Genomic DNA, 121,896 nt, shown 5'->3' on the forward strand with positions numbered 1-121,896 from the left:
TGTACTGAAGTCGATTGATGGATTCAACCAGCCTACCCATACATGGATCAAATCTCAGTTGGTCCCTGATGAACTGGCCGAGATTTGATCCATCTATGACAGGCTTCAGATGGCCTATACAGGGGGAAATGGCCCTGAGAGGTCATAGAGGGATTTCTTCCAATGATTCATGGATCTTATTGTTCTCTCTTTCTTTTTTTTTCAGAGCCTCAGATTGAAAACAAACGACACAGTAGAGCTGGAAGAGGTCATAAGGCAAAAAGAAGAGATTTCCTCTGAGGAACAGATGCTCTTCAATGGCTTTTCCTTTGTCAGTGACAAATGGAGAGCCATGCAGAGGTACCATTGAAAGGTAAAATACAAAACACAACAGATCGTAACTTATGGAAAATACACATAAAACACTGGTGTTTGTTGTCAGGCAATCACTAGGGTTTGGTGTGGGGGGCAACGGCACAGGTGGAGTGCAGCGGGACAGGAGGGGGGCAGTGGGACAGGAGGGGGGGCAGCAGAGCAGGTTGGGGGCAGTGAGAAAGGAGGGGGGCAGCGGGACAGGAGGGTGGCAGCGTGACTGGGGGGGAGTGGGACAGGAGGGGGGCAGTGGGACGGGGGGGCAGCAGGAAAGGAGGGGGGTAGCGGGACAGGGGAGCGGCAGTGTGATGGGGGGGGAGTGGGACAGGGGGGCTGTGGGATAGGAGGGGGGCAGTGGGACAGGTGGCGGGCAGCAGGATGGGGGGCAGTGGGACAGGTGGGGGGCAGCAGCATGGGGGGCATTGCGACATATGGGGGTTAGCTGGATGGGGGGCAGCGGGATGGGTGGGGACAAGCGGGACAGAATTGGGGAGTATCACTGTGTTCTTTCACACACCTTGGGAAGCACCAGTCCTCCATGCTCTCACCTGTTCAGCAACAGCTCTTCCAGATGGTGCCAGGAGTGGTAGCTGAGCCAATGTCTCATCTCCACCAGGATCTCTGGCGGCAGCTTCAACAAAGAGCTGGGAGGCTCCTCCACCCTTACCTCATCCTCTTCTTCTTGGTGCCAGTGGCAGCTGTGAGGAAGAGCTGCTCACTGCCTGGCTGAGACTGGTAGAGTAGATTGCTTTTGTTAGTGTTTGCCAGTGTTGCTGCTGGATGGATATAGGGGCTGCCTGACTGCTACTGCTGCTGCTGCCTGGATATCAGGATGTCTTTTGTTGGATATTGGGACTGTCTCTGGCTGGATATTGGGCTGTCTCTTGCTGGATATTGGGGCTGTCTCTTGCTGGAGATGGGGGATGTCTCTTGCTGGAGATGGGGCATGTCTCTTACTGGATATTGGGGCTGTCTCTTGATGGATATGTGGGCTGTCTCTTGCCGGATATTGGGGATCTGTCTTGCTGGATATGGGGGAAGTCTCTTGCTGGATATGGGGGATGTCTCTTGCTGGACATTTGGCTGTCTCTTGCTGGATATGGGGGATGTCTCTTGCTGGATATTGGGGCTCTCTCTTGCTGGATATTGGGGATGTTTATTGCTGGATATTGGGGATGTCTCTTGTTGAATTTTGGAGATATGTCTTGCCAGATATTGGGCTGTCTCTTGCTGGATATTGGGATGTCTCTGGCTGGATATGGGGGATGTCTTTTGTTGGATATTGGGACTGTCTCTGGCTGGACATTGGGCTGTCTCTTGCTGGATATTGGGGCTGTCTCTTGTTGGATATTGAGGCTGTCTCTTGTTGGATATTGAGGCTGTCTCTTGTTGGAGATGGGGGATGTCTCTTGCTGGATATCGGGGCTGTCTCTTGCTGGATATGGGGGCTGTATCTTGCTGGATATTGGGGCTCTCTCTTGCTGGATGTTGGGGCTCTCTCTTGCTGGATATTGGGGATGTCTCTTGCTGGACATTTGGCTGCCTCTTGCTGGATATGCGGGATGTCTCTTGCTGGATATTGGTGCTCTCTCTTGTTGCATATTGGGTCTCTCTCTTGCTGGATATTGGGGATGTCTATTGCTGGATATTGGGGATGTCTCTTGTTGGATATTGGGGATGTCTCTTGTTGAATATTAGGGATGTCTCTTGCTGGATATTGGGGCTATCTCTTGCTGGATATTGGGGATGTCTCTTGCTGGATATTGGGGCTATCTCTTGCTGGATATTGGGGATGTCTCTTTCTGGATATTGAGGCTATCTCTTGCTGGATATTGGGGCTCTCTCTTGCTGGATATGGGGGATGTCTCTTGCTGGACTTTTGGCTGTCTCTTGCTGGATATGGGGGCTGTCTCTTGCTGGATATTGGGGCTCTCTCTTGCTGGATATGGGGAATGTCTTTTGTTGGATATTGGGACTGTCTCTGGCTTGACATTGGGCTGTCTCTTGCTGGATATTGGGCTGTCTCTTGCTGGATATTGGGCTGTCTCTTGTTGGATATTGGGGCTGTCTCTTGCTGGAGATGGGGGAAGTTTCTTGCTGGATATTGGGGCTCTCTTGCTGGATATAAGGGATGTCTGTTGCTGGACATATGGTATAGATACTGCAATTTATGCCATTTTGTTTGCTATACAGCGCTGCACTAGTTTAACTGACAATTGCGTGGTCATGCAATACAGTACATAAATTAAATTTACATCCTTTTTTCACACAAATAGAGCTTTCTTTCAGTGGTATTTGATCACTTTTTATTTTTGGCGCTATAAACAAAAATGTTTTGGCTAAAAAAAAAAATATTTTTTGAAAAATTTTTTGAAAATTTTAAAACAAAATCGATATTTTCTCATTTCTGTCATAAACAATACCCCCAAAACTCAAATTTCATCATAAATTTAGGCCAAAATGTATTCTGCTGCATTTTTTTGGTTAAAAAAACCTCAATAAGTGTATATTGATTGCTTTGTGTGAAAGTTATAGCATCTACAAACTATGGTATAGATAATGTAATTTACACAGCTTTTGCTTTCTGACTGCCCATCACATTTCTTGAGGTGCTAAAACACCAGGGCAGTACAAACACCCCCAAATGACCCTTTTTGGGAAAGTATATACAGTACCCTAAACTATCTGCTGAGAGGCATATTGAGTCCATGGAAGATTTATTTTTTTCCACAAGTTTCTGTAAAATGACAAAAATTTTTTTTTTTTTTACAAGTTGCCTTATAAGTTATATATTTCTCACACAAGCCATGGGCATATGTGGAATTACACCCCAAAATACATTCTGTAAGTGTGAGCAATAAATCATTTAAGTGACAATTTTGTGTAAAAAAAAAATTTTTAATATTTTTTTTTGCCGTGGAATGGCATGAAACTTAGTAGTGTAAAGTTACAGAGGAGGTCTAGTGCGAGAAATATTGCTCATGCTCTGACATTTGTGGCGATACCTTACATGTGTGGTTTGAACACCATTTACCCTTGTGATATAAATAATTAGTGACAGGTCCTCTTAATGGAGAGATGTAGAGTCAATAAGACCCCACATCTCTCCTCTACAATGTAAAGCATTGGATCAAAAAAAGCATTGACCTAGTGCTTTAAAGGAAAAAAACAATGGCCGGAACCAGAAGTGACATCGCTCTGGTCCTCCAAGGGCATAGAGATGTGTGGCGACAATCTTTCCTTCACTCATCTCTATGCCCAGCGCCGGGATCGATGGTCTCTCAGGTAAGACTGAACTACCAAGCGGACGCTAGGGGGGGAGACGGTGGACAGGTGGCGGGGGATGGGCAGCAGCGAGGGGTGGGCGGCTTTGAGGGGTGGGATTTTTTTGGGCACCTGTATTGGTGCTTTTTTCATTTCGGCCGATAACCGAAAGGGGTATTTTTGGCCGAAACGTTTTGGCCACCGGAATTTCGGTGCATCCCTACAACAGCTACAAATGCTGGATTCTTTCCTAAATGCACAAAATATAACTGGATACTAATATGTATCTGTAAAGTAGATCCAGGGAATATCCGATTGCCTCTTGTGGGATCAGGAAATAATTTTTTCCCCCACTGGAGCAAATTGGATCATGCTTTATTGGGGGGGTTTTTTTTTGCCTTCCTCTGGATCAACTGTGGGTATAGGACTGTGTACAGTATATGCAGGTTTTTTATTTGTGTGTTTTTGTTCTTTTCTCTGTGAGTTGAACTGGATGGACTTTTGTCTTTTTTCAAGCAGACTAAGTATGCAACTATTAAAAACTCAGCCTGCTCTCCTCCAATGATCAGAGTTGTCCTTAAACCCCCCCCCCCCCCCCATACACACACACACTGTTGTTTTTCTTCCCCCAGCTATCTGAGCTCCTTTTGCAGCTGAGAACAGAGGGTATGTGATCACTTATAAAAGAAAAGGGGAAAAAAAGGAATTTATAATGTTTTTTAAATCCATACACAAATGTTTTTCCATTCATTTCTATTTTGAAACTGAATGGGTTGTTTTACAAGGTGAAAGTTTACATATATTTTAACCACTTGCCGACCCGCCGCAGTGTTTTTACTGCGGCAGGGCGGCACCTGTGCGCACAGCGCCGTCTTTAAATGGCACTCTGCAAAACAGGTAGGGGGCGCACACGAGGCGCATGCCTGCCCTACCTGTCCCGCAGATCGCGACAGCGGGAGTCCATCTCCGGAATAGCTCGTGGCTATTACCCGTAAACACTGACAGATAGCACGGCTGCAGTGTTTACACTGCAGCTCTGCTATCTGTCAGTTCAGAGCACGATGAACCTGAGAGAAGACTTTATCTCTCAGGATCAGCGTGTTCCTCTCAAGTACACACCCCCCACCCACTAGTAAAACACTCCCCTCACACAGTTAACCCTTTCATTGAATAAAAATGTTAATCCCTTCCTCCCCAGTGCCATTAGTACAGTGTCAGTGGTTTTTTTTTGCACTGATCACTGTATTGGTGTCACTGGGGATGTCAGTGACCCCAAGTTAGTCCCCCCCCTAGTGTCAAAATGTCCGCCGCAGTTCCGCCATAAGTCGCTGATCACTGTCATAAATCGCTGATCACCGCCATAAGTCGCTGATCGCCACCATTATTAGTATAATAAAAAAAAAATCTCAGTATCTTTCCCGCCATTTGTAGACGCTATAACTTTCACATAAACCAATTAATTTACATGTATTGGGATTTTTTTTTAGCAAAGACATGTCGCAGAATACATTTTGGCAGAAATTTATCACTAAATTTGATTTTTACATTTTTTTTACTGGACATGTTTTATAGCAAAAAGTCCAAAATATTGTTTTTTTTCTCAAAATTGTCAGCCTTTTTTTTTATAATGCAAAAAATAAAAAACGCACAGGCAATCAAATACCACCAAAAGAAAGCTCAATTTGTGGGAAAAAAAGGATGTAAATTTAATTTGGGTGCAGTGTTGCATGACCGCGCAATTGTCAGTTAAAGTAACGTAGCAACGTAACACAAACCGCTTCTGTAACCGCTTCCTGACCGCCCGATAGCAGAAATACTACTACTGTACAGGGCGGCATGGGTGCGCAAAATCACATATATATATATACGTGATTTGCACTCCCGTGATTTTCACGCCCCTCCCAGATAGCGTCAGATTGCCGGTCAGTACACCAGTCATCACATTTAACCCCTTGATTGCCAGGAGCACGCTCATGTACAATAAACCTCCATTGCTAGTATAGTGTCTGAACAGGTCAATATCTTTGTTCAGATCAGCACTATACCAGCGTTCACATTAGTGAACGCAGCGTTAGCGGGATCAGCCCCGGCACCTGTCAACACCTGCGTTTAGCCCCTACGCTTACCCACCCCCCCTTCTCCCCCAGCAAGTGCAGTGTCAGTAGGTAAAAAATAGAACTATCCAGCTCAACTTGCCAGCCTACCCCAGTCTAATAATGGCTATTGTCGGCAAGGAACATGGATAAGTATAACTTGTCAAAGGAGGGGGATAAGAAAGGCAGTTCAAACTGCCAGCCAGTTAGCCAACTATCAAAAACCAAATTAACCTGTCTAAGAACATGCGTTTAAAAACAGGGGTTTAGTTAGCACACATTAGCAAAGTTGAGCTGGATAGTTTTTTCTTTGCAGTGTCAGTAGGTCTCTGTCACTTGATACATTGCACACAAAACCGCAGTGTACGCTGAATCAGGCCTGATCTCTGTTAGCACTTGCCGGTAAATTTTGACGCCTCTCATATGCAGCAGAGTGCCAGTACTAGTGCCGTGCTACCTTTTCGTGAACTGGCGAGTACCAGCGGTCTAGTACATCTTGGTCTTTCACGTACCTCCTTGATTTTTGGAGCTGTTTTTCAGGGAATATCTGTATGCGTTGATTGTGGATCAATGCAGTTTATATGCACAACAATTTATCGCCACCAACCCAAACTCAAACCTTGCCAGACCATTCGCATGGAAACTCATTACGGTTTTCGAATTTACATTTTTTTTGGGCCGAACCCTCAACATGGGCATTACTAAAAGAAATGAATTGCGGTTGTATTGGTCCGCAGACCCGATTCATCATATGCCGTGTTCTCTGCTGCCATGGCCAGGCATAGATATGAGAGTATAATGTGTTTTATGCAATTCAACAACAATACACTTTGTCATCCTCGGGGGTTACCCTGAATTTGACCGGCTCCACAAAATTCAGCCCCTCACAAATCACCTTAACCAAAAATCTGCAGATGTCTATACTCCCCAGCAAAACATCTGCGCCGATGAGTCCCTGATTCATTTTTCTGGCCGCCTTACATTCAAACAATTTCTCCCCTGCAAGCGTGCCAGATATGGGGTCAAGATGTAGAAGACCTGTAAGAGGACAACAGGCTATACTTATAAGTTTTGGATTTACAAGGGAAAAGATAGTCACGTGGAGCCTCCTGAATGCCCAGACTACATGGGGAGCAGTGGCAAGATAGTTTGGGACTTGGTGTCATCCTTTTTCCATATGTGCTACCACTTATACATGGACAATTTTTATTCAAGCGTGCCACTATTTAGACATTTGTTTAATCTTGGAACTGGCGCATGTGGTAAAGTGTGACCTAATGTGTGCCCACCATTAGAAGTGGGTGGATGCAGGGCGGTATATTCTAATGGTGGGCATACCACACGCCTTTTCTGGCAGAGATTTCTTCTCATTTTTTCATTCAGTCCACAGGCTGCATACAAAAAAAAAGAACATAGTATATACACCCAACAAGGACCAGCAACATACTGGTACATCACTGGACTTTGAATGGTTATACCAGGATCTACAGCTGCAGGCATCATCCTGGTATCGTTTTTTCAGCCTGCGATCGGCTTTCATGTAAAAGCTATCCTAGTGGCTAATTAGCTGCAGGATTGCTTTTACAAGCAGCGGGAGATAATGCCCCCCCCCCCTCCCCCGCTGCCTTCCACGGCCTTCTCGGGCAGTCCCGTGCCATCAGGGGAACCTGAGAATGCAGCCGGTGTTTCTGCCAGCTGACCATAGAGCTGATTGGAGACCAGAGTGGTGCCAATCATCTCTATAGTCTAAGAATTCGGAAGCTACAAGCATTTCATCACTTCAGTTTCGCAGGATATAAACAGTGCCATTTGTAAATTGGGAAAGCATCTGATCACACCGATTTTGGTTTGATTACATAATGTAAGGGCAGAGGAGATATCTAGAGTCTGAAAGACCCCAGATTTCTCAAAAAAGAATATACGACAATGCCTATTATAGTTATAGGGGATATTTGCGTTCCCTGTTATAGCATTAAAAGTGATAAAAAAAAATGAAAGGTACAATGCAAAAATAATAAAAAAAAAATCAAAATAACTAAAAAAAAAAAAAAATCGCCCCTCCCATGCGCGCACACCTGTGTGCACAAGCCTTGACCCTGTGCCAGTATGTAATCAGCGATTGCATTATGCATGTGAGGTATTGCCGTGAGCGTCAGATCAAGGGCAGTAATTCTAACACTAGACCTCCTCTGTAAATCTAAAATGGTAGCTTTTAAAGGCTTTTAAAATGTTGCCTAAGGAGATTAAAAATGTTTGCAGTTTGTCGCCATTGCATGGGGCATGCGCAGTTTTAAAGCATGTCATGTTTGGTATCTATTTACTCGGCATACCATTATCTTTTATATTTTACCAAATAATTGGCCAATATATTGTGTTTTTGTGCATTAAAAGTAAAAAAAGTGTATTTTTTTTAATTTGCTTTTGAAAAATCGCTGCGCGAGTACTATGTGCCATACAAAATTGTAGTACCCACCATTTTATTCACTAGGGTATCTGCTTTAAAAAAATACATAATGTTTGGGGGTTTAAATTAATTTCCTAGCAAAAAATACTGATTTTTTTCATGTGAACAAAAAGTGTCAGAAAAGGCTTGGTCTTCAGGTGGTTAGAAGAGTGAGTGATGTGTGGCATAAACTTCTAATGCTAGGCATAAAATGCCCCCACCCCCAAAACGACCCCTTTTTGGAAAGTAGTCACCCCAAACTACTTGCTCAGAGGCATGTTGAATCAATAGAAGAATTTATTTTTTTACCACAAGTTTTTGGAAAATGACAAAAAAATATATATATTTTTTTTACACAAAATTGTCACTTAAATGATTTACTGCTCACACAAGCCATGGGTATATGTGGAATTACTCCCCAAAATACATTCTGCTACTTCTCCCGAGTATGGGGGTACCACATGTGAGAGACGTTTTGGCAGTCTAGCCAAGTACAGGGCCCCAAAATCCAATAAGCACCTTCGGGCTTTTAAAGGGCTTTATTTCCTCATTACACTTCCAGACTACCTATCACAGTTTCGGAGGCCCTGAAATGCCAGGATAGCACCTAACCCCCCAAATGACCCCTTTTTGGAAAGTAGACACCCCAAGGAAAAAGCACGGTAAGTATTTTGCAGATCTCAAATATTAAAAGTATCTTGCGAGCCAGAAAGCAGAAAAAAACTCCTTATTACACACTTTGTAGTTGGATCGCAAACCTCTAGCACATAACTACCAATGTGAAAAAATGTGAATAAAATCATATAGTGTTGCGCTCCCAAAACTCCAATTGATATATTTAAATCTCTTAATCTCTGTCCTTAAAATCATATACAGAAAATATGTAAATAGAAAAAATAGAAAATGTCATCAAAAAATATATTAAATTAAATTAATAAAAAACATCTATAATTAATACTAAAAATGATATCTGTAATTGAACATTAATAATAATATACTTATATCAATTCAAATAATCCATGTGCATAAATAAATAAAAAAAATAAAAAACAATAGTGTAAATAATGTCCCATATAATGAAAGTGACTTTGTGCTGAAAAATCAATCTTCAATCTGTATTGCATATAAATCCGTGACTGATTGTGAATCCTCCCATTAGTGCAGATGTACGCTCACCTCCTTATAAGCCTGCAATTAGGCTATATATGCTTTCGGTTCTCCTCCTTTGGAACCTACTTGATTGGAACTCTTTCTTTGAGATAATAGATATCCGTAATTACCGATATGTGCTATGGGATAAACCCCCTCTCCAGAGGATACAACTCCTCTATATTCTCATCTCCATGCGACTCTTGGAGTCAGGTGGGCTTCACCAAGGAGAAGTGAAAGCCAGACTAGCTGTGTGCTAGAGGTTTGCTCTGTGCACAAAACAACCTTTTGGAAGGAGTCTGCAGGAAACAGACATAAAGCGGTATAAAGCGGTTACCGCTTTATGTCTGTTTCCTGCAGACTCCTTCCAAAAGGTTGTTTTGTGCACACAGCAAACCTCTAGCACACAGCTAGTCTGGCTTTCACTTCTCCTTGGTGAAGCCCACCTGACTCCAAGAGTCGCATGGAGATGAGAATATAGAGGAGTTGTATCCTCTGGAGAGGGGGTTTATCCCATAGCACATATCGGTAATTACGGATATCTATTATCTCAAAGAAAGAGTTCCAATCAAGTAGGTTCCAAAGGAGGAGAACCGAAAGCATATATAGCCTAATTGCAGGCTTATAAGGAGGTGAGCGTACATCTGCACTAATGGGAGGATTCACAATCAGTCACGGATTTATATGCAATACAGATTGAAGATTGATTTTTCAGCACAAAGTCACTTTCATTATATGGGACATTATTTACACTATTGTTTTTTATTTTTTTTTATTTATTTATGCACATGGATTATTTGAATTGATATAAGTATATTATTATTAATGTTCAATTACAGATATCATTTTTAGTATTAATTATAGATGTTTTTTATTAATTTAATTTAATATATTTTTTGATGACATTTTCTATTTTTTCTATTTACATATTTTCTGTATATGATTTTAAGGACAGAGATTAAGAGATTTAAATATATCAATTGGAGTTTTGGGAGCGCAACACTATTTTGCAGATCTCATTTGTTGCCGCAAGTTTTTGGAAAATGAAGAAAAAAAACAAAAACATATTTTTTCTATTCTTTTTTTATATTTCAAAACCTTTTGAGAAAAAATGAGATCTGCAAAATACTCACCATGCCTCTTTTTAAATTCCTTGGGGTGTCTACATTCCAGAAAGGGGTCATTTTGGGGGGGGGGTTTGGTGCTATCCTGGCATGTCAGGGCCTTCGAAACCGTGATAGGTAGTGAGGAAGTTACGCACCTTCAGGTTTTCAAAGTGGTCATTGGATTTCAGGCTCCTGTATGTGGCTAGGCTCCCAAAAAGTCTCACATATGTGGTATCCCCACACTCGGTAGAAGTAGCAGAATGTATTTTGGGGTGTAATTCCACATATACCCATGGCTTGTGCGAGAAATAAATCATTTAAATGACAACTTCGTGTTAAAAAAAAAAAAATGTTTTTGTCATTTTCCTGAAACTTGTGGACTCAATGTGCCTATCAGCAGATAGCTTAGGGTGTCTACTTTCCAAAAAGGGGTCATTTGGGGGTGTTTGTACTGTCCTGGTATTTTAGCACCTCAAGAAATGTGATGGGCAGTCAGAAAGTAAAAGCTGTGTAAATTCCATTATCTATACCATATTTTGTAGATGCTATAACTTTCACACAAAGCAATCAATATACACTTATTGGGATTTTTTTTAACCAAAAACATGTATCAGATACATTTTGACTTAAATTTATGACGAAATTTTTGGTTTTTTGGATATTTTTTATGACCGAAATGAGAAAATATTGTTTTTTCAAAAACATTTTTTCTTCAAACGTTTTTCTGGTTATAGCGCCAAAAATAAAAATGCACAGGTGATCAAATACCACCAAAAGAAAGCTCTATTTGTGTGAAAAAAAGGATATAAATTTCATTTATGTACTGTATTGCATGACCGTGCAATTGTCCATTAAACTAGCGCAGCGCTGTATAGCAAAAAAATGACGTAAATTGCAGTATCTATACCATAGTTTGTAGACACTATAACTTTCACACAAAGCAATCAATATACACTTATTGGGATTTTTTTTACCAAAAACATGTAGCAGAATACATTTTGGCCTAAATTTATAACTATCTTTGAGTTTACTATATATTTTTTATAGCTGAAAGTAAAAAATATAGTTTTTCTTCCAAATTTTTGGTCTTTTTTTGTTTATAGTGTGAAAAATAAAAAGTGCACAGATGATCAAATACCACCGAAAGAAAGCTCTATTTGTGTGAAAAAAAGGCGTAAATTTTGTTTGAGTGCAGCATTGCATGACCGGGCAATTATCAGTTGAATTAGTGCAGTGCCGAGTAGCAAAAAGAGGCCTGGTCAGGAAGGGGGGTAAATCCTCAGGAGGGCAAGTGGTTAAACACCCATCCAATAACTTACCCATCACATGCTCCCACACTGCCCTCAGACCGTGACTTTACTTGTTATGTGGACCATTTATCTTTCTGTGCCGGCGCTGGAATGCTTAGGGTGGTTAAGTTTCACTGCAAATGGGTTTTTATCTGTAGAGATGTGGCTCTCCTCCCACCAATATAAAAAGGTTGACATATGTTGGTGCTAACAAGCTTGGAGTAAAGCATTGGTGGTTCAGTGGTAGAATGCTTGCTTTCACGCGGGAGGCCTGGGTTCGATTCCTGGCTAATGCAGTTATGATCTCCTTGTGTTTATAGCCACATATTCCCCCCAATTCAAGCACAGTGAAATGTGTCAAGGCACATGTTTATATGTCTTCCCATGAGGCTATACATAAATTCACTCCCTCTAGCAGCGTAAGGGGGAGTGAATTTATTTATAGCCTCATGGGAAGACATATAGTTCTTTATTCAAATATGTTGGTGCAAACTTGGCACCCATTGAGGCTCCACATCTTTGGAGATAGAAAACTCCATCAAACTGGAAATAGTTGTGTGTAAAGAGAAAGTAGATACCCTTTACATCACTCTCTTCAAGTCCTATGAACATCCACTATATCAATCTAGATTATATATGTATATATTGAAGTGTCTTCAAGCCTTGTTCATGAGGGATCGAGGAATATAGGTTGGAAACATCACAAGTCACCCACTTCTCTCCCCTGCAAAATCACTCCCTTCAACCTCTGTATCAAATGTTTTTTGTTCCTTAGATAATAAGGGAGCCTCTGCACCAGGGTGGATTTGATTTAAATCAAACTGATTTAAATCATGATTTAAATCACGATTTAAATCACTAGTCAGTAGGCTTGATTTAAATCCTAGTTTTCTACATAAAGACTAATTCTTGCTGGTATAACTTTAATATGTAGGTAGATGAAGATTTTTAGAATAACAACTTTTCATATTAGTTTTTTTATCCCCAGTTTAATAGGTTAATAATTCATATTTGGACAACTTTTCTGTTGTACTTAGGAAGGAGAAAAATAATCATTCCCTTAATAATAACAATTTAAATAGATTTATTCATCTGAAACAATAACATTCCAGCATATGTTATTTGCTTAAACAAACATCCATGTTTGTTAACTAATTTGGCTAAACAAAATATATATATTTTAAGAAACTTAGGCTGTCAGCCCCTTCCTCCTCGCACTGTCAGCCCCTCCCTCCTCGCACTGTCAGCCCCTTCCTCCTCGCACTGTCAGCCCCTCCCTCCTCGCACTGTCAGCCCCTTCCTCCTCACACTTAGTTTCATTTTCTTCTTGTGCAGGTCTATTCCACTCCAAACAATCAGAAAAATATTGTTTCTGTTCTATTCACTGAACTTCTTGAAACTTAGCACTGAAGGGGTTGATTCTGTATTCATAGGTTTGTAGAAGTTAGGATTAAGGTCTTTTTCTTAACTCTGTTCATGTTATAACATTTTTGCTGTGAAGAAGAGGCCTGTGATCTCCGCTGAGTCAAATTCAGTTTTGAGAACTGCAAAAGTAAACCAATCATCTGTGATAATATCTTGTAGGCAGAGAAACTGCCCAATAATCTTACAAAAACCTCTGGAAGAGCATGACATTGTGAATGGATTCATGGAATTTATTTACCAAAAACATTAAACATATACAGCCTTATTCTACATAATTAAAAAACTAATCTTTATTTCATGATGGAATAACCTTTGGATGGTAATATATTTTCCTCAAAAAGCATTTTATTTAAAAAAAATCGATTTTAAATCAAAAAAATCTGATTTAAATAAAAAAAATCCGATTTAAATTAAAAAAATCAGATTTTTTTATTTTTTATTTTTTTTAAAAAAATCATTGATTTTTATCCACCCTGCTCTGCACCAAAGGCTGTAACAGTTGGTCAATTCAATCCTCTGACCCCTCATTTAGGGATCCAATAGTAACAATTGTAGGTCACTCCCTGGTTTCTGGGGGGGGGGTCCTTGTGCACGTTTGGCAGGTGATGGAAGACAGGTGTAGCGCCTTCCTCTAGTTAGGCTGCTAGGCTAAAATTAGCTTTTGGCTTCACTGTAGTCAGTGGGGCAGTAATCTATTGTTTTTGATTGGTTAGAGTTTCCTGAGCTGAGTTTGATTTCTTCCAGCTGCTTCTGGAAGAAGCTTCCAGAATATAGGTCAAATGCCCAGCATAAATATTGATCATGCTCCAGCCAATCCCTGGATGGATGTGTCCAGAAGGTGGATGGCAGGGGGGGGTGATAAACGTTAGAGAGGCCTTTCTAAAGTGTTTTTTCTCTGCTAGGAGGATTCCAGTGTTCCTGGGGCAGCTGCCCCTGGAGGCAGCTACACAGAAACAAGAACTGCAATCTAGGCCTTAGCAGGAGCTGGGCTTGAGGGCCTGGAGATGACTGTTAATGGATCTTTACTGGGGAGGACTGTCCTGAAATCCTGGATCTGTTATCTACCCGTGAATGCTGGGTGGCAGAAAGCTCCTGGGTAATTGTGAGTAAGACCTCAGTAAGATTTGGGACTGCAATGTGTGACAGTGTGTGACTGCTCCTATAAGGATTTTCTATTGAGAAGTTTGTCTTCCTATTGATTATTATCCTTTTGGAGTATCCTGTGACCCTAAATCCCTCTCTCGTTAAAGTTCTTCAGCAATAAAGAAAAACCCTAGATGAAGCCAATTATTGTTTGTGTGTGGGAGATTGTGCATTTGCCTGGTGTCCTTTGTACTAGCAAGGGAGACCTGGGCATTCTCTCAGCGTCCCCTCTAGGGGTAAGCGCTACATAGGTAATGTGATTCCAGAATGGTCATACCTATCATCATATCATAGAGTATTCCCAACAATCTAGCATATGATACAACATTTTACAATTCTCTTTTGTATTGGTGTGAGGGGTCTGTCCTCAGATATTTTTATGTGGTCCTATCATTTAGTTGTCTCATAATCTTTGCATAATATTTATCTGTATCCAAAACTACTACCACCCCACCGTTATCCACCATCTATATAGTGATTTCTTTTAGGATCATTCAAAGCCTTTTTTTTCTGTTCTTGTCATATTGTAATTTTTAAATTAAATTATCAGAGCCTGTAATACCACTGGTCACTACCAAGAAGAACTGCTCAAAAACATTATACAGGCAGATACAAATATTGCATACAGCCTGGTGCACTCTAAGGACTGTGGAACAGCTAGGTGATTACCACACACTTCTGAGATTCCTCAAGTTGTCTTGCCTGCCAGAATCTTGTCATGATCACTTTTCCCATTGCCCACACTTGCCAAACACATGACCATGGCTCCACTGGCTTAAAAATCGCTGCTTCTGCAGTTTTGTGTTTGGCCCGTAGAATCAGCTCAGTGTCCATTCACATTAAGACCATTAGAGGCATATTTTAGGCTCAACGTTTAGAGACAGAAAAAAAACCCTTCTGGTTTGCCTTTTTGATTGGAGCTTTCTGGCAGAAAAAAATGTAAACTCTCCTAAACTTGCCTAAACTGTGTACATAAACACTCTATATCAGTGTTTTTTTCTGTCGAGGGAACTGGCATTTTCTTTAAGCCACATGTGCATGGAGCCTTAGGGTAGCTTGCCACTACCTGAAGTTTTTTGTACCTAATAATGGATCTCATTGATCTCTCTTTTCTTATAACAGACAAAAGCCAGACAATAATGGTGAAGATTTTCACAGAGATATATCAGATGAGCTGTTCTGCAGCTCTCATTTGTCATTGTCAGGCTAATACGCGTGTGCATACGTGTGCACATTTTTGCGGACGTAAAAGTTTGAGCATACATATTGGTGGGCACAGCATGATAACATGGGCACATAGACAAGCCTAACTGGCCTCCAGCCTATGTGAACCACACTCACAGAGGGAGCTAACTCACTATACAGTAGCTGTGGTTGCCATCAGTTTCCAAAGTAGGAGCATGGGCCGCTTGATTCAAACACCAGACAGTTGGTGATTTGCAGGCATGATAGATGTAGGTTAACTTTCAAATATCAACAGAGTTTTAGTGCTTTCTCTGTACTCATTAAGTCACCCCCTTCACCTCCCGATCACTGGGGCACTACCCCTCACTCCTACATCGTAGGAGTTTAGGTCCCAAGCCAATTCTCATGAGGGCCACGCAGCCAGAGATTTTGACTACTTCTACTAGAATCAATCTGCCCCCTGCCCACTCTCCTCTCTGTATATATATTTTCCAGATGCCACTCAATGGCCAGACACAGGACAGTGTCCTGTACGTGCTTGCAGTGATGCATGTGTATTGGCAAGTCCCAGGACTGTCCTATGTCTGCCAATACACATGCATCACTGCAAGTACATACGTGCACGTCCACTGTCGCCAAGCGAGCCATTTAAACCTAAAGTCTGCATGACCTCTTTACTGAATGGTCTTCAGGCTTGCTCCTGTGTTCTTGACCCTGGTAGCCGTTCTGATTCTGTGACTGACCCAGCTTACATCTGACCTTGCTTTTTATATTACCCTTCTCTGTTTGCTGTCTATCGCCGCCACCAACTTCAGTCTGGGTTACTGGCTACCAGGGTGGACTGACCATTTGGGAACTCGGGCACTGCCCGAGGGCCCGGGGTCAGTAGGGGGCCCCATGAGATGCCCCTGGTACCTTTCATAGGCTTTTTTGGGTGTGGTTTGAGTGTGGGTGAGGACACATGGGCCCCATGATCCCCTATTGCCCGGGGGCCCCATGAGTTGTCAGTCCGCCCCTGCTGGCTACGCTCCTTCCTAGCAATTTCATATCTCACTGCCCACTCATTGCCAACCTTTGCCTGTCTCTGACTCTGATCCTGCCTACAACTTGGTGTCTTCCCACTTGGGACCTGACTTTGCCTTTAACTGAACTTCACACATCCTCAGTATACTATCAGCTGTATTCCTAGTCACTAGGTACCAACTTTCTCAAGTTCCAGTTTTCAGTGTTGGCACCCTGGCACTTGTGCCTTTCCATCACCCATGCAGACCCTGTCTCAACTTCTAGGGGTGCTTGAACGGGAACTGTGCAAGAGGCCACCCTCCGCATACAGGTACATAACAGTCATTGATGAATGGAAATCCATACAGGAGCCAAAATGAGGCTGACAGTTCTACCATCACCAACTATATCTATCTCAATAAATATGCAATCTTACTTTACTTTTTTCTGCTCATTTTGTAGACTGACTATGATTCCTTACATCAATAAGCAATTTCCTCATACATTTTCTTAAAGTTTGAATCTAGGCACAAAATAAATGGTACAGAGCAGGTGTATGTGCAGCTTTACCGGGGTTGGGATTTGGGGGTAGGAGAAGGAATATAGGACTGACTGCACAGAATTTGAAGCAGGTAGAACAGTTCCAATACATTTTTTGCACTGCCTACTTGGAGAAAACACAGGGCCAAACCTCTCCTACATATACTGCCCATCGCCATACTTTCCACACAAAGTTGTGAATGTAGCGTCTCCTTGAGCGTTCACACCTCTGCAACTCTATCTCCAATCTAAAGTTTGTGTATCTCATTACAGCCAGCCCGGACTGGTCATGACCCAGCAGAACACATTTAAAGTAGACAATAAACAGAACTGTCCACTAATCTAAATCAAGGACCAAAAATCCTCACCCTCTCAGTGGCCTTTGAAACGGTATTAAAATCTGCAAAAAAATGTTTTTTTAAATGGGCCCCCTGCAGATTTATGCCATAATGTGCTAGTAAGCACAACATATTAGCACACCCTGATGGGCTTACCTGTCAAACAGAGTGCTGCACTGTCACTGCTGCCATTGTTCCTAGGCAGGTTCCATCTTGGTCCAGTCTAGCTTCTGGGTTGGCTCTTCGGCCACTTGAGTGGTCGGGCCATGATGACGTCACTCCCACACATGGGCACGGGAGTAATGTCATGACAACACACAGTGGGTACCATAAATATGGTCTGAGCTACGCATGCACGGCTCAGATTACATTACTGCTGCCATGCAGGGGAGGCATTTATGGCAGAAGAGAATGCTAGGGTCTCTTCGGTTACAAAAACCCTGCCTGTCAGCTGTTTTTGCAAATTTGCACCACTCAAAATAGCTAATTGAATGTCCTTGACAGAATATCTGGCAACAAAACACTGAAACATTTTAATGGTTAACTCATTGTTGTAAGTCGAAGCCTGGAGGAACAGATCCCCTTATAATAGCGGTTGTAAAACATTTCAGTTTCCAATCCATTAAGCAGGCATAGCCCAAGCAACAGCCCATTAGCCAGGTTTAATGACCTATCATAAATATATTAGCAACCAGTGGAATACTAAATCAACATTTCTGGCTAAATCTTCCTGCAGAGGCAACATTTATTATTAACGTATTTCATAAATCCTGGACTCAACCAATCAGCATGCATAAAACTGATTCAATGAATAGTCAAAGGTATCACAACCCTACAAATTGCCTAACAAAGAACATAGAGACATTTGCGGTACCTTCTTGGTGCCACGTGTAACTAACAACATAGTACAAAATATATTTTTTTTATATAAAAGTTTGCAAATTTTTTACATAAACAATTATTAAAATCATCATAAATTATGTCACCTAATTCCATAAATGCACATATACTGTAAGTAACAATATATGTTATTAGAACCTTATAACCTCTACTAAGCCGATCCTACTCATATTCTGCTTAGACACATCCACATACAATATATATGTGTCTGTTGCAGATCCATTCTTATACAAAGAAGGTTTGTTGGGATTTTTTTAGCCATACATAAATGAGTCCCTATGCAACAACTGGGTGGAGGTGGATTAGTTCAAAGCAAGAGTCTTCATCAAGAAATGGCATATGCCATAACATCAGGCCAAACAATTTTTCCAATAGGGTTCCTCAGGGGAAGAAAAAAAAGCAGAAAATAAAATCTGCAGAGATTTAATTTAAATGTCTTAAAGACCTTGGCCTCCCACTCTCAAGAGAAAGGGTAATTACACTTGTTTCCTATGATCTTTTTAAGTTGGTCACCAAAAAGTAGCCCTAGTCTAGGATTCATATGTAGTCACCAAGCAGATCATATGCAATCCTAACCGCTGTCCCCTTAGTAGTCAACGGCATACCTCCCAACTTTTAAGCTTTAGAATGAGGGACACTTGAGGGAGGAAGTGACCTGTGGCAGGCATAGCACGCCATGGTAAAAATGGGTGTGGACAAATGCTTAACCTCCCTGGCCGTATGATTATTTCAGATTTTTGGTGCTGAAAGCGGTACCATGATTTTGCATGGAAATACGTAGTTTTTTTTTATTGTAGGCCTTTAATTTTTAGGAATAACTCACTGAAATCTGTCCGAACAAGAGTCTAGTAAACATCCCAGGAAGGATAAAACTTGAAACATGAAATCATAAATTATAATTTAATATATAATCATAAAAAATAATAATAATATAATAAAAATAAATTTAATTCAAAAATATAATCAAACCAAAAACACTGAAATTTGAAATATAGCGCCAAGTTTGCACATCGCTGAGCAAAGTCGCAAAATCGTTTTCAGTGTCTGATGACGAATTTCCCCACGAATCATTATCCCTCAATTCTGCAAGTGGTTCTGATTTACTATCGCTGTTCTCCAGCTGGTCTAAAACCGCTTTTGACCTAAAGGGACGCTTATTGGACGCCATGGACTTTTCTAAGTTTCCAGGCAGAAAGAACAGTCAAAATGCAGGCAGGGCACAGGACAAAGCACTCGGGACAAAATGTATGTGAAATGGTTTGATACAGCAATGTTTTGCTATGTAATATTTGTTTACAAAAAAAGTACAGTTTTTAAAATTTTTAAATTTGCTGCCGGTTCCGGCCCCCGTACGTCCCGACGTCACAGGGACCGGAACATGGATGCCGGCATTGGCCGGAGGAAATGGCCGGGGACGCTGCAGAAGGGACATCGCGGGAGCGAAGGACAAGGTAAGCGCTGCAGGGAATCCCTGAGCAACGCCACGTGGTAAGCCCGAGTGTAGCTCGGGGTTACCGCTTTTGGTACTGAAATTTCACCCCGAGCTACACTCGGGAATACCGCCAGGGAGGTTAACAAAGCCCAGACTACCTTGTACCTATAAAATATGCTTTCATTGCTGTGCCACAAGCAAGAGTCTCACAGACACAAACCCCAGCACAATCATAAAAAAAAAAAGAATAAAAACTTCCATTACAGATGGTTTTGCACAAACTGTGGAACAGTGCGTTACACAAAGCATGGAAGGATTCAGGAGTGCATTTCATACAGAGCGCAGGAATGAGGAGTGCGTTATGTACAGAGTGCAGGATCCAGGAGTGCGTTATGTACAGAGTGCAGGATCCAGGAGTGCGTTTCATACCGAGTGCAGGATTCAGAAGTGCGTTATGTACAGAGTGCAGGATCCAGGAGTGCATTTTATACCAAGTGCAGGATTCAGGAGTGAGTTTCATACAGAGTGCAGGATTCAGAAGTGTGTTATGTACAGAGTGCAGGATCCAGGAGTGCGTTTCATACCGAGTGCAGGATTCAGAAGTGCGTTATGTACAGAGTGCAGGATTCAGGAGTGCGTTTCATACAGAGCGCAGGAATCAGGAGTGCGTTATGTACAGAGTGCAGGATCCAGGAGTGCGTTTCATACCGAGTGCAGGATTCAGAAGTGCGTTATGTACAGAGTGCAGGATTCAGGAGTGCATTTTATACCAAGTGCAGGATTCAGGAGTGCATTTCATACAGAGTGCAGGATTCAGGAGTGAGTTTCATACAGAGTGCAGGATTCAGAAGTGTGTTATGTACAGAGTGCAGGATCCAGGAGTGCGTTTCATACTGAGTGCAGGATTCAGAAGTATGTTATGTACAGAGTGCAGGATCCAGGAGTGCGTTTCATACAGAGTGCAGGATTCAGAAGTGCGTTATGTACAGAGTGCAAGGTTTAGGAATGTGTTATGTACAGAGTGAAGGATTCAGGAGTGCATTTCATACAGAGTGCAGGATTCAGAAGTGCATTATGTACAGAGTGCAGGATTCAGAAGTGCATTATGTACAGAGTGCAGGATTCAGAAGTGCGTTATGTACAGAGTTCAGGATCCAGGAGTGCATTGCATACCAAGTTCAGGATCCAGGAGTGCATTTCATACAGAGTGCAGGATTCAGGAGTGAGTTTCATACAGAGTGCAGGATTCAGGAGTGCATTTCATACAGAGTGCAGGATTCAGGAGTGAGTTTCATACAGAGTGCAGGATTCAGGAGTGAGTTTCATACAGAGTGCAGGATTCAGAAGTGTGTTATGTACAGAGTGCAGGATCCAGGAGTGCGTTTCATACCGAGTGCAGGATTCAGAAGTATGTTATGTACAGAGTGCAGGATCCAGGAGTGCGTTTCATACAGAGTGCAGGATTCAGAAGTGCGTTATGTACAGAGTGCAAGGTTTAGGAATGTGTTATGTACAGAGTGAAGGATTCAGGAGTGCATTTCATACAGAGTGCAGGATTCAGAAGTGCATTATGTACAGAGTGCAGGATTCAGAAGTGCATTATGTACAGAGTGCAGGATTCAGAAGTGCGTTATGTACAGAGTTCAGGATCCAGGAGTGCATTGCATACCAAGTTCAGGATCCAGGAGTGCATTGCATACCAAGTTCAGGATTCAGGAGTGCATTTCATACAGAGTGCAGGATCCAGGAGTGAGTTTCATACAGAGTGCAGGATTCAGAAATGCGTTATGTACAGAGTGCAAGATTCAGGAGTGCGTTTCATGCAGAGTGCAGGATTCAGCAATGCGTTACATACAGAGTGCAAGGTTCAAGAGTTAGTTAAACCGCAGACGCCAATTAAACATACATTTATGTTCTAAAATCTTGATTAACAGCATACAGGAGCTGAGGCAAGAACGCAGGCACCAAAAAGTGCCTGCGTTCTTGCCTCAGCAAAAGGATAACAAATGAGTGCAGCCAAGCAGGACCTGCAGCAGTGTAAACATCTATTGCAGTCAGGGATTTGCGAACAAGCTGGCGGGGTATGGCTGCAATGAAAGAGAGTGCAGCTGTCAAAACCAATCTGTGATGTTGGGGATGGGCGGGGACGATATGCATTTCATGGGCCCCACCTCATTTTAAAAACAACCCATTCATAGGGAAACAGCCGGCATTTAAACAGCGCTAACTGGGAAAAAGGTGGCAAGGGGCAGGATCAATTGGAACTACTGCATGTGCACCTGCAGTGGTGTATAATTCAGGTTTGTTATACACTGCTGTGGGTGCACATGCAGTAGTTCCAATTGGTCCTGCCCCTTGTCACCGTCTTCCCTGGCAAGCAATGTATAAATGATGGCTGCTGGTCTATGTAGTGCTTGCTTGGCATAGGGGGCGGCTCCACCTATCCCCGACATCACAGGTTGGAGATGACAGTTGTACACTCTCTCTCATTGCGGCTGCAAGCCCAGCTGGTTTGCCCGCCAATCCTTGGCTGTGCTAGATGTTCACACTACTGCAGGACCTGCTCGGCTGGAAGTTAGCATATAAAAAATAGATGGAGTAATGAGGGACAAAGCCCCTGTACACCGGGACCGTGGGATAAAGTTGAAAATGTGGGAAAGTCCCACCCAATCCGGGACTGTTGGGAGGTATGCAACGGTAGAATCAGGAAGAAAGTACTTTTGTGTGATTGCATCTAGAGCGCCATGCCACCATTGGACTCATACAAACGTTACAAGATCAAGAATATATTTGCATGTAGAAGATCAGGCCAAACAATTCAGGATCAAACTCAACTATGGTATATGATACAGAAGGCTAATTATTCACATTACATGTCCTAAGGTTCCATACATCTTACTATATTGTATATATTTAAAGTCTGGTCTCTGTCACCTTGAGACAGAATTGAGTGTAATGTTATGTTGTTTGCCTTTAGTATATGGTTGTCTGGAGATGTTGATTTAACTAGAAAAGTGACTTTATAAGAGTGGCCAATAAATTTAAATGCTCCTATGTTTCACCCTTCAGGTCTTCTAATTGGCTGAGGAGGGTGCTCAGTGACCCCCTCTAGAAGTTGCACAAAATGCTGTTGCAACTCCAGCTTGGAAGATTTCCTTTAGGCTCAGTTCACACTAGCCCGACTCCAAAGTAACGCGACTTTCAGTGCAACTTTGGAGTCCGACTTTGATACAGCTTTGATGTGACTTTTTACACTCTGTGGCATTGAAGTTGTATCAGAGTCGGACTAAAGTAGTGCAGGAACCTTTTCTTTTCTTTTTTTTCTTTGTTTTTCCAAAATGACTTGTGTAGTATCAGTTAAGATGGCTCTCGTGGATTTTACATGTCATCTGACTTGCGGTCAATGCATGGGGATGCCATTCAGAATTAATAGCACCCCTGCACGTCTGCCAAAGAGCATTGCTTTTCTCTGCGTGTCGGGACTGGGTGTAACCCAACAAGCAGTAATGTGAACCAAGGCTAAAAACAGGAAAGAGTTAAGTCTGTTGAAATTTTCAGGCCTCAAAGCCTTTACTTACCCCTAGGCATGTGATGACAGTGAGGGTCCCATTGGAGAGAAGTGTCACTCAGGCTGCTGGGCCAGGGTAGCAGCTTCAGGCCCACTGCCTATCTCACTGACAGTGGTAGGAACAGTGGTGCTGTGGACATCTGATGGAGAGTAGGGTCTCTACAGTCTGCGTTTTCCTACATAGTGGCTCCCCCCATTTTGTCCTGCGCATCCTGCTCTTCTGGTCCCCAACAAGTCCTGGTGGCCACCTGGTCCCAGCATTGATGCGAAGCTCAGGCACTTCTAGGATAGCATCACAATTTTACACATCTGCTTGGCAGTCTATTTGAAAGTGATGTGCTGATGCACTGTAGACATCTTGACCACACAGTACTTCAATGCCTCATTCCTCCCTGGACACAGATAATTCCCTGATCCTGCTCCCGAAGGTCCTAACACAGCTCCTGGTCTGCCAGCAGGAAGATGAAAGATTCTGTGGCTGACCTCAGGTAGGCTCCTACTCAGTATACAAGGTAATGCTGGCCCCTACAGGTGAATTGTTACACTTATTAGCCAGCTGATTCCTCCAAAAGATTTGTCACCAGTTCTGTGCTCAACTGACTGAAGATCTGCCCTGCAACCAAGATAAATCTCCCTAGCAAAAGCAGGCAGCTTGTAACCTGTAACAGAAAAACAGAAAGAATCAGCAAAGCTGCCCCAAAGAGACATGTACTTAACCGTAACCTTAACTTCACCATAGCTGTTGATTAAAAATTATATGCTGATATGTCACAAGAGATGGTTAAAGACTGTGGACATAATACTGGAGATATAAATAAACAGCGCAAAATTAGATTCTTAATCATTCATAAGAACTTATAAAATACGTGCATAAGTTAATAGTGCTTACCCTCACTCATAAATAAAATAAACCACCAAAAGTCCATGTGTTAAAAAATTATATAAATGTGTAAACTTCTTTTCTTCAAAATTTCTTTAGATGTAAAAAAGGAACTTCCACCTTCCACCCGTGCACAAACCAACATCAAATACACTCACCAGAACTTGGTGAGTGAAAAACGCCCGATGGGAGGGGCGAAACGCGTTGACGCATTTCCGGTCCACACCCCGTACGTCTGACGTAATTTCCGGTGAGTGGAACGCACGCTGAGCGGTGCGTTCCAGCGGCCATCTTGGTTAGTTGTGTTGGTCTATGAGGAGTCCTGGCTTTATTCCACTGTGGATGTGAGATTCCTGGAAGAAAAAGGGTGTAGACTTGCTGAATTGAAGCCTACTATATCTAATAAATATGCCTTTATCAAGTGATTGACATGTGAGTGGCCTTAATCTCTGTTTTAAAAGGTTACTATTGTGTGACAATATTATACTATGTGAGTTTTTTCTTCTGGTTGAACGGTGGAGCCTATTCGGATGGTGAAGATTTCCTCTAGTGTGGCACCAAGGAGGGTTTAGGATCCTTTAAATTCCTTAAAGGTTTTTTACTCACCAAGTTCTGGTGAGTGTATTTGATGTTGGTTTGTGCACGGGTGGAAGGTGGAAGTTCCTTTTTTACATCTAAAGAAATTTTGAAGAAAAGAAGTTTACACATTTATATAATTTTTTAACACATGGACTTTTGGTGGTTTATTTTATTTATGAGTGAGGATAAACACTATTAATTTATGCACGTATTTTATAAGTTCTTATGAGTGATTAAGAATCTAATTTTGCGCTGTTTATTTATATTTATATTGTTTGTGTTTTTTCACAATTTGCACAGCAGCAGCTTAGATTGATATTTTGAAGGTTTGGCGCAGGAATAAGTCTTTTATACAATACTGGAGATGGCTGGAGACATGGACATGTGGACATGATAATAGAGGATATTAGTATGTATATATTAGTGCAGCGCAATCCAAAATGATAACCAACAGCAGCGTGCAAAATACCACAATTCCAATATTATAAATGAATAGATAATTATTAGAAATGAGTATGGTCCCTTTAAGAGATATACACCAATTACTAAAGTATTGTTACCACAACCTCAGTGCTGTAAATATTCTCCAAATAAATAAATAATATCTCTTTAAATGGCAAGTAAATCATATAGATCACAAACTAATATGCCACAAAAACACAAACCATGCTAGAACATAAATAAATATTAAATATTTATAGTAAAAATGTCTATATCCAAAAAATATTATGTGAAGAATAATCCGTGAAGTAACAATCCTTCTCACTAAAGCCTCCACCACTTTTCTGAATGGTGGAGGCTTTAGTGAGAAGGATTGTTACTTCACGGATTATTCTTCACATAATATTTTCTAAATGGATTATTCTTCACATAATATTTACTAAACGGATTATTCTTCACATAATATTTTTTGGATGTGGACATTTTTGATATAAATGTTTATTTATTATGCTTAACTATGTTCTAGCATGGTTTGTGTTTCTGTGGCATATTAGTTTGTGATCTATATGATTTAATTGCCATTTAAAAAGATATTATTTATTTATTTATTTAGAGAATATTTAAAGCACTGAGGTTGTGGTAACAATACTTTAGTAATTGGTGTATATCGCTTAAAGGGACCATACTCATTTCTTATAATTATCTATTCATTTACGACATTGGAATTGTAGTATTTATACACGCTGCTGTTGGTTATCTTTTTGGATTGCGCTTCAGTAATATTTACATATTTATTCATTGTGGGGTGTTACACAGTTAGGTGCTGGTGGCATTCTCTTTTTTATTTTCTTATTTTTTTCTTTACTATTTTGGTTTGCTTATTAGACTAATAATATTCATTGACATTCATCATCACATTAATAGGTAGCGCATGAGTATTTTTTCTCAAAAAATTGAGGATATTACATAATACATGATAGTACAGGAGACGGTCAGAGACCGTGGACGTGATAATAGAATATATTACATAATACATGATAATACAGGAGATGGTCAGAGACTGTGGACGTGATAATAGAATATATTACATAATACATGATAGTACAGGAGACGGTCAGAGACCGTGGACGTGATAATAGAATATATTACATAATACATGATAATACAGGAGATGGTCAGAGACCGTGGACGTGATAATAGAGGATATTACATAATACATGATAATACAGGAGATGGTCAGAGACTGTGGACGTGATAATAGAGGATATTACATAATACATGATAGTACAGGAGATGGTCAGAGACTGTGGACGTGATAATAGAGGATATTACATAATACATGATAATACAGGAGATGGTCAGAGACTGTGGACGTGATAATAGAGGATATTACATAATACATGATCGTACAGGAGACGGTCAGAGACTGTGGACGTGATAATAGAGGATATTACATAATACATGATAATACAGGAGATGGTCAGAGACTGTGGACGTGATAATAGAGGATATTACATAATACATGATAGTACAGAAGACGGTCAGAGACCGTGGACGTGATAATAGAATATATTACATAATACATGATAATACAGGAGATGGTCAGAGACTGTAGACGTGATAATAGAATATATTACATAATACATGATAGTCAGAGACTGTGGATGTGATAACAGAGGATATTACATAATATATGATAATACAGGAGATGGTCAGAGACTGTGGATATGATAATAGAGGATATTACATAATAATATTTATTTATTCCAGGTACTTATATAGCGCCATCAATTTACGCAGCTCTTTACATATATATTGTACATTCCAATCAGTCCCTAACCCTCAAGGGGCGTACAATCTAAGGTCGCTAACTCACATTCATACATACACATACTAGGGCCAATTTAGACAGGATCCAATTAACCTACCAGCATGTCTTTGGAGTGTGGAAGGAAACCGGAGTACCTGGAGGAAACACACGCAGGCACAGGGAGAACATGCAAACTCCAGGCACGAGGTGCCATGGCTGGGATTTTAACCAACAGCCCTAGTACTAGCCAGGCGGTAGTGCTAACCATTTAGCCACTGTGCAGGAGATGGTCAGAGACTGTGGACGTGATAATAGAAGATATTACATAATACATGATAGTATAGCAGGTGGTCAGAGACTGTGGACATGATACAAGAGACGGTCAGAGAATGAGAACAGGTTACAAGAGAAAGTCATAGACTAAGGCCATAATACAAGAAATGGTCAGACTGTGAACATGCTATAGGAAACTGTCAGAGATTGTGAACATGCTATAGGAGTTTTTGGAGACATGCTCCAGGAGACAGTCATAGACTGGAGATCACTGCTTTAACAGGGCAAGAGGAAAACACGGATTAGTGGCTGAAGGGGCTCTGAGCTTATTGTCACCATAGCCGTCCATTAAAACATTTTCAAGGTACTGCTTAAGTATAATTAGAGCTGAATTTGAGGATCCATGACACTTATGATCCTTATATCCCTTTCCCCATCCGTAATAAAAGTGCCTTATTTTTGTATAATTAGTGTTTTTATTTCCTATGTCGTAATTGGCTCCCTCATTCAGGTTTAGTTTCCCCAGGCACTGGGGGAGGATCTAGGGAGGTGGTTTATGTCACAGCTGACACGTTTCTTAGTGTGTTTTTGGAACTACAATTCCCATGTTACTGTGAAATGAAGGGTAGGCATGTGGGAGGCACTCAGGGCTGTGCCCAAGGCATAACTGCCAATCAATGACTGTGGTTGGGTCACACCAAGTGTTGTGGGGGTTATACCCACCCACAGAAGGAAGCGTAACACCAGAATGTCACTTCTTCTGTCTTTTAACTACACAAATTAGGTTATGTGACTGGCAGCCATTTCTCCATAGGGTGAGTGGTGATGTCACTCCTGTATAACTTATATCTGGTGAGTGGTGATATCACTCCTGTATAATATAACTTACATTTGGTGAGTGGTGATGTCACTCCTGTATAATATAACTTACATCTGGTGAGTGGTGATGTCACTCCTGTATAATATAACTTACATCTGGTGAGTGGTGATGTCACTCCTGTATAATATAACTTACATCTGGTGAGCGGTGATGTCACTCCTGTATAATATAACTTACATCTGGTGAGCGGTGATGTCACTCCTGTATAACATATCTGGTGAGTGGTGATGTCACTCCTGTATAATATAACTTATTTCTGCTCAGTGGTGATGTCACTCCTGTATAATATAACTTACATCTGGTGAGTGGTGATGTCACTCCTGTATAATATAAATTATATCTGGAGAGTGGTGATGTCACTCCTGTACAGGGGCGGACTGACCATTCAAGCACTTGGGCACTGTCCGAGGGCCCGGGGTCAGTAGGGGGCCCCATGAAATGCCCCTGGTACCTTTTTTATAGGCTTTTTTGAGTGTGGGCAAGGACACAGGGGCCCCATGATCCCCTATTGCCCGGGGGCCCCATGAGTTGTCAGTCCGCCCCTGCTCCTGTATAATATAACTTATATCTGGTGAGTGGTGATGGAGAGCGGTGATGTCACTCCTGTATAATATACCATATATCTGGAAAGTGGCGATGTCACTCCTGTATAATTTAACTTATATCTGGTGAGTGGTGATGGAGAGCGGTGATGTCACTCCTGTATAATATAACTTGTATCTGGAAAGTGGTGATGTCACTCCTGTATAATATAACTTACATATGGAAAGTGGCGATGTCACTCCTGTATAATATAACTTATATCTGGTGAGTGGTGATGGAGAGCGGTGATGTCACTCCTGTATAATATACCATATATCTGGAAAGTGGCGATGTCACTCCTGTATAATTTAACTTACTGTATATCTGGTGAGTGGTGATGGAGAGCGGTGATGTCACTCCTGTATAATATAACTTATATCTGGAGAGCGGTGATGTCACTCCTGTATAATATAACTTATATCTGGAGAGCGGTGATGTCACTCCTGTATAATATAACTTATATCTGGAGAGCGGTGATGTCACTCCTGTATAATATAACTTACTGTATATCTCAGGGGTGGACTGACCATAAGGAAACTCGGGCACTGCCCGAGGGCCCGGGGTCAGTAGGGGGCCCCATGAGATGCCCCTGGTACCTTTTTCATAGGCTTTTTTGAGTTTGGGCAAGGACACAGGGGCCCCATGATCCCCTATTGCCCGGGGGCCCCATGAGTTGTCAGTCCGCCCCTGGTATATCTGGTGAGTGGTGATGGAGAGCGGTGATGTCACTCCTGTATAATATAACTTATATCTGGAGAGTGGTGATATCATACTCCCAGCCATTACTTCTCACCCCCACCATCACAGGTGAGCTCTCAATCCCCCACACGTGTGGTCCACTATCTCCTCCATCCCAGCATTGCTGATCTTAGTGCTACTGTGACAGGGGAGAGAGAGCGCATGTGAGGGGGTTTCAGCCCGGGTTCACACTGATGAGGTGCGGAATTTGCATCGGTTTTTGTGCGAATTCCACACTGTATCACAATCACACCCCGTTCATGCGAATCGCTGCAGGTGTGTATGTTAACACCTCGAAATTGGTTTGCAAAATGCGGTGCGATGTACAGAATCGGATCACATGGATGTAAATAATTCCTGTAGTTGGGTAAACCACGGCTAATTGAAGAGTTTAGTAGCAGTGCAAAATATTTGGCTAACAAAATGCCCCAGCATCAGTGTGACAAGAAAATGTCCCCGTGTCAGTGGTGTCACTGGAAGGAAAAGTTGCTGCACAAAATAAACAGATTTTAAAGAGTTAGTCCATCTTTACCAATAAACTGCCCATGCAGGTAAAGGGTCTGCATATAAAAAAATACTGTGCAGCTTTGACCAAAATGTAAAAAATGCCCTTCCTATAGGTGTAGGCCATTTATTTACCTCCTGAAGCCTGACTGAAATACTCCCATAGGTTGCATCATCCCATCTTACCTTGTTGCTGGGACGTTACTAAGACACTCCCAGTTGAAATCCTGGCATGGTCTCTCTCTTCCCAGTGGCAATTGCTCTGAGCTCAGTGACAATGAGCCTGAGTACATAGTGGACCACACATGTGCGGGGGTTTGACAGCTCACTCCTGTGATGGTGGGTGTGGGAAGTAACTGCAGGGAGTGTCTTGGCAACATCCTAGCAACAAATCAGGAAGGGATGATGCCAGTTCTGGGATTATTTTGCGGAAGTATGTACAGTAAATGGCCTACACCTATAGCAAGGGCATTATCCAATTTTAGTCAAAGCCACCCAGTTTGTGTTTATCTACAGGTGCCCCTTACCTGTACAGGACTTTGTTTTGGTAAAGGTGAACTAACCCTTTAAAATAAACAAGCTTCTCAACAAGTTACAGACCTAAGGCTGAAGACTGATCCTGCCAGTCTGGCTAGTGAAATACTGGTGAGGTGGTAACCCTAAGGCTACATTCACACTAGCTTTGTCAGAAGGCGTCAGACAGGCATTTGGGAAGCGTTTTTAACGCTTTTCAAATGCCTGTGAAATTTCTGCACATGGCAGCCCACAGTGCTGTTCACACTGAAGCGTTAGCATTGCGTCACGGCACAATTGGTAGGGATGCCTATGACATTATTGATCTAATAAGGACAAATGACTTTGACCCTAATATGGCCACATGACTGACTGAACATGGTCATGTGGTTATATAGGTCAGTGAAGTCACAAGCTCCCCTTTCTCTCTGTGTATGTTCAAATAGGTTCTGGAAATACCCCTGCCACAGCTGATTGGGTGGGCACTAACAGCTTCTTCTGGATTTGGGCAAGTGTAGGTTGGAATCAAAGCCCAGCTCATCCCCAGGGTCATGTGATTGTTTCAGTAAAAACTGACACTAGAATGTTCTATTTAAAGCAGCAAGTTGTCTACCCTATATGCAAAATCTCTTTTCAACTGTACAGGTCGCTAAAGAAGTGGAAGGAGAGTGAAGTATGTTTTCTGCACTATAAGGGGCCTCCTGATTCCCCTAAACAGTCCCTGTAGCACAGTTTTCTTGGTGAATTTAGCCACAGAGGATAAGAAATGGAGAGAAGACAAAAAAAAAAACAAGTTATCTTAATGTGTACATTTGTGGCTTGGTGCTGCCCCCTGCCCTCCCACATGGAAGAAAACTATATTTGAAATATATTTTAAAAATATTCTTCCCAAATGTATTGCCATATATTTTAAATGCTATAATTGTGGCCATATTCAATATATTTCAAAATATATTTCAATAAATATGTATATACATATATATATATATATATATATATATATATCTATATACTGCATGTTGAAATGCTTTTTTATTGCAAAATATATGAAAAATATTTTTAAAAATACATTTCAAATATACTGTATATCTTTAGAAATACAAGCCTACATTTTTGGAATGCATTTACAAATATATGTAAAAATATATGTTAAAATTACTTTTTTATATGTTAAAAAAATCTAAAGAATATATTTAATAAATATATATTTTTAAAAATATATTCTTCAGATTTTTTTTTTAACATATAAAAAAATAATTTTAACATATATTTTTACATATATTTGTAAATGCATTCCAAAAATGTAGGCTTGTATTTCTAAAGACATACAGTATATTTGAAATGTATTTTTAAAAATATTTTTCATATATTTTGTAATAAAAATGCATTTCAGCATGCAGTATATATATATATTTATTGAAATATATTGAATATGGCCAAAATTGTAGCATTTCAAATATATGGCAATATATTTGGAAATAATATTTTTAAAATATATTTCAAATATATTTTTTTCTTCCATGTGGGCTGCGCACTGGACCTTTGGTGCCAATATGGTAAATGCAGCACTGATTGATGATGGACCACAGTGGGAGGAGATTTGTAGATTACTTGGTGCTGTCACCTTGTACTGTATGCAAATGCAATCATTCTTTTGGTGATCCTCCTGTCACTTCATAGCTGCTGGCTGTATTGTTATCCTGGCTAAATTAAGAGTTAATAGGCTTATCTACCAGGGTGACACTATTTATGTATACTCTTAGCAGCTTTAGGTGCAGGAAAGTGGTTCTTGATAGAACATGATGTTCTGCTGTTAACTGATGTGTGCATTGTGAAAAAATGTTAATTCTAATTGCAATCTCATGTGACACAATTTGCCTCTCATCAAATGAACATAAGACTCTCTATCAGCTACCCATAAGACTGGTTTTAGTGATTGCTCTTATCATAATGCATTCGATAATGAACGTTAACTTGCCTTTTCATTGCATTCTAAAAGAATCCAATTAACTTGAATGCTAAATTGTAGGCCAACATAGCACAATCCGACATGTAGGACTTTTTACAATGCATTGTAATGCAGAACATTAACCTCTAAAAACAACTTATCTTTAAAAGTTCATGCATTTTGCTTGTGTTAGAGAATATGAAAATGTGTCCGGAGTGAATAAACCCATCCTTATATATTTTTTATGTTCTGGCGGCATAGGATTTTGCAATGCTGAAGACTTTATAGGTACGGTTGGCTTGAAATGTAAGTAACTGGCTTTGGATAAATCCTATTTAATGCACTGAGCCTTCCTCAACCTTCCCCCTCCTGTACAGATGGTAAGACTCACTCTGAGTGCCAAGTGTAAGCAGGAGGCTTATCTCTTACAGCATCGCATGCTACCTACAGTCTATGAGATGGCTGCTTGAGGTGAAATGAATCAATTCTCCATCTACATAGAAACAAGAAAATGCCAGTAGAAAGATGTTGGAATTGTTCGTAGCAGATATTGTGCAACGGGTCCTGTTTGGAATCTGACGTAGTAGGGGGTAAGTACTACTTGCTGAGTCCTCCAGTACTAGGAAGACTGTCAGGATTAGATAACTCAACTATGTTGAGCCATATTTATTTGTAGTCTGAAGAACATAAAATGTGACTACTGTTAATTGCTGTTAATGATTACGGGTATATGAATTGACAATATGAATAGTTTTGGACCCCTTTTGTTTCTTACCACAGCACATATGTAAGTAACATTTATGTTTTTACATTTAAGGGACGTTTTATGGCTACAAGCAGTCATCCAACCAGGAGCCAGAAGATGTTTTCATCTGAGCAGCATAACACTGCACTGTAAAGAGCCAGCCACCTTTCATTTAGAGCTATGAGGCTAATGGATGAAATGGCTGTCCGCAAAGCCTTGAGAAGAAACAAGCTATGCACAGACTTTATAAATTCAGCCTCGTATCAGGTATATATGAGCTAATATCATCACGTGGATCATGTATGTGCTGCTTGACCCCTTTACGACAACAATACACATATACGTGGCAGCAGGTTGGTTGGGCCTTATTGCCCAGTTGCCACCAACAGTTTATACTCAACTACTGACAATCTGGAGCCAATAGGATGAGCTCCCAATGACGTCAGCACTGGGCAGCCAAACCAAAATACATAATGATTGGGGGCCCCTCATATCGGCCTTTGGTGTTATGACCCATTTAAAGTGCCATTGTAAAAGGGTTGAATAGCTTTAATGGTAGTTATAACATTTATATCATTATCATACAATGGGATCATATTTCAATATTCCTATGCTAACAGAATAGGTTAGTTGCTGGCATTACATTTATTCAATACATTATTTAATTAATATCATCAATAAATGTATTTTGTGTGACAAAAATATTAGAATTGATTTTTTATTAAAAAAAAAATCTGTTTGCATTTGTACCCTAAATAAATTGATTATTATTATATTATTATTGTATCTCATTGTACAGCAATAAAATATATAAAAATGCAGTGCTAATCAGAGAAAAAAATAGTCCAATAAACACAAATGTATGAAGATACTTATATCTGCTGATAACACTCCATTTCTTATAAACTCATCCTGCCTATGTTTGGGTTGCTCTCAGGATGAGTTTATAAGAAATGTATGTGGAGTGTTATCAGCAGATATTAGTATCTTCATACATTTGTAGACACTTATGTGAAGGACCGACTTCAGATCTTTAAAGGGGAAGATTAATATCAACCTGGATGAGGACTGCTGATTCCATTATTCACATGTTCATCTCCCATTGGAGTTGCCTATATTGACCGGTGTGTTTCGGTCAGAATTTCTGGTAAGAGGCTGAACCATTTGGGTGTCCTGGTGATGGTGGATCGTGGGAATATTTTTGGGACTTTTACAAAGTGGAATTTTTTGTGTTTATTGGACTATCTGTTTCTCTGATTAGCGCTGCATTTTTATATATTTTATACTATTTTGTTATTGCCTAATGTGCAAGCTGCTTTTCTATGTTATTTTTTAAGATCAGTTTATTTTCCTAAGTGCAGGTTTTCGGTTTTTCATTGTATAGTAATGTGATCTGTTTACACTGTTGGACTAAGTTGTTCTGCTTTTATATGTAATCTTGTTAGTAGTTTTCAGACAATACAACTAACATGTTCATGTACATTACTTAACCAGATAAATGTAAAGAAACTTACACATCACAGAAACATGAAATTCAAAGTACAGAATAAAACATGTCAAAATTTTGAACAGTGAAAGAATACCATACATGACTGTTACAATATTGCAGATAGTGCTTCATCAATAGCCATTAATCTGTGTAATAAGTATGGTTTGTTCTGATTTTTAGATATTTTGCTGCTGTGGACCTTCCCCGTGTTCATTCTGCTGCGCCTGCTGTCCCAGCATTAAAGTGTCCACTGGTACCAGGCTCATGTACACATTCTTCCACATTCTGGCCTCCACTGTCTGCTGCCTCATGCTTTCCAAAAAAGTATCAGAAACTGTCAAGGAACATGTAAGTAGCAGGAATTATTCCCAATGGTCAGGATACCAATTAATATTTAATTTGGGGTTTAGTGGGCTGGTCTTTGGATATGGCAGATGATTACAGGAGTACTTTCCAAAGTGCCTGAAAAGTACTGTTGTCGGTGCACATCACCACTTAGGTGCTACTCATGGGATCTCAATGTATGAGGTAGACTACATTGCAGGAACATTACTGGTGTTGATTTACTAAAGACAAATAGGCTGTTCACTTTGAAAGGGAAGATGCTCTTTGCAAGAGAATTTTCCCCTGAGCTTAGTGAATGTGGTGAAATTTCAGTTTGCTACGAATAGTTTTTGCTTGCATGCGACTGGATGATGGAAGTCAGCAAAATGTAATTCAATAAACTCTAAGCCCTGGTTCACATATATGCAGCCGTGCGGGCCTTGTTTTGCATGGGCACGAGAGCCCATTCATTTGAATGGACTCCCATGCCCCGTGACACGCAGAGAAGAAGTCCCTGCACTTCTGAAAATGCAGCCCACACAGGAACCTCGGATCCAGTACGGTTGCATTTTCCAGTGCGGGTGGCGTGCCATTAAAACTAATGGCACCCGCCCGCGGATCCTCATTTCTCTGTGCGGGTGGTGCGGCTGTACAGATTTTTGTACGGATCCGATGCGGAACCACCCGCACAGGTGTGAACCTAGCCTAAAAATGCCATTGCACAGTGAACATTCTATTTGCCTATTTGCCTTTAGTAAATCAACTCCGTTGGCTGAAGTGACTAAAGTGACAGCAATAAGTGGCAATTATTGGCTAAGATGTTGATTTCAACTCCAGTTCAGAAATTCCTGCTTGTTTGGGGCCCGGTGCCCATTTTGGAGATGACAGTATACTGATTGGTTGCTTACAGTACTGGTGGGTAGTACATGTTATAACAAGTCCTAGCATAGATCATGGGACACTTGAAAGACTAGAATTGATTACTAAAGGCAAATAGTAACTTTTCAAAGGAACTTTCACTTTTACAAGGGAGTTCTCCCTTAGCTTAGCAAAGGAGGTGAAAATTCACTTGGCAAAGAATATCAAATCATGTGCAAGGAAAATAAAAAGGCCGTATTTTTGCTTGCACTTAATTAAATGATGGAAGTCAGCAGAGCAACACATCATGCACTAAGCTAAAAATAAATCCCTTGCAATGTGAAAATTCCCTTGCAAAGTGATTCGTAAATCAACCCCTTTGCTGTGTTGGCACATGACTGACCAAAGTTTGGGAAAACCTACCTAGAACATTCAGTATCTTGTCTATAATTTGGTGTAGGATAGTTGGGTATGTCTAATAAATGCCCATGACTTATCATATGTCTGTTTTATTGCATACAGGTGCCTTGGATTACTCTGCTGTGCAAACATTTGCCTGGAGGATCAGACTGCGATAATCTTGTGGGGTACACAGCTGTGTACAGAGTCTGCTTTGGAACCGCATCTTTTTACTTCATCCTGTCCGTTTTCCTTTTCAATGTGAAATCCACACAGGAGTTCAGGGCCATTGTTCACAATGGGTAAATGGCACCATTTTTATTATTTATTTCATCATTGTAGTATCAAGATTTTTACCCTGTTTATGAGTTAAGACAGCCACATGCTGAACATTTGTTTGCCAAAGATGTTACAAATTGCTAGCCATAACAGTGTTGGACTTACATTTAAAATATAGAAATAGCTTATTTTTTATTGTAATCATAGTGCATAGCAACATGTGCACTCAGTGGTCTGCCCACAACCCCCCACTTTCACTATTTGCCCTTTGTAAGCTTCTAGGAGAAGGGATCAGAGCTTAAATAGGGCTAAGAAGACCCCCCCCCCCTTTCCCCAACAGTGTTTGGACTTTACAATTGGATGTTCAGGGGCTTGCACTGCATTGCCACAACAAAAGGAAGTCCTAGTCTCCTTTACAACCCAGAAGTACCAGGTACTTCAGTTTGTTTAGGTGGACAAACAGAGCGCAGAGTTGCAAATGAAAGATGAGTGCAAACAGAGGTGGGAAGAGGGGTGCATATGAGCATGGGCAATGCACAGATTAATGTTAAAGTAAAACTGCAGTCAAACCTTTTTATATTTATGGAGAGAGTAGAGAAGATTTTAAATTTCCATCAAGTTTCTGTTGCTGTCTGTAACTTTGTTTGGCAGATCTACCCTCACTATTCATTTATGTCAACAGAACAGAAGTTAAGTGGAACAGTTTTTTAAAAGGAGAGAAGATATCTTCCCATTAGAACACCACTTCTTAAGGCAAATGTATATTGATGAGCTATCCCCTAAATAAGGGAGATTTATACTCACTTCCTGTGATATGTCTGATACACAGTGAAGGGAGATTTCCCCATAAGGGAACATAGACAGCAATAAAAAAAGCTGAAAAAAAGCTCTGGCTAGAATTTTGCTTTAATGGCCATATCTATTAGATCTACTATATAGGTAGAGATGATGGCCATACCTATTAGACCTTCAATATAGATAATGGCCATACCCATTAGATCTTCAATATGGATAATAATAATGGCCACACCCATTAGTTCTATAATATAGAAATAAATAATTGCCATACCGTTTAGATCTACAATATTGATATAGATAACTGTCATATCCTTTAGATCTACAAAATAGATATAGATAATGAACATACCCATTAGATTCACAAAATAGATATAGATAATGACCATACTCATTAGATTCACAATATAGATATAGATAATGGCCATACCCATTAGATTTACAATATAGATATAGACAGTGACCATAACCATTAGACCTACAATATGGATGTACAGTAGATAATGTCCATTAGATCTACGAAATAGATAGAGATAATGGCCATACCCATTCAATGTACAATATAGATACAGATAATGGCCATACCCATTAGATCTACAATATAGATAGAGATAATGACCATGCCCATTAGGCATACAATTTAGATATAGATGATGGCTATACCCATTAGATCTACAATAGAGATAGAGATATCGTCCATACCCATTAGATCTGTAGCACTATCCCCTTAGGAGTTGCTGAGTTTTGGGTCCCCCTAAAGCTCTGCACGCATTTTTTTCCACACTTTGCACTTGGAGTCAGTAAACAGTCCTTGAGCTTGGTTTTGTGATTTTATTAAGGGGTTTAAAACTTGGACGGGGTTGAACGGTGTATGGAATACCCAAGTAAACTGCAAACTTAAGGACAAGCTCCTTAGCAACTATATACATATGTGGACAAAATAGTCTCTCCTTTAAGAGCATTCCAGCTCTCTGGTGTACCTCCTCAGACCCCAGATGAATCCTCCTCTTCACCCAGCTGTACTGAAGGTATTCCCTGGGCAAGGGGGCACAGAAACTGGCAATTTAGCACAGCAGCCCCGAATGAGGAGCTAGTTGGGTTCTCCACCTGACTTACCTCTCTCCTTATCCAGCCCAGGGGGTGTAAGAGTACTCACACTGTCCTCTCCTGTTAGCTTACTGGGTTGCCCTTTGACTAATCTGGAGGGTGTTACAGATCTATAACATAGATTGTAGATATAGATGCTGGCTATACCCATTAGAGTTACAATATGGATATAGATGATTATTATCCTATAACAGGAAGTGCCTAAACAAGGAATTTTATGGCAGTCCCTTCCACTGCAGTCTCCAGCACAGATGGGGACCCTGCTGTAAGAGGGGACTGAGATGGGGACCTTGATGTAACTGGGAATTCTGATGTGGACCGTGATGTAAGGGGGAATCTGACATGGACCCGGATGTAAGGGGGGACCAGGATGTAAGGGGGAACTGTGATGTGGATACATGTTTCACTAAAATTCTGTCATTTTTGTCCTGAAACCTTTTATTAATTTAAATTTTATTCATTCATTTATAAAAGGTTTTTTTTTTAATTTGTGAAATATATGATGTGGACTTCGTACCAAACTTAGGAGGGCCCTGGTCAAGTATTTAGGAGAAGTGACTGTCAGTCCAATGAGACATATCAAGATCATTTTGGATCATTCTGGACTACCTCTGTCCCAGGATCCTATCTTGCTGGATTATTTATTAGGAGGCTCAGTTTTAAGCTATGTATAAAACGTTCTCCTAAACATATTCTATTTTCTTTAAAATCACCAAACATAAGATACCGCAGAGAGAAGTCTTACCTCTGCCAGTGGTGCAGTAATTCTTTGGGGACTGACAGCTGAGACAAAGTGATGTTAAATCAGCTTAGTTCTGTCAAATCAAAGCTTGCGCTGATGAAAAATTGTTGTGTTTGATTTTTTTTCTGCAGTGAAAAGACACTACAAACTTTCTTCCACAATATCTCGCTTCTCGTAATGTTCTGCTATTTGCAAGTAGAATGATGATGAGTATGGAAGATACAGTAGATCATGGTTCTAAATGCCTATCATTTGGATGATTGTTTCTGTAAACTTTTCTTAATTGCTGCAATAAAAACACTTTAAAGTAAAAGTAAATTAAATCAGAGCTCTAGTCACAGTATAAAAAAATAAAAGTCAACAGCTGCAAAAACTGTAGCTGCTGACTTTTAAAAAACAGCCACTTACCTGTCCCTCGATCCCACAGTTTCCTGACCACAGCCGTTTTCACCATCCATCCTGTCTCCCCAGCACCAGAATCTTCAGTGTAGACACCCGGCAGTGACTGCAGCTTCACAGCCAGGTGCCCACTGCACATGCGCTTTCTGAATGGTCCCATAGTCTTCTGGGACCAGTCATGTGTCCCAGAAAACTATGGGCAGGGAGGGGGGAGGACAACATCTGCTTCTGATTGTAGCCAAAGTGGGAGCAGGTATTTGTTAAAATCAGGTACCCGCTCCCCAAAGGTACCAATCCTTAACAGGGAGCGGGGGACAAAGCCGTAGAGTGGAACTTCCCCTTTTGGGTGGAGCTCTGCTTTAAAGTAGAATTATTCCTGTTTTGGTGACAGCCCATGGTAGGTTCACTCTCCAAGATAACAGGAAACAGAACAAATAGAGAGTGTGACTCTCCCCAATGGGAGCACTGACACCAATAAAACTTGATGGGGTTCTGAACCCTCTCCACTCTTCCCAAAACTAAAATAATAACATTTTACCTCTATATTTACTTTAACGATTAAGGCTGGCTATACATTAAGCAATTTTCTTTTCTACAACTATGGGTGGAAGAAAAGAAAATTTCTTGATTCCTCCATCAACACAGTCAGTCCCTCTCACAGTGCTACTGTGTTCTGCTGGTGGGGAGCCTTCGACATTTGATTGATCGAACCTTGGCCAGTCCCTGCTGAACCAGCCGGGATTCAATCAATCTATGGCCGGCTTAAAGAACACTGATGTAAAAGGATCGGGAGGTAGGACTAAGAACTATGGATTTGAAGGGATGGAGGGGACTGAGGACTCTTATGTGAAAGAATGGGAAGTAAGACTGAGAGCTATGATGTGAAATTAGGAACTGAGGACACTGATGTTAATGGTGGGGGCCTATGTTAGGTACCTTAGGTAATTGGTCATACACTTTGTGTAATGCACACATCCTATATATTAGTCCTGATTTTAATGCAGTACAAACAAGCAAACTGTCCTTGTCATAATTATATGACTATATTTAGTGTATGCACAGCGGTTCAGAGTGGTACAGTACTGTATTGACCAGTTGGGTTACCAGAGGACGGCTTCAGCTGGCAGGGATAGCATACCTTAAATCAGAACTACACTGTATCTGAGCACCACAAATCAAAAGCGCTATTTCATTTATTTTTAATATTCACAGTAAACGTCCCTATCCATGTTTCCATGCTTTATTTTGCTGAATAATCATTTAGAAAAACAACCCCTAGCATTACTGGTTGTGGCCATCATGGGTAAGGGCAGGAATCCAATTGCCCTTAGATCAGGCATGCAGGCAGGAATGTCTGCTTAGCTGAAAAAATCTCTCCTCCCCTCCTGAAGACTCCTGGGATGTATAGCCTAGGAAGGGAAACTAGGAAGTAACTAAAGAAACGTAAAAAGAATTTAGAAACAAGTAAATATGATATACTTCCCTATCTATTTACTAATGCTAGCAGCATAAGGATTCAAAATAGTCAATGTTGACTGAGAGAGTGAAGATCCACTTTGAGAAGTATTTGGAGACGAGATAGCTCCTCACATCATTCCGCGTCTCCATTCCAGACACTGGAGTCTCAGCATTGACCATGGAGCTTGCCCTAAGCTGTCCCTTTTTCCTATACTTTGCACTCTCCCTCACAAGCATGTTCCTGCCCCTGACGATTGACTCACTGGAAATGTGCCAAAGTGATGTGGGTTCCCTTATTTAAATGTTCCCTCACCCAAAATGGCCAGCAAAGTCTCTCGAGAATTCAGTGTCCAATCAAACCACTTCTCTTCTTGAGGCACTGTATGAAATCTCTAAGGGTTCAATTCCCTTAAGAGACTCCCCTTTCCATATAATAATGGAACAGAGTCACAGGGTAGAAGGCTAACTGTACCTTTCTACACAATTGCCAAAGTTCTTTTTGTTTGTATAGTTACCCCCTGTGGCCAGATCTCCCTTTTCCCTGAGCCACAGTCCTTTATGCCAAACTCCTATATTTCCCAGCACTAGAATCCTCTGCTTTGTGAAAACTGGACAGTTAATATGCTTTTTGAAGGGTGTGTAATTTTGCAGTGCACATTTGTACACTATTTTTGATCTTATTACTGGATTATATGTAATTCAATTTTTATTATAAATACATTATAATATCAATAATAATTTATAATAATCTGTATTATTTATAATATAATTTTTACAATATTCCAATGGTTTTTATAGAACACAATGGATTATATATGGGCTTATTATTGCTGCAGCTTGATTGCAATCTCTTTTCTATTCCATAGTTTTTGGTTCCTGAAATTGCTGATGTTGATTGGAATGTGTGTTGCAGCATTCTTCATCCCTGCTGAATATTTTATACGAGGTGAGGAAAAGACAGAACTTAATTCAGATTTCCTGTTGAGTGTTTGACAATATAAATAATAATATACTTTAATAAAATAGACTACCTCTTTCCCATATTTCTGCATTTTTATATTGGTAACTTTTTAACTCTTTCTTTGTGCCGCCGTCCTGCCCCTTAAGAGGATCTAAATGCTGGGAGGAGGCAGGTATTTCTATCATGTGACTGCTGTGATTCGCAGTCACAGCGGTCACATTGGAAAGGTCCCGAACGCAAATATGCATTGGGAGCTTTCTGGTACCCATTCGTTACTGTGCAAGTTGGACGCCAAGTGGTGAGAGGGATTCCCTTGCAGCTAAGCTACAGCCACCCCTGAGTGAGAGCAGGAGGTGCAAGTCTCAAAAAAGCATGGGTCGCCTGCTGGGAACTGCTTGTGAATATGTCCTGGCTGGAGAGTTGCTGGGCTGGGCTCCCAGGTAGTCAGCAGGGATACTGGAACCTTCAGCAGATGAGGCAGGTCCGGTACAGTGGCTGGAGACAGGTGAAACCTGTGGTAAGTAGTAGGTAAACTGGTAGGGCGGAGGATAGAAGCGTAGTGAGGATAGAGCCGAGATTGGGTACCATGTATAGATGTCAAAATGGAAGTGTGGTCAGGAGGGCAAGCCAGAGTCATACACAGGTGAGCAGAAGAAGTAGAGCCATTAGGCAAGCTGGGGTCAAAACCACAGGGTAGGCACAGGGCATGTCCAGGAGCAATGAATAACAGGGAATTTACAAACACAGGGTTCACAGGAACAAGCGCAATGGAGAGCCAAAGATCAACCGGCAATCTCTGGAGGTATCTAACTCCCTTATAAAGGTGCCAGTCCTGGATGAGGTTATGCATGTGCCAGTGTGCATCTGTGCGTCGCCGTGTGCTGGTGCATTCCCAGTGCATCCTGGTGCATTCCAGCACAAACCAATGTGGCCATATAAAATACTGTCAGGAATGCAAGATCTTCATCTCAGTGCATATGTACCTTTATTGCGGATGGCATCCTGACTCCTGCCTCCAGTAACTCAGTTCCTGCTAGCAGTGTGAACAATGGGCAGTGTCCTGTCACAGTCCCTGTGGTGTGGCTGTGAACTCTCAATGTAGAAAGGGGGGCTCCCTCAGTCTCTCCACTGAATGCCTCTGGACATTCAGAGGTATGAGGTAGTGGGCGAGAGGATTTCTGGTCACCCTGCGGAAACGGTGCAGATGCAGTCTTTGTGGTCTGTGCTGCCTTGAGTGTCTCCAATGGTTTGGCCTTTCAGCAGTCTGGCCAGTATGCAGCAGATGTGCTCTCATTGGTTCCTTCCATGCCAAGAGAAAGAGCCTAGCTAAGCAGCCTCAGAAAAGCAGCTCCACTGCTCCTCCTTGCCACAGTGTCTCTTGGGAATTACAGTGCAAAGGGTCTATCAGTTCCACAATGTGGCTTACTTCTTGGACTTCAAATCCCATGATCCTCAGTGTTCTGCATAGGAATTCATAGGCTTCTCTGGCCTGTCTATAGTTCTGCTTCTGCTGACTGGAGGGGATAGTGCAACATAACATTCAGCATAGCAGCAGAAATTGTAAGTAAACTGTTTGTAAAGAGTGTCTCCTCCATGTTTCTGTAGTCCAGCACTTGGCTACAAACATATGTACTAACATTGAATACAGATGCAAATTAGAAAGTTGATTTTTTTTTTTGCCTTCCTCTGGAGCAACTGTGCGTATAAGGTTCTGTATATGGAGGTTTTCTATTTATTTATTTAATTATTTATTTACTCTTATTGGTTGAACTAGAGGGACTTGTGTTTTCTTGCAACCCGACTAACTATGCAAATCTGATCTTCCAAGCAAATAGTTCGCCCAAATCCATATACAAGTTTCAGGTGGAAATGTAATGCATAGGAGATTGTAACTTTTAATAGCTGGTGCTGGACAAATTAGACAGAGGATATGCACTCAGCTACTTCACCTAAGTTTTATAAGTCCATAAATGTCCCACCAAAACAGCTGGTAATAGGAACCATTTACAGACTTGACATCCAGTCATCTACAAGACACCCAATATGCAATTAACTTGCAAAAGCTGTGCATTGGCTAAACTATACCATACTTAGAAGGAAGACAGAACAATCTAGAAAGGGAAAAAGTTCCCAAATCCACTTGGTTGTACTGTACTTCTCAAAGCTGGATCTATATACTATATGTAGTCGGTAATTCTCAGATCATTACTTCTTGTCAGTCACATTTTTGGAAATCGTCTCCATAGGGAAGCTAACTTTGCCTGCCCCTTGCTGATGCCTTCCAGCCTCCAGTGTCAGCAATGCTTAGATAGCATTAGTCTTTATTATTTTCTTGGGTAAGCCCACCCTGTCTTTTTGCTTCCAGGGGCTAGTCTTTTCTCCCATAGAGGTAATGGGGTTAATTTACTAAAGGCACAATCGGCTGTTCACTTTTCAAGGGAATCTTCCCTTAGCTTTGTAATTGGGGTGAAAATTCACCCCAGCAGAACTTCACCTCACTCACTAAGCAAAGTCAACATTTGCTTACAAAGTGAGCGGCCTATTTGCCTGTAGTAAATCAACCTCACATCCCAGTGTAGAATAAGATCATCTCATGTTCCTCCCAGACATTTGTTTTGATACTATAAAACTCTTGTGAAAAACTTGCAACAGGCTTCACTCCCAGGAGCCCTCACATCAATCATCAACCAATCCTGTAAAGAAGACCTGTCCCACCTTTGGAAATATCATTGGATTAGATTGTCCACCAGCCTCTTATGCACCTCATAAACTCCTTATGGTCAAATATATATATTAGAGTGATTCTAACCTCCAATTTATAATTTGCTGTAGCGCAAAGGCAGCTTATATGAAGCTTTGAGCAACATGGACCTCTTCTTTTTGTGGACTTTTGTTATGTTTCCAGGAACATGGTGGAAACGTATGTTGGCGGGTGGTGGGCTGCCTCGCACATGGCCACAGTGGGCAGCTGAGCAGACCCCAAATGTAAACTGACCTTCCAGGCAATGTGACTCTTTGCCCGACAACTCTCCCCAGTGTATGGGTGGCGGGGGAGACTGACCCCTCATCCACCATCCTGGCTGCGCCTCTCTGCCCCCCTCACAACCCAGGGGTCCTAGACGCTTGCCTCACCTTTCTCAGGCCTGACAGCCAGGGGACACCAGTAGCACTTTCTCACTCTCTTCAGAGCAGCATGACCACCAAATAAAGGCACCACAAGGCTGGATGTGGTTAACGCTGCTTTAATGAAGAGCCTCAACAAACATTTGATCTTAGGACCTGCTAGAGGCTGCTTGTGCACTCACTCCCTGTGGGCATGCCACTCTTCCTTGGCTAAGGAGGGGAGGGAAAAAGAGGAAGACCAATTTCCAAAATCCTCTTCTGGGTTTGCATTAACCTGCTATAACTCTTTTTATCTCTCTTGGGGCTTGGATGGGGAACCCCGGGGCACCCTGCTCTTGCCCCAAAGGGGGAAGAGTAGGAGCACAGCAGCTGGATGTTGCTTTTTCTCCTTCCTTCCCAGTCTGACCTACCTCCCTCCCTGGTCATGCCTAAACTTCCAGCCTTCTGCCAGGGAAAGGAGGCACCTTAAAGGGGACCTGTCCTACACATATGTGCATATCTATTTAGTGATAAAATATACCCAGATGTAAAAACACTAAAACTGTTATCGTTCTGTAGATTTTTAGTTTTTCGTGGTCACTGATCAAATTTGGTTTTTGGTTTTAACTTTGTGAAGAAGAGCAGACAAGCCTTGAACTATAAGGAAAAGTTCTCACCAAATCCCCAAGAAATATAGGATGCCAGTGATTTATCCCACCAACATTCATCAGTTTTGAACGTGCTGACCCTATTATAAATGTTCAGTTAACAGTAATTTGCCAGCTAATGTACTGAATACAATAAAATTCGTCTTTAAATCTTCCATGGTATTGGAACTTTTATATTGATTTTTGGGATGCTTCAAGATGCTTCATCACATCGATTGGTCTTTACTTTAAGATTAGTGGCTGTTTAAAGGAATTGGCTGTCAAGCTCCAGAAGTTGTGGGTGAGACAAGAATGAACTTGGACTGATGAACTGGAAAAAAAATGAGCGCTTTAGCAATGGGACCATGATATATTCCAAACACTAGATCTTGTACTTTATTCTAAAGCTGTCAACTGGTTATAAATTATACCAAATGAATTCTGAATTGCAGTTTAATGTATAACATTTTTATATTGTGAGCCGTGACCAGAATGTAAACCGTATTTTAATTTGGTTCAGAGCTTTCTGGAGACAAAAAGTTCAGAGCAGTTTAATGCGTTTATGCTCAATTACTATTATGTTCTAATTTTCAGTTGCGGTGACTGAGCTAAGCTCTTTCTAGGTACTGTAATCAGCTACATAATTGTGTCACTGGGGGGCACTGGACTCCCGATGCTTAATCTCTAGAAAAGTATTTAGGAGTTAAGTCTTCAGGACATGAATAAGTTATGAGAACTACGGTGCTGCTTCAATGCATTAAAGGCATTGCAGAGGATTAACAGCTCCTCTAGAATACAATAATCTTCAACGACAATGGAAATTTTATACAGGAAAATAAAGTATTCACATAGTTTACTCAGTTCTTCCGAAAGTTACTATGGATGGGTTCCTGCTTGCGGTGGCACTTTATAGTTGCTTCCCTTCTTCAAGTGATTTTAAAGGAAAATATAATGTCTTGTACTCAGTTTTAATACATTTATAAGGTTATAAGCAGTTGTTTTATATCATTTTTAAATCACCTATATAAATTCTGCATTTTATTCATAAACATTTAATATAGTGTGCATCTACATCCCCCACTTTCCAGAAAGTGCAACACTAGTTACCGTCCACGACAATTCTGACATTTTTTTTCATACACGAAAATATTAGCATTTTGCTAGAAAATGACTTAGAACCCCAAACGTTATTTTTTTGGGCAGAAACCCTGGAGAAAAAAATGGTTGTTGCAATCTTTTTATGCTGCACGATATTTGTGCACTTTGTTGATTTTTAGTGAACACAAACACAATATAATACCCAAATGTTTGGAAAAACATACAAAATTATGGTATGCTGAATAAATAGATACCTAACATGTCACGTTTTAAAATTGCTTACATCCACAAAATGGCACCAAACTACGGTATCTAAAAAATTCCATAGGTGAGACTTCAAAGCCTTTGCAAGTTACAGGTTTAGCGTTACATAGGAGGTCTGGCACTAGAACTATTGCTCTCCCTCTGACATTTGTGGCAATACCTCACATATGTGGTGTAACCGCCATTTATATATGCAAGCAAGACCAATGCACTCTTGAGCTTGGGGGATGGGGGCACTTTAAAATTATTTTTATCATTATTTAAATTTTTTTAACCCCTTCGGGTTGGCGCGCCCTGGCCCTTTAAGGGATTTCTAACGCCAGGAGGCCGGGTGGGGTTTAGGGTCATGTGATTGCCGTGATTGGTCACGGTAGTCACATGATTGGAAAGGTTCCGATCGTAAGGAGATCGGGACCTTTCCGTGGGACGCCGACACATGTGCTGGGAGCATGCAGGGTGTGTATTCTCAGCACGTTTGTTTACAAATAGTACGCAAATATGTGGCTGCTCGGCGTCAAGGCCCAGCCGCTGAGAGGCCGCATATTTGTGTACGTTCGGCGTGAAGAGGTTAATACTGAATCTTAATTTTTTTTTTATAAACTTTATTGCTATCACAAGGGATTAACAACATAGGCCATGACAGGTCCTCTTTATGGAGAGATTTGGGGGTCAGACCTTTCCTCTATCCTCCAAAGCATCTGATCAAACCAAGATCAAGTCAGTGATGGCACAAGAATGATTAGACCAAAACCGGAAGTGACAAAATCCTCACTGCTTCTGATTTCTGACCTCACACAGTGGAAGGAACTACATCCATACCTCTCATTGTGTTCCAGGAACCGGATGCTGCTGGTCGCATCATTACTGGGCTCCCTGATAGGATGGGAGAGTCCAGTAAATGCAGTGTTGGCAGAAGGTTCCAGCTGTATAATTAACCACTTGCCCTCCTGAGGATTTACCCCCCTTCCTGGCCAGGCCATTTTTTGCATTACGGCGCTGCATTATTTTACCTGACAATTGCATGGTCATGCAACGCTGCACCCAAATGAAATTTACGTCCTTTTTTCCCATGAATTGAGCTTTCTTTTGGTGGTATTTGATCACCTGTGCGGTTTTTATTTTTTGCGCTATAAAAAAAAAAGACCGTCAATTTTGTGAAAAAAAAACTGTATTTTTGACTTTTTGCTATTAAAAAAGTAAAAAATTTAAAAAAAAATCTAATTTTATCATACATTTATGCCAAAATGCATTCTGTTACATGTCTTTGCTAAAAAAAAAAATCCCAATCCATGTAAATTAATTGGTTTACATGAAAGTTATAGCGTTTACAAATGGAGGTATAGATATTGGAATTTTGTTTTTTTTTACTAGTAATGGCGGCAATCAATGACTTATAACAGGACTGCGTTGGGCATTCTGACACTGGGGGGGAACTGACTTGGTGTCATTGACATCCCCAGGGACACCAATACAGTGATCAGTGCCAAAAAAAAATGCGCTGACACTGTACTAATGGCACTGGGCAGGAAGGGGTTAACATGAGGGGTGATCAAAGGGTTAACTGTGTGCTGGGAGTGTTTCACTGGAGGGGCGGTGTGTTGGTGCTTCACTGTAAGGACACTGCCCTGGATGGCTGTGCTGTGCACAGCCATCCAGAGCAGTGTGCCTGAGCTGACAGGGAGGAGGACTGTCATTAAACAAAGCAGTCTTCCTCTCCATCAGAGACGCTTGGTAATCACTGGGCGCCAGCAGGTAATCAGCAGTCGGGACCCGGTGATTGACAGCCGCAACTGCGAATGGCGATGTGGGTAGGGCGTGCGTGAGGCCTGGAAATACAAAATCACATATACATACGTGATTTTGCACACCCCTGCCGCCCTGTAGCAGTGTATCTGATATAGGGCAGTCGGATTGTGGTTAATCCAGCGGCTGTATGGCTGCTCGGATTGTATTTACATAAAAGAGAGTCACCGGCTGCAAAGAACAGTACCATGATCATGATTGTAGCTGCAGTCATGGTCCTGGAATAACCACTTCAACCCGCCGCCATTTATAAATAGCGAAGGGACAGGAAGTGGTTAAAGTGACACTAAATGATATCCTAATGCTCCAACAATAATCCATACACATCCACAACTTAATGGCCCTGTAATCCATTTTTCATGAAATTGTTTTCTGCATTTTTTTTGTCTCCTATAGAGAGAATCAAGCCATGACATTGGCTGGAAAGGCAGAGGAAGTTCATAGTCCCTGTAGTAATGAGTGAGAAGGTTGACCTGTGTCAGTTAAAATGAGAAAATGTGGGCAGTCAGTGTGGTGTAGATCAGAAATAGAAAAAAAAATCAACTGTTATTAGTGGTAAGAAAGTAAAGCAAGGAAGCAAATGATACAAGAAGAGTATTTTTACAACATTTCCAGGGCTATTCGTACTGTGAAAAAACATGTGCATTTGTTCTGTGGGAGTGCCAGCAAAACTGAATGTGACTAAGCTGGTTCCTCCCCAGGTCGGATGTTATTCATTCATAAGAATAGTGAGAATCAGCAAAATACTGCATGATGGCTACTAGATACAGCTGACAATCATAGTAAATTAGTATTTATTCTTTAGTATCATCAGCTCCATGACCGCATTGCTGGATTTTCCCCATTCAGGAAGTAATCCTTGTAGTCTATTAACATTCGATTTTACTAGAATGAATGTACATGCAGTTCTGCAGGAAGAATAGCTCTGGATTTTTTTTTTTTTAATAAAAACACCCCTTAGTGTCTCTGCATTCAATACACAACGTATTGCTCTCTGTAAAGCCAAATGTGTTGGGAAGTAAGAACTGCAAGCTTAACCCTTCGCTTCTGTGAAATGTAACTATTAACTTTATTTATTGCAAAATATAGAAGATCCAAGGCTGAACATTACAGCATGTATATGAACAAGAAAACGAGCCATCATTTACAATAGTGGGCCAAATCACCTAGTGTTTGTTTGTTGGGGAAAGCAGGAGGTAACAGTATCAGGGCATGAAGAGGACTCAATCAGAGGCCCATTGAATTACCCCATGTACACTGCAGCTGATAAACTCACATTCAGGAGCTTTTCTGCATTTTTTTCAGCAGCCCCTGAACTCTCCCTAATGTTTTCCTATATGTCCATGTACACATCGTCGTTTACAGGCAGTTGAGTTTACAGTCGTTTTTTTGAACGCACCAAACTTGCGTTCAGGGGTAGATTATATCGGTGTTTCAAATGCATGTTAATGCGGCTAACCGCATTTATAAGCGTTTGGAATTTTTTTTTAACTCTTCCATTTCCAGATGCTGTCCAGAGACATGAAAAATGCATGCATAGCGTTTTCCCGGTACTCAAATGGACCTGGTATACCATACTTTGAGGTTTCTCATGAAAGAAAATATGTTAGACACTGCTGCAATAATTTCTGCACAGAAATGAGCTGGAACACATCCAAACACCACAAAAAAAAAAAAATTGCTAATCTCAACAAATACTGTTCTCTCTGCTTCTGCTCTTTATATTTCTCTCAAAATGTCTGAAATAGTTAATTTTTGACTGTTTTTCAGTGCATTCTGGGCATTTTGGAAGGTCTCCTGAGGTTGTCTTTAAAAAACGCTTTTAAACGCAAACACTCATAAATGCGATATGCAAACGCGGCTAAACAGACATTTTTTAACCTACGTTTTCCAGCAGTCAGTATCCATCGTTCAGAAGTGTTTTACAAACGTCCTGTGTACATGGAGCCTAAAGATGAAGTTTAGTTAATTTTTTTTAACCTGTAATGAAATATGTCCCACACAGGGGCGGACTGACAACTCATGGGGCCCCCGGGCAATAGGGGATTATGGGGCCCATGTGTCCTTGCCCAAACTCAAAAAAGCCTATGAAAAAGGTAGCAAGGGCATCTCATGGGGCCCCCTACTGACCCCGGGTCCTCGGGCAGTGCCCGAGTTTCCAAATGGTCAGTCCGCCACTGGTCCCTCACCCTGCAAGCTGATGGTTCCGGTGGAAATCTTCTCTTCAGCGATGCCCTGTCGTCGTCTCAGCTGTGAACGTTCACTGCTGCAGGGGGTAATAGCTTCAGGTCTAACACTGAAGAACATTGAAGTACATTGAAGAAGATCCTAACAGGTGTCTGCCACCTGCCCTTCTTGCATTGAGTTGCATTCTGTGAAAAGAATGCAAGGACCCCTGGAGAAGAGGACAGAAAGGTGGCTGATGGCCTTCAAGACCTTTTTCAATGTGCTCCAATGTTAGATGCACAGCCATTAATCCCAGCACTGTGAAGAGGACCGGCATCACAGGAGAGAGGATTTCTACAGGAACCATCAGCCTGCAGGGTGTGGGGCATATGACTGCAGTTGTACCAAATTATTTATTTTTACTTTAATTTCACATATAATGTTGGCAGATAGATATGTCTGCTATGTAAAAAAGATGGGTGGCATATTAGTTGGTATTAAGGAAGTTCTAGTAGTCCATCATACCCATCTCCATCGTAATACATGATAAAAATGAGGTTTTATCTAAAAAAAATTACAAGCCCTTCATATCAAATAAATGAATGAACAAATGAATGAATGAATGAACAGATGGATGAAGTTTAGGAAATTAGCCTAATTTATCTGAAACTAAACAAAAACTTGTTTTTGTCTCCACAGCGTGGCATTATATTGGTGTCTGTGGGGGATTCTCCTTTGTCCTCATCCAGCTGATACTGATTACAGCTTTTGCTCACACATGGAACAAGAACTGGTGAGATTTCTGATTCTGCTCCCATAGCAGTATGTGATAGATTCAGTCACCACATGAGGGCAGTATTGGCACAGTGCCAGAAACAATTCTGCTTTTTTCTCCTTGCTTACCTTTTTTTAGCTGCAATTATTTATTTATTTCAGGTACTTCTATGGCGCCGTCAATTTACTCTAGTGTTTTACCTATGTATTGTACATTCACATCAGTCCCTAACCCTCAAATGGTGTACAGTCTAAGGTCCCTAACTCACATTCATACATACACATACTAGGACCAATGTAGAGCCAATTCACCTACCAGCATGTCTTTGGAATGTGGGAGGAAACTGGAGTTCCCGGAGGAAACCCATGCAGGCACAAGGAGAACATGCAGGTGGTATGTGGTTGGGATTTCAACCAACGACCCTAGTACTGCCAGGAGGAAGTGCTAACCATTCAGCCACTGTGCTGCCAAATTATTCATGGATGCAGATCATTTAGGAGGAAATAGGCAAATTAAATTCCAAATTTCAGTCTAAAAAAGTGAGGGAGTTACAGAAGAATTCCACTTTTTTTGCACCCATATTGCAGAAAAGCAAAAATGTGTATTTATAATTTTTTTGCCTGTAAAGGATTGCAACCGCGATCAGTGAACCGTGGGTACAATGCTTTATTTCCTGCAGACTGTTCCTCTGGCTCAGCTCCGTATCTTGGTACAGACCAACAGCTACAGAGCTGGAGGATTTATCAATGGACTACAAGTTCTGCAGTGGAAGATGGGACTTGTAGTTTTATCATTTACGACTCCCTGTAAATGAATGACACACAAGGCCATCTTAATGAATGGGCACACCTAGGCACTGCCCAGGGGCCCCAGGTGTATTGAGGCCCCATGATCAGGGCTAAGACAAGAGGGAAACCAGGGCTCTGTGTTGTGGGGGAAGGTGTACAGGCAATTTGGCCACTTGTGCCGATCTTCTTTGACAGGAGTAACTGCTCTTCCTGTTAGAAGAAGCAGCTGGCTGATGCTAGAGAGAACTCATCTCAGTCTCAGCAGGGGAGAGGAAGGAGGCTCTGATTTAATTACAAAAGGAAACAACACGAGATCTGTAAGTACAAAGGGAAACGGGGGTACAACTCTGATGTCTGGGGACACTATGATGGACACTGTAATGGAAGACCTGATGTCAGGGGACACTGTGATGGGCCACCTGATGTCTGGGGACACTGTAATGGGGACACCTGATGGATAGGAACACTGTGAAGGGGACACCTGATAGATGAGGACACCGTGATGGGGACACCTGATGTCTGGGGACACTGATCGGGGCACCTGATGGATGTGGACACTGTGATGGGGACAGCTGATGGATGGGGACACTGTGATGGGGAAAGCTGATGGATGAGGACACCTGATAAATGGGGACACTGTGATGGGGGCACCTAATGTAAAGGGACACTGTGATGGGGACACCTGATGGATGGGGACACTGTGATGGGGACAGCTGATGGATGGGGACACTGTGATGGGGAAAGCTGATGGATGGGGACACCTGATAAATGGGGACACTGTGATGGGGGCACCTAATGTAAGAGGACACTGTGATGGGGACACCTGATGGATGGGGACACTGTGATGGGGAAAGCGGATGGATGGGGACACCTGATAAATGGGGATACTGTGATGGGGGCACCTAATGTAAGAGGACACTGTGATGGGGACACCTGATGGATGAGAACACTGTGATGGGGACAGCTGATGGATGGGGACACTGTGATGGGGAAAGCTGATGGATGGGGACACCTGATAAATGGGGACACTGTGATGGGGGTGCCTAATGTAAGAGGACACTGTGATGGGGACACCTGATGGATGGGGACACTGTGATGGGGACACCTGATGGATAGGAACACTGTGAAGGGGACACCTGATAGATGAGGACACCGTGATGGGGACACCTGATGTCTGGGGACACTGATCGGGGCACCTGATGGATGGGGACACTGTGATGGGGACAGCTGATGGATGGGAACACTGTGATGGGGACACCTGATAAATGGTAACAATGTGATGGGCCTAATGTAAGAGGACACTGTGATGGAGGCATTGTGATAGGGATACCTAATGTAGGCTGGTTGGGGCCCCAGTGCATTACTGTGTCCAGGGGCCCATGATGCTATTAACATGGCACTGATGACAGGGCTGTGCAGGCAGACCATGCACAGCTGAACTGATTTCCAATTTGACAGGAGTCGGCAGAAAAGGGAACCCCCAGATTATTTAAGTGGGGGTGGTTTGGAGGTGGGGAAATGTGGACCATGTTTCATGTTACCAAATATAGGTGTAAGGTCAAACATGGTCGGAAAGTTGATGTTGGCTTTTAACAAAGATAAGAAAAAGTAAATATTGAAATCTGGATCTCTAGTGCAGGTCCTGTTATCTGCTCTGTGCCAGCTGTTTTTGTCATCACTATGGATAGATCTGTGATAAAACACGGTCAGAGCGACCTTGCTTGACTGTCGTTCATCAGTGTAGTAAATATATAAATGGTGATTACATAAGTGACATCCATTAGTACGGATTTAGGTCATGACACCATTAGAAATACCTAAAATTGAAAATGTTATTTTTTTTATTAGATTTTTGCCCTTGTTAAAGAAGAATTCCAGGCTACCACCTAACTAGTCTTAAACATGCTCACCTCCCCCTTCTAACACCTATGCTGACTAACCTGTGTAAGAAAGATGCATATACAGGTGAAACTCGAAAAATTAGAATATCGTGCAAAAGTTCATTTATTTCAGTAATGCAACTTAAAAGGTGAAACTAATATATGAGAGATAGACTCATTACATGCACAGCAAGATAGTTCAAGCCGTGATTTGTCATAATTGAGATGATTATGGCTTACAGCTCATGAAAACCCCAAATCTACAATCTCAGAAAATTAGAATATTACATGCAATCAATAAAACAAGGATTGTACATAGAACAATATCGGACCTCTGAAAAGTATAAGCATGCATATGTACTCAGTACTTGGTTTGGGCCCCTTTTGCAGCAATTACTGCCTCAATGCAGTGTGGCATAGAAGCTATCAGCCTGTGGCACTGCTGAGGTGTTATGGAAGACCAGGATGCTTCAATAGCGGCCTTCAGCTCTTCTGCATTGTTCGGTCTCATGTCTCTCATCTTTCTCTTGGCAATGCCCCATAGGTTCTCTATGGGGTTCAGGTCAGGCAAGTTTGCTGGCCAATCAAGCACAGTAATCCCACGGTCATTGAACCAGGTTTTGGTGCTTTTGGCAGTGTGGGCAGGTGCCAAGTCCTGCTGGAAAATGAAGTCAGCATCCCCATAAAGCTCGTCTGCGAAAGGAAGCATGAAGTGCTTCAAAATCTCCTGGTAGATGGCTGGACTTAATAAAGCACAGTGGACCAACCCCAGCAGATGACATGGCTCCCCAAATCAACACAGACTGTGGAAACTTCACACTGGACTTCAAGCATCTTGATGTGTGCGCCTCTCGATTCTTCCTCCTTGTTCTGGGTCCTTGGTTTCCAAATGAGATGCAAAAGTTGCTGTCATCAGAAAAGAGGACTTTGGACCACTGAGCAACAGACCAGGTCTGTTTTTCTTTAGCCCAGGTAAGAATCTTCTGACGTTGTTTGTTGTTCAGGAGTGACTTGACAAGAGGAATACGACATTTGAAGCCCATGTCCAGGATCCGTCTGTGTGTGGTGGCTCTTGATGCACTGACTCCAGCCTCAGTCCACTCCTTGTGAAAGTCTCCAACACTTTTGAATGGCCTTTTCCTGACAATCCTCTCCAGGCTGCTGTCATCCCTGCTGCTTGTACACCTTTTTCTTCCACACTTTTCCCTTCCACATAACGTTCTATTAATGTGCTTTGATACAGCACTTTGGGAACATCCAACTTCTTTTGCAATTACCTTTTGAGGCTTTCCCTCCTTATGGAGGGTGTCAATGATGGTTTTCTGCACAACTGTCAGGTCAGCAGTCTTTCCCATGATTGTGATTCCTACGGAACCAGACTGAGAGACCATTTAAAGGCTCAGGAACCCTTTGCAGGTGTTATGGCTTAATTAGCTGATTAGAGTGAGACACTTTGAGCCTAGAATATTGCACCTTTTCACAATATTCTAATTTTCTGAGATAGTGGATTTGGGGTTTTCATGAGCTGTAAGCCATAATCATCACAATGATGACAAATCACGGCTTGAACTATCTTGCTTTGCATGTAATGAGTCTATCTCATATATTAGTTTCACCTTTTAAGTTGCATTACTGAAATAAATGAACTTTTGCATGATATTCTAATTTTTTGAGTTTCACCTGTACTTACCTATTTTCAGGCCACTCCAATCTGGTCATGTGATCTGGCTCCCCAGCGGTGGCTGCAGGGGAAAGGAGGGAGCACTGACAATGGATGGGCCATAGGAAACCTATTGGTGGTGTCCTTGCTCCCAGGAATTCCAGCCAATGTCAAGTGCTCTCTCCTCTCCACTGCAGCCACCAATGGCTGACACAGGGGAGATCACGTGAATGGACTAGAGCAGGCTGAATATAGCTAAGTGTATACATCTTTCTTACACAGTCTAGTCAGTATAGGTGTTTGGTGTGGGGGGGGGGGGGGGCATTTTTAAGAAGGGTTAGGTAGTATCCTGGAATTCTACTTTAATAATGATAAATTGCCTTTACTCAAAGTTCTAGACCAGCCTTTCTCAAGCAGGGTTCTGTTGAACCGTGAGGTTCATCCAAAGGTTGCCAGGCATTTCTTGAGCACTTAGCAATTTCTGCCTCTCAGATGAGTAGCCACTGACAACAATGATCTTTTTAGGTATCTGTAAGGGGCATTCTTTCTAATGACAGCAAATGTAAAGAGCATCCATCAAATTCACGTACCATGTCCTGTAGAAACAGAGGAGTAGCTTGTAGCTTGTGGGCCCTGATGCAAAATGTAATCTGGCTCCTCCCTACTACCACCGCCACATGCGAAAAAACTCCCACTGTGTGCCAAGATACCAAGAAAGTTGGGAGGTCGGCTACTTACACAAAGATGCTCTGTGACTGTGTGGTGGCTGTCTTGCTGTCTCTCTTCTCTCTCTCCTGCTGCCAGCTACACGTGCACACAAGGTGGGGACAAGCAGACCACAATAAGGTGTTGGGTGAAAGCAGTAGACTTGTATGTAAAAGAGGAAGCTCAGAGGGCACGGCCTGGGTCCCTTCTGGGGTTGACTGGCCCTCTGACTTCCAGATTCACATACAAGCCCACCACTTTCACCCTGCAAGTCAGAGTGTGGCCTGTCTTCCCCAACCTTGTGGGCACATGCACAGTAGAACAGGGCAGAAAAGGACTGTACTCGGCCAGGCGGGGGGGCTGAGCAGAGACTGTGCCACTGGGGGAAAGGGTTTGCCTTGTGTAGGTAAAACCGGAAACTCAGAGGGCCAGGGATGGGCCTGGGAAACATGAACCGCAAGCCGGGTGGAAGTAACGTCATACAGGACATCTGTGTGACATCACTTCCTCCCGGTTTGCGGTTCACGCTCATTACAGATACTTCCGATTCCGAACGATGGTGCCTGGGACTCCTGACCATCCACAGCAGCTAGGGATCCCCTCCACCATCTACAGTGGTTAACACCCCACCGGACGGATTCCTGTAGGACTAGGATGACTATTAGCTATACTGACCGCTATTTTATCACTTCCACATTGTGAGTTTTGCCATTTGCGGCTTATTAAATATCTTTTTATACTGCACTTGGAAGGCACCTCGCTTTCATTCCATTTATTGTACTCACTTCCCTATGCAGAGTAGCACGTCAAGCGTTTTTACCCCACCAACACAATGTAAAACCTAATGTGACAGGGAGACCACACAAATCTCCTGGAACATGAGCAGGGTCACCATTGCAACCCCTGCGGCTCCGCAAGCTCCACCCATGTGTACAAATAGTAAATATCAGTAGGGGATCCTCAAGACCAAAAAGACATTTCATGGGGTTCCTCTGTGTTAAAAAGGATGAGAAAGGCTACTCTAGACTGATTGCTCTTAAAAATATTCTGTGCTACTGCTGTGACTGTCCTTTGTCCTTTGCTGTTGTTTGGTGGATATATATATATATTGTACTACATGGCTTTTTCCGTTGAGTAGAATTCTTGTGTCTTCTCTTTCTTCCAGGCTGACCGGAGCGTCTAAAGACAAGCGCTGGTATATTGCGGTCATATTTACCACACTCCTCTTCTATTCCATTGCCTCCCTGGCCTTCTATTTCCTATACAAGTACTTCACCCATCCAGCTGGCTGCCTACTCAACAAAGGACTCATCAGTATTAACATCTTCCTGTGTATAATCATGTCCTTCACTTCAATCACACCTTGTGTGCAGCTCAGTAAGTCTTCCTGTACTGTGTACATTGCATCTATTGGAGCAAGTTCAGAACTTATTCAATGAAGTAAATGAATGAAAAGTGCATTATCTCCAAGCTGCTAATCAGATTTTAGTGGCCAAGTAATAGGTTCACCTAATAACATACCACCGGAGTTAAAGATTTTTACTTTACTCTCACTTCCCAACTGCTCAATTCATCAGCCAGAGCTTTGTGAACTACCTGGTATGGGGGAGCATTTTACCCTCTCGTCTTCCGCTCTCACCAGCTGCCAGGCCTGAGCAGTCTCAAAGCCAGGGGAAGATCCTTAGCCCTGTGAAATCTCCAACATGGAGCTTAAAGTGGAACTAAACAAGGAAAGTATATTCTATTATATTTATTATATTTAAAAAAAAGGTGCCAATAATGATAATTGACTTCAGTGCAAAATCGCGTCCCATTGACGGCAATGCAAAATCACATCCTATTGACCTAAATGCAAAATCGCGCCCCATTGACTTTGATGCAAAAACGCCCCCTATTGATTTTAATGCAAAATCAAGTCCCATTGACTTCAATGCAAAACCTCGTCCCATTGACTTCAATGCAAAATCACGTCCTATTGACGTCAATGCAATATCGTGTTCTATTGACTGCAATACAAAAACACACCCCTATTGACTTCAATGCAAAATCGTGTCCCATTGACCTCAATGCAAAAACGCCCCCTATCGACTTTAATGCAAAATCTCGTCCCATTGACTTCAATGCAAAATCTCGTCCCATTGACTTCAATGCAAAGTCACGTCCTATTGACGTCAATGCAATATCATGTTCTATTGACTGCAATACAAAAACGCACCCCTATTGACTTCAATGCAAAATCGTGTCCCATTGACCTCAATGCAAAAACGCCCCCTATCGACTTTAATGCAAAATCGAGTCCCATTGACTTCAATGCAAAATCTCGTCCCATTGACTTCAATGCAAAATCACGTCCTATTGACGTCAATGCAATATCGTGTTCTATTGACTGCAATACAAAAACGCACCCCTATTGACTTCAATGCAAAATCGTGTCCCATTGACCTCAATGCAAAAACGCCCCCTATCGACTTTAATGCAAAATCAAGTTCCATTGACTTCAATGCAAAATCACGTCCTATTGACTTCAATGCAATGCCGCGTTCTATTGACTGCAATACAAAAACGCACCCCTATTGACTTCAATGCAAAATCGTGACCCATTGACTCCAATGCAATCCACTACTTAATAAAGCTAAAGCTACTGTAATGGAAAGGAGCCAAATACCTGCTACATGTAATGCAGCTACTGTGCCTTCTTAAAGGGGAACTTCACTCTCTCAATCCCTATTAACTATTTTTAATCCGTACGCTGCTAGCCTTAGCACATAGATAGCAAGGTATATTATATTTACTTGTTTTAAACATTTTTATGTTTATTCAGTTGCTTCCTGGTTTCTGGCCTAGGCCAAAATGATGTCATACATCCCAGGAGTTTTCATGAATATTTTTTCAATCTCACCCATAGGAGGGGAGAGGCTTTCTCAGCTAAGTACACCCTCCTGCATGCCTGAGCTAAGGACAGATGGAATCCAGGAAGTAAATGCTATATGAATCTGCCCTTACTCAAGATGGTGATGGCAAGATATCCTAGGGGGGAGGGGAGTTCAAAGTGATTTCTCAACAAAGATGGAGAAATGGATAGATGAGTGAGTTAGCTTTGAATATTAAAAATGAAATAAATAGCATTTCAGTTCGTGGTGCTCAGATACAGTTTAGTTCCTCTGTAAAAGAACACATTACTTTGCCCTGGAAGGAAGAAGCGACAGGTTCACTTTTAGAATTATTAGAAAAATTCCATTTCTGATTGGTTGCTTACTTTGGTGACTGCATTTTACACTGTTAGCTGTATTGCCTAACACTGACTATCACATATGTTATGAGCTCATTATGGCTATCTCATGCAGGGCTGCTTTTAGAAACCACGGGGCCCCATACAGCTAACCTAACAAGGCCCCCGTCAGAAAGAAACAAAAAAACACAGTTTACTATGCTTCAGTTATGAATGAACACAGTGAGTAATCAGTGCCGATCACTCAATTGTGTTCATTCAGGAAAGGAAGGGGCTGGTTAATGTGACATATTTATCAGACTCTTCCCCCCCCCCCCTCTCCATACTGAAAGATCCTATTGTGTGCTTGCAGCTGCCGGTGGGAAGGAGAGGAGGGCAGCTGGCATTGTGGGGGTCCAGGCAGCATTGTGAATCAGATGTATAGGGATGATCGGCATGGTAGGTGGCAGTTACTGGAACCGATCCCCTGTATGGCTCTCTCTGCAGCAGGGAGAGGAGAAGAATCCAGCTTTCAGACGCTGCAGAGAGCCATACAGGGCAGCGGTTCCAGTAATTGCCCCCCCCCACCATGCCAATCACCCTCTCTGCCCACATCCAATTTACCCTGCTGCCTGGGCCCCCCTGCTGACCTTGGCCCCATACAGGAGGACTGGTTGTACCCCCTTATCCACAGCCCTGATCTCATGAACTATACTCAATCATTTGATTATACTAAGCGAACATTTCTGAAAGTATTATTTATTTATTTAGTTAGTTATATACTTATTTATTTATTTTGGTAGTTATATATTTATTTATTTATTTCAGGCACTTATACTTTTGCTAAGCATAGAAAAGTTAAAGTGCCTTAGTTTTTATTGGCTTCAGTTGACGACACCATATTTACTACCAGGGACGGACTGACAATTCATGGCGCCCCTGGGCAATAGGGGATCAAGGGGCCCCTGTGTCCTTGCCCACACTCAAAACACACCCAAAAAAGCCTATAAAAGGTACCAGGGGCATTTCATGGGGCCCCCTACTGACCCTGGGCCCTCGGACAGTGCCCGAGTGCTCGAATGGTCAGTCCGCCCGTTTACTGCCTTACTAGATGCACTGGTGTCTGTATTCTGATATATCAAAGCAAATGTTGGCACATTGTAGACTGCTTTTGGACCTTCCCTGCTATATTGTGTCTATTTATAAATCCAATTATAGACTGCCAAGTAGGTGAAGTCCTAAACCAGGGAGTTCGATGTCAAACAGGTTTGTGCATATGTGATTATATCATTAAGCTTAAAGAATAACTCCGCTAAACATCATTTATTATATCTAGGTCTTCAATGATACCAAAGTCTGGAATTCATGTTATGATACATGTGTGTAATCTTGCAGGAACATTAAAACTTTAGTTGTGGAAAATAATAGCTTGCTGACAATACACCCTGCATGTGTTCCAGTCTGGTAGCTATGCTAGGTGTTGTTTGGCCTTGTGTAAAGAGTGATTGCCCTTTGACCATCAAGTAAATAAACGTGCTGAAATCACATCAGAGCCATCAGCTCTCTCCTACCCCCCTGTAGTAATTCAATTGGCACCGATCATATAGTCAGGCCATGTGAGGTCATGACTTTGTCTACTTAGCATGTGAATGGTATTCTTGCATCTTGACATTTGTACCAAACGGGACTTTGAGTATCATCCTACTTTGATGTTTTTATCCCCCGTGGTTAAGAAGCCGCTGGGAAATTTTGTCGAGGCTTTGACATGGCCCAATGGAATAAAATAGAATATTATTGGCCTGCTGTCGTTGTATTTCTTAGCGTGTTGCAAAGAGCAGTGACTTATTTTACCCCAATAGAAACCAATCTGAATTCTGTATTCATGAGGATGTTACATGAGGTGCTTTATGAAGCAAATGTACCCAAATGATAACATATATCAACTCTACATTATTTCTTCTTTAAAAAAATACCTATACCCAAGAACAAAAATTTAATAAATTGCAGCTTACAGTCCTTAGATGTGGTGACTGCATTTGTTTTCTTTTCAAGCTAAAGAGACACGTACCTGTTTGTAGTTTATATCAGGAGAGCAGCCTAATGTGACAACCATGGTTCCCATCATAGATACAGTGGAGGAATGACATAGCCACCCTAGGATATGAAGAGTGTTATTTGTAGGATCACCAGGTGAAAATAAAGCAAAGTAGCTTGAATAAAGTAAATGAATGCAACCACCACACCAAGAACTATTAAGCTGCAATATATTACATTTTGGATTTTGGGTTTAGATGCACTTTCATTGATAGTTTTATTTACAGAACTCTCTAATTTATTTCAGTGTGTCATACATTTCTGATTGGAAGAGCATAGGAACACTATTGCACTCAGTTGGCAATTTATCTGCATCAGGAAAAATTCCTTCCCAACACCATAAGCATCAGTTGCATTTGTCTCCGGGGTTATTCCCACCACTGATGTTTTCTGGAAATTGTTTGTTATGACGACTTAGATCGGTGGTTTCCAAACTGTATCCCTTTGCTTCCCTTTATCCGTTCCTTGGGGCAATATTTCTTCCAATGATACAAGGCACTGTTCCTAATGCTGACACCAGTGATGGGGAATAATTCTTTCTTCTGACACCAGCGATGGGGCACTCTTCCTGCTGCTGACACCAAGGATGGGGCACTATTGCTCTCACTGATAACAACAATAGTGCACTATTCCTCCAACTGATACCAATGATGAGGCACTATTTTTCCTACTGATATCAATGAGAGGGTGCTATTCCTCCCACTGATAAAAACAGTAGTGCACTATTCCTCCCACTGACACCAATAATGGGGCACTATTCCTCCCACTGATACCAATGCTAGGGTGCTATTCCTCACACTGATAGCAGCAATATTGCACTATTCCTCCTACTGATACCAATGATAGGGTGTTATTCCTCACACTGAAAATAATGATGGGGCACTATTCCTCCCACTGATACCAATGATGGGGCACTATTTCTCCTACTGATACCAATGATGGGGCACTATTCCTCCAACTGATACCAATGATGGGGCACTTTTCCTCCCACTGATACCAATGATGGGGCGCTATTCCTCCCACTGATACCAATGATAAGGCGCTATTCCTCCAACTGATACCAATGATGGGACACTATTCCTCCAACTGATACCAATGATGGGACACTATTCCTCCAACTGATACCAATGATGGGACACTATTCCTCCCACTGATACCAATGATAAGGCGCTATTCCTCCAACTGATACCAATGATGGGACACTATTCCTCCCACTGATACCAATGATAGGGCACTTTTCCTCCCACTGATACCAATGATGGGACGCTATTCCTCCCACTGACACCAATGATGAGGCACTATTCCTCCTAATGATACCAATGATGGGGCACTATTCCTCCTAATAATACCAATGATGGGGCACTGTTCCTCCCACTGATACCAATGACGGGGCACTATTCCTACAACTGATACCAATGATGAGGCACTATTCCTCCCACTGATACCAATAACGGGGTGCTATCTCTCCCACTAATTAAAAACATTGGTGCACTATTCCTCCTAATGATACCAGTGATGTAGCACTATTCCTCCTAATGATACCAATGATGGGGCACTATTCCTCCTAATGATACCAGTGATGTAGCACTATTCCTCCTAATGATACCAATGATGGGGCACTATTCCTCCTAATGATACCAATGATGGGGCACTATTCCTCCTAATGATACCAGTGATGGGGCACTATTCCTCCTAATGATACCAGTGATGGGGCACTATTCCTCCTAATGATACCAATGATGGGGCACTATTCCTCCTAATGATACCAGTGATGGGGCACTATTCCTCCTAATGATACCAGTGATGTGGCACTATTCCTCCTAATGATACCAGTGATGTGGCACTATTCCTCCTAATGATACCAGTGATGTAGCACTATTCCTCCTACTGATGCCAACAATTGGGAACAATTTCTACCACTAAAACCAAAGACTGGGCATTGTTTACTCCCACTGATGCCAAGGCACTGGCCACAATTTGGACCCCCCCTAAAGTCTAAAGAACACTAAACTGGCCCTTTGTTTTGAAAGTTTGGAGACCCCTGACTTAGACTGATTGTCTGCCTTTGCCCCATTTTAACGAAGAAGAAAACATGTGCTTTAGCTTATTTCATCAAGTGTGAGCGCTATTCATGAACATTTATAGGCAACGACACCAGTGATTGTTGATCCAGGGAAAATCTGACGGCCTTCTGGGGATCAAGAACAGTTGAATACTGTCCATGATACTTTTTTTAATTGCACTAACATCCAATCAAAAACATTCATGGACAGTACCCAATTGGTTCTGTTGGAAGTGCACTAATACAGCTACAATCATCTCAAGCATGATGGAGGATTAGGAAGGAGTTTCTTTTTCCCTACTGGAGAAAATTGGATGATAGTTTATAGGGTTTGGGTATAGGACAGCTGTGGGTATAGGATTTTGTATATTCTATTTATTTATGCATTTCTCTGTTGGTTGAACTAGACAGACTTGTGTCTTTTTTTAACTTTACTATGTAACTCTGAAAATCAATATTTCTTGTTTTCTAGAGCAACCTCGTTCTGGATTGCTTCAAGCCTCCATCATCAGTTGCTATGTCACATACCTTACATTTTCAGCTCTTTCTAGCCGACCTCCGGAAAGAGGTCAGTGAAAAAGTGATGATGTTGTGGAGAACAAAGCATTTCAATCATTGTCATTGTGGTTTCATATATTGATATACTAGCTGTGTCCTGAATTGAACCTTTCCATTCTGGAGCTGTCAAGTCTGGCTCTATGAGCCGCTGTGAGATCACAGCGCAGTGCTGAGTCTATTAGACTCCATCAATAATGGGGGTTGTGTTCACCATGGAGGTTTTATATCAAAGTCTCCCACATAGATCAAACACTCATTGTCATCAAATTATAATGGAAGACGGCCATTCTCTTACATGACAAGCTCACAATAAACAAAACAAGTTTGTCTTTTTATCTTTACCATTTTGCTGCTTTGAGTCTAAAATGGCCCCTTTCATCTCTTTCTGTTTGTAGAAATGTCTGTTTTTCGACATTTAGTAGCTTGCTATTACCATAGCTTAGAAGGTATCATGTTCTGTTGTTTCTGTGATTGGTCATTGTTTAAAAAAATCTTTTTTCTTCTATTTATCTTTTGTCTGTAAAACATTTGAAATGTCACATCCCATCTACTATGACTCCGGTATGTTGTCCAAAAATTTGAGGTTGATCTACTAAAGGAAAATAGGCTGTTCACTTTGCAAAGGGAACAGTGCTTTGCAAGGGAATTTTCACTTTACAAACATACCCAATCATGTGCAAGGAACAAAAAACATTTTTGCTTGCATATGAGTGGATAATGGACATCAGCAGAGCTTTACTTCATTCACTAAGCTCTGGGGAAAATTACTTCTCAAAGTGCAATGTCTCTTGCAAAGTGAACAGTCTACAGCAGTGGTCTCCAAACTGTGGCCTGGGGGTCAGATGCGGCCCTTTGCTTGCCTCTATCTGGCCCTTGGGGTACTATTTCATCCCCTGATGCCAACAATCGAGCATAATTCCCCCCATTTACACCAATGAAGGGGGCACAACGCCTTCCAATAACATCAGCGATCGGGCACAATTTCTCTCAATGACACCAATGATGGGATCCAATGGCATCAATGATTGGGCACAATTCCTCTGACTGACACCAAACAATAAAGCATTATTTGTTCCCACTGACGCCGGGACCTTTTATACTCCAACTGGCCACAGTCCAGCCCTCCTAATGTCTGAAGAAAAAGTAAATTGGCCCTTTGTTTAGAAAGTTTGGAGACCCCTGGTCTACAGTATCTGCCTTTGGTAAATTTACCCCCTTGAATCACTTCTCACTTAAGCTGCCTTGGGGTACTATTTCATCCTGATTCCAACAATCGGGCATAATTCCCCCATTTACACCAATGAAGGGAGCACAACGCCTTCCAATGACATCAGCGATGGGGCACAATTCCTCCCAATGACACCAATGATGGGATCCAATGGCATCAATGATTGGGCACAATTCTTCTGACTGATACCAAACAATAGGGCATTATTTTTTCCCACTGATGCCAGGACCTTTTATACTCCAACTGGCCACAGTCCAGCCCTCCTAAAGTCTGAAGGACAGTAAACTGACTCTTTGTTTAGAAAGTTTGGAGACTCCTGGCCTACAGCATCTGCCTTTGCTAAATTAACCCCCCTAAATCACTTCTCACTTAAGCTGCCTATAGACAGATTAAAATTCAGCCAGTTCAGCAGGAATTTCAATCCATGTTGGGCAGACTGGTTGTAGTGAAGTTGATCCATTCATCAATTTCAGTGCAGCCAGCCTGTTGTTTTTTTTTTGTTGTTCGATTACTTCTTTAATTAGCTAACACTATTACTTTAGTAGAGCTGAGGAGCACACAGGTTTACCTTAATATAGTGGAGAAAAGAGTAATAATGATATGCAGAGTGAAATAGTTCATAACAATAAAATTTCATTCACTGAAGTTGCTAAAATATGAGGCCTGATTGGCTACTATGGGTTATTGAACTTGGTGCCTTGCTCTTTACACAATTGAACAAATCTGTTTGCATTTTTCCTGCCATTTCCTCAATTATATAGTTTTTTAATTCCACTGTTTGTGTTTGTACGTCTTGCAGTTCAGTTTCGGGGGCAGAATATCACAGTGTGCATTCCAAGTATCAGCAGGGATGGACTGCAGACCGAAGACACTTCAATTGCCATTATTGGGACAGTCATTATGTATTTGTGTGTCTTGTTTGCATGGTAGGTGCTATTTATTTTCAATCCACAGAGGTATTTAGAAATACAGAATGAAATAAATGCAGTAGATTGTGCTTCTCCAATATACATTTTTACTTTGACATGATAAAGTATCAATGTGCGTTTTGTATTGGACTGTAAATGCACAGAGAACTTATTTATATTGGTACTTTTGCCCCAGTTGGTTTTAGCTACTTCAGTGGACTGTTTCAGGCATGATTGTACATTGACTTATACAAAGACATAACTGCTAGCATAATAAATATTCACAACAGGATTGTGACACTTTTATTATGTGCAATCAATGGAAAACACATTGCCCCAATAGGATTTTAAACATGAGAGAAGCATAAAGCAGCTTTACAAAACTTTTTCATGACTGTTTAATTCCTAAAGTGTTACTAAACCCACAATAGTAAAATCAGACTGTATATACAGTAAATCATGCTTGTTATCTTACTGTGGAACCTCAGGGGTTAATCCTCTGCAGTGTGTAAAAAGGCTGTTTTATCCTGTGTTCTCTGATCCTCCCCTTCTTCTACTGTCCCCAGTCCATCTGCTATAGTTAGAGCAGCAGTGGCAAGTCTGAACATGCTCTGTTTGGTGTGTATTGCTAGAGAGTTTTTTTTTATCCCGACTTCTCTGTTCCTCCCCATCTGCTGATAGTACAGAGCCCTAGGAGACAATCTGCACCTGCTCAGTTTGGTGTATATTGCTAGAAAGGTTTGTGGGTTTTTTTGGGAGGGTGCATGTGATTGGCACAGGGCCAATCAGCACTGTCCAGACACAGGGGTTTTGTAGTCACAAGACTGCTATACACTGTTGATGAGAAAAGGTATTTAGCAGTTTACATTTACTAAAATAAGAGAGACTGGATATAGTGAATGCAGGGTCCTGGGTTTAGTAACACTTTAATAGTGTAGCACTACCCCCTTAGGGATTGCTGTTGAATAGGGTACCCCTATAGTCCTGCACAGCCAATCATTTAACATTTTTCCACACAAGCTCTCATCCGTAGACAGACAACAGTCCTTGATCATTTGTTTTTTTATTTTATTGAGGGTATTTAAACTTGGATAGGGTAAGGGGTGTATAGGATGCAGAAGGGAACTAATATCTGAGGACAACTTCCTGAACTATTCACAGTCTCTGTTGAAGTGATAGCCAGCAGCTCCAGTTATACCACTCCAGTCACTAGATGAACTCCTCTTCACCCAGCAATCTGAAGGCTTTCTTCTTCCTGAGCAGGAGATCTGGCTCCTGTTCCTTTAATTAAGGCGTACAGTCACTAGCAAAGTGCTGTTTCCCCTATCTACTCAGGGGGTGCAGGTGTATTCACTCGGATCCTCTCCTGTACCATTTGCAGGATGGCTACTGCTACCAGGCCTATCAGCTGGGCTGCTCCCTCCCTGCCATACCGGTGGTCCTCTCTCAGGGGCCCAGTGAGTTACGAGTTTTCCTCCTTTCTAGCTCCAGGCTCGCAGGTAGGCCCCATCCCATTAGGTCTCCTGGCAGCCTTCCTTTTCCAACCTCAAATCTCCCTGCTTCACACTCCTCTCCCACCACCACACTCCTGCTACTGAGCAGGCTCTTCCACTTTTAAGGAAGTCCCAACTCCTTGCCAAGCTTCCTGTTGGGGATTGGCTGAGGTCCCTAAAGAGTGTAGCCATCCACTACCCCCAAGGCCCTCCTACAAAAGCCTCAGAGCAGGGGGAAATTCCTTAGAGGCTGGCCCACAGAGTCTCTCATCCCTGACCAGAATTTTACCCCTCTGGCTCTCACCTGAGCTGCTAATAAGCTCCTAACTAACCATTACGTTCTAGTTCCCTGTAGCTAAACTAGGAGGGTGCTACACTAGTAATAAAACATATCATACTTTTTATTGTCACAGCAATATCCAAACAAGAGTATCACAAACTACAGAATAACTCAACCTATTTCACACCCATTTAACGTGGCATAAAAGGTTGTGAAGTTTAGTAATGCGGACAGTAAAAAGCTAGAGAGCAGGAGGTCGTGGAAGGAGCGGAGAAGACAGTTTGGGTGATATTTGGGAACTAGCTTTAATTCTATTTTTCATGGATTTTATCCTTTTTCACAAATTAAGTTGTTGGTTACTATTACTGTATAGCTTCTAATAAAGTCAACGGCTATAGTTTCAATTCACTGAGCCTGAAGAGTAATTTAAATTCTGTTACTTTACCTCATTACTCATTATTGCCAATCCAAAGCTATGTGAAAGTGGACCTTGCACTTCAGGCACTTGAAGGTGGAAGCTTCTTGGAAATGCTGAGTATGACAAATCTCACAAGAAGTTGCTGCAATGCAGGATCGTCCTCTTTCAAGATTTGGTCTGCTCAGCATTCTCTGAGACTTTACCAGAAGAAGGATGACATCACCCTTCCTTAGACACTGTGCACAGAATCCACGAGAAAGGTTATCAAACTTTTCCCCCTATAGTTTTTTTCATCTGGTGCTTTGGAGAGGGGGGAACCTTGAAGGAGAGGAACTTAGGTGCAAGATTGGCTTTAAAGCTGAAGTTTAGGTATGCAATTTATAGCATAGTTACTTGGTCCATATTGAATCAATGTAAGTATACATATGCAATACCTGTGGGACCACTGTGAAAGCTGGAGATCACTGTAGTAGCTGCCCCTGCTAAATAGATCACCACTGCCTTCTGCGTCCTATGCCAACAGCTGCCCTGCTGCATAGTAGAAGGTTGCTCGCTCGGCATGAGCACCGTTACCAGGCCACCTTGCATTTTTTCCAGGCATTGCAAGGTGTGCTATAACTGAATGAGGTGAAGATGATGGTGTCAAGGGCCCACCTTTCCACTTCAGCCAATCAAAGAATGTTTTTCATTCAGTAGGAAAAATGCAAGGCATTATCTGAAGCAACCATTCAGCAGGGCAGCCACTAGGCACATGGCCCAGAAGGCAATGGCAATCACTGTAGTAGCAGCAACTATTACAGCGAGTTCCAGCTTCCACAACAGTCCCTCAGGTATGGCACATACATACGTACATTGATCTAAGCTGGACCAATGTGACTATGCTATAAAATGGATACCTAAACTTCAGCTTTAAGGACTGGTAACCATGCAATCATTTTTGCAAACTGACTTTTAAATTAAGATATAATTAAAAGCAAAACTTTTTTTTTAGTTCTGCATAGACTGGAGTAGGATTAGAACTCCTGTCAGTTTTTATTGCTGTCTATGTCCCTGTTAAGGAAATTCACCTCTCTTATTTGACTTTTTTAATCAATATCATTGAAAGTGAAAGTAAAATAAAATTCCAGATTTTGGGTTGTCCCCAGAAATGTAATAGAGGGGGAATCTTCCAATGGGGACACTAGTTTTGGTGACCTGGGGGTCCCCAAGGAATTCCCTTTAATTTAATTTTCCTCTCGCTTCCTGTTTGGCTATGGGAAATCAATGGGACACAGATGGCAAAAAAAAATATCTGACCGGGGTTATAACCCTGCCTTACTCTATCCAAAATTATATAAACAAGTGTTGCCTATAGTTCTACTTTAATATCCTGCACGAGGGTACTGGATTGAAAAAAATAAATTTTAGTCATATAAAGAAGCAAATAAAACATGACAATAATATATTGCTCTACTTTTGTTGTTAGGAATTGGGTCTTATTTCTGAAACATGTGGGATGACAACATTTGACATGCTCCCGATCCATTGACCAAGTCAAAGTAGTGCTTAGGCTTTAACCACTTTAAGAATGAGCATTTACTGGGATGTTTTGTTTACAAGTATAAATTGGTGTTTTTTGCTAGAAACTTACGTAGAACCCCCAAACATTATATATATATATATATATATATATATATATACATATATATGCAAAGACCCTAGAGAATGAAATGTCGATCATTGCAATCTTTTATGTCACATGGTATTTGTGCTGCGGTTTTTCAAACGCAATTGTTTTTCAAAAAATACAATTTTGTAAATTTAAAGAAAAACAAAACACAAGAGTTACCCCATTTTTTTTTAAATATAAAAGAGGATGTTACAGCGTGTAAATAGATACCTAACATGTCATGCTGTAAAATTGCGCACGGTTGTGGAATGGCGACAAACTACCGTACTTAAAAATATCCATAGGCAACACTTAAACCTCCCTGGCGGTATGATTATTTCAGATTTTTGGTGCTGAAAGCGGTACCATTATTTTGCATGGAAATTTAGCATTTTATATTGTAGGCCTGTAATTCTTAGGAATAACTCACTTAAATCTGTCCAAACCAGAGTCTAGTAAACATCCCGGGTAGGATAAAACTTGAAACACGAAATCATAAATTATAATTTAATAAATAATCACAAAAAATAATATAATAATAATAAATTGAATTCAATAATATAATCAAACCCAAAACACTGAAATTTGAAATATAGCGCCAAGTTCGCACATCACTGAGCAAAGTCGCAAAATCGTTTTCAGTGTGTGATGACGAATTTCCCCACGAATCATTATCACTCAATTCTGCAAGTAGTTCTAATTTACTAGCTGGTAGTGGTTCTCTAGCTGGTCTAAAACCGCTTTTGACCTAAAGGGACGCTTTTTGGATGCCATGGAGGTTTCTCAGTTTCCAGGCAGAAAGAACAGTAAAAATGCAGGCAGGGCACAGGACAAAGCACTCGGGACAAAATGTATGTGAAATGGTTTGATACAGTAATGTTTTACTATGTGATTTTAGTGAATGTCACCTTTTGTCATTTTCAAATTTCCCGCCGTTCCATCCCCCGTACGTCCCGACGCTTGCAGGGGACGGAACCCAGATGACAGATGCCGGCATCCGCCGGATTACATTGCCGGGGACACTGCAGGAGGGACATCGCGGGAACGAAGGACAAGGTAAGTGATCGAGGGATCGCGGAGCAGCGCCGCATGGTAAGCCCGAGTGTAGCTCGGGGTTACCGCTTGTGGTACTGAAACTTTACCCCGAGCTACACTCGGGAATACCTCCAGGGAGGCTAAACATTTTTACAGGTTACTTGTTTAGAGTTACAGAAGAGGTCTAGCACTAGAATGATTGCTCTCGCTCTAAGATTCACAGCAATACCTCACATGTGTGCTGTGAACACCGTTTACATATGCGTGCATGATTTACGTATTCGTTCGTTTGTACACGCAAGCACGGTGGGGTGGGAGAGCTTAAAAATTTTTTTTATTTTTACACTGTCCCTTTAATTATTATTTTTTAAAATCACTTTTATTCCTATTACAAAGAATGTAAACATCCCTTGTAATAAAAATATGCATGACAGGTCCTCTTTAAGAAGAGATTTGGGGTCAAAAACACTGGCGAGCTGTGGGGGGAACGTCCCCTTCTACCGCTACGGAAAGTAATCCAGTGGCTCAAGAGACGCTAGGACCACATTCATGTGAAAGCTGGCAATCTGCTGAAAAAATGGTACCGGGGTTATGGTTGATTTCCTCAGCCATAACCCCGGTAAACCACTTGAAAACTGCAATGTTTATATACGTATTGCGATTGTCAAGTGATAAATTATATATATTTTTATTTGTTTCAGGGACTTATATAACACCATCAATTTACACAGCCCTTTACATATATATTGTACATTCACATCAGTCTCTGCTCTCAAGGAGTTTACAATCTAAGGTCCCTAACTGACATTCATACATGTACACATACTAAGGCCAATTTACCTACCTTTGGCATGTGGGAGGAAACCCATGCAGGCACAGGAAGAACATACAAACTCCACACAGGGAGTGCCGTGGTTGGGATTGTGAACCGATGACCTTAGTGCTGCTAGGTGGAAGTGCTAACCACTTTGTGTGTATATATGTGTAGCACTACCCCCACAAGAGCCACTTGTTTGTTACACCGGTTTCCCCTTACTTTGCCCCGCAGCCAGGCACACTGTATTTCTTCAGCCAAATACACACACACATCCGCTCATTAGCTTCAGTGACCAGTTTAGGGGATGTTTTGTTTTTGGAGTTTATTGTAGATCTGGGGATAGGGATGGGGAATTGTACTGGATACTACAAATCAGAACTATTCACACTGAGGACATCTACAGTGGGGATCGAAAGTTTGGGCACCCCAGCTAAAAATTTGTATTAATGTGCATAAAGAAGCCAAGGAAAGATGGAAAAATCTCCAAAAGGCATCAAATTACAGATTAGACATTCTTATAATATGTCAACAAAAGTTAGATTTTATTTCCATCATTTACACTTTCAAAATAACAGAAAACAAAAAAATGGTGTCTGCAAAAGTTTGGGCACCCTGCAGAGTTAATATCTTGTACTGCCCCCTTTGGCAAGTATCACAGCTTGTAAACGCTTTTTGTAGCCAGCCAAGAGTCTTTCAATTCTTGTTTGAGGTATCTTTGCCCATTCTTCCTTACAAAAGTCTTCCAGTTCTTTGAGATTTCTGGGCTGTCTGTCACGCACTGCTCTTTTAAGGTCTATCCATAGATTTTCAATTATGTTGAGGTCAGGAGATTGTGAAGGCCATGGCAAAACCTTCAGTTTACGCCTCTTGATGTAATCCCCCATGGATTTCGAGGTGTGTTTAGGATCATTATCCATTTGTAGAAGCCGTCCTCTCTTTAACTTTAGCTTTTTCACAGATGGCATCAAGTTACCATCCAAAATTTGCTGAAATTTTATTGAATCCATTTTTCCTTCTACTCGTGAGATGTTCCCTGTGCCACTGGCTGCAACACAACCCCAAAGCATGATTGATCCAACCCCATGCTTAACAGTTGGACAGAGGTTCTTTTCATTAAATTCTGTGCCCCTTCTTCTCCAAACGTACCTTTGCTCATTCCGCCCAAAAAGTTCAATTTTAACCTCATCGGTCCACAGAACTTGTTTCCAAAATGCATCAGGCTTGTCTATATGTTCATTTGCAAAGTTCAAACGATGATTTTTGTGGTGAGGACGTAGAAGAGGTTTTCTTCTGATGACTCTTCCATGAAGACCATATTTGTACAAGTATCTCTTTATAGTGGAATAGTGTACCACAACTCCAGTGTCTGCCAGATCTTTCTGGAGGGATCGTGCAGTCAAACGTGGGTTTTGAATTGTTTTTCTCACAATCCTGCGAGCTGTTCTGTCTGATATTTTTCTTGGTCTTCCAGATGTTGCTTTAACTTCCCCTGTTTCTGATGACTGCCATTTCTTAATTACATTCTGAACAGAGGATATTGACATCTGAAAACGCTTTGCTATCTTCTTATAGCCTTCTCCAGCTTTGTGAGCATCAACTATTTTCAGTTTCAGTTTTCTAGACAACTGCTTAGAAGAACCCATGGTGCTGATTGTTGGGGCAAGGTCAGATGAGTCTGGGCATTTAAAACCTTTGAGATTGACATCACCTGGTCTTCCCAGACGATGATTGAGAACAATCCATGACACTGGCAGGTCTCAGCTTTGCAAAGGGGGCAGTGCATGCTATAAATTCTGCAGGGTGCCCAAACTTTTGCAGACGCCATTTTTTTGTTTTCTGTTATTTTGAAAGTGTAAATGATGGAAATAAAATCTAACTTTTGTTGACATATTATAAGAATGTCTAATCTGTAATTTGATGCCTTTTGGAGATTTTTCCATCTTTCCTTGGCTTCTTTATGCACATTAATACAAATTTTTAGCTGGGGTGCCCAAACTTTCGATCCCCACTGTATATAACATCTTAGTTATGAAGTTTTGCCTGTCATTAGATAGCAGACTTCCCTTTGTCACATATAGCAGTAAGTAGTTTAGGAGTGAGCAAAGTCCCTTTAGCAGTAGTAGCAGTTACAGGGCTGAGTTCCTTAGGTATAAGCCAGTTACGACAGCCTGTGTCAGCCCAAAGATAATGTGCTTAGCAAAATCCTTTGCAGTAACAAAACATGGACAAGCTCTGCAGAACACTAGCCAGTGTTCCCTTTTTCCAGACTCACGCTGACTATCAAACCCCAGGGGAGGTAGCAAGCACACAGTGTCCCCAAGTTCCTCAATGTCAGTACTCACAAGGCCCAAGGATAGAATGGTTGCCTCCTTCCAATCTTCCAAGCGAAACTGTCATGTACCTGGTTGGGGAGCCTGACGTGGAGAGGAGTCCTCTTACGACTCCCGCTCTGAGCCCCTGATAGTGGGAACAGAGGGCGCAGAGTCAGGAGTGGCAAGAGTGCCGGGTGGATCTGGAGCTGGCGGCAGGTAGCGGAAGACCCAGGAGATCCGGATGCAGGCCAGGTGTGGATGTAGGAACGTAGGTGCAGTAGCAGGCAGGTGTGGCGACAATCAGGGTGCAGACTGGGGCTGGACCCTGGGGCGTGGGTGCAGTAGCAGGCTGGTATGGAGGTGACCAGGATGCAGGCCAGGTGCAGATCCGTGGGTGCAGCGGCAGGCAAGTATGGCACACGTCAGGATACAAGCCAGATGCAGGACCGTGGGTGCAGCGGCAGGTAAGTATGGCACACGCAGGGGCGAACTGACCATTTGAGCACTCGGGCACTGCCCGAGGGCCCGGGGTCAGTAGGTGGCCCCATGAGATGCCCCTGGTACTTTTCCTTGGCTTTTTCATAGGCTTTTTTGGGTGTGGGCAAGGACACAGGGGCCCCGTGATCCCCTATTGCCCGTTGGCCCCATGAGTTGTCAGTCCGCCCCTGGGCACACGTCCGGATATAAGCCAGAACCAGGACCGTGGGTGCAGCGGCAGGTAAGTATGACAGCCGTCAGAATGCAAGCCAGGTGCAGGTGCGGGTATGTAGATACAGAGGGTTAAACAAGCCGGGTCAGTATTAAGCAGGCAGATCAAGTACAAGGGAGCAGGCAAGCGGATGGTCAGGGACAGCCGAGGTCAGTGCAGGCAGAGTTCTTTCTTAGTCAGGCAAATCAGAATACGGGCAACAGGATCAGGTATTATGTGCAGGAATGTTGTAGACCAAAAGGCATTGATTGTACTGTATTGCAGGTTTAAATAGCCCGTCTAGCTGTGCCGCGGACTCTACTGCGCATGCACGCACTTCTACGCTCCCACGCATGCGCACTTGCACCGCCACGACCCGAAGGGACCTGTCGCCGTCGCACGGCTGCACGGCAACAAGGTCCCTGACAGAAACCCTCCAGTGATACCAGACAGAGTCTTGGCAGACAACTCCACTTAGTCAGCTTCCTGAAAAACCAGGGTCACTCTCTAGCTTCAGGCCCTCAGGTTGACTCATCTGAGGCCACATGGCAGCAAGTGCCAGACGAGGCAGCCTGCCTCCAGCCTGGCTGGTCCGATTCACTCCTGGGATAGACACTGAACCCATGTGCTCTCAAAATATAAATACCACTCCCAGCATGCAATGGGATTTCCTTACCCTGCAATTGGCAAGGGTTGCATCCACATTTGTGCTGCTCATCTGCCCAGTCCCCACCCATGGCCCGGAAGGCTCCCACAGCCTCACGAAGGTGGGCAGAACCCAGACAAACTCCATCATCAGCACCAGAGCAACACGGGCAGACCCAACTCATCAACCACAGCACTCTGTCAAGCAGAATACCACACTGAATTTACCCGACAGTCTCCCTGGTAAGCAGAGAAACACAGCTATGCTTAGCCTAACTATACACATCCTAGCACCTAACTAGGAGGGTGCTACATATGCACACACACAACGCCTTACATTTTTCTCACTGCCTTTCAGTATCATTCTATAGGAGGATAGATGAGAGATACAGTAGACCAGGGGCGGACTGACAACTCATGGGGCCCTCGGGCAATAGGGGATCATGGGGCCCCTGTGTCCTTGCCCAAACTCAAAAAAGCCTATGAAAAAGGTACCAGGGGCATCTCATGGCGCCCCCTACTGACCCCGGGCCCTCGGGCGGTGCCCAAGTTTCCAAATGATCAGTCCCCCCCTGCAGTAGATAGCTAAATAGTTCTAATGGCAGATAATATAACAATATATTACAGTACAAGTGGACAGAAGGACCATACATAACCACATCTCTCTATGGGTGATTGTGTGCCCAGTTGCAAAACCAAATGTGGGGCGGGTAAATTTTACACTGTCATGTTACAAATGTTATCCTTTGGACAGGTGCAACTTGTTTTCTATGCAACAAGATGCGGTGGGCTTATCCCGTACTTGATAAATGCATCGTTGTGGATGTGGCATGGAATGCGAGGGGAGGCAGCATGTATGATTGGTGAAAACATGAAAATATTTACGGTATCTGAATAAGGCCATAAGGCATTGGCAGCTGTTATAAATAATGTGCTTTACTATACTTAACTGAGCTCTGAGTGGAAATGCTGAAAGGTCATGAGCAGAGCAGAAGGGGACCATGGGGAATTGTTGGTTCTCCAGGCATGCAGAATATCTTCTTTAATTAAGCCAGCAACCTTGGAAGCTGAAAACACGGGGCTAGCTGCAACTGCCCTTTGGTGGTCTGTTCTCTCATAGACTCCTACTTATGGGGATATGTTAGGAGTATGCCAACGTAAACGTCTCTAAGCACATTGTAATTGTTCCATAGCCAAGCTTTTTACTACTGCAAGTTAACAAGGAGGAAAGGTCATCCATAAAAGACTTGACTGCTCCCAATAAAATGATTACAATGAAGAAAGTGTCTTCCTTGTAAAGCATTATACAGGTGTGGTCCTGTCAGTAGTATATCATTGCTACTAGACTGATTTATATTAAGTTGGAGGAAATAATTGTATCTGCGTTCCCACAGCTACTAGTCACTAGAGCTACTTGTTATTTTTCTAGTGGAGATTCGCAAATAAAAGGCAAAATCTGAGCTGCTTGTATTAAAGTGATATTAAACCCAAAATATAAATGTAATACAAGGCAGTTTACCAATTCTTAGATGTGGAGGCTGTATTAGTAAAAAACTAAGAATGCCTCCACATCTAAGAATTGGTAAGCTGCCTTGTATTACATTTATATTTTGGGTTTAATATCACTTTAATACAAGCAGCTCAGATTTTGCATTTTTTTTGCGAATCTTCTTTTTTTCTTTTTTTCTCACTTGGTAATCCAGCTATTAAAGCTGGTCTTACACCTTCAGAATTGCATTTAAAAATTCAAACAAGAAAATGTAAAAATTATTTATCAATCCATTTTATGGTAACCTAATGAACTCAATTCATTTTGAACGACTTTTCATATGAGTGCCATGTCAATGTCTTGATTTTTGTGAAATGAACATTCTACTTCTGGATTACCTTTGACAAGTGCATTTTTATAAGAATAGATACGTTTCATTTGCATACCACATCAATGTTTTGGTTTTCGTAAAACAAATGTTCTACTTTTGGATTACCTTTGACATGTACATGTGCATAAGGCTAGTGATGTTTCTTGGAGTGCATTCATTAATTCAACAATTAAAAGTTAATTCGTTCCCATTAGCTTCAACAAAAATTTTCCTTCCTTGTCCTTTTTTTTGCTCGCTCTGGTCAAAACCTTTAAGGCTCCATCAGGGGCGGACTGACCATTCGAGCACTTGGGCACTGCCCGAGGGCCCGGGGTCAGTAGGGGGCCCCATGAAATGCCCCTGGTACCTTTTTTATAGGCTTTTTTGAGTGTAGGAAAGGACACAGGGGCCCCATGGTCTCCTATTGCCCGGGGCCCCATGAGTTTTCAGTCCGCCCCTGGGCTCCATGTACACTGCAGCTGATAAACTCACGTTTAGGAGCCTTTCTGCATTTTTGCAGCAGCCCCTGGACTCTCCCTAATGTTTTCCTATGTGTCCATGTACACATCGTCATTTACAGTCGTTTTTTTTAAACCAAACTTGCGTTCAGGAGTAGATTTTATCAGCATTTCAAATGCTCGTAAACGCGTGTAAATGTGGCTAACAGTGTTTATAAGCGTTTGCATTTGGAAATTTTTTTTAGCTCTTCCATTTCCAGATGCTGTCCAGAGCCTTTTTTTCATCATGAAAAATCCATGCAAAGCGTTTTCCAGGTATTCAAATGGACCTGGTACACCATACTTTGAGGTTTCGCATGAAAGAAAATATGTTAGACACTGCTACAATAATTTATGCACAGAAATGAGCTGGAACACATCCAAACACCACAAAAAAAAAAAAAAGACAGCTAATCTCAGCAAATCCTGCTCTCTCTGCTTCTGCTCTCTCTATTTCTCTCAAAATGTCTGAAATAGTAAATTATTTACTTTTTTTCAGTGCATTCTGGGCATTTGGGAAGGTCTCCTGAGGTTATCTTTAAAAAATGCTTCTAAACGCAAACGCTCATAAACGCGGTTTGGAAACGCGGCTAAACAGACGTTTTTTAACCTACATTTTCCAGCAGTCAGTTTGCATCATTCAGAAATGTCCCGTGTACATGGAGCATAACAGATCAAGCTGTCCAGAAAAAGTGACAATTAGAGGGTTGAGACAAACCACGTACCACTGAGGGGAATGCTTATTCATTTATGTAAAATCTTTATCCCAAAAGGTAAAACAAATGGTTGCATAATATGCATGAAGGTAAAAAACCTTGAGCCTTAACAACCACTTTAAAAAGTGATAGCAGGCATTTGGTCTTAAAGCATTTGTAAAAGTGTATTTTTTTTGTGGAAAATAACAAACATGTAATACTTACCTGCTCTTTGAATTGGTATTGCACAGGGCAACCCCAAACCTACTCTTCCAGGGTCCCTCGCCAGCACTCCAGGCTTCTCCTCTTCCCAGTGTGCCTTCATAGGAAGCCACTTCCTATGGGGGCACACCTGCGGGCTCAATGCCAAGCTGGGCTGTGTGTGTCTTTTGACAGACACAGTGTAGCACAGCCCCACCCCCTCACTCTCTGCACACAGGATTTAATTGACAGCAGCAGGAGCCAATGGCTTCCACTGCTGCCTTTGAGGAGAGAGCCATGGCAGACGGGCACAGTGCCGGATCGAGATAGGACTCAAGTAAGTATAAGGGGTTGGAGGTGAGTAATACAAACCCATGAGCGTGCTGGAAAGGTGTCATGTACAATATGTGACAGTTTCCCACACATCCCTGGTCTCATTTAGTTTTTGGCTAGGAGAGCCCCGGCTCAAAACTAAACAAAGGGGCCGAGAATAGTGGTCATGTCATTCCCAAAAATGGCAAAGTCCATGTACCATTGGGTATGATTAGTGCAATGCCTGGGGAGGGAACACATTGAGGTAGGATTGTCCAGTATGGACAGTCTGAGCTCAGTGCTCAGCACCTGCATATTAATGTGTCTGTCCGTGACAGGTACATGAATCGAGCACATTCTTTCGATGGGGCGACCAACAAAATTCTAAATGTCTACAACACCCTTTATGAATTCCTCTGGAAGTGTGTTACTAGCAGGGGCAGACTGACCATTCGGGAACTGCCCAAGCACCCGGGGTCAGTATGGGGCCCCATGAGATGCCCCTGGTACCTTTCATAGGCTTTTTTGGGTGTGGTTTGAGTGTGGGCAAGGACACAGGGGCCCCATGATCCCCTATTGCCTGGGGGCCCCATGAGCTGTCAGTCCGCCCCTGGTTACTAGCCACATCACCAGGTGAAAGTAAAGGGGAAAAAGTCTGAAAAAAGGAAACTAAGGCACCCCCCACCCCCTACATTTAGGGATTGGTAAACTACAATAAATTCCTTTTTTTGTTTTTGGGTTTATAACTACTAAGAACAATAAATCAGTCCTTGTTCTTCTGCTGCTGTCACAGCTCGTCAATGGTAGGCTGCTCTTTCAGTTATACCTGTAAGAACTACACATACTTGCGAGAGCCTGTTTCTAAAAAAAAAAACACATATTTTGCATATTATGTATTGCCTTCAGCTATATATACTGCAAAATACAATATATAATACCTGAAGCTTCTGAAAGCTATAGACTGGAAAAGATTCCCAGAGATATAAAGGATTTGACAAAAAAACATACTCATGACAAATTTGAAAAAAGGAATGTTTTCAACAGGCAACATTATATTGGCCAAAAGTAAAACAATGGTACTGCAAATAATTATGTATTCATTCTTAATAATAACAGCTAATATAATTTATAATTGTATAATATATAACAAATATCATTTTTTTAATAAGCATGCATACGTGGGTTATCCTAGTGTACATGACAATACAGGCCACGTATATAGGCTACACTAAGTGATGTCTATGGTTTTCCTAAAGTGGAACTATGGGCAAAAACAAACATGGCATACAGTGCAGTCTGTCACTAGCATTAACAACAGCAGTCTTTGATTTTCTAAGTACCCCCCCTTGTACCCATAACATAGTTTTATTAACTGTTGATCTGACTAGTAAATCTGTTATTTTTCAACTTCCTTTAACAGACCAAGTAGTCTAGAAAAATGGCAGTTAGAGGGTTAAGACAAACAAACTACCGCTGACAGGGCTACAATGACCAGCTTTTTTCATTTATGTAAAACCTTTATACTAAAAGAAAAAATAAACTGTTTACTGTAATGGCACTAAAATGTGATAGTTGGAGTTGGACTTTAAAGTGATACTATATGTTCACTTTTTAAAAAAATAGCAAAAATTTTATACTTACCTACTCTGCACAATGGTTTTGTACAGAGTAGCCCCGATCCTCCTCTTCTTGGGTTCCCCGCCGGTGCTCCTGGCCTCTGCCCCGTGCTGAGTGCCCCCAGTGCAAGCTGCTTGCTATGGGGGCACTCCTGAACTACCTCTGTGTGTCAATGAGACACACAGAGAGTGGTTTAGCTACCTCTGCTGACTCCAAAGGAAACAAAAATATCCACTGTGCACATGTCTAAGCCCCATCCCAATCTGCCTTCTTTAAGAAAGCTCTGTAGTCAGGGCTGCTGTTAGAAACCAACACAGCCAACCTGACAGGGCCCCCCCCACCAAAAAAATAAAATCTAGTTTACTATGCTTCAGTTATGAATCAACACAGTGAGTGATTGTTACTGATCACTCATTGTGTTCATTCAGGAAAGGAAGGGGCTGGTAAATGTGACATATTTACCCCCACTCTCCATCCTGAAGCATCCTATTGTGTGTTTGCAGATGTTGGTGGGAAGGAGAGGAGGAAAGCCGGCAGCAGTGTGGGGGGCACACAGGGGGTCTTGGGCAGCAGGGGGAAATGCATGGTGCATAGGGAAGGTGATGGGTGCAATGAGGGAAATCTTGGAACCGATTCCCTATATGGCTTTCTCTGCAGCAGCTGAAAAACAGGAGGGAAAGGAGAACAAGCCACCCTCCCTGCCCACATCTGATTAACCCAGCTGCCTGGGCCCTCCTGCTGGCCTGGGCCCCATACAGGAGGACTGGTGGTACCCCCTTATCCAGGGCCCTGTCTGTAGTGAACCCCTTGTTGTTTCTAACATATAGTATATTCTGTTATTGTTTTTATTGGCTGTTCTATTTATCTAACTATCTGTTTTTCATCTTTCTACATATTATTGCATTTTGGTATACATGGAGGGGACTGTAGTACTGAACCTTTAAAGCTAAGGGCAGAATATATAAATTGGCCATTCTGTTTTCCTCTTGTTTTATGTCCTTTCTGTCCCTATCAGGTATATACAGTATTCAGGCACATCGTACTAGGTGGTGCTTTATACATATGAAATTGTTACATAGGTTTCTAATTACAGTTATTTGATGGTTACAAACAGCCCAGTATTTAACTGAAATGGTAGTGGTTAGTGCTGCTTGGTTGCACAGTCATTTAAAGTGTTAAACTCATAAAGAAAACTTGAATATATTGCTGCTTACAAACCTTAAAGTGTTACAAAACCCACAACAGTAAAATCAGTCTGTATATGCAGTAAATCATGCTTGTTATACTCATTGTGGAACCTAAGGAGTTAATCCTCTGCATTGTGTAAAAAGGCTATTTGATCTTTTCTTCTCTGCCCCTCCTCTTGTTGAAATGACCACCTGATACAGACTGAATCTGTAGTTACATGCACATGCTCAGTTTGGTGTGTATTGCTTTAGAGGGTTTTTTCTTTCTTGGGAGAGTGCATGTGATCAGCACAGGGCCAATCAGCACTATCCAGACAGAGGTTCAAGGGTTTCACATCCTCCTAGAGCAGAAAGAAAACTCCTCCTACAAGCTTTAACCAATGCTCTGCTGAAGTCACAAGACTGCTCTAACTGCTGATGAGAAAAGGTATTTAGCAGTTTATATTTACAGAACTTGCCCTTTTAGCGAGCACCGGAAATGCTTCTTTTGTTGAATATGTTAGTATTGCTACCTAAGTGCATCATATTTATGTGACTAAGAAGGAAGTGATCCTATTCTTTCTTTAGTGTATTAGTTGATTTTCGGCTTCTAGAACCTCAGTAAAGTTTTGCTGACTAAAGATATGACCTTACATGACTCCTTATACCAGTGTAGTGCTGATGCCATCTCTTATACACTTGGTATTTTATGAACATAAAGTGTTTGTCATACCATGCTTATGAATGTTTAGAGTTTATTAAAGCAGCACTTAACTGTATCTGAGCACCACAAACCAAAAACACTATTTAATTCATTTTTATTATTCAAAGTAAACTCTCCAATCCTTCCGTGTCTCCATGCTTTATTTAAATGAGAAATCACTTTGAAAAACATTACCTAGCATTTCAAACTGTGGCTATCCTGAGTAAGAGCAGATGATTCATATAGCATTTACTTTCTGGAATCCATCTGCCTTTAGCTCAGACATTCAGGGCAGGAGGATGTGCTTAAAGTGATTGTTCTGTGTGTCCATTCACACACACACACGGAGTCGCAGCTTAGCCCCGCCCCTCTCTCTCCTCATTGGCTGACTGGCTGTGATTGGCAGCAGCGGGAGCCAATGACTCCCGCTTGCTGTCTCAGCCAATGAGGAGGCAGAGACCCGGGACAGACGAGGCTGTCATTCACATCGCTGGATCGTGATGGGGCTCATGTAAGGATTGGGGGGGCTGGGGGGCACTGTTACACACAGAAGGTTTTTTACCTTCATGCATAGAATGCATGAAGGTAAAAAACATTCAGCTTTTACAACCACTTTAACTGAGAAAGCCCCTCCTCCACTCCTCTAGATGAAAGAAAAAATGCCCATAAAGACTTATGGCATGTATGACATCATGTAGGCCAGAAACCAGATAGCAACTATGTGAAAAAAAACATTTAAAGCACCAAATATGATATATCTTCCTATATATTTACTAAGGCTAACAGAATGAGGATTAAAAAAAGTTCCACTTTAAGTAGGCACAGTAACTGTATTGCATGTAGCAGGTATTTGGCCCTTTTCCATTACAGTATCTTTAACTTCAGTTGCCCAAGGTAAAAATGGGTCTTGGGCCTAAGCTTTATTCATTTTTTTTCTATCTCAACAGATTTTTATTAATCACTTGCCCTCCAGAGAATGTATCCCCCTTCCTGACCAGGCCATTTTTTGAGATACGGCACTGCATTACTTAACTGACAATTGCGCGGTCATGCAACACTACACATTAACCATTTCCATACAGGGCACCTGACCAGGCCTTTTTTCAGGTTTCAGCGCTCTCACACTTTGAATAACAATTGCGCGGTCATACAACATTGTACCCAAACTAAAATTTTATCATTTTCTTAACACAACTAGAGCTTTCTTTTGGTGGTATTTAATCACCATTGGGGTTTTTATTTTTTGCTAAATTAACAAAAAATGACTGAAAATTTTGAAAAAAAACCCACATTTTTCTTTGTTTCTGTTATAAAAGTTTATAAATAAATAATTGTTCTTCATAAATTTAGGCCGAGATGTATTCTGCTACATGTCTTTGGTGAAAATAACCCAAATTAGGATGTATTTTTTAGTTTGTAGGAAAGTTATAGAGTTCACAAACTATGGGATATATCTGAATATTGATCAATCCTGAAGTACTGACAGCCAATCTAATTTCTTGAGGTCCAAGAATGTCAGGACAGTACAGATATCCCCCAAATGACCCCTTTTTGCAAAGTAGACAGTCCGACGTATTTCATAAGAGGAATGGCGAGTTTTTTGAAGTTGTATTTTTTTTGTCATAATTTTTTGGAAAATTAAAAATAAAAAAATTATTTTCACTATTTTTTTTTTCATACTGTCACCAGTGCAGTACAGCGTCATAATATAACTGGCATGGCGGTGATCAGGGACACTGACTGGTGACAGTATGAAAAAAAAAATATATAATTTTTTTTATTATTTTTAATTTTTTATTACTTTTTTTTATTTTTTTTAAGATTTTGTTTTCATATTTCACTATGACCAATGTAGTACAATGTTACCATAGTAACATTGTACTACTTTGGGGAAGTGATCAGTATTTATTTTTTTTAAACAATTTGCTTATAGCAAAGAATTACTTTGCTATAAGCAAGCATTTACCTGAATGATATCGATTCATTCAGGGTTTTTTTTTTTGTGCTTAGCTGTGAATTGGCCATGGCTAATCACATGACACAGCTGGGCTGTGATTGGCCCAGCTTGTGCATGTGATCACTGTGACCATTCACAGCTAGACACACTTGTATACAATGGATGGCATGAATGAAGCCATCCATTGTATACAACTGTCATGTAACCTGCTGTGATTGGTCACAGCAGGTCACATGGTACCGGCAACGGGGTCGGTACTCAGATCTGTTATCGGCCATGTGACAGATCACGTCGCTGCGCGGCTCTGCAGGTGCACAAACTGCGCATGCCCGAAAGGACGCCATATGGCATCCACCCGGAACGCTGAGGGATTTTGCTGGCTGCCAATCGGCCATTGCCAGGCGGCAAGAGGTTAATGACATTAATGTCCTTTTTTTCCCACAAATATAGCTTTCTTTCGGTGGTATATGATCACCTCTGTGGGGTTTTTTTTGCGCTGTAAAAAAAAAAAATGTTGAAAACAACCAATATTTTTGACTTTTTGCTATACAACATGTCCAATAAAAAAATTTTAAAAATCACATTTCTTCATAAACTTAGACCAAAATGTATTCTGCTGCATGTCTTTGCTAAAAAAAAATCCCAATACGTGTAAATTAATTGGTTTATGTGAACGTTATAGTGTTTACAAATGGCAGTGTATATACTGGAATTTTTACTTTTACTAGTAATGACGGCGATCAGTGACTTATAGTGGGACTGCGGCTGGCATTCTGACACTGGGGGGGAACTGACTAACTAGCACTGACATCCCCAGTGACACCAATACAGTTATCAGTGCTAATAAAAAGCACTAACACTGTACCAATGACATTGGGCAGGAAGGGGTTAACATCTGGGATGATCAAAGGGTTAACACTGTGCTGTGTGTTTTACTAGGGAGACATGCTGCTTTGTATCTCTCTGCACTGCAGAGAGATACAAAGCAGCATGTCCATGCTGACAGGAGGGAGACCTGCGTTGTTTACACACAGGTCTACTCCCTCTCAGCTTTACCTGACGATCGCCAAGTGCCGGCCAGGAATCGCTGGTTGGGACCTGGTGATTGACATCCCTAGCTGCCAATAGCGGCAGCGACAGTGCACGTCTCCTACCTGGAAATGCAAATCACGTATATATTTGTGATATTGCGCAGCCCTGCTGCCCTGTAGCAGTACTTCTACTATAAGGTGGCAGGAAAGTGGTTAAAGGTGTTTCATTTAATTGCTACAAAAAATAAACAACATTGAGCCTGGTTTCACATATATGCGGTGCAGTATATCGCATGTGATTCACTCAGGAACTGCACCGCATTCCTGTGCAAATCACATTCGATTGGAGTCATACATTTTGTATGGCTCTATTCGCACCGCACCTGCACCAAAAACGTGCAGGACCATTTTTTGGGTCCATACTAGAATCGGACCTCGAAGGTATTCACACCTATGCAATCCGATTCTGCACATCGCACCGCGTTTTGCGGACTGCTTTCGGGGTGTTGTTAACATACACACCCCCAGCGGTTCACATGAATGGGGTGCGATTCTGATGCAGTGTGGAATTCACACTGAAAACGCTGCGAATTCTGCACCGCATCAGTATGAACCCAGGTCTAAAGTGGAATTCCACCCAAAACCTAACTAACGCAAATCCTACTCCCACCCCCATTCTAATTCTAATCTATCTAACCCTGTAAAGAAAAGCTCGCTTTACTTACTATTCTAACTACTCTGAAGCTGCTCCGGTCCGGTCCCAGGCTGAGCTGTCAGCAGTGGCTTCTGTGTAGAGCAGAGGCACCTGACAACAGATGCCCCACAGTAAGTCTCTGGGTGATGTCATCTCTTCTTCATTTCCCAGCTCTTGTCAACTCTCTCTCAACACAGACATCTTTTTATGTCCTTTTCCATCTTTATAAAGTTCCATTACCTTGTTACACAGGACTATTGACAGTTCTTTTCTGTTCCCCATGGCTCAGTATCTAGCCTAGTCAGTGCTTCCACATAAAAGCTAACAAACTCATTGACTATTTATACACTGACACTAATTGCAATTTAAAATGCCACAGATGTGGGACATTAACCTCTAATTGGCATTTAACCCGTGTGTGTCACCTTGTGTGTCTGTACCAAGGCCAAACATTCCAGGGGAGGGAAACTTTTTATCATGGTCATTTGGGTGATTTCTGTTATCATTATGATTTAAAAAGGAGCCAAACAACGATTTGATAATAAATTGCTTCATATGAGCATTTTTTGGCATGATCGGTCATATTTTCAACATCAATGCCAAAATCTCACAATTTCTGCCAGGGTATGCAAACTTTTGAGCACAATTGTACCTGAATTATTTCAGCCATTTTTGTCTGTGACCTTAAAAATTCAGCACGGAACAAACTAGGAAAAAGCGGGACCTGGATTAGCCAGGGTTGACTGTATAAAAAATGTAAATAAAATGCATTATCTTCACACACACTACTGATTATCTGTACACAAAATCTATTCTCCTTTCTTTCCTCAAGTAGATTTCAATTACTCGACATGGAGGCTAAAGCTGAAAATCAAATCTGTCCAGTCGTATTTCTGGCATAAGCTATTGTACACCTGCTAGATGGGCCCAGTGTAGCCAACTCAACATCTGACTGGGCAAAACAATAGTTTCATTGCCATTTGCTGTAAGCTACAGGAGTCAGCACTGTTGATTCTGAAGGCCTCATGGCAGATTTCTTTAACCCTGACAACACATAATGGCTATCATGGCTGAAATATTGTATGATTGGATAGCTCCAACATAAACTTACACTACTGAAAGCAGTGCAGCCAAGTGAAAAGCTATGAAATGAAGTGAAAAGACTATTGGGAATAATTCAAAACACATTCAAATATATTAAAACACAAGTAAAGGACCATCCTATGGCAGAACTACTGCTACAGGGCAGCAGGGCTGCACAAAATCACATATATATATATATATATATATATATATATATATATATATAGTTGTGTTCAAAATAATAGCAGTGTGTTGAAAAATGTAAATAAAGCTCAAAATCCTTCTAATAGCTTTTATTTCCATACACACAAATGCATTGGGAACACTACACATTCTATTCCAAATCAAAACATGAAGAAAAATAGATCAAATTTGTGTTGTTCCTCTAAACAAAGTGAAGAAAAGTGAATATTAGACTGTTCAAAAAAATAGCAGTGTTTGTATTCTTCTTTACAAACTCAAACATTCACTATATAAACTGAAAAATGTTTGAAGATTTTGCTTTCCTTTGAATCACTTAATGAATATTTGGTTGTAGTCGCACTGTTTCTGAGAACTGCTGTACATCTGTGTTGCATGGAGTCATCCAACTTCTGGCACCTGTGATCAGGTATTCCAGCCCAGGATGATTGGACTACATTCCACAGTTCTTCTCTATTTCTTGGTTTTGCCTCAGAAACTGCATTTTTGATGTCACCCCACAAGTTTTCTATTGGATTAAGATCTGGGGATTGGGCTGGCCACTCCATAACGTCAATCTTGTTGGTCTGGAACCAAGATGTTGCACATTTACTGGTGTGTTTGGGGTCGTTGTCTTGTTGGAACACCCATTTCAAGGGCATTTCCTCTTCAGCATAAGGCAGCATGACCTCTTCAAGTATTCTGATGTATTCAAACTGATCCATGATCCCTGGTATGCGATAAATAGGCCCAACACCGTAGTATGAGAAACATCCCCATATCATGATGCTTGCAACACCATGCTTCACTGTCTTCACAGTGTACTGTGGCTTGAATTCAGTGTTTGGGGGTCATATGACAAACTGTCTCCGGCCACTAGACCCAAAAAGAACAATCTTACTTTCATCAGTCCACAAAATGTTGCGCCATTTCTCTTTAGGCCAGTTAATGTGCTCTTTGGCAAATTGTAACCTCTTCAGCACGTCTTTTTTTCAACAGTGGGACTTTGCGGGGGCTTCTTGCAGATAGCTTGGCTTCACATAGGCGTCTTCTAATTGTAACAGTACTCACAGGGAACTTTACACCTTCTTTGATCTTCCTGGAGCTGATTGTTGGCTGAGTCCTTGCCATTTTGGCTATTCTTCTATCCATTCGAATGGTAGTTTTTCGCTTTCTTCCACGTCTTTCAGGTTTTGGTTGCCATTTTAAAGCAATTGCAATCATTTTAGCTGAGCAGCCTATCATTTTCTGCACTTCTTTATATGTTTTCCCCTCGCCAATCAACTTTTTAATCAAGGTACGCTGTTCTTCTAAATAATGTCTGGAATGACCCATTTTCCTCAGAATTTCAGAGAGAAATGCACTGTAACCAGCATATACAACATTTGCTGCCTTCCTTCTTAAATAAGGGCAATAATTGCCACCTGTTTTTCAAAGAATGAATGACCTCACTAATAGACCTCCACATTGCTATTATTTTGAACATGCCCCTTTCAATGAGTGATTTAATTACACAGAATCAGCAGCATCTATGTCATGACTGTTGGATCTGTTGGATTTCTATTACTCGACTACACCTGCTAGTAAATTATTTGCCATGCAGAAATATAATTTCTACCAAAAACAGTGATTGATCAGGTTAGTGACGACTGACTGCTATTATTTTGAACACAACTGTATATATATATATATATATATATATATATATATATGTGATTTAGCATTGATTTAGGTCAAGCGAGCGTGGGAGCCATTCAATGATATCAGTTCTGTCATCCTCCAAGAACTGCCTGCATACTCTCACCACATGAGGCCGGCCAGGTATTGTCGTGCACCAGGAGGAACCCAGGACCCACTGCACCAGCGTAGGGCTTGACAATGGGTCCAAGGATTTCATCCCGATACCTAATGACAGTCAGGGTGCCATTGTCTAGCCTGTAGAGGTCTGTGCGTCCCTCCATGGATATGCCTCCCCAGACCATCACTGACCCACTACCAAACGGTCATGCTGTACGACTTGGCAGGCAGCATAACATTCTCCACGGCTTCTCCAGACCCTTTTAAGTCTGTCACATGTGCTCAGGGTGAACCTGCTCTCATCTGTGAGAAGCACAGGGCGCCAGTGGTGGACCTGCCAATTCTGGTGTTCAGTGACAAATGCCCATCAAGCTCTATGGTGCCGGGCAGTGAGCACAGGGCCCTCTAGAGGACACTTCAGGCCACCCTCATGAAGTCTGTTTCTGATTGTTTGGTCAGAGACATTTACACCAGTGGCCTGCTGGAGGTAATTTTGTAGGGCTCTGGCAGTGCTCATCTTGTTCCTCCTTGCACAAAGGAGCAGATACTGGTCCTGCTGAGGGGTTAAGGACCTTCTACGTCCCTGTCCAGCTCTCATAGAGTAACTGCTTGTCTCTTCTAGTCTCCTCCATGCTCTTGATGTGCCATCCTGGAGGAGTTGGACTGCCTGTGCAACCTCTGTAGGGTCCAGGTACCACCTCAGGCTACCAGTAGTGACACTGACCCTTGCCAAATGTAAACCTAGTGAAAAGCAGTCAGAAAAGATGAGTAGGGAAAAATATGTCAGTGGCCTCCACCTATAAAACCATTCCTGTTTTCTGGGTCGTCTCATGATTGCCCATCCAGTGCACCTGTTGTTAATTTCATTAACACCAAAGCAGCTGAAACTGATTAACAGCCCCCTCTGCTACTTAACTGACCCGATCAATATCCCAGGAGTTTAATTGACTTGATGCTATACTCTGATTAAACAGTGTTCATTTCATGTTTTTGAGCAGTGTATATACTGCTGAGGAAGAGTGGTGAGTGAACAGCTGAGTATACAAAAGTGCAAAAGAAGAGGTGGACCAACCTAGTCTGTATGGGAATGTTGCAATGAGTCCTATGTGAGGAACACAAGTGCTATATGACCTTACTTAAACGTTCGGTCATATACTCCAGGTGAGAGTACATCTGGTGGAGGGAATCCACATTATTCATATTGCATTGGCACGAAGTGATGATCAAGTGGTTGAGGAACTTATATACATATATATATCACATTGAAGATTGTGTCTTCAGTGCATTGTGGATGTTGCACATATAGAGCGGTTACTGGACTGATATATTTCATCACAATTTTATTTGTATAATTTCTTGCATAAGATGCTTGAATAGAGTGAAGCATGGCACATTTTGGGTTATTATCTGAGTTACAAAACTCATTATATCTGAGAGTTTGTATGGTGTGGACTTTTATTAGAGACTTGCAGCATAGCAGCTCACAAGGTTTTTCGCTTTCAAAATCGATAGTGGTCGTGTGGGCATTTTGAAATCTTTACACATTGGAGTCAAATTGCCTGAATTTTGGGATTCCATTTGATTCCCCCCTGGGGGGGAGCTTTCTAGATAAGATTTGGATGTGATCCTTATGTTTATGGAGATCTTGCATCCTGAATCAGGGCCAACAGGGCAACATAGTTGACATAAATAAGAGGATTTCCTGATTACCATCTCCATGATTGTGTTCTGTGTGGATATATCCTGGAATATTATGTGGGTATCAATGTTCAATTCAATTGACATCTTAATGTACAGTATATGGATAACTGTTCTACCACATATAACCCTGAGGATGAACTTCATGAATTGTTTATCATTTGCATTCTACGCATTGCCTCAGGTTAATGAAAGGAACTGTTTCAATCTACTCCCAGTATTTGCTCTAATAATGTATCCTTTCCTGTTCCCATGTGATATGAGGATTTATGATGCTCAAGAATAATGTTGGACTACTTGACCTATATAGTTTCATGGTGCATGGTTGCGACTTTCTATTTTTTAATACATATGGGGGTCATTTACTAAAACTTATGTTTTGTGATATGAGGATATATGATGCTCAAGAATAATGTTGGACTACTTGACCTATATAGTTTCATGGTTCATGGTTGTGGCTTTCTATTTTTTAATACATATGGGGTTAATGTACTAAAACTTGAGAGTGTAAAATCTGGTGCAGCTCTGCATAGAAAATCAGCTTCCAGGTTTTATTGCCAATGCTTAATTAAACAAACTAAAGTTAGAAGCTGATTGGCTACCATGCACAGCTGTATCGGATTTTACACTCTCAAGCTTTAGTTAATAACCCTCATAATCTTTCGAGAGATGCCTAAAGCTATTATTTTATAGTAATGTACTTTTATTGTAATGTAGTGTTTTTGCTACCGAACATCTATCTGATATACTGTATAAAATGTCTGATGCATTGCCTACCAAGTATAATCTTTTTTTTCCTTTTTGTAGCAATGAAGCCTCTTACCTTGCGGAAATGTTTGGTCCAATGTGGATGATTAAAGTCTATACCTACGAGTTTCAAGTTAGTATAATATTTGCAATGGGTAAAGAAACATTTATTTTTCATAATCTGTGTTTGCTAATAGCAGTCGTCTTGCTTGCATTTCCTTCCTGATGGGTAAGCATTACATGTGCTCAGTACAGGGTATATTAGGAGGTTCATTGCTAGTTCAGATCAGCATATTCACTGAGAGATTAACTGCAGTAAATTGAGCAAAAAGAGAACAATGATCCACAGTGCAATGAGCTGTAGTCAGATGTGAGATGGGATATACCCTCAGACTGCAATGTTGAAGGTTAAATTGTAGATTATTCTTACTCTAGGCATCAATAACATTTGTTTCTTATATGTTTTATATGTAGAAAGCATCCTGCTGCTTCTGTTGTCCTGAACAAGACGAAGAAAGAGGTAAGGAAACTTTGAAGTGTTTTTATGTCTTTGAGGCTCAAATGTATTAACCTTTTCTTGGGTTTAGTTCAGCCCACCTCATGTTGACCAGAATTTGTCCTGACACTGTAGGTAGGGTTCAATGAACCCTATGAGAAAAGTTCAGGACAGTATACATGAATGATAGGACCAGTCCTTCAGAAGGAAGGATCAAAGAACGTTTGCTTTATACAAGTAGGCCTAACCTAAAATCCAGTGCCAATGCATGGGTTGCCCCAGATAAGTTGCTGAGACTACTGGCTGGTGAAAGAGCTGCATGTTTTTAACTTAAAGTATTAAACCCATAAACAAAAATGTATTACATTGCAGCTTACTTCTTACATGTGATGACTGCATATTCTTTGTTTTCCGGTGACTCGGCCAAGAGGTCTTTTATTTTTCAACTTCCTTTAAGAGCAAAAATGACAGAGAATAGAGACAGCAGCGCCACTGTGAGTGTAGACGGTTAAAATCAGGCAGATTTGATGGTAAAATTGCACTCACATAGATGGGTAACAAGTAGGCATGTCAAGTGATGGAGGTCCAGTGGGAGCATCAGGTCATTTGGCCATGCTCTGGGTGTTTTCCTGCCACTCCGGTGGTGTCCAGGGCACGGGGAGTAGCAGAGGGGCACAGGGAGGCTCGTAGGGATGATGTCACCGCATGGACCGGGTTTCCAAGATGGTGCGCTTTCAGAGCATGCTCACTCCTTCGTCAGGCCGATCATCATCCCTGCGAGCCTCCCTGTACCCCTCTGCTACTCCCCTAGCCCTGGACACCACCGGAGCGGCGGGAAAACAGCTGAGTTCATGCATGAGACATTCACACAGTGAATTATTTATAAAAAGACCCCTTATCACTTGTGTGACAGACCCAACCGGGACAAGGGCTTTTGGAGGGTACTATGGGCTAGCCTTCTACCCACTGATTATGGCCCATGGAGGAGAACAGGGATTTTTTCTGATTCTCCTCGTCAGAACATGGAGGAGAGCTGGGTCCTGAAACCCTTTCACTGGCCGGGAGGATCTACCGGAATTATGAAGCCAGGAAGTCCCCAGAACAGTGGTGTGTCTGCAGGAACACAGTGTTGGACAGATTGTGCAGACGCACCTTTACCAGCCAGGGATATGGAACTCTTCTTGGGCATATTTCTTATCTTGCTCCAGCTGGTCCCCGAGAGCTGTATAATGTAGTATTTGTCCATTTTGCCATGGCTACTACCAACTTTATACTGTTACCCTTTTATACTATTCTTGCCAAAGATGTGCTACTTGGTATCCTAGATCTGAGCTGGATCTGGGGTGGGACATTAAAACTTCAATCACACCTGAGCGATTTTCTGCTTGAAGCTTGTAGCTCTAAAACGCTCAACAAGCCCAATCCCATTTACTTCAATGAACCCTATTCACATATGAGCGTTCTGTCACCTGAAGCAAAATGCCTGTCGCGTACATAAAAAGCACATGAGATTCTTTTTGGCAGATTACAAGCATTTTTGGCCCCATATACTTCAATAGAAATGCCTGAAAATGTGTGACTTGAGCGTTTTTTGCTCAAACAGGAATGCCCGAAGCTGTAAAACGTTTGTAATACACTTCTATAAAAGATCAAAAACGCTGAAATAAAAACGCCAGTACATTTTTACGCTCACATGTAAATGCAGCCTTAGAAACGAGTGGAGGAAATCATGGATTAAAGATAAAAAAAAAGCTGGACATTTAAAGTACGGCAAAACTAGCAGATTTTTTGGGCACAATAAGACACCACACAATAATATACATACAACCATTTATTAGCATAAAAGAGTCATATACCATGTATGAGACTCACGATACATACATAACCCCCAAAAAGGGGGCAAAGGGGAAAGGGACACAGGTAATTACAAAATAACTCCCTTGCGTACATCATAGTCACCTAAAACATAGGTATCAGATACAGAGTAAGAGAGCAAAAATGGTCAACGCGTTTCACCTGTACATTGGGCTTCTTCAGGACCGTAGCTTGAATGTAAGGGAGAATAGTGCTATTGCATATAAAAACATGAATATTAGGTCTACAGACAAATACGTTGAAATACATACAATGAACAAAAATTACTTATTGTGCTTACATGAAAGCACAGCAGGCCAGCGGCAAAGTAGTATGGGGAGCAGCATAAGAGACCAGGATACAGGCAAGAAAAAAAGATTCAAGGGCGAAATATTTTATAAATAGATCCTATAGAGGAAAATATATGACACCACCAGCATATATACCAAAGTACTTCAGTCAGGCATCTACATAGATTGTATGGGCCAGAACTCACAATAGTCGTACACTATGTCCACTTCCAAGAGAGACACAAAACCCTACATATATGGAGGTTAGGAAGGTCACAAGCAGGGACTCCTGAAGATGATGCTAGGCCTACAAAATAATCGTGTGTTAATAATATAGATGGGGTAGGGGTAATATACTATATCTCAAAAAAGGAACCATACACTTGTATGAGGGGCCAATATGCAAATGGACAGGCAAGCAGAATTTCAAGATAAAATCTTGTGGTGAAAAAGACCAGATGTAATGGCAGGATCAACGGCCCAATATTTGATATGGTGCATAAAAAAGAGATAAATTACTGTATGCCATGCAACAGGGAGTATTTAACAATAAGCAAATAACCTCAAAGGGATAAAGAGCCAATGTCAAATCTAATACTTCACTTAATGTAATACTTAATGTGGAATCCATATAAATAGAACGCGTACTAAGTTTGCACCAAGTCCCTATTAGACGGCCCCCTAAAAAAAGAACCATAGACATTAGGGGCCAATATGTACAGATCACAGGCTAGCACCTTAAGAAATGGAACCTACACAGAGCAATCCAAAAAATACATATCGTGAATCTCTAGCACCACTGGGTACACCCCCCCCCCTGTGCCAAACATTGGCGGCCGTGTGTGAAACACTGTGCCAAACACCAAGATGGCGTGGTGTACACCTGCACTAAATGTGACTGCACACACAACGTCGATTGCACATCACGCCAACTGAGCTACGCGCATGTGCCGAACACGAGCAGCGCAGGCGCACTGACAGAGAGAACCCAGGGGACACACAAAACCGCACTAATGTCACCGTCCCAAAGGGGGGACAGCGGGCGCACCCAGATGACAACCACAGTCACCACTGCCTAACAGGACCAAAAGCCCAGAAATTAAACATCATAATAGTGTATTATAACCATGCGTAACAACATGCAATCAAATGTGCCCAATGTACAGGCGAAACGCATTGACCGTTTTTTGATCTCTTACTCTGTATCTGATACCTATGTTTTAGGTGACTATGATGTATGCAAGGGAGTTATTTTGTAATTACCTGTATCCCTTTCCCCTTTGCCCCTTTTTGAGGGTTATGTATGTATCGTGAATCTCATACATGATATGTGACTCTTTTATGCTAATATATGGTTGTATGTATATATTTGTGTGGTCTCTTACTGTGCCCAATAAATCTGCTAGCTTTCTGTACTTTCATTGTCCAGCCTTTTTTTTGTTATTGCTAGGATGTGGCACTAGGAAGCTCATTTGTTATTTTTAATGGATTAAAGAGACCAGGTGCTGAACATTCCAGAAGTGCTGTAGGCACAGGACGATTTGGAGGCTCTAGCCGTTCAGGAATGGGAGCTGGAGATCGCCTTCAGACAGCTGTTAAACTCTGCTCAGCAGCTGGGCAGGACTCCCTTTGCCTGGGACTATCGGGAAGTACCAACTGACAGCTCTGAAATCACGGCCGAAGTGTCAGCAATGGGCCAGAGTAACAGTGTGGTTTGCCCACCTCTGCCTGCAGCTATGGGAGAAGAGCTCCTATGGCAGATTCAGCAGCTGTTGACTCACCTTAACAAACCTGCTTCTGTACAGGATGAGCTTGTAGGAATGTGTCTGTCCAGCAGCGGGACGGGTATCTGGGAACCAGCTCATCTCCCCAGTGGCAGTACGATGACCCAGGAGCAGAGGAAGCCGTCTCCCCTTCCCAGCATGGGTCCAGGCGCCTGGAAGACAGTGCCAGGGAGATGTCATCTCTGCAGATGGATGAGTATTCAGGAGACTGGGCAGGCGGCTCGGCTCCTCAGTGGCAGTCCAGGGGCCAGGGAGATGAGGGAGTCATCTTTCCTTGCAAGTGACAAGCCAAGGCCCAAGGTCGGACAGATTGTACCAGACGCACCTTCACTAGCCGGGGATATGGAACTCTTCTTGGGCATATTTCCTTTTTTGCTCTAGCTGGTCCTTGAGAGCTGCATAATGCAGCATTTTAAAATAATAACTTTTTCATACTATTTCTGTCAAAGATTTGCCACTTGGTAACCTAAAACCAAGCTGGATCTGGGGTGAGACATTTAGAAACGAGTGGTGTAATGTACGTTATGTATCCGGGACTGTTAAACGGTTTCTTGGCATTCTGGGGGGCATGCCCTGGCTGATCAAAACTTTTTAGTGGACATGTTTTCCATCACATAGACATGAGAGGCCGATCCGCTCTGTTCCCATGATTCCGGCCCAAAACATGACTCCACCACTGCCTTGCTGACGTCGCAGCCTTGTTGGAACAGGGTGGCCGTCCACCAACCATCCACTACTCTATCCATCTGGACCATCCAGGGTTGCATGGCACTCATTAGTGAACAGGACTGTTTGAAAATTAGTCTTCATGTATTTTTCTGCCCAATGCAGCCGTTCCTGCCTGTGAGCATTGGTTAGTGGTGGCCGAATAGAAGGTTTATGCACAGTTGCAAGACTCTGGAGGACTCTACATCTTGATGTCCGTGGGACTCCAGAGGCACCAGTAGCTTCAAATATCTGTTTGCTGCTATGTAATGGTATTTTAGCAGCTGCTCTCTTGATCCGATGCATGGATCTGGCAGAAATCTTCCTCAATGTGCCTTTATCTGCACGAACCCATCTGTGCTCTGAATCAGCCACAAATCTCTTAATAGTGCGATGATCACGCCTACGTTTTCATGAAATATCTAATGTTTTCATACCTCGTCCAAGGCATTGAACTATTTCACTCTTTTCGGCAGCAGAGAGATCCTTTTTCTTCCCCATATTGCTTGAAAATGGTGCTCTGCTTAATAATATGGAACACCGTCCTTTAGTAGTTTTTCCTTAAATTGGGCTCACTGGCCAATCTAATTATCGCAGGTGTCCGAGATTGTTTTCAGTGATCAAAAGAGCCCTGACACACAATGCCATCCATGAGTTAAACTGAAAAACAAAATATTTAATCTTTGTGACACTTAAATAGAATTTGCATAATAATTTGGAATGTGGTGTATATACCACTCCTCCATACAAGCGAAAAAGGCAAAAGGTGAGTCACAGACCCTGTGCTGGGCTAATGTTGAACCAATCCTGAGAGCCCATGTGTGCAGACACATATATATAAACCAAATAATGAAAACTGTCATCAATGAAACGGTTTTCATTATTTGAGCTGTGTTGGCATACATGGGCTCTCAGCATTGTTCAGAACTTAGCCCAACACTAGCTCTTTTCCTCTCCCTTGACCCCCGGTTCACATATATGCGGCCGTGCAGGCCGCGTTTTCTGCTGGCACAAGAGCCCATTCATTTGAATGGACTCCCGTGCCCGTGACACGCAGGGAAGAAGTCCCTGCATTTCTTCAGAAAACGCAGTCCACACGGGAACCTCGGTTCCCAGTGCGGGCGGAATGTCATTAGAACAAATGGCACCCACCGCGGGTCCGCATTTCTCCGTGCGGGTGGTGCGGCTGCACGGATTTTTGTGCGGATCCGCAGTGGCACCACCCACACAGATGTGAACCTAGCGTAATTGATTTTAATTGTGACTCACCTGTTGTCTTTTTTTATATGGGGGAATGGTGGGATACAACAAGGTTGTATGCTCAGTTGCAATATGCTATGATTAAGGCTTGACGGCTGAACATTTTAGGATGTATACACTGTATTGCATATGTAGCCAATAAGGCTATCTCATTTGGATGATACTTGATTCTATTCCTAGATGCTGGATACCACATAATCTTGAATGAGGCCAATATCATGAAGCCAACTGATGCTGCAGTTCTCATTTTAACATGGCATATACCAAGCAGTTCACAGGGCACCTTGTAAACAGAGCTATTCAGTTGTACACAGTTTTTGTGAAAAAAAATATGCTATTGAGGGCCTGGTAGGTGTTAAAGGGAATCTAAAAAACTATTTAAAATATATTTTTTCCTTAGCCAGGTAAATATGAAATGTTGCTTGTGAATATGTTCTTTTTTTATTTTGAATCAGCAGCTGGCAATCTCAGTTAGCCAGACTAGTCTTACCTGCTATGCTGAAAAATACCTGCTTACAGAACTCAATAGCTCAAGCTCCAATTTACAAACAACTACATGGGTTAGAGGAGTGATTGTGCTTATTATTAAAAAAAAAATTAAATAAAAAAAAAATATATATATATACATATATATATATATATACAGTTGCAAGAAAAAGTATGTGAACCCCTTGGGATTACATGGAGTTTTGCATGAATTGGGCATAAAATGTGCTCTGAATGTCATCTAAGTCACAACAATAGAAGAACACAGTCTGCTGAACATAATACTACACAAACATTAGATGTTGCCATGGTTTAATTGCACATAACATGTAAACATTCACGGTGCAGGGAGGAAAAAGTATGTGAACCTTTGGACTGAATAACTGGTTGACCCTCCTTTGGCAGCAATAACCTCAACCAAACGTTTCCTGTAGTTGCAGATCAGACCTGCACAATGATCTGGAGTCATTTTGGACCACTCCTCTTCACAAAACTGTTTCAGTGTAGCAATATTCTTGGGATGTCTGGTGTGAATCGCTCTCTTAAGGTCATGCCACAGCATTTCAATCGGGTTGAGGTCAGGACTCTGACTGGGCCACTCCAGAAGGCGTATTCTGTGCTGTTGCAGCCATTGTTTTGTTGAATTACTTGTATGCTTTGGGTCATTGTCCTGTTGCATCACCCATCCTCTGCAGAGCTTCAGTTGGCGGACAGATGGTTGTACATTTTCCTGCAAAATGTCTTGATAAACTCTGGAATTCATTTTCCCATCAATGACAACAATCCGTCCAGGCCCTGAGGCAGTAAAGCAGCCCCAAACCATGATGCTCCCTCCGCCATGTTTTACAGTGGGGATGAGGTTTTGATGTTGGTGTGCTGAGCCTTTTTTTCTCCACACATAGTGTTGTGTGTGTAGCAGGCTCCTTGTACAAGAGGATTCAGAAGGAATCACATGTTTAGCAGTCAGTTCTTTCTCTCTCTCTCCTATTTGTAAAACCTGGGCATTCTGCCAAGTTCATGACTCATCCACTACACAGAAAAGAACGCTGGGAGGGGGAGGAAGCAGGAAGTGAAGGGGGAGAACAGAGAGACACGAGGCTGGAGAAAAAGACAGGGACATGTGGAGCCCATCCAAGCAGAGGAGGAGGCACTACAGCACCCAGCGTGGATAGAGGGACCCTGCTGTGTGTTCAGAGTCTGGTGAGCTGTCCCACTGGAGAGAGTAAGACACACCATTTACACTTTGCATATAGACTGGGACATCCACACCCCACTGCTGGGATCTCACCCATCCGGGGCCCTGTGCAAGCCACAGATCCCTCTGCCTGCTTTGCCCCTCACCACCAGTGTAATTGAGACTGTCTGCCCCGGGGACTGACACATACTGGGAGATTGCATCCTGCGACTGCCCCTGGTCTTGGGGTGCTTTGTGTTGCCTTTAGACACTGAGATTGGACCCTCTCAGCCCAGAAACCTAGTGAAATCTGATGTAACCCACACCAGCTGAAACTCCAAAGAAGTCTTCAGCTGCTATTTACTTCATTATAAGGACTAAACGTGCACCAACTAGAGCTCCACCGTTACAAGGACTGAAGTGGGGGAATCTGGCTTAGTAGCCTTATTAGAGGTACCTCTTTATTGCATTCTGTTCTGATTCTGAGGTGATTTTTGGCTAACGCCCCTCAGAAGCAGAATCATACACCGGTGTAGGTAATACATTTCATTGATAGAGTATAAGTAAGTTTATTTGTTTGATATCAGTTGTATTCTGCTTAAAGTGCGACTCTGCCATCAGGAGACTCTTGGCTGTGAAGCCCTCTAGTGGCAGACCAAATTTACTGCATTGCATAAAAGAAGAAAAGTAAGTTTTGAAGTTAAAAGGGGAACCCCACCCCTCTACACTGCATTTCATTCTCCATAAAATTGTTCTTGTTTCATTTAACCCTGTGTCAGCAAATTTCTTGGCGGGGTATTTGCTATTCATTACCAGTTGTGCCAGAGGGATTGGGTTTGCTTAGGGTTGGATCTATTGAGCGCAGGACCCATAATATATTCCAGCTTGTCCCAAGGGGCAGTGCTACATGTGTTCTTCCCAAACAACTCAATCTTGGTTTCATCTGTCCACAGTATATTTTGCCAGTAGTGCTGTGGAACATCCAGGTGCTCTTTTGCAAACTTCAAACGTGCTGCAATATTCTTTGGACAGCAATGGCTTCCTCCGTGGTGTCCTCCCATGTACTCCATTCTTGTTTAATGTTTTCCTTATTGTAGATGTGTCAACAAAAATGTTAGCATGTGCCAGAGATTTCTGTAGGTCTTTAGCTGACACTCTGGGATTCTTCTTTACCTAATGCAGCATTCTGCGCTGTGCTCTTGCAGTCTTTTTACAGGACGACCACGCCTAGTGAGAGTAGCAGCAGTGCTAAACTTTCTCCATTTGTAGACAGTCTGTCTTACCGCGGACACATGAACATCAAGGCTTTTGGAGATACTTTTGTAACCCTTTCCAGCTTCATGCAAGTCAACAATTCTTGATCGTAGGTCTTCTGAGAGCTCTTTTCTGCGAGGCATGGTTCACATCAGACAGTGCTTCTTGAAACCAGTAAACCCAAAACAGGTGTGTGTGTTTCTTAAGGGCAGGACAGCTGTCAGCAACACATCCAATACCATCACACTGATTGGAGTCAAGGTTGGCTCACTCCTGGCTCCAATTATCTCTGGGAGAAGTCATTAAGCTAGGGCCTCACATACTTTTTCCTCCCTGCACTGTGAATGTTTACATGTTATGTGCAATTAAACCATGGCAACATCTAATGTTTGTGTAGTATTATGTTCAGCAGACTGTGTTCTTCTATTGTTTTGACTTAGACGATGTTCAGAGCACATTTTATGCCCAATTCATGCAAAACTCCACGTAATCCCAAGGGGTTCACATACTTTTTCTTGCAACTGTATATATATAATAAATACAATAACAGTCTGTCAGGAATCTAGGAGTGACCAGAAAGGTGTGGACTGACACAGGGAAATGCAGGTTTCAGGTATAGTATAATAATACCGTTTATTATTAGCCACCCAGATATATATATAAACGCACAGTGAACAAACCAACCTTCCACTAATCTTAGTAGGTGCAGGAACACAGGCGTAGTCAGGGCTGGAGAGGTGGAACGGTCAGGCCGGCCGTAGGGTTCTGTAATGACCGTTTGGTAGTACCTCTAGCGGTCCTCAGGACAGGATTCCCCAGGGCGCGGAGTCTAAGTCCCAGTCTGCTTATTCACCAGGGCCCCTGATGGTGGGGATGGACTTGGAGCAGACAGGAACCAGGTCGCGGCCCCTGAGTACACCTGCTAGTGGTAGAGGGATCCGCCAGAGGTATGTGCAGGTACGGCTGGATCCGTGCAGGATGGATGGATGGCAGAGTAGTTAGCGTGGTCAGACGGGCCAAGTCAGCAACGTGCGGGCAGCAAGGTACCAAAGGAGCAGGCAGAGAATGGTCAAGGTCACAAGCCGGGTTCAGTAACTCACGGGCAGCGCGGTACAGGGGATCAGGCAGAAGGATGGTCAGGCAAGCCAGGGGTTCAACAGGAGACGGTCAGCAGAGGTCAGGATCAAGCCGGGTCAGCAACGAAGCAGGAACACAAGATACCAGGTACAGAGGCTCATGGGAAAACATACACCAAGGCCCAGATCACAGGCCTGGTCATGCCTTAAATACACCTTTCTGCAATCAGCCCCAGGTTTGGCTGATTGCACGTGTGAGCTTCTGGCTGCTGAGAGCACCCGCTGGTCAGCTCTGGTACTGCAGCCCACACGGCAGGTGGGTCCCACCACCAGTGCTGAGTCCATTCCTGACACAGTCACTGCAAGTGCTCTAAAATCCCAAACATGTTGGGAAAATGGTTGAGAAAGCACACTAGTGGATTGGTTTAACTCTTTGGATAACATTACTTACTGAGAGGCAAGACACATCTTGAATACTTTCAATGGGATTCAGTCCATGTTTTATGACTTCATGCTGATTAAAACTGAATGTTGAAAAGTATATCTTTCAGGGTGGCAAAGTTATTTTGTCATCCATATAGCTGTTATCAGAAGGAGCCCTAAACACACATCTGTCTGCAGGTACCTGCACCAGATAAAATGTGCTCAGGACGATGTGCCAAACAGCTGTAATGATGTGATTTGTGGGTTTCTATTACTCACCACGGTGTACCATAATTACGTGTTCCCAGTCTTTTTTTGTTCTTATTTCTAGAGACAGGGAGCACCAGTCAGTATCTCAGTAACTGTCATCAACACATCTATCGTAAAGAAAAAATGTATATGGAGATGAGCTGGCAAAGAAATGTTCCCCTAGGCCATGTACAAGGGGAGGCATGAGAAATTGAGATTTAAAAGAAGGTTTTTTTCAGTGTCAGAGTTAGTGGAGGATTGAGTAATACATAAGTAGTTTATGGCTTGTGTTTACTGGCTGTAAGGGCCATCGGATCACGCAAGATTTAAAGGGAATGACTGTTTCTTTTGGTGACCCATTGAGATCATAGCTAAAGCTAACCACGCTTTAGTTCAAGTGAACATTCATATAAACAATCGTATAAAAATTCTCAGTACATTCAATGGCTTCATAAATGTCATTCAAAGATAATTAAAAATTTTGTATGCCTTCAAGCACCTCAATATTGTAGTACATATATATATATATATATAATAAATACAACAACAGTCACTGCAAGCGCTCTAAAATCCCAAACATGTTGGGAAAATGGTTGAGAAAGCATATATATACAGTGGGGATCAAAAGTTTGGGCACCCCAGCTAAAAATTTGTATTAATGTGCATAAAGAAGCCAAGGAAAGATGGAAAATCTCCAAAATTCATCAAATTACAGATTAGACATTCTTATAATATGTCAACAAAAGTTAGATTTTATTTTCATCATTTACACTTTTAAAATAACAGAAAACAAAAAAATGGCGTCTGCAAAAGTTTGGGCACCCTGCAGAGTTAATATCTTGTACTGCCCCCTTTGGCAAGTATCACAGCTTGTAAACGCTTTTTGTAGCCAGCCAAGAGTCTTTCAATTCTTGTTTGAGGTATCTTTGCCCATTCTTCCTTACAAAAGTCTTCCAGTTCTTTGAGATCTCTGGGCTGTCTGTCACGCACTGCTCTTTTAAGGTCTATCCATAGATTTTCAATTATGTTGAGGTGAGGAGATTGTGAAGGCCATGGCAAAACCTTCAGTTTACGCCTCTTGATGCAATCCCCCATGGATTTCGAGGTGTGTTTAGGATCATTATCCATTTGTAGAAGCCATCCTCTCTTTAACTTCAGCTTTTTCACAGATGGCATCAAGTTACCATCCAAAATTTGCTGAAATTTTATTGAATCCATTTTTCCTTCTACTCGTGAGATGTTCCCTGTGCCACTGGCTGTAACACAACCCCAAAGCATGATTGATCCAACCCCATGCTTAACAGTTGGACAGAGGTTCTTTTCATTAAATTCTGTGCCCCTTCTTCTCTAAACGTACCTTTGCTCATTCCGGCCAAAAAGTTCAATTTTAACCTCATCGGTCCACAGAACTTGTTTCCAAAATGCATCAGGCTTGTCTATATGTTCATTTGAAAAGTTCAAACGATGATTTTTGTGGTGAGGACGTAGAAGAGGTTTTCTTCTGATGACTCTTCCATGAAGACCATATTTGTACAAGTATCTCTTTATAGTGGAATAGTGTACCACAACTCCAGTGTCTGCCAGATCTTTCTGGAGGGATCGTGCAGTCAAACGTGGGTTTTGAATTGTTTTTCTCACAATCCTGCGAGCTGTTCTGTCTGATATTTTTCTTGGTCTTCCAGATCTTGCTTTACCTTCCACTGTTCCTGATGACTGCCATTTCTTAATAACATTCCAAACAGAGGATATTGACATCTGAAAACGCTTTGCTATCTTCTTATAGCCTTCTCCAGCTTTGTGAGCGTCAACTATTTTCAGTTTCAGTTTTCTAGACAACTGCTTAGACGAACCCATGGTGCTGATTGTTGGGGCAAGGTCAGATGAGTCTGGGCATTTAAAACCTTTGAGATTGACAACACCTGGTCTTCCCAGACGATGATTGAGAACAATCCATGACACTGGCAGGTCTCAGCTTTGCAAAGGGGGCAGTGCATGCTATAAATTCTGCAGGGTGCCCAAACTTTTGCAGACGACATTTTTTTGTTTTCTGTTATTTTGAAAGTGTAAATGATGAAAATAAAATCTAACTTTTGTTGACATATTATAAGAATGTCTAATCTGTAATTTGATGCCTTTTGGAGATTTTTACATCTTTCCTTGGCTTCTTTATGCACATTAATACAAATTTTTAGCTGGGGTGCCCAAACTTTCGATCCCCACTGTATATATATATATATATATATACAACCTCGTATTGAAGTGATTCAAGTGGCTACACAGCTGCTCAATCACTTTTACATATGGTGGAAGGACCCCCCTGCTACTACCTCTCCCAGACTCTCCAGTCCCACCAGGGAGCCCAGGACTGATCCACCGATGGCATCATCTTCTGTACACAGTTTTAAAGCATGACATGTTAGGTATCTATTTACTCGGCATACCATCATCTTTTATATTTTATATCTTACAAAAAAACTCAGTACTGCATTGTGTTTCTGTGCACGATAATTCATTAAATTGTATTTTTACTGAACATTTGCGTGTGATGAACTGCTATGCAAATATTTTTCAACATAAAAATTTGCAACAGCCACTTTATTCTACAGGGTTACTTAGAACCCCCAAACTATATGTTTGGGGGTTCTAAGTAATTTTCTAGCATAAAAATGCAGATTTTTACATGTGTGGGAGAAGTGTCAGAAGTAGCCCAGATTTGAATTTTTTTTTTTTTGTGTAACATTCGATTTTGTGATTAATAGCAAATGAAATGTAGAGTTTACCAAATGAAAACTACATACACTGTTAGAAATTTGTTTGTTCAAGAACAATTTTCTATCCTGCTTCTTCGAATTTTCACTGTGGTGAACGAATGTCAATTTGACTCTAATGACAATCAAAAAATCAAACATATCAGTAAGACATTCAGGCCAGAAGTAAGAATCATTTCACGCAAGAATGAATAATGACTAAACTATCGGTGCTACTGTTTGACTTCTATGATGCACTAATTTCTTAAAGTGCGTCCAAGCCCAGAAGCATAAATATATTATATTGTTGCTTACCAATCCTTAAATGTAGTTGCTGCATTAGTTTTCTTTTTTTATTTTAGTTTCACCTGGTGATCTGGCCTGTAAGTCTGTTATTTTCAACTTTCTTTAAGTGCCTGGTCATACCCGTGTGATTTCAGGTGCAATTTGGGAATTGAAATGAATGTGAATGTCAGTGTCTTAACATTTACGATTTGCTGCATTACATAGGTACATAGTTACATCGTTACATAGTTAGTCTGGCTGAAAAAAGACAAAAGTTCATCCAGTTCAACCATAGAAAAAAAAAAGTTATAATCCTATACCCACAGTTGATCCAGAGGAAGGCAAAAAAAAATCCCAGCAAAGCATGATCCAATTTCCTCCTGCTGGGAAAAAATTCTTTCCTGATCCCCCAAGTGGCTATCGGATATTCCCTGGATCAACCTTTTCAGCAGTTTTGTTGAGATTTCCCATACTGTACATACAGTAGAATATAATGGAAATCACACTGCAAATTGCAAGAAATCGTTGAAAATCTGCACAAGAAGCAATAAAGTCTTCAGAATTCGCACCTGAAATTGCACACAAAATGGCGCGATTTTAAATCGCAGCGGTGTGACCGGTGACCAGGGGCGGACTGACCATTTGGAAACTTGGGCATTGCCCGAGGTCAGTAGTGGGCCCCATGAGATTCCCCTGGTACCTTTTTCATAGGCTTTTTTGAGTTTGGGCAAGGACACAGGGGCCCCATGATCCCCTATTGCCCGGGGGGCCCCATGAGTTGTCAGTCCGCCCCTGCCGGTGACTAAAGGGTTTGTTCACCTTGCGCACGCATTTTTTGCAAACCTCCACTAAATACATTCCAGTATCCCCAGTTCATTACATACCACTGCTCAGTTTAAAAAGGTGGTCCTTTTTCACTCCATTTCTGTAGGCTGTGTCCAAATTTCCTCTGCCCTGTGTCCTACCTAAATGACAGGATGGGCCAGAGGTTAAACTGTGCCACCCCCCCCCCATGATTAACTCCACACTAATAACCTGTAGGGCCTTTTAAAGTCTCCCCCTTGAAATATTTTAGGTACCATAGTTTGTTGCCATTTCAGAGGAGCAATTTAGACTCTTGACATGTTTGGTATCTATCTACTCAACTTTTGTATTCAATGAAAAATGTGGTATCATATTGTGTTTCTGAGCACTAAAATTCATTTTAGTTTGTTTTCCTGAAAATTTATGCTTGTTAAATGGCTCTGCAAATATTGTGACCTAAAAAATTGCCACCATTTTATTCTCCAAGGCCTCTGCTTTCCGACAATACATCATGTTTGGGGTTTCTAGTAAAAGAAAAAAATGCTGATTATAACATGCATATGAAAAATAAATGTGATATTAAACCACACATTTAATACATTGCAATTTTTGGCTGCATTCGGGGTTTTTTAGGCTTTTTCCCCTTTTTTCACCTGGTTAACTGACCACTAACACACTTCCAGTTTTAGAGTGCCTCCACTCTGGATGAAGGAGCACAACTGGCACCTTTGGACAGCCGCATTGTCAGTCTGGGTGGAAATGAGTGTTCGATGTACTATCAGGTTTGAATACACTAACAAAATTAGGTCAGCTAACCCTTTCGTTTTGGGATAAAGGAAATAAAAGCTAATCATTGTAAGCACCCCTGCTAATGTTAAATAGTTTGTCTCATCTCTGTAACTGATACATTCTGCTGGAGAGCTTGTTCTCTTGAAAAACAGACTTACTGGCTGGATCACCAGATGAAAATAGAAGAAGTAAAGCCTAAAAAAGTAAATGAATGCACTCGCCACAGCTAAAAAAAAAATGGTAAACTTCAATATAATAAATGTGTGCTTTTGGTTTTATTAACACTTTAAAACATTCCACCGGTCAGCAAGTGATTAAAGAAGGATAGTTAAATGCATAGTTATAATACATACATGTGAAATATTTACCTACCAAGTTATTTCTAATTCCCGTCAGCCAGTCATGTACTTCCCACAGTCATGCCACACTGAATTACCAGAATTGTTATTCTGCATTTTCCTAGTGTTCAACTTCCTATATCATTGGCCTATTGATGCAGATTTACTAAAACTGGTGCATAAAGAATCAGGTGCAGCTCTGCATAGTAACCAATCAGCTTCCAGGTTTTATTGTCAAAGCTTACCTGAACAAGCTGCCTTTAGAAGTTGATTGGCTACTGTGGGTAGCTGCATCAGTTTCTGAGAGCTCCAGTTTTAGTAAATCACCCCTAATGGACAGAGGTGAACAAGCAGACTAGAGATGGAGTTTGATGCTGTCAGCAGCAACTAGGAAACTGAGATAGCACTTTTTTTGCTATGTAATGTGATAAAGGTTTCCAAATCATAAGACTGGCTGAATCACAAATATTTTGGTAGATAAAACCGTTAAAGCGGAGTTCCACCCAAAAGTGGAAGCACCGCTTATCTGCCTCCTCTCTCCCTCTGCTGCCACATTTGGCACCTTTTGGGGGGTACCTGGTTTTGATAGGTACCTGTTCCCACGTCCGGCACAGTTTGCCGCGGTGAACTGAGCATCAAGTTCAGCCACCCCCCCAGCCTTGTGGGACACTTCATAGGTCCCAGAGGACTGTGGCCCATTCATAAAGTGCAGTGCACTTCGTGCATGCATAGTAGGAAAGGCTTCACCCCCAGTCTCCCTTAGTCAAGATGGCGGCGCCAGCACCCGACAGTCAACTGAAAAAGTGAGCACACTGCTGGATCCCTGGACAGGTAAGTGCCCTAATCAGGGGCGGACTGACAACTCATGGGGCCCCCGGGCAATAGGGGATCATGGGGCCCCTGTGTCCTTGCCCAAACTCAAAAAAGCCTATGAAAAAAGGTACCAGGGGCATCTCATGGGGCCTCCTACTGACCCCGGGCCCTCGGGCAGTGCCCGAATTTTCAAATGGTCAGTCCGCCCCTGGCCCTAATATTAAAAGTCAACAGTATTTGTAGCTGCTGACTTTTTACATTTTTTTTTTTTGGCTGGAGACTGGAACTCCGCTTTAAATATGTTACTGTTCCCAGGGGCGGACTGACCATTTGGAAACTGCCCGAGGGCCCGGGGTCAGTAGGGGGCCCCATGAGATGCCCCTGGTACCTTTTTCATAGGCTTTTTTGAGTTTGGGCAAGGACACGGGGCCCATGAACCCCTATTGCCCGGGGGCCCCGTGAGTTGTCAGTCCGCCCCTGATTGTTCCTGGATGATTAGTATAGAAAATCATTTCTGGTTCTGCATTGTATATGTTAGAGGTACATATTGGTTTTGGTTATTTTCCAGGTTTGTTTTTATTTTTCTATATATTGCAATGTAACAGAGATACACCAGTCACGATCTGCTTCCTCTCTATTAGGAGAACGAAACTGCGAGGAAGATACGGATGCCAGTGGTGGACAAGCGGTGATTCATGATGAGCGGGAACATGTAATCTACAGTTATTCCTTCTTCCACTTTGTATTTGTCCTCGCCTCTCTCTATGTGATGATGACGCTCACCAACTGGTTCAGGTGCGCATTCCGCACATTCTCAGGTGCTTAGTCCTCCTGCTGTTCTACATGAGAGGCCGGCTGAGAAATGACTCGCTGTGATTTACTGTATGTTTAGATAGAGTCCACAAGAGCTCTTATACCTCATTTATTGTGCCTATTGACATTCTCATGTAGGGGCCTTTCAGCAAATGCAGCAAAAGTCTCTTAAAAAGTAACTTCACTTTCATGGGAAAAAAATAGCAAATAGAAAAAAATATATATATAGCTTATACACTTGCGACACAAGTCACATTGTAATTTAATGTCATTAAAAATGACCTTCCCTTTTCTATCTGCAGCGCTGTAATTTTCTGTAAAATGCAATGCGACATGGCTACCTGAAGAAGTTCTGTACCCAGATGATCCACAGAACGCCTCCCAAAAATTTAATTTCCCGCTCGTGTGATTAGCTCCCTGATTTTCCCAGAAGTCTGCACTAAAATACAAGTCAGATTTTGGGTATCCCCTGTAACAAAAATATCCTTCCCTTTTCTATCTGCAGCGCTGTAATTTTCTGTAAAATGCAATGCGAAATGGCTACCTGAAGAAGTTCTGTACATAGATGGTTCACAGAACGCCTCCCAAAAATGTAATTTCCCGCTCGTGTGATTAGCTCACTGATTTTCCCAGAAGTCTGCACTAAAATACAAGTCAGATTTTGGGTATCCCCTGTAACAAAAATATCCTTTCCAAGGGAAATCACATCTAAAGGGATGACTACCCTGCCCCTTTCCCTTTTTAAGGGATCAGCAGGTGCAGCAGCTGATTGATAATTATATAATCACTCCCATACAGATTCACTTTGCACATGGACACAGACAAACAAACAGCTATTTCTTCAGATTATCAAAAGGTAAGAATCTGAAACAAAGTTTGTTAAAAATCCCTGCGATGTAGATAGGTCACCCAGAAGGGAATGTTTTTTCTCAACAAAAGTGGAGTTACTCTTTAAAGCTGAACTCCAGGTATGAATTTTATTTCGTGGTTGCATTAGTCCAGCTTGGCAGTATGTATGTTTCTTACCCAAGGGGCTGCTGGAGAAGCCTTCAATCACTATAGAGGTTGATGCTATTACATTGATAGCCATGACCCTCAGGTTCCTGTGTCAAATTGCTTCACCACTGCACACTGACCACAGGGGTTTGGTCTTTCATTACTGCCATAGTTCACAGAGCACTGTGTATTTTTTTCAATGAATACAAAGTGTTCTCTGATTGGACATAATGGAGATGGTGACTTCATCACTCCTCCTCTCCACCTAGTTCAATCAGAGAATCTTTTGTATTCAGTGAAAAAATACAAGATATTCTGTGAATGGTGGCAGTTCCTAGTGAGTGATCCCTTGAGGTCAGTTTGTAGAGTCGAGGCCACTTGGCCCAGGACCCGGAAGATCACAGCTGCTACAATGATTTATTTATTTACTTGAGGTACTTAAATAGCGTCGTCAATTTACGCAGCGCTTTACATATATGTATTGTACATTCACATCAGTCCCTAACCCTCAAGGGGCATACAATCTAAAGTCCCTAACTTACATTCATACATACACATACTAGGGACAATTTAGAGAAGAGCCACTTCACCTACCAGCATGTCTTTGGAGTGTTGGAGGAAACTGGAGTACCCAGAGGAAACCCACGCAAGCACAGGGAGAACATGCAAACTCCAGACAGGTGGTGCTATGGTTGGGATTCAAACCAACGACACTAGTACTGCCAGGCGGAAGTGCTAACCATATAGCCACTGATATGATGGGCCGCTTCCTCAGTGGGAGATATGCATACTTACCTTGTGCCAAACTGGACTAATGTAATGTCTAGTACAGTCTATCTGTTTTTTTTGTTTAACTCAGTGATGCTAGTACAGCGATCTCCCCGCTGAGCTATTGTGTTCTGACAGGTAATTGCCCCCACCAACCCCCCCCCCCCGACAGAACATGCACTCTCAGCCAACAGATGCCGATCAGCAAACCTTTTTCGGTGATGCCCCTTTGATAGGAGCTGGACGCACACACGAGTCGAATGTTGGCTGGTTTCTGTTGAATCGGCCGATACTGCCCAATATTTGGCCCATGTGCACAGGGCTTAAATATCCAACAAACATCACACCTGGAGTTCAGCTTTACTTCTTCAGATTATTTTGCTGTTTACAACTTGGTAGTCATCCTGGAATGTTAGCTGTGATGTTCTTTTGTTCAGTTTGGATAATCTTAGCTTTTCAGGTAGAGTTACAACACAGTACACAAGATATCCTTCATACTGCCTGGGAGTGCAGTGTATCAGTTGGGATTACTGTACTTTAATATTCCAACATCTGTCAGAAGCATGTAAATCTGGATCTTGCATATACTGTCAGATAATTACTCTATTTTGTAATTATACCAGAACATTCTTTGATAAAAATTAAATCAAGTCTGTTCCTGATCCCCAGGCAGAAAAAGTGAGTACCATTGCCTAGTGAGGTAACCTGGTGTTGAGGACACAGGAAGGGAAGGATTACCGAAGGTGCTTTAGATTGCTGAATTTAGCACAATATCCTATAACGTGTTGCCACTGCTGAGCGCCTTGTGTGAAAGGAAGATGCAGGATGATTTTATATTGAAAAAGTGAACCTTGAATGGGTAGCGGCTTAGCTGTGTGCTGGGGACATGTCCTATATGTGCACAGCCATTGTAGTGAGGGAGCACCTGTATGTTTTCAACCTATTCCTGCCTGGCATAGGTGGTTTCCCTTAGATGCATTCTCAATCAGGGTTCTGTGGAACCCTAGAGTTCCTCCAAAGGTTGCCAGGAGCTCCTTAAGCTGTGGTAGATTGACCTGTGCCTGCATACTTCTGGGATCAACACCACTTAGCAAAACCAGCTGGCATTTTTCCCACTGACCCCCAATGACTTGGTTTTAGCAGGGGTTCCCAGAGACTTGAAAACTCTATCAGGCGTTCCTCTAGGACAAAAAGGTTGAGAAAGGCTGCCTTAGACTGACTGAGACATTATTGGTATATGATCATCCCCTGAGCACCATCAGAAAGCCACCTCTGGGAGGCCCCAGTATGGCCTAACCATCACCACCAGTATCTGTTCCATACCTTTCTTAGCCCTTAAAACAATGGACCTCAATAGCAGACTCACTTGGCACAAGGTTTGTTTTCAGAAGAGTTTCCTATCTTGAGGTTAGGAGAAGGAAGAATCCACACAACAGAAGCTTTTCAACTCTTTACTGAAACACAGTTGATTTACACATGTATAGCCTTTCATTCATCCTTGTGGTGATGACACATTCCACTCATTGCAAATAGAAAACAGCAGAAATGAGAACCAAGTCCAGGAGCAGCCAGCACCTTTAGGAGTTTTGCCTAAATTACGCATTTCAAATAAAAGGGATGTAACTAGTCAAATTAGTCCTGCACATTTCCTTGCTTGTTTCCTCCCTAAAGGGAAGCTACCGGAAGCTACAATCTCAAAGGTTACATCTTTGTATGCCTTGGTCCTTGCACTGCTTCCCATGATCAACATCTCAGGTGGACCCCCACCTGAGTTAGTATACATAGCTCTCTTACCCAAAATTCCCCACACTGGCAGGGGCAGGGCTGGAACTTACTAGATATCTATGATTTGCTATACTCACAACCCTGGAGACCTCTAGCAGCTACGTAGGCACCTACACTCTCTACTCTTCACTACAGGGTTCCTAACTCTATAGTGGCCAATTTTGGGGGACTAAACTAGGCACTTCAGTGCCCCTACCTTACACTTAGTAAGCTAATTTAGTTCTACTCAATCCCCTATCCCACATATCTGCAGTCTCCAGCACAACCTATGAGGCTACTATGCTGGCTATGCAAATTTTGGCTTCCTGTTAGTGGAAGGATAGGCTCTTTTCACTCATTCCCTGCCTTGCGCCTTACTGTGGAATGCTCAGCTGCCTATGTAACTGTAGCACACCCTTGGGTAGAACTTGGCTAGATATATAGGTTCAGCTCCCACCTGAATCTGGTGACACCTTCGATTATACCCAGAACACTTCGACACTGAGAATATTTTATATGGGTTTTATTGAAGAAGACAAACCCTGAAAAAGAACTAGCTGATTTAACACAGGTAATGTACATAAAACACAGATACCACTTTGCATAACACAGTTAGTAATAAATCACTCTTCAGTCGCCAAAGACTACAAAAACTGACTAGTATCACACTGACTAGGGTGGCACATGAGAGTGACTTTGACACATGAAACAATATCTGTTAATGAGGTTAAGCAGCTTATTGACATTTGTTATAGCAATACTATCTAGAGCAGACATATCCTACCTAACCACTGGCCAGTGGGATGAAATTTAAAGTCTCTCAACGTTGGGGCCCTTTAATCAATGGAAGAGCGCTCACTCTCTGCATGGGAGATTATTTGTAATCCAGGGGTAGCAGGATAGCACAGTCTCCTTTAAGCAGAATCTTCCAGTGAACATTGCAATAGGAAAACAACACTTCAACAAAATCTTTACCATACAGGTGAAATCCTGATATACTGACACTTGCTCAGTATATTCAAAACAGCAAGCTTCTGTGGGGACTTGAAACTAAACACACTCTTCAGCCATAGCCCAAGTCTTCAGGAGACAAACCAGTAATATACAGTGACAGAGTTCTCTCATCAATCAGCAGCAGGAATAGCTAATTCTGAGCAGCTTGGGCTTTCCAAGATCTGTGTCACTTTGAGAATTAGAGAGCAGGCTTTCTCATGACCATTTTCCAGAGATGAACAGCAAATGCAGCAATATCAAAATCCCCTTTCATCACAGAGTACTCACTGTTTCTGGATTGTCCTCTAGATAGCATTAGACAGTAGTAGAAATCCTCTCTTTCAGCAGCTCCAGACTTTGAGAGACACATGCACTTGAGTGGCTGTAATCCTGAGTGTCAGGCAGGACAATCCTTGGTTTGCACACTGTCCGGCAACAATTCCTCTGCTACACACTCCCAGCCCAGTTTATGGGTACCAGCAGCACAGAGAGTGAGACTCTGTGACTTTACACCAGGAGCCCTTGCTCCATGCAGTCCCCTGAAAATGTCTCCTTCCCAACATGTGCTTCTTCTTCCTTTTTCCCCTCTCCTTTCCTCCACAGCCAATCATAAGTCCAGCTGCAACAGTGCTGCTATGGGTGGATCCTTCTCAGCTGTAGCAACAACCAATCAGAGCACAGTCCTGCTTTCCCTGTCTGTCACTCACAAAGAGGGAAACAAAAAAAAATGCTTTACAACTGCTGTTTGGGATTTAAAGCAACCAGCACATCTCTACATAACTTATTGATAGGCCAAGATATGTCACTTGCCGTGTTGGAGGGTGGACAGGGTTTTTTAGCCATGCTCTGACATTCTGAATATTACATTAACCTGTTCATGTAGGTCTGGGAGCAAGCTAAGTGAAACCTGCTGGTATCTGATGATACTGTAGATCTTGCAATGAGGTTATTTTACCAATTGTCCTGTAGTGGGGTTATTATAACTTGTCTGAATCAAGCATGGGTTTGTTTGAAATAAACTTTGGAGTGTTTTGCAATGCTCAGGTAAAAGCACACATGCCTGGAATGTGTACAGACATATAGAATAAAGCAGCTCATTGCTATCAGATATGGCCTTCTCTGTAGTGCTGTAGAGAAGAGTTGGCTACGTCCCAGTTTAATTATCTGAAGAGTGGAATGACTTCTCCCACGTGAATGTTACTTGTGAACCTTACAGCAAGTAACAGCAAATCAAATTGTAGAATTTTTTTATTAAAGCTGATCAAAGCAATTTTTTTGGTCTCAGATCCAAATATGTTTAGGTTGGTGCATGGACAGCAGTTATTCCCACACATAGGAAATTCCAGTGGCTGGTCCACCACACCAATCTACAGCTTATTAACATTAGAAAAAAAAAAAAAAATTTTCTACTGAAAAAGTATAGTATGATGTAAACTGTACCGTCCAGTACACCAGATATACAGGCTAGTAATTCATAGACAGGCTAGTAATTCATAACATAAAGGTGATGAGCATGACAGCCCCTTGCTGTGTTAATACTAGTGTTTCCTTTCAGGTTCAGTTGTTGCTTTAAATGTGGGACCTCCATATTATTATTATCATTATATAGGATTTATATAGCGCCAACAGTTTGTGCAGCGCTTTACAATATGAAGGTAGACATTACAGTTACAATACAATTTGGTACAAGAGGAAACAGAGGGCCTTGCTCATTAGAGCTTACAATCTAGGACAGCGGTTCTCAACCTTCCTAATGCTGCGACCCTTTAATACAGTTCCTCATGTTGTGGTGACCCCCAACCATAAAATTATTTACCCATTATTTATAATTCATGAAGTGTCGTTTTACCTCTAATACTGCTGCTTTCAACACAGTAGCTGCTTTCAACACAGTAGCTGCTTTCTACACAGTAGCTGCTTTCTACACAGTAGCTGCTCTTTACACATCGGAAATATGTGTTTTCCGATGGTCTTAGGCAACCCCTGTGAAAGGGTTGTTTGACCCCCAAAGGGGTCGCGACCCACAGGTTGAGAACCACTGATCTAGGAGGATCACAGGTCCCCTTCTCATCAACACCAGACTCCTAAAACTCTTGTACATATAGCCTTGTAGATGAACTGGTAGTAGCAAACAAAGGGTGTAAAGCAAGGGTACAAGGAAGATAGATTCTGTGCTTTGTTCATCCAGTGAATTCAGTAAGTATCGCATTGAAGGCCTTCTCTGCACTGAAGTATGCCAGTATAAGTGTAGCGCTACCCCCAGAGAAGCCGGGTTGATGGGACACGACTCCCTAAACTGCTTGGTCCCCACTGACACACCTGGTTATAGGATACTCACACCTGTGTAACTTTAGTGTTAATATTCTACCATTCCTTGATAATACACAGAAATTAGACCACAAGAAACTTGGGAATGAATAAGATAAATGTGTTACTGAAGGGTATGCAAATCAATACATAGAGCAAATGAACAGAACAACAGATTACCTGACAGGCAGGTTAGCCTCACCAACGGCCATCAAATTGCTCCACAATAACACTAAGCCCCATTACACTAGTTCACACAGTATCAGTAAGAATAAATCACATCAACCATGAAAGTTTTATTGCATACAAGAAATCTCACTGTAATTCTTATCAATAGATACTTCATCAATGTTCCAGGGTGTACTCTACACAAAGCATCAATAGCAGGTGGGTGTATGTGTTACTAGCAAAGGGGTACTCCTGTCTAAAGTACCTGGTGCCTGATTTTCAAGGAAAGCTGACAACCAAGTAGCAAGCACTACTATAATGATAGCCATAAACTTCTGGGTCCTGTGTGGAATGGCTTCCCCACAGCATCCTGTCAACAGGAGGATGTGCACTTAGCACTTCTGGCATTCACAGATTTTTTTTCAAGGTGTATTCTGATTGGATGAGGTGGAGATTGTACAATTATTGCCCCTCTTCACCACCTTGTACAATCAGAGATTGCCTTGTATTACCGTATTTTTTGCTCCATAAGACGCACCTGACCATAAGACGCACCTAGGTTTTAGAGGCGAAAAACAAGAAAAAAAAATATTCTGAACCAATGGACTGCAGACACAGTACAGGGGATGACCAGAGACTGCGGACACAATACAGGAGATGACCAGAGACTGCGGACACAGTGCAGGAGATGACCAGAGACTGCGGACAGTGCAGGGAATGACCAGAGACTGCGGACAGTGCAGGTGATGACCAGAGACTGCGGACAGTGCAGGGGATGACCAGAGACTGCGGACAGTGCAGGGAATGACCAGAGACTGCAGACAGTGCAGGGGATGACCAGAGACTGCAGACAGTGCAGGGAATGACCAGAGACTGCAGACAGTGCAGGGAATGACCAGAGACTGCAGACAGTGCAGGGAATGACCAGAGACTGCAGACAGTGCAGGGAATGACCAGAGACTGCAGACAGTGCAGGGGATGACCAGAGACTGCAGACAGTGCAGGGGATGACCAGAGACTGCTGACCTTTGGGGAGGGAGAGGGAGCGGGTACCTGAATTTGACAGGTACCCGCTCCCTTTTCCGCGGAGTTGTCCTTCCCTCTTCTTCCCGGGCCGGCTTCTGTGACAGCCAGGTGCCCACTGCGCATGCACGAGAAGCGCTGCACTTTGTGAATGGCCCGGCGCCTTCTGGGACCTGTCATGTGTCCCAGAAAACACCGGATCATTCACAAAGCGCAGCACATGCGCAGTGGGCACCCAGCTGTCACAGAAGCCAGCGCGGGAAGACTGCAGCGCTGGAGCGAGGAACAGGTAAGTCCCTGCAGGAGAGAACAGCTGAGCGGCCGGCCCGGTATTCTGACATGGTGGCGGCAGAAATACCGGACCGGCCGCTTTATATTCGCTCCATAAGACGCACTGACATTTTCCCCCCTTTTTTTGGGGGAAAAAAGTGCGTCTTATGGAGCGAAAAATACGGTAATTGAAAACATCCCTTATGGCCAGTGTGCAGTGGCAAAGTTGCTCAGCACAAAACCCAGAAGATGGCAGCTATTACTGTAGTAGTGGTTGTCATCTTCTCTAGCAGTCTCTCAGTTATGAGACATACATGCATATATTGTGCCAAGCTGGTATGTATGCAATAAAGATCATACCTGTGATTCAGCTGTAACAGTACCCTTCCAATGTATTCTAAAGCAAAGACCAGAACAAGGACAATGCCTATCCTCCCTAATTTTTTCCTTGGCAGTATATTATGTTCTCCAACATAATAGGCCCCACCATGCAAATTATAGGACTTAAAGGATCTGCTACTGACAACTTGGTGCCAGATACCACAGCATATCTTCAGAGGTGTAGAGGAGTCCCTGCCTCAATGGGTTATGGTGGGTGGTCATATTATTGTGACTGATTTCTGTACATACTTACATTGTGCCAAGATGGACCAATACAGGTATGCAATAACGATCATGCCCAGGAATCGGCTTTAATATTACCTTTTCAAAGTACTCTAAAGCAAAGAGGTAATCGAGGACAATGTCTACCTGTAAGCAGATGCCTACTTTTTGGGTGCACACTGCTTTTATACTGTATTGTACTTCTATAAAGTATATATTAGTGAGTTTTGGTAAACCAGGTTTCCGTTGTGTTAGGCAGGGGTTCCATCTGCAAACTCCCAGATGTCCATAGCTCTGCCCCCTTATGGTGGGCTATAAATAGAGGAGGCAGCCTATAGACACATTTGGATCCTGTCTAAATTGGCCTTTGTATATGAATGTGAGTTAGGGACCTTAGATTGTACATCCCTTGAGGGTTAGGGACTGATGTGAATGTACAATATATATGTAAAGCACTGTGTAAATTGACAGCACTATATAAGTACCTGAAATAAATAAATAAATAATAAATGAAAGGATGTTGGGGAGGCCTTCCACCTGGGAAAAGACAGGAAGGAATGCTGTAGTAATTCTACAGGAAGCATTGGGTCCTCCTTTTTAAGGATACTCAGTTGGGCTGCCGAGAGTTGGATCATGGACCTTGCTGAAAGGACTCTTCCTAACTAAAGGTATGAGCCGGGCAGCCTGAGCTAGGATGACCTAGAACTGTGTATGGAGGTATCTGTGAGAGATTGTGTCATATTAAATTTGTATCTGCAAAAAATTCTAGTAAATGTTCTTAAAGTTACAAAATGCCAGGTGTGAAGTTCCTACAAAGGGGTGCATACAAGTCATGGCATATCTAAAGAACAGGGCTTACATCAGGGAATAGGCACTACCAAGCATTAACAAGTGGTGAAAGTTGCAAAATGAGACCTGATCGCCATTGCCATGAGTAACCAGTGGAGTGTTTGGTGCTAAAGCTGCCAGCCGACAAGTGCAGATTGTGACTTGGCTGGGATGACGAAGTGCTCTGGTAGCGAGGGAGTTTCTGAGTATAACTCCCTCGCTATAACCGGTGCCCCATACCTGGGACCAACATCGCAGCACGGGGCCCCTATGTCACGAGAGAGAGTAAGATAGAGGATCCTCAGAAGTACAGAACCTTAGAAAGTGTACAAAGGATAAGTTCACCTTTTGCACAAAAATAATAAATGCTAATTTTTTTGCAGGTAAAAAAATGTGCATTTATTATTTTTGTTTGCAGGAGTCTGTAAAGCATTGCACCAGCGATCAGCAGATTACTGGTGCTATACAGGTCTCCTGCAGATCTATCAGTATATCTGCTTGCTGTACGGGATGTACAAGTAAGCAGATATACTGACAGGAAGATTCACTGAACTACCATGGCGCACCACTGCACCGTGTTAGTTCATTGAAAACTACAAGCCGACAGCTGCTAAGGCTGACGGGACTTGCAATTCATTCATTCATGGAAGTCTGTTAATGAATGACGTGGCTGTGTAGGCCAAGCCCCACACAGACACATTGTTTTCAAATCTGACAGATAGTACAGGGAACTTCTCCACTATACTTCTGTCAGATGGAGGGGGGCAGCAGGCGGTGGCTGTAGCATTGGGAACATGTTACATGTTCCACCCTAAAAACGGGTGGAACATGTAACATGTTCCCAAAGGTGAACGTATCTTTTCACACTAATGAGAAGTCTCAAGTATGTCACTGGGAGTGAGGTGACATCTAAGCTAGCCTGGGGAGCATGACACGGGCTCCGCAGTATCCACCTCAGAGACTCTGCACCATGTGAAGGAAGTCTAGTACAGTATACCAGTGTGAAGTCGCTGTAAATGGAAAGCAAAGAGTTAACTGTGCCATAAAGTTGTGCTTGCTTCTAAGTCGGAGTGTCACCTTAATGTAGAATTCTCATGACTGTGGCCTCCACATGCTTAGTGGGCATTAGTGAGTGATGTTTCCAGTGTCCCCACCTAGGGCGCCCAAAGTCCCACCCATCCATGATACCCTACTTTTCTCGTTTGCAGTATATTGTTTTCTCCAACATAATAGGTGTTCTTTAAAGAGGAGAAATGTTTACCCCAGAGAGTACAGCGAGGTGTTCACTATGTATTCATAAAGTCACACACCATGGTAATCTACTCAAACACCTCACACCTCTTTTATGAGTAATGTTTAATTATCAACATGACTAATGTTTGAAGATCAGTGTGTTCTCATGCTGCTCCTTTTCTATTGTAGCTATGAAGATTCATCTCTGGAATCCATCTTTACCCATGGCAGCTGGCCCACATTTTGGATCAAGGTGGCCTCTTGTTGGACATGTGTTATTCTTTATTTGTGGATACTTTTGGCACCAACGTGCCTTCCTGGACATGGACAAAACCAGAAGAATGGACCTCCACAGCATATGTTGGGACGGAGACAATTCCGCAAAGTCACAGTTTCTAAGTAGTAACTCCCACTGTATTTATTCATGGAATGACATTCAGATGGGACATTGGGTTGATGAGATCAGTGCACGTCCAATGTTAAATGGAAGGAATCCACTTAATGCTTGCTGTAATGGAAGTAACTGGATGAAAAGACAAGCACCGAACAAACACTCTTCATTTGGTGAGAGGGAATATAAACTATAACCCTGGAGTTAATGCATTATTTCTTAGCAGTCATACTATGTCTCACTTTAATGAGTCAACGCAGTGACAGTCCTAAATGTTCAGTTCCATAGAAACCCTCCAATTCCTTTTAAATATTTTTTTTCTTTGTATGGTAAGGCAAGACACGTTATCAGATGCTTGGCAACATGGTGTATGAGAATATAGTGGTTTTGCCCACACTAACCAATTGGATATAACTTTCATCTTGTAATCTGCTCTAAAATGGCAACTCACATTGGATTGG

General features: G+C 42.0%; 1 protein-coding gene across 1 annotated transcript; it reads left to right on the forward strand.

Moving 5' to 3' along the window:
• The first annotated feature begins 32,762 nt into the window (after window positions 1-32,762).
• SERINC4 (serine incorporator 4) lies at window positions 32,763-121,582 on the forward strand. Its single transcript, XM_089689383.1, has 13 exons — window positions 32,763-32,966; window positions 33,194-33,388; window positions 34,791-34,958; window positions 36,315-36,493; window positions 41,838-41,917; window positions 51,712-51,805; window positions 57,986-58,197; window positions 64,657-64,752; window positions 66,770-66,896; window positions 92,512-92,584; window positions 92,926-92,971; window positions 109,920-110,073; window positions 121,234-121,582. The coding sequence occupies exons 2-13, from the start codon at window positions 33,302-33,304 to the stop codon at window positions 121,445-121,447; spliced, it is 1,530 nt and encodes a 509-aa protein (XP_089545509.1). The 5' UTR covers window positions 32,763-32,966; window positions 33,194-33,301; the 3' UTR covers window positions 121,448-121,582.
• The last annotated feature ends 314 nt before the right edge of the window (window positions 121,583-121,896 follow it).

Source organism: Staurois parvus, unplaced genomic scaffold (genome assembly GCF_062004578.1).
Source record: "Staurois parvus isolate SC_StPar_1 unplaced genomic scaffold, SC_StPar_1.0 ptg000472l, whole genome shotgun sequence".
In the NCBI taxonomy this organism is placed as follows: domain Eukaryota; kingdom Metazoa; phylum Chordata; class Amphibia; order Anura; family Ranidae; genus Staurois; species Staurois parvus.

Coding starts and splice junctions, on each gene's coding strand:
- SERINC4 (XM_089689383.1), top strand. CDS start 33,302: ATGAGGCTAATGGATGAAATGGCTGTCCGCAAAGCCTTGAGAAGAAAC. Junction 41,918..51,711: donor TGCTGAATATTTTATACGAG/GTGAGGAAAAGA, acceptor TTGTCTCCACAG/CGTGGCATTATATTGGTGTC. Junction 92,972..109,919: donor TGAACAAGACGAAGAAAGAG/GTAAGGAAACTT, acceptor CCTCTCTATTAG/GAGAACGAAACTGCGAGGAA.